The sequence below is a fragment of the Rhyacophila brunnea genome, unplaced genomic scaffold (genome assembly GCF_057557595.1).
Source record: "Rhyacophila brunnea isolate RB1 unplaced genomic scaffold, BYU_Rbru_1.0 scaffold_21, whole genome shotgun sequence".
Taxonomy (NCBI): Eukaryota; Metazoa; Arthropoda; class Insecta; order Trichoptera; family Rhyacophilidae; genus Rhyacophila; species Rhyacophila brunnea.
In genome coordinates, this window is record NW_028232871.1 from 6,592,420 (window position 1) to 6,736,598 (window position 144,179).

The following is a 144,179-nucleotide window of genomic DNA, read 5'->3' on the forward strand; positions in this document are numbered from 1 at the left end:
ATTCTATATTGTCTATTTGTGTATAAGCACACAAGTCAAAATATGTTGTTTGGAAAATGTTATATTACAAAAAAACCTAATGACATAAGTTACCTCTACACTAACTTTTGAAAATAAGGGTGAAAAATACACAATTCAGAAAAAAACACATAAATGTGATTATTTAAATTTTTTATTCTTATTTCGTATACTATAAAGGAATTTATGGAATAATCCAATGCTAGGAATTGAATTTTCTATTTTTTCATAAAAGTAGTTAGATGTTATGTTTGAATTATATTTCGCGAAGAATTATTAATATATCTGACAATTAATAATTATAATATAATAGCAACGGGTAGCAGACGTTTCAATTTCTACTGCAGCATGCCTATTTTTTACTATTGCCCTTATTTTGGGAATCACTGCTGACTAGTTGTGCACGATTCATAGTTTCATTTTGTCAAATCGGTAGAGTCAAGATGAAAAGATGCACTAACAACACTATTCAGTGACGTCCCGTGGGGGTAAACATGTCATGCGTTGCACAGGGGCGGAGAATGAAGGAACTGAACAAATATTATAACTGTTGAGAGCAGTAGCGGTTTTCCACGAAGTAAACAATGCTGTCACTTCAATATAAAGCAGTGACATCTTAGTTTAAAAATAGTCGGAGCATAAACAATTCTGAACTATTATCGTATTGTAAATACATATTATTGCAATGGCGGTCTATCGCACATGCAACATTTTCACAAGGGTGCCTCCAAACCTGTCGACGCTACCTGACCTAGCGTACCATAGACCACCACTGTTTGAGAGTAGGTTTTAAGGAATTGCTCTAATAGTGTACGTATGTAAAATTAAAGATTTTTGGTGTATTTGTCAATGTAAGATAAAATAACTAACCGTTTTGAGTAAAGTTAGGCTGAGGGAGTTGTTGGAGGAAGTCATGATCCACTCTGAGTTGTCATGTTCTTGTCGATAATTATGTGAAGTTTAAATTAACCAATACCTAGGTACCTATAAGTTGTCCGCTGAGTGAGGGCCCCACGTGCTAACATTTAACATGTTATTCAATACTTTTATAAAGTGAAGAGCTTAGTTCTAAATTCATACATTAGATTTATGATGGTATATTAGCTATAACTAACAATTTTCCAATTTAAAACTAAAAATGAATGCATTATAAGATTTATAAGACAGCTAATGGCGGCACTTTCCTTAGCTACCTCACTGATAGATATTATAATTTTCACTAGTGGATGGTTTTGAATAGTCTTATAGTTGCCACAGAAGACAAGTAGAGAAAAGAACACTGCAATGATGAAACCACGTTTATATAGATAGGAATTAGGAGCACATGTTCAAATTCAGGCCAACTTAAAATCAACGCCGAAATACAGCGAAAACTTGAAGACGCGTACGTCTTTAAATATTTTGGCAATTGTACAATATTAACCAAATTAAATATTCCCTCATTAGCGTTCCGGAAGCATTTTTTCCGAGAAAACAGCACTGAAAATAAGTAAAGATTATTAAGCATTTAGAACGAATGCGCCACTTTTGGATGAGTACGTTTGGTATGTAAATACCTATCGTCATGAAGAAAATCAATCATGTTGGTAAAAACTTGGCAAGCCATTGACTTGTGAAGTGAAAAGCTTCGCCAAAATACTGACTCAATAATGTAAGGGAAGAACATGCTTATTGTTAGTGACAACTTCGCGTACAGAAGGAAGCGAAGCGGTGAATGATAGCGACGCGATACGCATCGAGAGCGCGATAATTGTTAGAACTTTAGTATGAACAGATTAGTATGACGTTACTTACGAAAATTATTTGGAGGCTGGGTGAGGTCCATTTTGAAAAAAAATATCCGGTAATAGTGTCCCAGACGGCCGCATGACCTTTTTTAACTTTATTTTTAGACTAAATCCAATCTAAACTAATCTTAATGTGTGATAATGATGCATCGAAATGTACGAAAATATTAAACTTTAAATTAACAACTATCCATAACACTTTTATTTTTTTAAGGTGGCGTATTTAAGGGCCCACATGCCCAACGAAGGTCAAAATTTTATGATATTTTCAAAGCATTAGCCTGAACATTCCTTAAACTATATAGATAATCTATTTATATAATTTTTAGCTTTATTATCCTTTATAGTTATTTTAAACATTTGATGACTGCATAAAGTATTTTTATTACATAAAATAGTATTCTTTTAACCCTCTCGATCTAATGTTTTAGAATATAGTCATATTTCAGTATATCCATGTGCAGTGGTGTTAAGATTTTTTAGGTTTATTAATTTTTAAACGCATTTATAAAACCATTAAGGGTATACTTCAACTGGGGCACGGTCTAAGACGATCGTGACAACGCGACGCGAAGATTGTGCAAATGACGCGTGCAGAACAAAACTTAATTTGTCATAAAAATTCAACATGCGTCCATTTAATGTTGTGTTTTTTGTTCTATTACTAATAATAATAATATATTCGTTGACATGTTTTCTTTTTCAAGTAAATGGGTAACGTTTTTTAGTCATCTTTACACGATTTAAGAATTAATTCCCCCGTCGCCATCACAAAACAAATTGACGTGTTCACATCTCTACTTTCGCTCTCCGATTGCCAGCCAGTCCGAAATTTTGTCGCACCTATGGTTGAAAATTATTTGCCGTTTCACTGATGTATCGTTTTAATAAAATTTATGTTGACATTATTATAGTGAAATATTTACGATAAAAAAAATTATTTATAATCTCAGTGATCCTAAATTTGACAATAATTAGGCATTTTATTATTCAAAAAATGGACAAGATTACCACATTTGAATATAATTCTAAAGATACTGATTATAATCTATGTCATTGACTATTCAAATGTGATAAAACATCCTACGAATATAATAATTATTATTGACCTATGAATAAGGTAGTATTTTTTTTTAAATACGCCATTTCTATTGGCATTTCCCAGTGGTTAATCTACAACATACGGGTAAGATCATGTTAACGCGCGTGTTTGAACATGTACCTAACCGAAAAAAACGATTTTTCGTACATAATTGAAGAAACTTTGGCGAGTTGAGAAAAAAGTTTCTTGAAAGAGGTAAAAAAGCCATTGTCTTTAATTTAAAATGAAATTTCTTGAATCTACCTGAACTACTAGGAGTATACTATATACGTACATACATACTAAGTAGGTATCCGTGTATGTGAATCGGTAAATGTTGTTATGCATCATTAAATCATGTCTAAAAATGTTAAATGTTAAATCAAAACTTACCCCGTTTGTAGGTATTTGTTTAATACTTTGGACGCTGAAGGCGCACAAGCGCGTAATGAACAAGCGGCCGATCGATGTAATTAACGTGCATTTTAAAGGTGCTAATTAAAAATCATTATATAGTCAGCAGCAAATGAGTTAAAGTTGTGTTGACACAGTCCAAGTACGATCCAAGTTGACTTGGACCGAGCGCACTCGGATACCTACTCGGACGTAACTCGTAACGTGGCAACCGGTCATCCAAGCGCACTTGGATGACGGCGTAACTTGGACCGAGTCCTACTCATCCAAGCTAGTTTGGATATGAATAATTAGTATGAAGATGTCCTGTACGAGTGAGCCTGGATGGCACTCGGTCCAAGTGTACTTGGATCGTACTTGGACCGTGTCAACGCGGCTTAATAAAGTCTCGTGTGATTCAACAGACACACATATGTCGATATTCCGCAGGATGTCTTCCACCTCATCAAACGTCTTGTGTTCCAAAACTGAATTCGTAGAGTTGTTGTCATTGTTTGGTCCATGATAGTATAGTTAACACAACATGATCCTCAATCTTAGATCTTCACTGGAGGCTTTGAAGTTATGGTTCAGTAAACGATTTTATTCTGGTTATTCGGCTTTTTAGACTCCGTTCTTCCAAGTGTCCATAAATTTCGGTAAGCATCTTTTCTAGTGCTGATCTGATGTGTATTCGTTAGCAATTTTCTCAATATTAATTGTATTTCCATAATTTTTTTGCAGGAAATCCAATAAAACTAAATAACTAGTAGTGGTTAACAATTTTTTTGGGTTTTTGCCGAGGTCTACGCAATGATCTCTTCGTGTCCATGAGCGTAGATAATTTTTTTTCGTCTGACATACCTACTGCCTGATGGGTTTGTACTTTCCAGGATTCTTTTCAGAGCATTGGGTGGAGCCATTTTTACTGATTTCGATGTCCAATTTCTTTGTCAGATTGACTTCTTGCGGTATTTTTTCTTTGGTTAGGTTAGTTCGGGTACGGTGGCACTTGGATCTTGCTGACTAGGTGCAGACGCCTGAGGAAACAGTATGATTAGAATAAACTAACAATATGCTTTCTGGCATTTTAAGTGTATCACCTGGAGTTAAATATACTTGCCTCCGAAAACTGAGAGTATAAAAGCGTATCCTGGCTCATTGATTTCTGCCCTTATATGGGTGATTTGGGAGGTCGGCTTAATACCAAATTTATGTAGTTTACTTTTAATAACATGGTATGGGATTATTGTACACACGTTATATATTACTATACGTTTACATTTTGTGATTAATAAACGAATTTGAAGTGTATTTGTTCCGATATGAATTTTATTGTGAATTTTTTATATTTTAATTAGGTAATTGTGCCGCAGATGACGTCATTTATATAATATTTTTTACGACAACAGTTTATCCCATGTAGACAATTATAATAAATTCCTTTTTCTGTCGGCACATAGGCTTTTTAATCCAATAATTGTTAATTGAAAATTTGAAATTTTCATACATTTTGATGCATCATTATCACAAACTAAGATTATATTAGGTAATATTAGGTTGGGCTCGGTTAGGTTAGGTTTGGTTTGGTCTAAAAAAAGTTATAAAATCTCATGACGGCATCTGCGGCGCATTTACCAATGAACGAATTTGAAGTGTATTTTGTTCATATTTAAATTTTATTGCATACCTATTCGTCCGTGGGATAGGTAGTAGCATATCGAAACATTGTAAATATTGCTTGGTTCCGCTAGTTTGCCGACTGTTACGGTATATTCGAATACGTCTATAACTATCGCTGTTTTTTCTTTGGAAATTGAGTTTGTTCAACACTCGAAATGGAGAATTTTACGAACCGGAGCGCTCAGTAATTTTATGAAACTATTAACATAGTGATCTAATTTTATGTGTTTTGTAAAAAATATGTGTGTGATTTTTTGTTATATTATGGCCATTTTAGCTCAAATGGTAAAATTATTTTTTCCATGAGACAGAACGACAGTGATGCCGATTTTACGACCCCGAACGGCGCTCCGGTGCGTTCCAGTCCATTTCTAGCCCTGAGTTTGTTGTGCAACTAACACATTGTGAAGATTCTCGAGTGCGATATGTTACCTTTGTCGCATTCGTTTACCGCTCAGTTTCACTGTGAACGTACCTAATACCTACCGATATTTTTGTAGTAGATCGATAGTAGGTATTGATTTCGAATTCATTGATGAGATTTCAATGATTAGCGAAGCACTTTTACGTTGGTGTTTTAATTTGCTACATACTATCTATTGCTAGGTACGTCATATAAGTGGCAAAGGGTGGAGGTAGGTTGTTAAAATTCGATGTAAATAGTGCACATTAAACTTTATTATTTTTATTGAACTAAGACTTCAATTATTTACAGATGGTGTTGGTTAGTTTTTAAAAATCAATTAAACCCTGCCTAACCAAACTGTCATAGTTTTGGTACATTTTGGGAGATCCGACAAAATTGTGCATACTTTTTCATTCATACTTATATGTTTTCGTAGAATTAGAAACATATAATATTACATGTCATGGTGTTAGTTATTTTTTTTAATTCATTAAGCCCTGCCTAACCAAACTATAATAGATGAAAAATATTATTATATCTATAAAATATGCAAAATTATGAATGATTTAATGGCATTTATATATAACGGCTGTCTGTGTCCGGAAATTCGTACATATGCAGTTCGCCGTATCACACTTCACCGTGGAATGTTGTGTCGGAAATATAAATGGTCGTATATTAAAGACGGTCCGACCTCTTTGGGTCGTATAGTACTGAGATAGAATTCATATCTAAATAAAACACGGTTCTTGTCGGTTTACATGAAGCCAGCGGCAAACAAATTTAGAAAATAGCCGTTATACTGGATTATTTGTTAGATTAATATAAGTTAGTTAGGTTTTCATTCTTGAATTTTGCCAAAATCGGCTATGAAAATTGGCGCGGTTCCCGCCTGGCTTCCTGTAAACCGACTTGTACATAAAACACTTACAAAATATGTAATAAAAACTACCGAAATACAAGGGAAAGACAGTAATTAAATTAGAAATACAGAACACGTATTTTTTTATCTCAATGCTATAGAGATGACCGTATACTATACGATCATCTCTTTCCGATAAGAAAGCTCACGGCGAACTGTGCTACGGTGAAATGTTATACGTACAATTTACATTTGTAACCATTCCTTGCCTTTCATAATGTGGCTTAGGTATTAATAATAATTGTAGTTTTCTGGATATCATAATAGGTAGTAGGTAGGCAGAACTTCATAAATATTACATTTAAATGGGTGGTTTTTGGGGCTATCGGTACCTCAAGGCTTTCAGGACTGTGTGTAAATCAGAATATTAAAGTTTTTCAAATGTAGGTACCAGTGGCGTGCAATGACTTTGAGATCGGGCATATTGTTCATTATTACTGATTTTAGAGGGCATGTCATACTTTCAAAATGCAATTACTCCATGACATGATTTTGAGACTTAACAATCTTTGGCAGCAGCCCCACGATAAGCAAAATAAAATAGGACATAATCTGCTTTAGTGAGTTTTATATCATTACAGTTAGGTATTGTGTGATATTATAGATAGAATAATATTCACATAATAATATTATGATGCCTCAATTGTAAGATTATTTTTCAATTTGAATTATATTTTTTAGATACCTACATATTGATTAATTAAAACACGCTTAGAGTGATTTAATATTTTCAATTTATTTTCATTAGATGTCAATACATAATAATAATGCTTGAGACTTTCACGGTTGTTTGTTATTGTAGTAAATTTTTGAATCATCACCGCGTGTTCTTCCTTCTTCTTTCCTGACGTTTCGGTCAGGTTGTAGTGACCTTTCTGAAGAGGAAATGTATTAAAGTGTCGACTGTCAGATATATGAATGCGAACGCCGCTCTAAGTATATCAAAAAGTCATCTACTTAGCTCAAGAGCTAACACAAAAATTTATTGTCCCTATTTTGAAATTTTTACGTTGAAATTTCTATGTCAATTTTATAGTTAAAATCGGTCAATTCGAGCTTTGGCGTCACCCATAACTCCAGCCGATCTGGTCTACAATAAATGTTTACTATTCATATTGAGTGAGAATGCTTGTGTCTTGAATTCCTCGGAAGTTATTGCGCAAAGTGAATAAAAATAATTAATTCTGTTTGTACTTGTTTTGTAAAGTAAATGCTCATGATTCTCATTAAAATATTTATAAACATGTATCTATTAAATGTCAATTATAAATGCAGTTGTTTAATAATATTATTCTTCTTGACCATCACCCTCATGGCAAAGGAACATAATCACTCACTCTGGAATGGTGTACGATTTTGAAATCGGCTTTCTCCATGTTTTCGCATCCTGTGCAAGCCTTGTGGCGTATGCTATAGATTTTCCAGTGAATTCTTTCAACTTAGAGGTCATCCATAGACTAAAACTGTATGCGGTTTAGAACCGTGGAAGCCATACTAAACTTATGATTTCTGTTTATAAAAATGTATGTTCACCAAGTTTGTAAGTGTATGGTATAAACGAAAATGATCGGATGCTTATATTATATTTTGTGACAATATATTTCCATGAACAGAAATCATAAGTCTAATATGGCACACGGTTCAAAACCGCATGCGGTTTCGGTCTATGGATGACCTGTTTGTTAGTCACTCCAACTTATCAGCGTTCCTCCCTCTACTTCTACCTGGTAAACTGTTCAAGAGACTCATTAACCATTTGAGGATTTTTATTATGTATTCAAATTCCAATTTTATTTATTGATAAAAATCTATCATATCTATATTTTGTGAAATCATTGGTTAATAATTGTTAAGAATAAATTGGGTGGTGATTAAATTTAACAGGTTGTATGTTGTAAATAACTGTTATTTGACAGGTGATATGATTTATTACTTGTCGGAATGATACAAGTAAATTCTTGAAGTCCGTTTCTTTAATTTAAAAAAAATATATACATACTTACTCTCCAGCCTTTGATGACCTTTGTTTGTGTATTAGTGACTGTAGTGTATTAGTGATGGTAGGGGGACTGAGGCGGCGATGCCACATCGACGTGGCATTCATTAAGTGTGTGTGAAGCATTCGGCCAATCATGCGTATTACTGATTTCACCAACACCTAGACAAGGGGCATTAAAGACTAAAACAGGCCGTACCTGCAGAGTGCTGTTTAGGTTATCAGACAATAGAAAGATCATGAAACATTACAATACTTCTCTTGAGGGCATGGCCCCCACATCCTGAACCGGGCCCCCATGCTAGGATTTTTGGCGGGCCCACCTACCTATTTCTAATAAAGGCAGTGTGATGCTGTACAGTAGCGTTTTCCAAATGGTGTACGCAGTAAAATTAATGTGTATATTTAGTGTTTTTTGTTGTTTATTTTAATACATCCATTTGAATTAAGGAGTTGTCGAGTGTCGATACACAATTAAAATTTTAATTGTACTACCATATAATTTTATGTAATAAAATTATTGAAGGAAAATACCACCGCAGGCGACTTTTTTTACTATTGAAGCAAATTTGTGTTGTGTGTTTATCTCACTTATCTGGTCGACTGCCCTCGCCGGGCCCCTCCTGAGCTCGGGCCCCCAGGCTAGAGCCCTGACAGCCCCCCCTTGTGGGGGCCATGCTTGAGGGTATTAGAATGGGTTGTAAATCTATAAAGAATAGGATGAATAATAAATGAAATTCTTAATTGATAAATATTGTTTATGTATAACTTTATATTAAATATTCTCAGAAGAGATTCTTAGAAACAGTTGAATAAAAAATATTCATTTCGATATTAATAATTATTGTATCGAACATAATACAATATAATTTATAAGATATGGTTTGATAATACGTACAATATGTAGACATAATTACATAATATAATATTCGAGTAGGTACTTATAACGTCACTTATTTAGTATTTTTGGTGAATATTTTCAAATGTTTAATAGCATGTAGTTTTAGGAAATTATAACTTTCTGTTTATTATTTACAGTTCTGAAAATAATTTATAGAATATTACTGTTTTCCTAGTGAAAATACTTCGCAAACAAGAAGCCGTTATAAATGAATAATACAAAACACATTTTGTGACCATAAGTAATAACAATCTAATATTATGGATTTTTCATACAACACTGACATCTGTTGGACATTGTGATAATTATTATTAAAAAATCTAGTCACAGATGGTGTAGTAGATATTTTTATGGATCCATCTATTGGCATTTTAACGAAGTAAAATTATGCTATATTTGAAAATAAAATTTAATTCATGGATAGAACATAATGTATAATATAAATAGGAACTATATTGTCATGTTTACTATAATAGCGTCTGTACACGTGTGCATGGATTTACTGGCAGCAATATAGTATATTTTAAACTATTGTGACAATAACTGTTTACACGTAAAAGTGCTGACTGTCTCTCTAATCTCAATACTTCAAGAGTAAGCGAGACGCGATGTTCTCATTTTATGGTATTATTTACAGTTTGTAATTATTTACAGTTTATTTATAAACTATTTGACAGGTCGTAAAAATCGGTCAACCTCAAAATGAGTCTCTCTGCGCTGTAAAAAATCCCAACTGTCGCATGAAAATTCAGAAACTTCCGAACTTTTATGATTCATGCATGCAATCTTGCAACTTGCATGACAATACGTGTTAACACATGCATTTTCTTGTTATGGCCGCGATAATATGTACTGTCAGCAGTAAATCCATGCACGTGTAAACAAGGTATAATGCTTAAAATGAGAATATTATGAAAATTACATTGAGCAGTGCATTTATCGTAATACTAACACTGAGATATAGTTTATTAAAAATACATACATCATATTATGTGAAGAATTATTGTGTATTAATAAAAAATATATCAAATCATCAGAATTCTATGGAACATTTTTTAAGCTTAGTATAAATGATAAGCTTTTGTATATATTATGAAGTTCCATTCACCAAAAAATTAAATAATTTATTATGGAATTTTTGGAGAACAGTCTTATAATGACATTAAATTTTGATTCAAAAATAAATAAATAAAACCGTCTTTGTCCACCAAGCGAAATGATACATTATTAATGAAATGTGTCAAAATAAAAAAAAATACTTTTCAATAGTAAATTAATAATTCAGTTTCACTGAAATTTACTAGTTTAAGTATAATATTATTTTTTATGTATAATTTTGGATAATCTATTATAATTCCTATAACTTTGTTTTTGTGTATTCAATTGCTCTTTGGAAAAGTTTCATTTCGTGTTCCTTCAACTGCATCGCAAGATTTCTGAAAAATAAAATAAAAATAAATTACTTAGCGTCCAAAATTATTGTCTTATGGAATTTTCCAATGCGCTATTAATCATCTGACAATTCCATAATATGGGGCAGAGACATTATGAGTAGGGATTCGGGATCCCAAGCTATTTTCGATACCTATGAATCACGGGATTGATAAACATAATTGATTTTTTTATCAATTTTTATGGAAAATAAAATAAAGACGAAAATATAACAGAAAAAATACTTTTAATAACAAATAACTACATTAGAAATAAACTGAGTTTGAACGAAGTTTGATTTATACCCATATGTAAGTTGCTGATTCATTTTATTTTTTCACATAAATTAATAAAAATGAGAAAGATTGGAAAAAAACAATGCTTCACACTATTAATTCCACCACGATCTCATACGTTTTACGGCAGTTTCATATTTGGCTGACTAATTAGATTTATGAAGCGGAAAGGCCATAAGTACACCATGATTTGCTTTACTATTTTAAATCTCGCTAACGCATTCATTAAGTCTTTACTATCAGAAACAGCAATCTCATATTAAATTCACATTATTATTTATATTACAATATTATTTACTCCATTAAACTTATGTTTTTCCAAGATTGAACATATCGTCACTGTTCTGGCAGAAAACACTAATTCGAAAAAATGACATATTGAGTCAGTACCAAAATGTTCTTTATTTCAAACTTTACCGTCTGGAAACCTTCTTAATAAATAAACAGTCTTTATTTCAAAGTCATCCTTTTTACGAATACTTAATAAACTCACATGATAGACCATTATTTCAAACATTTTAACAACTTCAAAGTCAAATTACCCAAAACTAGTATTTTCCAGTTAGTGTGTTCTGCCAGAACAGAGATGATATCGTCACTGTTCAGGCAAAAGTCGCCAACCCTGAAAATGGCAGTTTTGAGTTGAGTATGTCACCCGAAGCGTAAAATTATACTCACAACAGTACATTAGTTAGTAAAATTTTGCTTAAATCCGAATTATTTGTTTTTCACTAAATGACTTTCGATAAAATCTTAACAAGCAAAAGTCATTATAGGTGAATAGACATTATTGACTATACAAAAAAAAATAATCCTTCGTTATAAATATACAAGCAAAAGTCACTATACTATGGATGGTGAGTTTTACTGATCCTTCTTTTGGCTAACATTGTTCAGATTATTAACAAGCAAAAGTCACCAAACCATAATTGAGCTACCTTGCCTCCTTCAAAACCTTCCAGATGTTTTAATTAGCATCAAAAAGTAAAATTACCTTAAAGAAATTATTAAGAAGACATGAGAAAATAATTCAATGTATATAAAACCTTAAAAACATTAAAATCTGATTTTTCCTGCATTTTCAAACTTTCGAATTGCGATATCTCAAAACTATGTGTTTAGGGTTGGTGACTTTTGCCTGAACGGTGACGATATACAGTATTAACAATAAATGTTTTAAATAGTATAAATTATACTAGATTTATTTTTGACCGATTTTATCAATGTTAATTGTAAATATAAAAATTATATATTAACAACGGAAAAAAATGCCAATCCCGGGATCCCGGGATTGTCAAATTGTAATCCTGAAATCCCGGGATCAGAATTTTGGATCGGGATTGGATTTGAGTGATAATGTTCATGAAGTGGATTATTTTTTTTTAACATATTTGTTTAAGTACTTTATGGTTGCTGTATTGTTATATATGTCATACATACTTGCATTTGCTAATCGTTTAATAACATATCTTTTATTTGGAGATACCTGGCTAGGTTAGGCTTTTAGGTGAAGCGTGCAGTTAATTATATTCCTCCATTTGTCTTTAATTTTCTTTATGGCCAGAAATAAATATTTTGTGTAGTGCTCTTTTGTTGTTTTATTGTTTAGTACTTACCTATTATTGTTACCATGATTCAAACCACAAAAGCCAATTGACTATATTAGCAAAACTTAGTTAATTTCATCCTAAGGTAAGGCGCAGGTGGCTAAATTGGTTAAGCACATTGGCCGGAATCCAATGGATGCAGATTCAAATCCAGTCCGGCGCCATATTTTATTCGTGATTTTTTATATATGTATATATATTATATATCTGTATGTTTCTGAGGCATTTCCAAATTATGTACCTATGTTCAATAAAGAATGTTACATTCTCAAATACTGTATTTCCTCGATTATAAGATGCATGTTTTTTTCCTATTTTGGTGTCTCTGAATTCAGGGTGCGTCTTATAATCAATGGCTTCTTACAATCGCTGTAAAATTTCACAGCTGTGATAAATCATCACTGATTACTAGTAGTGGGGGGGTCAGTTGGTCCAGTGCGGCGGAGCAGGTAATCGAGTTACACTAGCCACTGCCTTAAACACGTTTGAATTTGAATAAAAATTTTGTCCCTAATTACTCTTTAAAATGTCAGCAAGAAGACTACATTATGATGGAAAAGAGCACAGAAACAGAGCTGCAGGGCGTAAATTTGTCATAAGATTGTATTCCTATATTTTTCATTATTGGTATATTAGAATAACGATGCGTCTTATAATCGAGGAAATACGGTATGTTGTTAGATTTTGACAATATGAGTGTCTTATCGGTTATTGTTATTAGACACTTCAGGTTATAATGTTAGCAATTTGATAAAATACCTGTGACTTTCGTTTCGCTGAAGCCTGCTTTTCTCAGTCGTCTTTTCGGTAATGGCCAACTTTTCGATTAGTTGGGCGTCATCTAACCGCTTCTGAGCGCTCGCCAACAATCGGCACCGCATGTGAATAAAATTATAAGCTTTCTTGTCCAGTTCCTTTTTAATATATTCACAGTTTTCAACGTGAAGCATGTAATAATCATACTTTGTGGACAAATAGTAGTTCAGTTCATCTGAAAATATAATTTTTAACCATTTTAACAAAATAAATAAACAGCAACATCAACCTGGGATTGTTTCTGCGAAATAAGTTTTAACAAAAGAATCATATTTACAATTACATATATACAATTAAGCTGTTAGGTACTACAGACCTACAAACTTATCTGAAGAATGGGATGGGGGAGCCACTGTCGAAAACTACCCAATCAAGACTCGTAACTGGACAAAATCTGACACTCGAATGAAATTTTCAAAATGGCGTCCTATGGTAGTTCGTAGTTCCATTTTTGGCCATTCTACAGATAAGTTTGTAGGTCTGCACATATTATGAGGGCTCTAGAAATAAGAAAGCGCACACAGATTGCAAAAAATGCGATGACACGCCTTACCACTATATGGAAGGATCGGGGAATTTCGATTGCCACAAAAATGATGCTTGTGCAAACATTAGTGTTCTCGATATTTCTATACGGAGTCTGGTCTAGGACCCTGAAGGCAAGGGAACGGAAGGTAATTGATGCCTTTGAGATGTGGTGTTGGCGACGTATGCTTCACATTTCTTGGACGGAGCACAGGACGAACTAGTCAATCATCCAGAGACTGAAGATAAAGGAACGGCTCTCGACAATATGTCCGAGAAGAATTCTGCTGTTTTTTGGACATATTATCAGGCGCGGACTGGACAACCTGGAGAGACTGGTAGTTTTGGGTGGCCTCCAGGGATGGCGAAGCAGAGGAAGAGCGTCTGCGCGCTGGAGCGACCAAGTGAAAGAGCCGACTGGGGGCACCATCCATTCTGCCCTGAGAGAAGTGGAAGATCGAGAAGGATGGAAAGTCTTGGTCGCTCAAAGAATGGCGAAATTCAAATGTGGTCATGATCCTCAGCCATGAGTGCACGACCAAGAAAAAGAAGAGAAATAAAAACAAGAGTTTCCATTTTTGAAAAACATTGGTTGACATTAATTGAATTTAAAAAACTAACTAACATCATCTGTACATTGTAGTCTCAGTTCAATAAAAACAAATACGTATGACAAACAAAGTTTAATGTGCAATATTTATGGCGGATCTTAACAGCCTACCTCCACCCTTCGCTACTGGCAGTTAGTAATTGAAGTGAAACAATAACAAACACCCAGGTTTTGTGAAGATCACATAAATATACTGTGACCTCACTGGGCACTGAACCCGGAGCCCCCCGATAAATGGTCAACGCCTTACGCACTGTACTACGAGGGGGGAATGGGACAACTGGACTCCGTACAATTGGACGCCGCACTGTCGTATACACGTATACAGAACGTAGACGAGGTATTTTAATCAGTTTCTATCTACTACTTAGTAGTTTTAATTCATTTTACTCTAACATAATGTATTCTTTATTGTGGATTGAGAATTACCATACAAAGCCTAAGGCTTTATATAAAATAAAAAACTCTTTTTTCCTTGGAACTTAAACATATGCACGATTAAATCATTATTTACCTCTGCATATTTACATTCTCACCAACTATCAAATCATAATATAATAATATTAAATATTTTTTTTTAAAGTACCTATAAGTACCTAACGTCTATTTATTTTCGAATTCCGTGGCGTCCAGTTGTCCGGTGCCAAATCGTCCTAGACCCTACGAGGGCGTATAAGCACCAAAATTTTACATTGGAGTCCTATCTATATAATATTGTAATAAATTTATAATTATTGTCAAAACTCTTAAGTGGGAGAGAGAAGGAGACCTACGTATATAATGTGAGAAAGGGTAAGCTGATAAAATTTCCAAGATACAATAATTGAATAGAAGAAAATTTTTGATCATTCGGATAAAGTAGGTTAATAAAATATATAATTTATTAATTTTCCATTGTAATGTATACATATTTCTAATTTTATAGATATATGAAAAAAATAATGTGAGTACATGTACTTGAAAAATTTACTTATTCTATCAACGTATTTCTATATAATTTATTATCTACAGCACATAATGTTACCTTTGTCCATGACGAATACCCTCGCAAAAGCCATGAGTTCATGGCTGATCGGTTCTTTGACGTTTCCCAATGAAAATTCAGTGGCTCCATTGAGGGCTATTTTTCCTAATAATTCCTTCTTCAGAGATTGCAGCGGGTCATCGGGGCTGATTCCCAAGAGAATTTTGAGAGAGTCGTGCTGATTCTCTGGGTAGACAAAACTGAAACAATAAACACTAACATTAGAAAGAATAAAATCTAGGAAAACAATGAGTTAGTATTGATCGAACAAGAACTTCTTTTTTTGTCCACGTGTTAAAATTGTGGACTAACAATCTCCTCCAGTGCAGCTAATCGCACTTCCGTTTTAAAATGAAATAAAATTTATCATTTCATTTAACGCTCCCGTGGTGTACGGATCTATCAATTTACGCAAGCTTTTTATAATAAAAATATGTCTAAAACGATCAGTAGTGATGTTAGAATTATTGTTAGTAAACTTTTAGTTTATTGTGATGAAGAAAAAGAGTCACAGCTAAAAGGAGAGCTGATACATTATTTTAACACACCTCTAGCATGCGTTGCTGCCATGACAGGTACGTCACTGAGAAGTCTTCTATATGCGCTTATAGCGACTTCCTGTTATCGCCGTTATTACTTGTTGTTGGGCAGTACACCAGCGGATTAATGTAAAAGTATGAGCCTAGGAGGGTTTAAGGGTTTCCATGACCCTCAGAAAAATAAATGTTTCATCAAATATGTTTTTAACTTATTCTGCAACAATGCTACAACACCGATCTACCAACTGCAGAGTTGACATGTGGCGCTCGACTGACACAGTAATTCAATAAGAAAAATGACACCATATTATTACCCGTTGTACTGGAAGAAGAATGCATTTGTACGAATGCCATAAAATATAAACACTTGGTCGTCGACTTTGAAGTCCCGCAAGGCGAAACATTCGGCTTGGTCCATATTCGGGTTGAAGTCAGTTGTAATCTGTAAAATAAAATTTACAATATTAAGGTGATGTCTTTACTCAGCCTTTCTACCAGAGGCACCTAGCGGACATTTATGAAACTTGAATTTGAGACATTTTTTTGATAATTCACAATTTCAACTGTATTAATTAATAAATATGTCGGAAAACATTAAAAAGAATTTTTTTTAAGTCAAAGATAAACCTACAATTTAAAATTATAAAAGTTATTCAAAATTATATTTTTATAAAAATTGATGTTTTTTAAAATTATTATAAAAAATATTAAAACTATAAATTTGTCAAAAATCTCTTAGAGACGATGCTTAGAAAACTTAATAAACTAAATTTTAAAATAATTTAAATATGTAATAATAAGATGGGATCCTTTAACAAATTTACATTTTACAACATTTTTTTTTAATTGTAAGTTTATCTTCGTCTAAAATTATTAAATTATCAAAAAAAAAATTCAAATCGCAAGCTTTGTATTTTTCCGCTAGGTGCCTCTGGTAGGTAGAAGATTCGCCTTAAGTATTCTCATAATAGTACTAATCTAGTATGAAGATTTATTAACAATTTCTGCAAATATACCATTGACTGTTTATTAATAAACGAAAATGCTTACTTCACCACTGGTATGGTTGCACATGTCCCACAATGGAATTAGGGCAACTACATTTTCAGCTGGATTCGCCTCGGATGGGATATTGTTGAGGCGCGTTATCGCCGTGGAGACAGCCCAACTGTGAACAATGAGACAATAACAAATTTAATATATGTGGAGAACGGGTGGGTGCCGATTGAGTCAGTATCCAAAACATCGAATTTTACATTTATTTTAAATAGCTCGAGATTGATGAATTGAAGGTACCTTTCTACCTAGAAGATTTTTTTAATAGTACTACAATATTTTAAGGGTATGCTTAAATAATTTAAGTAATTGGTACGAGTGCAGCTCACCTGCAGAAGATAACCCTGATAGTAATCGATTTCCGATGTGGAATAGCAAAAATAGATTTCTTTCTATTACGTTGTAACCAATAGTAAATAAATATGCTAGTAGAATATGCCAAAGACATAATATTAAATAATATGCACCTTTAACGCAATGTTGGTAGAGTTAATTTTTCAACCAAACTCGCCTCTAGTCATATATTTACGAAACAATGATTTATATGAGCAGACCCAGATGTCTATGACCAGGGTGGTATACGTTGAAACTTTTTTTTGCAGATGTTGCGTTCGATAGTAATTCAATGATTGTAACAGTTAAATACAATATTATATTTTACATTTATTATATAGTGAGCCGAACGTATAATAAAAAAATGTTACTAAAATGGTTGTAAGGTTTACTATGTAGGAAGTTGTAGAGGTTTATAAGCGCGGCAATTTACGAGTACATATTGATTATTATTACACATTTATATCGACAGCTCAATATGCAAACCGGCTAACTCCATTTGGGCAAATTGTTCAGGAAAAAGAAAAAACATAATAATTTAACTATTGAGTGGAATTTAATAATTCCAAAGATTTTTTTGTTTACAAATAAGCTGCAATATGAATTAAAACACTATTTTAGCTTCCCTTTTATATTATAAAGAAAAAAATATATAAAGAGCGAAGTTGTTCCATTTACGATATTGAAAATTTGGCACCTGCAGTTGGGTGTTTTGCGTGAGCATAGAAAAATATTTTATAACAAAATGCCATCAAAATCTCATTATTGGTCAAAAGTGCAGTTGGCTGGTTTGCAGAATAAGCAGTCGATATGCAAATAAAAAAAAACCAGCTACTTACACTACTTTTATTTATTAAGTTGGGAGTCGGGACCAGAAATTTTGGTGCGCTGTTTATCTGACTTTCCACAGATATCAGTTAATTGTGTACAGTATAAGAATTTGAAAAATGCCGTGTCGATCACTAATAAGCTGATTCTTACATGTTGAATTGTAAACAAAAAACACTTGGAGCGATTCGATTTCTTGCGGAAAATTCCGCTAGGTGAAAATAAATAATATAATAATATGTCGTGATGAGGGTTTCCTCTCAACTTTCGCGATTATTCTAAAAAAAAGACCGGCAAAAATTTCCCTCTCGACAGGAAAACATATTTATTTGACGTCAGTATGTATATAATTGATGTAAATATGGGAGATAAAAATATTATCCTTTATAATATAATTTTACATAAGTATACCAAATTTTGAAGCCTGAAATGCGCGCGTTACTTTTGTCCAGTCCAATTTCAAAAAATATTATTTTGAAGTAAAATAATATCACGACAGATGAACGAAACAAATTAAAACAGCGCTGCTATTATTCACACTACGCACTGCAGAAAGAGTTATTAACATTTTTTTCCCAAAGGATGAAAAAGATTTAATGGACGGTCTTCGAAGACTTCTGGGTGTTTGGATGACAGTGGTAAAAATTGATGATGGGATTAGGTAAGTACCAGCTTTACAATATTTTCTGTTATTTACATGAGACATGTTCCGAAATTATAGATGCCAGGATAAAGTTCCTAATAATTAACAAGAGTAGATATATATATTTTTCGTATATCCTTGGAAGGATTTTTCACCTAGTTTAATATTATAAAACAATTAAAGGTAACATTTACATTCATTTACATACAGATTTACTGGCAACAATGGCGTGTAAATTGAACTATCGCAACAATAACTGTATACACACAAAACTGCCGACTGTCTCGCCAATCTCATTCTTCAAGTGTAAGCGAACGCGTTTTTTTATCGTTGTGTGGTGCTATTTGACAGGTTGTGAAAGTCGATAAACGTCAAAATGCCCTGCGCGGTGTAGTTCGTATTTTTTCCGGCAGGTTTGCCACTATCGTTCAACTGTGCATGCGCATTTATGTCGCGCAAGTTGTAGCTATCGCATGCAAATTAATACGTTTTTACGTTTGCATTGCATTGTTATTGTGACGAAAAAACGTACTGCCACCCCAGTAAATCCATGCACGTGTGAACGGGCTATAAGGTTGGGAGATTTTTTGATAAATTCGGAATATTATAAACATTAACAGTGATACGGCCAACAAACCAAATAATTATTTACCGTCACAATTGACAAAATTTAATTTTTACAATCTCCATTCGAATTACATGAATGTTTCAAAATGCCGGATATCTCGTTTCACTCGATGAAAGTTCGATTGAATTCACTGAATTATTATTTTATTAAAACTGTAATAAAATTTAATAAGTAGTGTTGGGCAATAATGTCATGTCCCAAATAGTGATGAGCACTCGGTTACTCAACATTAAATTTCGCAGGAAACCACGACTTAATTTAATGCTTGATTTACTACACTAATAATTAGATAAGCATATTATTATTATATTTTACGGCGATATTTCCAACTTTACCGTTAGTGTTACATCTATCATCGCATTTTACGCGTAAAGAAAATAATCGAAATGTTAAGAATCACATGAGGAAATACATCGAAGGAAATATGAACCTATGTTTAAAGATTTCCTAGATGTCAACCACTTGTAGCTGGAACCGGTGCAAGCTATAATGGTTTGTATGGGATGCTTGCACACGCTGCGTTCGCTACGTCAAACACGCGCTATTCGCAGCGGCAACTTACTCGTCGCTTGATGTGAGCACTGAATACTTAGGTCCAAGATGTGACCTATAGCAGCTAAGTGTGGGTACCTACACAATTGCCAATGATCGTGACTGCCGTAGATGTGGATGATGTGGAAGTCTCGACTTGACTGTAGTGCTATCAAAGAAGAAGTAGTTGTAATATTTCGTTACAATTGTGGGTAGGTACCAGTGGCGAAGAGTGCCTGTTAGAAGTAGGGAAACTATAGGAAACCGAAAAAGGGTGCTAGGACAGTCATACTTAATGGCGGACGTGCTCAGCGTGGGTCAAAATTGAGCTTTTTTCTATTTTCAAAGCATGATCCTGGACATACCTTAAACGTTGTAGATAATCTATTTATATAATTTTGAAGCCTTATTATCCTTTATATTTATTTTAAACATTTGATGACTGCATAAAGTATTTTTATTACATAAAATAGTATTCTTTTGAACCTCTCGCTCTAATGTTTTAGAATATAGTCATATTTTAGTACATAAATGTGCAGTGGTGTTAAGATTTTTTACATTTATTAATTTTTAAACGCATTTATAAAACCATCAGTATAATTTATATCGACATTATTATAGTGAAATATTTACGATAAAAAATTATATTGATAATCTCTGTGATCCCAAATTTGACAAGAATTAGCCATTTTATTATTCCAAAAATGGGCAAGATTAACACATTTGAAGATAATTCTAAAGATACTAATTATCAGCTATGTCTTTGACCAATCAAGTGTGATAAATATCCTATGAATAATGATTGCTTTATAATAATTATTGACCTAAGAATAAGGTAGTGTGCGGTGCTAACGGTAAAGCTCAATTTTGACCTACGCTGAGCATGTCCCCCCTTAAGGGATTTGAAATTGAATTTTGTTTCATGAGTATTTTAGTTACAATTATTTAGTGAACTAAATTTATTTATATTTTACAAATTCTTATCTATCGAGTCACAGAAAGCTTGCAAAATGAGTTATAAATAAATGATGTATATAAACGAAATCAAACTAGATAAAATCTTCTCTTTCGCCCAAACAATCCTTGTGAATAGTAATTTGTGACGTCATCGGCGTATTTAATTCAGATTTTGACTGCATGGGAAGACTGCGATAATCGATATTCCACTGCCTAATTTGATATTTTAGTATTAAGAAAATCTTACAGTTAAATGATTTCCTTACACATCAATGTTAACAAACATTCTAACATGCTAACCTTTTAATTACCACATTTATATAACACGTTAATTATATCTAATGGCCAACGACTCTAAACGGGCCAGTCGCGGTGTTAGTACTAAATGAGTTAAATAAGCGAATATGATAATAATTAAGATGTATTTTTATTAAGGTATTTATTGAGAAAGGCTCTACATTCTAGAATATATAATAAATAAATAAAATAAAAATAAAAAAGCCTTTTTATTTCTTACAGATAAAAAGTAAATGACTAATTTCATTGGTGTGAACAGAGTTAGTAGATTTTATCGAATTACTAGTATTTTCGTAATTTCAATTTTGCCGCCATAAGACTTGGTTAATTATATATTTACACTTTATTAGAAAATTAACACTCTTCATTCTACCGGAAGTTAAATGGAGAAATATAGAGCGGGCGTGGTTGGAAGTGTAACACAGATTTGAACGGAAAGTCATAGTATTATAAAATGATACCAATAGGCACCGGTGATAACTGGCACAAGAATTATTATCCGGTAGCGCTGGAGGTGAAGTATAAACTATGAAACGTTAGAAACTTGAATGGGTTTCCGATTGTCCAGTATTAAATAATTAAAATTGAATGAATAAGGTAATACGATTTTGAGACGATTCGAATTAGTATCACTATCCTATTCTGTGACCTAAGGATATTGTCTGTGGATAAAAATAATATACTTACATTATGCGCAGTCCACTGTCTAAAGATTCACACGATTTTTGTAGCTTTGGCTTGCGGTGACAAAGAATGACACGTAAAGCATTAAGAAAGTATTTTAGTAAGTATCTACCTATTTGATAGTTATCACATTTAGAGCTATGGCTGAATGGGAAAAGCATGGGAGAAAAAACAGCAGAGAAATAATTCCTATGCTAATATTTTAGTTGGCATTATGAAATGTGAGTTATTAACTTTGGGTAAAAATAGCCGGACAATGATAGTATAATAAAAATATTTTTGGGTGGATCAGTTTTTTACTGAAGGTCGTTGAAGTACTTAGAGGATTTGCAAGAGAGAATTACAGATGACTTATAATCTCAAGGATGACTGGTCAACAAGAACGGCCGACGGTATTAGACTATCAGAGATCATTGTTTTATAAAATCTTGTATATCATTCTTCTATAACACACTAGAGAGTTGTATCGCACCGCGTACAATATAAAAAAAGTTTCAATCAATAAATCGACAACAAAATAAAATGCACTATGTTGATACGGGCTGTCAAAACAGTGGCCGCCAGCAGTGTTGTCATGTTTACTGACATTTTACTAAATCTACTGAATGAAACATTTTCGCGGTTTTTTTATTTTAGAAAACACTCGTGAGATTGTAACAATAGTACGATTTGAGAGTTACTAATCTATTTTTCACCAAGAGAAATCATCGAATCTCTTGAATTTTGAAAATTTTATTTTGCAACACTACAAAACCCTCTTTACCATAGACCAGAAAGCGAAGTCCTAACCTATGAGGATGGCGTATCAACGAGGTTTTAACATTGTTTTACATAATACCTACATGATTCAACAAAACAAAATTTCTCTTTACCAATATTTAAGGAGTTTTCTTTTAAGTTTACTTGAAAACCTGTATCTGCTCTGCTATAAAAGAATAATAATTTATCGATTTACTCGTTTGGCCAGTTTCAAAGTTTCAAAGTGCTTATTCAGAATCTTAATCTGCAATATATTACACAATATACTATAGTTTCTGTTAGTAACTACATATATTGCCAGTAGGCTATTTGAAGGTATATATTAAATTTTAACCTAAGTAATCTTTGCTACACATAGCTCACATTTCATGAATACAGTTTTATAACAGAGTTTTATTAAAATTTATGGCGTTTTGTTGACTTGTCACGGAAAGTTGGAATATAGATAAAAATGTATTTATGTTCAGCTTACAGTTCATATTAACTATCTCAATTTATTATTCTTGCTATTTAAAATGCGATCAAACTATAAATAATAATATTTCTTCATCATCTCTCTTTTATGACGAACAGTGAAAGTTATAAGATAATACAATAATGAGACAGCAATAATTAAATACTATAAAATAATACAATAATGAGACAGCAATAATTAAATACTATAAAATGAATAAGTACAATATGATAACGGGCAAATCTCTAAGCGGATACTTAGGGCCGTTTCAGACGGGACACCGGTGTCGCGCTCGTGTATAATAATGAGGCCTTTGTATGCGAATAAAGGGGCCTTTGTATTATGTTTTTGAACGCCCCAGAGCTAATGAGTCAACGCGTGTCCGGTACACTTTTCCGTCAGCCGCTACATTCTCAAGCCGCCGATACACTTGTTTTTATTACCGCAGTCAGTTTTATATTGTAATTTATAACGCGAAATTATGCGTTGACTCATTAGCTCTGGGGCGTTCATTACCATAATACAAAGGCCCCTTTATTGGAATACAAAGGCATCCTATATTATATACGAGCGCGACACCGGTGTCCCATCTGAAACGGCTCTAACTTAGTACCTAGGTAGGTACCTACTTAACTAAGTACCAATTCCAAATTTTAAATATACCGATATATTAAACCTACAACTATGAGTACATATATTATGGTTTTCAATTTCCGTTTGGTCGGAAACTACTAGGCCAACAAGGGACTGAAACTTGCACAGCTAATAGGATACACTGTTGGTGGGAATTTGATAGTTTTATCTTTTCTGGTGCTCCAAACGTGATGTGTCCCCAATGCCCATACAACCTTCATCCACACTTTTTTGTTAACGCCCTGTCAATTTGAAACTTTCACCGATATATACCTCATACTGTGTCTATATATAAATGCCCAAAAATTTTTGGGCATTTATTTTTCGAGATAATTAACAATGACAAGTTTATTACACGATATCTCCAAAGAAACAAAATTAGTTTAAAAAATTAAATAATAAAAGGGCGCGCATATCATCAAAATTTGATTGTGTTTAGGAAAAAGGGCGTAACCCACACAGAACAAATTTTACAGGAGAGGCAAAAAACGTTTTTTGAATGATTTTGGTTCAATATTAATAAAAAAATAGTCACAGACATTGGGTGCATGATGATTGATTATTTAGTGTAATATCTTTTCGATCTACTAATAAGTAAAGAAGTTGTTACAGAAAAATCATTAAAATTGAGGGAAAATAGTTTTTTCCTTAAATTAAAACATAATTAAAACTCAATTAAAACCTGAATTTAGATAATAAATCGGCATTTGCGGCTTACTTCCTTTTTACAGGACGTGTATTTAGTTGTATACATTGTTAATATCTAATAAAAGCACTTTTCGAAAAATCGAGGGTTACGTCCTTTTCCCTAAACACAGTCGAAATATAAATTAGCATAAATCACACCCAGCATCCCGGGACGTTGGCTCGCTTTAAATACTAAACTCATACATTTTTGTGGTCCAATAACTGTAAGTTGTTGAAAATAGTTTGGGAGTAATTACACTAAGCAATGAAACACGTCACAAAAACATCCAGACTTGAGAACCTCACTAGGAATTTAACCCATAACCCTCCTGTATTGAGAAGCCAGCGGTTTGCGCATTGGACTACTAGAGCCGCTAAAACACTAAATGTCTTAGTTGTGTGCGTTCTTGATAAATTTAGTAGTTTATTAATACCATTTAAGTATGATTTTATTGAGGTAGTGTGGTTGCTTTTATAAACTTTGATGGCTCTAACAAAAGTCCTTAAAACATGTTTATTAATCATTACAAAGAAACACTTCAGATAGCGTAATTAGTAGTTTCGCCTTATACAATATTATATCATGGATTGATAACTTCATGTATAATGGCACGAATCTCACTCGATCCCGCTTTTTTCTAGGATTCTAATATGTAAGTATGTTTCTGAGGCTTTCAATAAAAAGAATCATATTCTAAAAATATTGTGTATGTTTAGTATTGAGTAAAAAAATACATTTATTAATATTAAAATTAATGGCCTATAGAAGATTTATAGTACTAATATGTATAAGATTGGAGAATTTCACTTAATATTCATCACTCGAGTCAAAATTTCTTTACATCGCTTTATTATGCATTTGGATCACTAAATTCACTTATGAGCCGTAGCTCCGGAAGTGATCGATGGAAATTTTTAATCGATAACAAAAGACCGGAGAAATTAGATAATTTATATTATTCTAAATAACTTTCACTGGTCAGTGATATACAATATACATAAACAATAATTAATAATAATTGATAACGCATTTTATTGATCCAGTAAATAATATAGATAGTAACGGCATTACGATTAATTTTAGAGCTGTGCCTTGATTGCAACATCTCTATATATATAAAAATCTCGTGTCACGATGTTTGTGGTCTAACTCCTCCGAAATGGCTCGACCGATTTTTATGAATTTTTTTATGTATATTTGTTAGGTATGAGAATAGGTCAACAAGTATATTTCATACCGCTAGATGATTAGGGTATCTCTATCCAGAAAAATTTTCTTTTATTTTTTTGACAATTTTTTTTTGTATTTTTTTTTATTATTTGGCATAAAAAATACCTATAATTCTAAATTTTCACCCTCCTATCCCCACCCACCCATTTTTTAATCGCGATTATATTATTTTTGTATGAACAAATTTAGCCGTCGTTCGTATTTCAAACAGAACGAAATTATTTATGTTGTTGAATGACAGATGGCGCTACGTCCGAGAAGAATTCAAGAGAAGCGTCGCGTCATTTTGACATTTCATTCGGCATGTCACAACGCAGTGCGTGCAAAAATTTGTACGATTTATTTTAATGTATCTATTTTTATGTGCGTGTATCAAAGTCACAATGCCAGCAAGACGCAAGGGGGGCCATTTGGGCCGTCGAACGAAAAAAGCAACAAACATGCAAAATAGTAGAGCAGAAAGAACAGACGAACAAATCCAACAAGATAACAAAAATGTGCGTGTAAGCATGTCGCAATTGCGTGCATCTCAATCACAAGAGGCACGAGCTGAACGAAATCAACAACGACAATTGGAACGGAGCCAAGCGCGCCGGTTCGTAGTTAACACACGCAGAGCAAATGACCGACAACGCCAACAAGTACAACAAACATTTATATCCTCTTCGTTCCTTCGTCTCGCATTCGAATACGAGCCAGATATTGAATATTCCGCTCATCCGAAAGTGCTGATTGGTGCTATGGATAAAGAATGTCCCCATTGTCATGCGCTCAAATTCAAACATGAGTCAGCCGGGATGTGTTGCGCATCAGGAAAAGTGCAACTACCAGAAATTGAGATACCACCAGAACCATTGAACGGCTTGCTCATCGGCACGGTTCCAGATTCAAACCTGTTCCTGAAGTCCATTCGGACATTCAATTCATGCTTCCAAATGACTTCGTTCGGAGCAACAGAAATAGTTCACAATACTGCGGCAAATGGTCAACAATTCCATTCTACGTTCAAAATCAAAGGCCAGGTATACCACAAAGTAGGCTCATTGCTGCCAATGCCAAACGAACCACATAATTTTTTACAAATCTATTTCATGGGCGGTGAGGACATCAATCATGTGGATGCACGTTGCGGCTACAATAGCCTCAATTCGCCTAATGCCAAGCACATCGTCGGCGAACTGGACGCCCTGTTAAATGAGCACAATGAATTATTGAAATTCTTCAAAGCACACATGCACGAATTGCAAAGTGACAATCATGCTATTGTCATCAATACTGATAAAACACCAGCTGGAGAGCACGTGCGTCGATTCAATATGCCTGTTGTTGACGACATTGCTGGAATCATGGTTGGCGACCGCACATCGACGCGAGAAATCGTGATTCGAAGAAGAAACAATAATCTGGAGTTCACCGCTGACACACACCGTTCATACGACGCTCTCTAATATCCGCTAATTTTCTGGAAGGGACAAGACGGATATTGCATAAACATTAAATAACGAGATCCTGTCACAGGTAATTCATTCATTATGAACATCATTACTCATTTTGAATTGAGAAAATGAATGTTGATGTTTTTTTGTTTTTATCGGCGGTCATCGTCTACAGCGCTCTATTCCTTTTTCTGTCATAGATCCCATCCCCACACACTTACGATACATTCGTTATTTTTTATTTAACAACCAAAATATTCACTAGAAATAATTTATATGGCAGAACAACGTTTGCCGGGTCAGCTAGTTATTTTATAATACTTTAAAATCAATACTGAATATTATACATATTTGGCGGTAGACGACTTGTGGAGGAGATAGAAGGTCGTAGATGCTTGGATGCTGTGAGGAGAGAGTTTATTGGTCGACACGAGAATACAATAAATACAAAAATAAAGATGTCAGCGTGAGATTATAATCACGGATACGGAGGTACTGGTGAGATCGATGTGATCAAGAGATTGATTATATTATTAATGAACTGAAAGACATGATTCGATTGGAACGTCGGTTGATTACGTCGATTGAAGGACTCGTGACGATAGTAGTGCGTCGCATGGCGGACTCGATGAGTGAGTGAGTTTCATGGATTGTCCTTCCAAAGTATACAAATGCAGTATATATATTATAAGATTTATATTGTCGCAATTAACAAATCATAACAGACTACTGATCGAATTATGATTGAGGAAATTATGACGATTATTATTGCTCTATTGTTTTGTTTTGACAACAAAACATACATATTAAAGTATGTCATTCATTTAATGCTGAGTGATAAGATTGCTACACATATTCTGAAGTACGAGGGTGTGTCAATAAGTCCTTAGAAAAGCCGACAGGTGGCGCGACTAGTACTGTAAGCGGTTTGTTTTCATGCAGCGGCACTACCGATTCAGTATGCTGCGAAGTTTCAATCAGATTGGTCGGGTTGTTGTTTTTTATTTTCGTACATTTAAAAAAAAAATTTGCTTGTTTACAAAAATGGAGAAAATTGAGTTTAGAGCTGTTATTAAACATTTTAATATAAAAGGGTTAACAGCAAAGGAAATAAAAAATGAGTTGGATTTAGTTCACGGCATATCTGCTCCTTCACTTGCAACTATTTATAACTGGTTAAATGAATTTAAACGTGGTCGTACATCAACAAAGGATGAACCACGCTCAGGACGTCCTGTAGAGGTGACTACACCAGAAATGATCAATAAAATCCACGATATGGTGTTAAGTGACCGAAGATTAAAGTTGAGTGAGATAATTGAAGTTACAGGGATCTCAAAAGGTAGCGTCATTTCTATTTTACATGACAAATTGGGCATGAAAAAAGTTTCTGCAAGATGGGTGCCGCGTTTGCTCACAGTCGACAATAAACGCAATAGGGTGGTGGCCTCTAAAGCCCTGTTGTCGCTCATGCAACGCAATCCGGATGAATTTTTTCGTCGCTTTGTGACTGTAGATGAAACATGGATACACCACTATACTCCCGAGACGAAAGAACAGTCAAAGCAGTGGATTGCGAAAGGCGAACGAAAGAAGGCAAAAACCGTAAAATCAGCTGGTAAGGTTATGGCTACTGTATTTTGGGATGCACGTGGAATTATTTTCGTTGACTATTTGGAAAAAGAAAAAACAATAACAGGGGATTATTATGCATTTTTATTGGACCAGCTAAAAAACGAAATTGAAGAAAAACGGCCTCATTTAAACAGGAAAAAAATCCTCTTTCATCAGGACAGCATCAGTGTTCACACATGTTTACGATCAATGGCTAAAATTGAAGAATTGAAGTTCGAATTGGTCGACCACCCACCGTATTCGCCAGATTTAGCCCCCCAGTGACTTTTTCCTTTTCCCAAACTTAAAAAAATGGCTAAGTGGACAACGTTTTTTTTCAAATGAAGAAGTCATCGATCGGACAAATGCTTATTTTGAGGACCTTCCGAAAACTTATTTTTCTGACGGTTTAAAAAAAATTGAGAAACGTCTAACCAAGTGTATTGAGCTCCAAGGAGATTATGTTGAGAAATAAAAAAAAAATACAAAAATAAAAACTGTTTTAATGCTTTTTTCTAAGGAATTATTGACCCACCCTCGTATTATGACTGCAGCATTTTTCATTGAAAATATACGGAAAAGCCTCCGAAACACAGATCATAGAAATATTCTTCAGAGAAATATATAACCACTAGAAAAAATCTTTTTGAAAAAAAATATTACACCCAGCAGGATCAGAACCTGTGCCTTGTAGGATTCGCGCCCATGTGCACTGACCACTATGCTATACGTGTCCTATCTAATTGCGACAAAGTTAACTAACGAATGGTTTTTATAATACTATCTGAAGCGCTTTCTAAATTCAGTTATTATGGCAAGTACGTTATAGATATTATTGTCATCAGTATCACAACCTCTAGGAATTATTTTATAATTTAAGGCTTATTTAGCTCATTTATGTACTTTCTTGTACTCATATAATATATCGTCACCTTACTATTAAGACCTCGTAAGTCCGAAATTATGAAAAAATTAAGTTTGTTCGACAAAATTTAAACAAAAAAACATTTTAAATCATAATATAAAAACTTCAGTTCTCTAGACTGGTATGCTGTCATCTATCGACAAATTTAAAAAAAATCGTAGGTCTCGTGGTTTCAAACATGGAATTAAAACCTCGTATTTCACAACCAGTGTTAGTAGATTCATCGATTAGAGAGGTGTTTAAAATATGGCTTTCATTACGTTTTTCCATCCCCTCAACATTCTTCTCAAACAGACTTAAGAGGTTTTAATAGTATGGTGACGATATATACATTTTATTTGACTTATTTTTCTTTATATTATGTTACACGACGTCATAATGTGAACAAAATGAATTGAATTGAAATCGTTATGACGGAAATACTTCCTTCCCATTAAGGTCCCCCCCTCTTTCCGAAGATGATTTGATATCACCATGGATATTAAATTTATACACTTGAGTAAGAATAACATGATAATTTGTACACGTAACATCGCAAAGCATCATTTCCCACGCGACATTTCAGGCGTGAGTTGGCAGTATTATTATTTTTCAGATGAAAAGCGTAAAATGAGAACGAGATGTGAGAACAAACAAAATTTTAACTAAAACAAAAGTATAATATACTTAACTAACTGAGCGGTTAGGAAGAAATTATTTCAGCTAAAACAAAGGTGCAGCAACAGCGAAGCAGTGATTATTTTTACATTCAGCTCATTAAACCTGCCTCGTTGGAAGGCTTTGTTGATAATTAACGAGGTCAGTAAACAAAATAAAAATGATCTAGGAAAATAGTAACTATGTAGTAACAACAACCTATACCTAGGACCATGGCCCCCACATGGGAGGAGGTTGACAGGGCTGTAGCCTGGCGCTTGGGCTCAAGGGGGCGGCATGGCGGGTCAACGAGATAAATGAGATAAACACTCATTACAAATTTGTTGTAATTGTAAATAAAGCTTTTTTACTTTAAGAATACGAAAATTTAAAAATATGTGATTATACGATGCAATTTTTCATTATTGTGTATCAATACTCAACAATTCCATAATTCGAGTGAATGTATTAAGAAATAAAAAAAAATCGTTAAGAAAACACTGAATACCCCTAAATGCCTTCAAACACCATTTTTAAAACGCTACTGTAGAACATCACACTGCTTTTAACCTTAGCGATAGGTAGAGTATATGCTTCATAACTTTGCACTCCAGCTCTAGGAAGAAAATGGTGTAATATATTTTAAAAATATATATTTTTTTACCACGTTTTTATTAGCTCGTCTTCTTGTTTGTCCAGTACAAATTTTTTCTTGTTTGTTCAATACAAATCTTGCAATCGATGGATTTTTAACTAACTTCCCGACTAGCTAGACATTTGAAACTTTTAGAATATATCAGAACACGATGACAATACATTCTTTTAATACTTTTAGCCATCTATAAGCAGAATTGAATTCATTTTCAGTTAATTCTGTTTTGTATGGAAAGTGATTTTGGAAAAAAAATCGTAAAAAGTAAAACACTATTATTGGTTGCTAAGGGGGTCCTAGCAACTAAATTATTAATATATACGTGCGTTACTATGGAAGTCATTATGAAATGTCAAAATGACATTTCAGTATTCTATATTTATTCAGTATTTCTATCAAGTACAAAAAAGTATTTATTAATACATAGAATTGTCAAGTTTATATGATTCAACAGAAAATTTAAAAACGTGGTAAGTATATAAAAAGTTATTTTTATCTTGTAATTATTTACATATTATTATCTATTCATTTGATCTAATTTTATGCGAAGTAATCAGGAAAAAAGAAGTATCAGTATAGTAAAAAGTGCAAAGTTATAAAACGTATACTCTACCGAAGGGGCCCCGGCAAAGATCCTGGCGTGTGGGCCCGCTTTAGAATGTGGGGGTCATTTCATATTTGGTAATTTCTACTATGTCAATAAATCAGTTCATTCTGAAACAACCCCCCATACTAAAAAGTACAAACAATCCACCTCTCTCTCATGTGATTCCTCCCCGTATTCGTACGGAGTCAAAGGGCGGTTTGTTAGGATATACGTCATTAATTATATAAAAGTGTATGTTGTAGATGCCGTTATTTCATAAATAATGAATATATTACGTTTATGATGTATGATTTATAAAAAAATAATGATAAGCTTGACCTACACTCATTTATGTTAATTTCCATATCTTTTCACTTTAAATAATCAAAATGCGCATCGCCATTAAGCATTAAAATATTGGATTTATACGATATAATATAGTGAAATAAATATAAATGAAAAAGTTTCCGCTTGGGTCGGCTAAATGAGCGAAATAAAATAATATATCATTATCACTATCGCTGTTTAGTTGGGTCAAAAGATTCCATACAATGGATGATGACGATGCAACAATGGTCTGAGCTGCAAACAATCAAAAGAAGAAGCAGAGCAATTAGAAAACTAATTTGAATTTGGTTGATATTATTAAAATATAATTTTTCTCCTGCCTCTGGCCAGAACGAGCAAAAAAACGAAAGTATACGGATAAAAGTAACATGGATTTATAAAACACAATACAATACAACACGACGTTAGTCGAAAAATTCGGTGCATTGTTGCAAACAAATTTTTCATATATACTTATCTATAATTAATATGCTATGAATAAAAATAGACTATTGTTTAGCTCGAACCAGTAACGTATAGTAAATTCATGAGAATACATAATTGTATAAATTCATTTATGTACTTTTAAAAAAAATGGACAAATAAATTCGAGTAAATGCGAAAATGAGAGAGATTTGATCAAATACTGATTTTATCGCTGCGGAAACGCCTTAGACGAAAAAATTGACTTAACGAAAAAATACGTCTCAGACTTAGCTCTGAAAGATACCCCAAATTCTTTATAATCGACTCTCATACTGAGTGTGGTACATTAACGTTCCTTTATGCGAAGAAGTTTTGATATTATCTTGGATATTTGTCACTTTATGTATTTATTTATTTAAAAAAAGACACATCGAGAACATAACAAATTATTAATTTAAGACGTTCACAACATGACACAAAATAAATACAAAAAAACAATAATTCAAGAAAAATACAAATGACTAGCTGCACAGCCCTATTGGTGCCTGGTGAACCTGACACGAGGAAACAGATAGGCTATACCCCAATACACTACATTTTGAAGCAGGGTTTTGAATGTGGAGTGTCCTATCAAAATGAAACGCACATGATAGACGTGCAGTAGTGTGTGTTGCAACCTTCGCGTCAGTGCATAAACCGAGAGCAGCTGTCAGAACGAACGACACGCTTGGAATGACGTATTTTTGACGCGTGTTTAAGTTTATCCCATATTCTTCCACACTCGAGATCGGTTGCCTGTTACACCACACCCGTTAGGTATTTCAGTTCCCATTAATTCTGTGTTACCTCGTCAAAACTATCGAACTGATGTCGTATGCTTATAGTTATATAACAGATGTGGCCAAATGAGGCTCTTCGTTGGGTTAAGTGCCGCTTCCAATATCTCTTGATAAAAATATAGGTATTTTCTTTCCGCATCATAATTGTATTTTCGCGAGTTTTCTTTTCTAAATGTTGTAAGCGACAATAGTATTTTCTTATATATGTATTTTTTATATTTTCTTATATAAGATTTGTGTAGAAATGTAATTAAATTTGAATTTGTGTATTTAATACTATATGAGAACACGTGACTATGATGTGGCTCTTTATATATGTATAAGAAAATCCAGAATGTGACCTCATGTATGCCCATCCCTGTCATAACATCGAAAAGTATATTTCTCACGCGACATTTCTTTTGGCGCAGTGGGCCATTCAGTTATATTAGGTGATTATGAGTTATTATTTTGATAGAAGGCAGTGTGTACATCTTTGTACCGTTATTTTGTATCTTAATAAAAAATCTAAACGCAGGGTTTTCGACCTTAGAAAGCGATAACACTATAATAACAATATTTTAATAAAATTCAACTTATTAAACAAAGTTACCCGCATTGTTGTTTTTTTTCGTACACGACATTGACCGAGTTGGTTTGTCCGTCTTAACCGAATAATTTATTATTATTCAAGTTGCATAATGGCAATTAAAACAAAATTGTGTCGTTTTATAATGAAATAATTATTACGCCATTGTTGTATTTTTTAAATGCACACAGTAGGAATAATTTATTATGTCCATCTAACTAAGTAAGGCCAACGTACGGAAGCTAATTTATTGTATGTATACATACTCATATGTTTTTATCTTATGCATAACGGAATTTATGCTATACCTAATTAAATTGTTGTTGAATATAATTATTAAAAAAGGAAATTATCGTAAGATAATTTTATGTTGCAAACATAGCCGCAGGGAGTGATGGGAAAACACAAATTCACGTACTTACATATTATAATATATTGTTGATTTTTCCATGTCTGGTTGGAACCAAAGTAAAAGCTCAGTAATATGGAAATTTAGGTTACATGTAAATTGTACGTATTACATTTCACCGTAGCACAGTAAGCTTTCTTATCGGAAAGAGATGAAAAAAATACGCGTTGTTCGTGGAGCATTGCAAAGAATAATGTTCCAATTTTATTAGATCCTAACCTAACCAACTTGACCTAACAAATAATCCAGTATATCGGTTATTTTCAAAATTTGTTTGCCGCTGGCTTCCTGTAAACCGAAAAGAACCGGGTTTTATTTAGACATGAATTTTATCTCAATAATATACGACCCAAAGAGGTTGGACGGTCTTCAATATACGACCATATATTTCCGATACAACATTTCACGGTGAAATGTGTTACGGCGAACTGCATACGTACAAATTCCCGGACACGGTAAATTTATACGTAACATACCCGTTAAGCCAATTTTAATAACTGTGCTTTTGAGCAAAAATGTTTGTCCACATTACCTACTCTATCTCTCAATTCCTGATGAGATAGAAAACTGAAATTCAGCATACCTACTAAAAATTGTTAAATACAAATATGTTGAAAACCTTAGTATGTAATAAATGTATGAAATTGAAGCAAATAAAGGACAATTATTGATTGAGTTACCTAAAAATAACTTCGCATAGCAGATTAATTTGCGGAGAATTTCACACTAATGTCAGTTCGCAATCCTTACTGATGCACTATATATTATTATGTTAGCCACATTTTGCGAGTGTGCAACATGCATACGTCAATGGGCGCCAAAAAGGTTTTTATTGAAAAAAGTGACAATTTATCGTAATTCACTTGGTCTATTGACGTGGTTGATAAGTTTCGAATGGAAGAGATCGACAGCTGTCGCTTGCATGTAAACTCATCAACATACATGCATATCTCTGAACTGCATGTATACGTAGGCATGATACAGGTATTGCTTTAAAGTTTTTCAAATGTGACGTGACGCAAGATGCAAGACTTGCCTGCATCTTGTTCCGCAACTCTCTCTTCTCTCCTCGTATCTCGAAAAGATAAGATTAACTTCTCTCTTGCTTATAATACGATTCTTTACCAAAGAGGATTGATCTCCTTTGAATACTGGAATTAGGATTATGATAATTTTAAAATGATTGTATCACTTTGCATTTGGTATATAATAATAAAGATTGTTTTATGACACACATGTAGCTCACACGGTGAGGTTTACCGAGTAGAGAATTTTACGTTTGAATTGATTTTGTTATAATTATTATTGTGAACTGAGTGAAAAGTCCATCCAAGGATGTAAAAAAAATAATTAAATCCTTGTTATTTATTACGAATGATGGTAACTATACAAAATTAGGAACGTCCCCCAATAACATTGGTTCCCTAATCCCATCATGGGAAGAAGCGATTCGCAGCTCTGCGATGAATGTGATGATTTAGAGGACATTTTACATATATAGCAGTGCAATGTAATAAATATGAACGACACATAGTAAAGCTGCGAATTGCGGATATCTTTGAGAATATCGACGAATTGAAAGGTGCCCTGGTAAGACGGAAGAGCTTGGCAAAACTGCAAAGTTCTTTAACAGAATTGGAGTGAGGACCTGAACGGCGGATCCTCTTCTAGATGAGAAGAAGCGATATGACAGCGAGTCGCCGTCAAAGCCTCGGTAAAATCATAAAAAAAATTAAAACCTTCCAATAAAACTTTTTTATGCCTTCCAAAATGGTCTCCATTATTTTCAGGAACCTGTACTATACTATGTAGAAACGTATAAATAATTTTTTTTTTTCATTCCGTAATGCGAATGTCGCAACGCCATTTTCTTTTGTTTTGTTCATCTAAAACTGACTTCAAAATATTATTTTTAAAATTATTTTATCATCGAACGGTTGGAATAAAATTATTAAACAATATTAATTTAATATTATAGTAACTGGTTAAGTAAGTACATCTTCTGGATGAATCGTTCTTTCGATATGGAAGAATAGTAAAAAAATATCAGATAAATAACGCAATCGTTCATCCCACCGCGGTTGAAGTAAAAACTGCATCTGGATATCGTGCAGGTATGGCGAAGAGCTTGCATGGCGAAGCGTCATTACCGATTTTATATCGACGCGTCACACCCTCTGCAATTCATAATTTTACTGACGAAAGTGCCGAGCGCCATTTTCCGTTTTGTTACTGTCACGAAAATAAATAAATAAATAAACACTTACGTGGAATCCGAGATAAAATGAAAACAGTAGAAAGTTTATTTTATAACCTTTTTAAACTGATACTTTGATAATATGTGAGTGGGGTTTTCCTTGATAAGACATAAAAAAACAATGTAATACATTTAATAATTATAAGGATACAAGTCGATCGTGTTTGGGGATAACCTGGTAACTACTTTTTTGTCATTTTTAGTTAAGAGTAAAAAATGGGCCACTGGTAATAACCCGTTATCTATATTTCATTTGAATGCTCTAAACGCTAATAATAGGATGATATGTGAACAAACACAGCGGTAAGTTTGGTCAAAACATGACCAAACACCTTATCATAGTTTGATCACTGATAAGTGAGATTATTTTTCTAATTTATAGAATAATTGACAATCTAATTATTATCATTTTATTATTCTTCAACTATTTATGTTAAAATGTTTTCTCAAAGTCAGATAAAAAAAATGAACCGAGATATATGTGGGCAATTCAAAGCTTTAAATTGCTTTCCAGCAAATTCAACATTTTGCAGTTAACAGGTTATGCCCAAACATACAAATCTTGTAAAATGTGTTAAGTATAGTCATAAAGTTCAAATTATCAATTTCATTAAAAGCGTCTACTCAAAGACTTTTAATAAATATTTGTGAAGAAATGGATACAGATCATTAATTATACAGAGCGAAATTTCTAATTATGATTATGTCGATGCTTGGGTGGCCTGGATGAGTTTTGGGTAGAGACAAGACGTGTGCCGTGTTAGAAAATAGGTTGAATAACACGGCACGTGCTTGCGAAAAGCTCGATTTAAGTCAGACAGGAACTCGGTGTTTTCTCGGTGGAAATTGACACAAAATGCCGATAATTTATTGAGAAATTTTCCGATATTACCAACCGGTTAATAAAATGATAATTTTTGCGATGTTAGGTAAATGATTACGTAACTCCTCTATGAGCTACCTCCAATACTAGGCGCAGTGCAAATTACATTATGGACGACCGATTTCTCGTTTTGTTTTAAACAGGTTAAAATGCAAGGCAAGTAGGAAGTGAAGCTTTGACAAATAATATGTAACAAGTATAGTAGTACTATCCAAAGTTTCATAACAACATGTAACTACAATTCAATAAAAAAGACATAGGTATCTGTACATTATGTAGTGAACGATAAAGTCTTCCATTAAGATTAATAATATCATTAACAGTTAACGACAGAACCTCGGCCATGTTATGAGAACTAAAGTACAGCTTTCGCGAACAATGTTTATTTATGTATTTATTTATTTAAAAAACAAAATATTATGGACATATCAAAACGAGACGTTCACAACATGAGATTTACATTATAACAAATATTACTCTCACAAGAGAGAAGAAAATAATATTTAATAGATAAGTACTTAATAAAAAAAACATAAACAATTTTTTACAATTAAATAAAGTTTCAAAGCCAAAATGCAAAGTAAGTACATCATTGAGAATGTATATGTCTTTAGGAGCGCATTTACTAGTCTTGCACTCATCGCTAATGGTGCTTGATAGGCTTGACTCGAAGAAACAGTTCTGACCCAGAATAAGGCATGACTGCGACCACGTAGGCAATTTTGTTATCCAAGGAAAGATCAACGGTAAACGTACCATATGATGACACCGCATTTCGTAGTTTAAAGAAAGATTGGTCCTCCGATCTCAACAAATTATAGAACAAAGGCCGTCTTAAGCCCGACGTCAGTTAGGGGATGGTACAATAACAAGAACAGCTAGCAGTCAACATATTATATAATAATATATATTTCTACGTAGATAGGTATCTATATTATAGACGTTTACAAAACTACTTAAATGATGTTGAACAATAAATTAAAGTCTCTGGAGAGTGCATTGATTAGTCTCGTACCCCTCGCTAATGGTGCCTGATGTTTTACGTCAAACATGCATTTTAAATTGAACCTATGATTTCATCCACACTTTAGAATACGCATATCGTCTTAAATATTTAAATAATTTAAAAGTCAATAAGGATTACCTGCTTAAAATATTATGGTGTCCATGTAACCCAAGAATAAAACAAAACATATAATACAATTTATTAAACCGTTCGAGGGTTAAGTAGGCATAAAGCCTCGGGAAAGTTGAATTCGTACTCTTCTTATGTCGCTACATAAATTAAAACACGCAAACAAAAAAAACAATCTTATTCAATCGTAAGATAATAAGTAGATTAAAAAAATGATACCCCTCAGTTTATACACAAATTTAATTAAATTTTTTAGACATATTTTTTATCTTTAAATTATCTACATAAATAGCCGGCCCAAATTACAGGTAGGTACTTTTGTCTGTAGCCACACGATACCGACAATACGTCACTGGGGATTAGGGTTGCCAACTTTTTTTATAGAAAATTCTTGAAATTTTTCCGAAGAACTTTTTTAAGCTGCCTATCCAAAAAAATCTTCGCCCATTGATTTTTCGAGAATCGGGAATTTAATTGAGAATCCATTGAAATTCCGGGATATGCTGCGTCTCGGGTAAGCTCAAATCGGGATCATGGACAATGATTTAATTACGGGACGAAACCGGGACATTTGGCAACCCTACTGGCGATACGATGAGTACGAAATCTCATTTATTTTTTACGGCGATGTGGCTCTACACGACTACACTAAATCCCGCGTACGAATTTAGAACAAAACGTTATGTCCTATCAGTCTTACCGGATAAAGATTTAAAAAAACAATCAATATTAGGTACATTGATTAAAGCATTTCAAACAAGTAAGTTACTTACGTTAAACGTTTTTATTTAAAAAAAAAATGTAAGTATAAAATAAATGTGAATTTTTTCCAATATATATATTTATAAGGTGAAAGAAAAAGAAACCTACATTTTTGAATTTTAGAATCATTGAATAAAAACAAATATTGATATTACGTGAACTTGTTCGATATTGACAAAAAAATTGTTGGCTATTTAAATTCATGACACAAGACTTGTCCCTATTCAATTTTCACATCCAGCGCATCTATTCTATACACAAGGCTGCTATCAGCGGCTATCGACGGTATTTTATAATATTTATCTGTTGAGGCGGTTAATTGTTACAATAAGTTAACCCCGTCTGTGGGTCTATTCTATACTTATTGAACACTAAATTAATAAATAGTATCAAACTTAGGGTAGGTTTGTATCAAAATATTAGCACTTATTGTAACAATTACACGAAGCTGGTTTTTATTGTTGCAATAAGTGCGATATTTTAACAGCACATATCTTGCTGCTGTTAAAATATCGCACTTATTGCAACAATAAAAACCAGCTTCGTGTAATTGTTACAATAAGTGCTAATATTTTGATACAAACCTACCCTAAGTTTGATAATATTTATCACTTTATCACTTTAGCGGTCGATAAGCATAGAATAGACCCACTGAACCGTCAAAAAGTGCCATGTTTTCACAGCACCATTCTTGGCTGTGTTAACAACTTTCAGAGCGATGAGTTTTGACTATTTAGAGATGGCTAAGTTATTGTAACAATAAAATTATAATACCTCAATACATGAATATGATAAACTACATAAGACGAATCTATGTTAGAATACAGTAATTTTGCAATAATTTTAATATAACAAAAAAATGAAAATTACTTTCAAGATATTGCAAATACTCACGGAAGTCATCTATTGATATTTTGCAACAAATCAGTCAGTGTAAATAATAGCTCTACATTTTTTATTATACAATAGCAATTCAAGTAAAAAAAAAAATCAAAATATTAGAAGAGATATGCACACCTTTTGTCACGTCTGATGGTTAGATACCAAGAATAAGCTATAGACCGTCACGGGATTGACCGGCGGACGTTGACTGATATAATTATTTTATATTACGTGCATCTGATGGCTGAATATAAACTATGGCTTTTTGATGGTACATGGAAAAGGCGGCATTGTTTTCTCGGATAAAATTATATTATCTGTTAAGATTCGACAAGACGTATCCCGCAAATCACGTGACAATTCAGTGGCGAATGGTGTAGGTAGGCTGTTAAGATCCGCCATAAATAGTGCACATTAAACTTTGCCAGTCATACGAATTTGTTTTCATTGAAATAAGACTGGAATTTTTTACAGATGGTGTTGGTTAGTTTTTAAAATTTAATTTAACCCTGCGAAAACGAAGCCAAATTAGATAATAGTCAACAAAATAATCGTCTATCTGTAAAATATCCAAAATTATACAATTAAATCATACATAACTTTGGATATTTTATAGATAGAATAATATTTTTTATTTAATGTAGCTTGGTTTAAGCAGGGCTTAGTGAATTTAAAAAAATATGACGTACATATTCTTAATCCAACGAAAACAAATAAGAATGAATGAAAAAGAGTACACAATTTTGTCGTATCGCTCAAATTATACCAAAACTATTATGGTTTGGTAAAGCAGGGTTTAATTGATTTTTTTTAAATTACCCAACACCGTCCGTAAAGTATAGTATTAGTTCAATAAAAACAAATACGTAGGACTAACAAAGTTTAATATGCACTGATTATGGCGGATCTTAATAGCCTACCTCCACCCTTCGTTACTGCGTGATATATCTATCTGAAGAACAACGCGCTAACATCTGCCCGAATTATCACGTTAATAAGATTTACTTTGAATCATAAATCTGCAACGTTTTGGAGATAAAGAATAGTTTAAGTTTAAATGATAGTGTCGAAATGGAAAGTTTTTACGATGTTATTTATTTAATTTTGATACCACACGTGGACACTTCTTAGTATCAATCTTCAGACGATCAATATGAGTGTCAATTGCTTCGAAAGTATAAATTTAATTTTATTTAGAAAATTAGTTAATATTATTATTATTTTTTTATAGACACACTTCCGTGCGTCAGTTCATCTCGGAGCATAAATAATTGGCAATACATACTAACGACCTACAACTGATAAAATCCACAATACTATTCGAAAGTTTAGCGAGAGGCTGCTAGTTAATATTTATTTACCCAGACGAAAGTTGCGATATCTCTTAGTCACAAATCTTTATATATTAATTAAACTTTAACGAAAATATATGACTATGCCAGTATATAATATGCGCGCAGTGTCAAATAAGAATATTATTATTAAATTTACCAATGACATTGAAAAAAAACATTGTAGGTACTACTACTATAGAGACAAAACCAAAGTATAAAAAAGCGAAGTTGAAAGATTGACAATTGCATTCACATTTGTATCAAAAATACGACAGTTTCACGCTGTGAAAAATATTTGCCAGGATTTAGTGTTAAAAGCTTAAAAAGTGTTTTTATTGTCTGTATGTGTCATTACTCATTAAATGTAATGAGTAATGACACATAAACTTAAACAGGAACTTATTGAAGTTCCTAGTTAAAATATTAAAGTGGAATTCAAAAAATCTTAAACAGATTGTCATATGTACCTACCTATTTATTATAACCATACTTCAATTCGCACAACGTTCATACAAACTTTTATTCAGAACTACGTCTTTTAAGGGGGGACATGCTCAGCGTAGGTCAAAATGAAGCTTTTGTTCTATTTTCAAAGCATGATCCTGGACATACCTTAAACGTTGTAGATAATCTATTTATATAATTATGGAGCCTTACTATCCTTTATATTTATTTTAAACATTTGATGACTGCATAAAGTATTTTTATTACATAAAATAGTATTCTTTTAAACCTCTCGCTCTAATGTTTTAGAATATAGTCATATTTCTACCTTATTCTTAGGTCAATAATTATTATAAAGCAATCAATATTCGTAGGATGTTTATCACACTTGAATCGTCAAAGACATGGCTTATAATGAGTATCTTTAGAATTATCTTCAAATGTGTTAATCTTGCCCATTTTTTGAATAATAAAATGCCTAATTCTTGTCAAATTTGGGATCACAGAGATTATCAATATAATTTTTTATCGTAAATATTTCACTATAATAATGTCGATATAAATAATTATACTGATGGTTTTATAAATGCGTTTAAAAATTAATAAATGTAAAAAATCTTAACAGGACTGCACATTTATGTACTGAAATATGACTATATTCTAAAACATTAGAGCGAGAGGTTTAAAAGAATACTATTTTATGTAATAAAAATACTTTATGCAGTCATCAAATGTTATAAAAATGTTACAAAATTATGTAAATAGATTATCTACAACGTTTAAGGTATGTCCAGGATCATAATTTGAAAATAGAAAAAAGCTCAATTTTGACCCACGCTGAGCACGTCCGCCCTTAAGGATTCGGTGGACCAATACGTAATTCGCTGTACATTTATCAGGAAGCTCCTATAGTAAATATTAAATATTACGTTAATATGGATAATAGTAATTTTATTTTACGTAAAACTTCAGTTAAAAATATAACTGAACCTATTACAAATAAATAACTTTGTTATAAGTTACTCTAATGAGATAAATCAACCGTAAAGTAAAGTACCTACGGTAAAACAAAAAAAAAGTGTGTATCAATAACTTGGTAGACAAAAGAGTCAGATTTCACCCAAAATAATATTACTATATTACAAAAAGTAATCGTTAGAAAACGAACCTACGGAGTGAGACGGTTTTTGGCAGTCTAAAAAAGTCAATCGGGCAATATTTTCGGGCGCTTTTATATTTTCATCTCAGGCAAATTAATAGATTATCCAGCCATCAGGCTTAGTTGGAAGATGAAGAATTTAAAGGAATTATTCCAGACGGCAGACATAGGTACCCGGATTTCGGAATTAGGTTTTATATGATATTTGATAAAGAAATAAGTACATGGTTTTTAGCAACTAAGCACGGAGATAGTTTATATAAATATATATTTAAATCTCATACAAATACCATTAATTTGATATTTTAATGGGACTGTGGAATCAGAAAAATACACATATTAAATATATAGAATGTCATATAATAAACGACATCATTGCCTAATCAAATAAATGCTACTATGCCAAATTGTTTAAGTACCTAGATTAAAGTATTTTTTGCTGACCAAATTTCACATTGTCATGTCTAATCCCGGGATTGAAAAAGTATTAATCCCATTAACATGTAAATTAAAATTCTGTCCGGTACTGGCAGTCCATGGCAGGTAGGTAGTTAAGGAAAAATATTTTGTGTCATTTATTCGACTATTAATAGTTTGCCTAATTGCCACGAACCTCCCTCAGAAAATTCTAAGATTATCAAGATGCACATTGGAGCGGAAATAGTGAAGTACCTATTCATGAATATTTCAGTAAGAAATCTAATTTTTATTTCACCGGAGGCATAGCAATCTAATAAAACAATATCACACGCAGGCTCCCGTGGTTTAAACACTTTCAACTCGAATATTGTTTTAAATATTTAATCTTAATCAAAAATTCAACTAGATTCTTTCGATCTGCCTGAGGCTCCATTTTTTTCTTCTTTATAATACAACAGGCCCAGAGGCTTAATGACAGTAATGAATTTAGTAATAGAAGTGAAACAATCACTGACACTAATATTTTGTGAAAATATATTGTGACTTCACCGGGATCGAGTCCAGAGGCCCCGGATTAAGGACCAGTGTCTTACACACTGCAGCACGAGACCCGCCGAAATAAACAGTACCATAAAAGATATCACCATGCTTAAAGACGCAAGATAGCTTAAAGAAAAAGGATGGTACTTTGAACGGCGTCCAATAATGCCTTGAAAATCTGTGGCGTGTAGGTATAGTATCTTATTTCAAAAATTGCCCTCCCGGTGGGGTCGCAGAAGTCATCGCAAGACAAATTGACAATAGGTAGTATTAACCAACCACATTGGGGCAGATTGTGTACACACTTAAAGTTTCTCTCTACACATGAAGTAATACCTACGTTAGATTCTAAAAATATATTCGTAACATTGTTACTTCGACTTAAAAGTGTTACTTAGAGCAGGGTTTCCCAAATTTTTCCTGCGATTTTGTATTATTTTGTAGGGTAGGTAAAAAAAATACATAATCAATGAATTTAGTAATGAGTAATTATTTTAAAAAACTCATAAAAATATATAGGAATGAAGTTCTTAATGACTTCGATGATTTTGGGTCATTGAACTGAAAACCTTCTTGATATCAGGCACAATATTAGAAAGTTGAATTCTTATATTTGGTGTGGCGTCGAGCCTGTTCCAGGACTTTGGCTCCGTGCAGCATAATAAGAAAATCCTGCTTTACATAAATATGTCGTAGTAAACGGAAATAAAACAATAATAGCTTGTTTTGACACACTGCTGTACTCTTGTGATAAATTCGCGGAAAATAGAGCATCTCGTAAGATCTCGAGCAAGTACTATTAGTATTTTAATGTTGGAGCTGAGTAAAGCAATTAAAAAATAATCTACTTACTCCAAATCCTTATTTCCATACCGGTTCTCCAAGTGTTATTCTCGACAGTAGACTACAGGAATTGACACCACGTCGAGATATCTATCACGCGCTCATAAAAATATGAAAGGCGCTCGATGATAAAACAAATCATGGAAAGCGCTTTTATTTTGCGGTGGTAAGTAAGCATTAGGAGTTTCTCCGATTTTATGCAAGAGCATGATTGCGGTATATTATTTATAATAAAATATATATTTATAATGCCCGTGTAATTTAATCCGGATTTATAATTCGATAACGATTATTACTTTTATATAACGTACACGGTTAGTGATTGTGTCCAATATGATTTATTATTCAATATGATAATAATTAGATTTTAATAATTATTTGTGCTTGAATGTATTTGGCTATAATATAACGTTGTAATGTTGAGAGATGTAATGTTATACCGCAAACGCATATTCATCATATAGTACTGAATAATCTAACCCTAACCCATGTAATATAGTATGTAACTGTCAACACATTGTAATATACTGTAGAAGTATACACATTTCTTGCATTAGCAGTGCATTCATTGTAAGAAAATATTAACCATTACATACACCAAGTTAATTAAAACATCAGTTGACAATTTTATTTATTATCGGACTTGAACCCCCCCGTCTACCATATTCCGGGTGATAAACTTTACCGATTAACCTACTCGCTCAAACACTATCCGTGCAGAATTTTTCTAGCAACGCAACTTCTGATTGTTTTTTTTTTTTTTTAATTAATTGATATTTGAATAATTGAAATACGTAAAATTTCATAAAATGAATACGTGAGAAACTAATTAAATCTTTAGATAGTATGAAAATATTGGTCTGTCATAGAAACTAACACTGGAATGTATATAAATAGGGTTCTACAAACATTTTTTGTATAAGTTAGAAAGGTTAGAATATCCTCTACAAAAAAAATATTTAAAACAAATTCCGTGTGTTCAGAAATTTTCGGTTTAAACCGAATATGCCGGGACAAATTGCAGTGTGATCGGTGTAGTTCCAATCAACTATAACGCATTGATTGCTATCTACGCCTTTATTGATGAAATAACAAACAACTTTATGAAAATGTTGGTATTGTTATTAGAGAGTATAATGTATTATAGATCCAAGACTAGTTTTGTACTGACGGACATTGTTAGCCACGTCCAATGGGCAATAGGCCACATACGCACGGTTTATGACTTCAGTAGTGGAGTAAAAAATTGTGTTTAAAAAAAAAACAAACAAAAAACTGCAAGAAATATTGGCTAATGATACAAATTTACATACATATAGGTACTATGTACTTACCTAACAAGGAACCGATTTTAAACAAATTACTTTAATAAGTATTTTCCACTATTCAAATTCATCGAATTATCAATCTGTAATTTGGTTCGTTTTCTCTTACATTCATTTCATGCAGACATAATAGATTCTGCTAAATACTTTCACTACACTCGCTAGACGCAAAGAAACACCTAATCACTTACGGCGATTGGTGTGTTTATATGAGACAAATTATCAAATAGGTACAGCACCTGTTAAATTATATACGTTTTTAAATGCTAGTCATTTGTATCATTGTATTGTTAACGGAAAAAAGATTAATTGTATCGTACTGCAGTGAAGACAGATGGAAAATGATTACGCTTATTAAGGCGTTTCCGTAACAGTCGCAATTGGACCGAATTGTGTAACAATAGATTAAGCGACAATTACAAGCCATGGAACACGTGGATTGTCTGTCACTTGCTACGTCGAAATGCAACATCGAAGACATAATATTATCAAAAGCCAATATCGTGGATGTTAGTGGGTTTAGGAATATTCCGACTGGACACCGATTACTGGACAACTGGAACTTCAGTGCAAGATTGGAATGTGAAAGCACGCCATTGATAAAAGTCTTTGCAACAACCTTAAAATTCGCTTTATTACAGGTAGAAACGTTATCGATTGTCTACTAGCTAGTTCGAAACTTAACATACTTAGCTAGATTGCTACACATAATTTTTCGCGTAATATTTGTTTTGCGGCACTTAAAAATGTATCTACGTCTTCCAGCGGTTCTGCCATCCAATTGCACAGAGACGAAAGAAGAGGAAGTATTCCTAGTAGCAATCAGCATTCATTACTTGAGGCTGTATGGACACTATGCGGGGATTTATTTTTTTCTACTTATGCGTGTTGTAATTAATGTCAAACATATATTTTTAATTGTTTTATTATTGAAATAATATATCGATATTACATCGAAAAGGTACTATAATATAAGCTAGTAAAATTGTAGCCAAGTACTTCAACCTAAAATGTATAGGTAGGTACTATGCGAATGAAGCACGTGCATTATTAAATATTTTGACATGGTGAATATCAATTAGTGATAATATATACATTTTATAATACGACTTAATCTTACATTAAAAGGAAAACCCCACATTACCTAAGCTGCTAAAAAAAATCCTGAAAATTATTAACGTAAATTATTAGTAAATAAAATTAAAAAAACATTATCCATCAATGGAATTAGAAAAAGCTTCCAAAGAAATATTTGCATGGTCGATAGCTTGTTAATTAGAGCCCTCGTCTTGCAAACGAAATTGACAACTCGGTCATTTTTTTCCCTTAATAGTCATTGATAAGTATATATTTTTTCCAAACTATGTACTTTTGTTGGTGAATTGTGTATTTTTTCATTCTTAATAGATTCTCAAATATATTAATATATTTTTTTGATATATTCTTTGCGGTTCGCAAGTACTAACTACAGTGTGACCCAAGAGCATCTGATGCCAACTATAAAGTAATTGGCGAATAACGCACATCATATTTGTGTATATAATAAAATGCTTGTATTATTATATTATTAAACTTTCACTTGTAAAACACTACACGGTGTCTAGTCACGGTGATCATTACTCTTGTACCGTGTCCACAGAATATTACACACTACTTGTTGATAGCAAAGCCACCTCATTGAAGGCTTTCTTATTAATGTTTTTTATTGAATCGAAAGTGATGTCCATAGTTGTTAATATAATAATAAATATGCGTAATGATGTACCCATCGATTCTTGCAAATATTATTGTATTTATGGTAACATAATTTAAGTTTCATTAATGTACCTACATATGTATTTTTTTATTAAACTCAATTATTGTTAGTATCTTACACCGTTAGTATCTTAGACCAACAGTACCTACTAATTGTGAGGAAAAATAGGTAATAGGTACACTTGTTAAATGTTCAGTTTTTCGTCTTAACCGTTCGTTTGATTCACTTTTCATATAACATTAGTAAAAAGTTCACTCGATATTATTTTAGAGGTGGATATATTTTTAAATGTAGGGTTCGAGGTACACTTGTTAAATGTTCAGTTTTTCATATTAAACGTTCGTTTGATTCACTTTTCATATAACATTAGTAAAAAGTTCACTTATTTTAGAGGTGGATCTATTTTTAAATGTAGGGTTCGAGTAGTAAGGTAAAAATAAACAGACGAAAACATTATAGGTACCTATTTGTGGACGTTATTTTTTAATTCAACGGTTTCTCATACACGTTTTTATTATAAATCAAAATAAAAAAAATGACTTGCAGTTGATTTAGGTCATACCTATTGCAAAGATGTCGACGTTATGTAAAGCTAACTAATTATGAACCCTATATAAGTTAACAGTTTAAATGTTTAATAAAACAATAAATAACATGGCAACGTTTCTTTTGGCGATTCTGCTATTACTTTTATGGTTATCCATAATTTCTAAAAATATTTTTTTAATCGACATACCATGATAAATTGAATGTTCATCGGTTTATTTTAATAAATGCATATAATATCGTGGATACAAGTGTCCCTGATTGCCCATTCTACTTGAATTATAAGGTTAATTGACGCATGCGTAAAAATTAAAACTAGTTACAATAGTGTGAATTATATAATTAGACACTTTTAATACCGCTAGTCTTTCGTGTTTGCGGAGATAATAAGTAAACAATATATTTTTTCTTCGTTGAACGTACAATACAATACTCATTCATTTGATACTGAATATTGGCTTTATAACCCATTTAATTAAATATGCATAGAACCATTAGTCATAACTCTTTAGTGGTGTATGTTTTAGCTTCGATGTTATATATTTATGACCAAATGTAAAGATGTCGACCTTAAGTTAGGCTTAACCAAAGCAATCAAATTAAAAAAAAAACATATCGCTCATTCTTGTCACTTCTAATACGTCACCGATTTAATGGTAGGTACGCTATAATGAAAAACGTTGCTAAGGCCTACTTAAGTATGACTATGCATTACGTCATAAGGCTCAGTAAAATACAGCTATGATCTTATTCAATGTTAATCAACGTAAAATCTGACATATTTATCGTATAATAATGCAGCAAATTGTAAATGGAGATAACACTGTTTTATACTGAAGTGTATAAAATAGTAAATCAAAACTTTCCCGAAAATACGACAGCGTGGATATTTCGTTTTATCTTTAAAGCGATGATAAGTAGCAATGTCTACGCAATCAATTATTGTTTCCCAACGCATCTTCCCGCTATGAGCGCGCGTTAATTTGAGAAGTATATCTTTAATAACACTATCATCATGAATCCGTCTAAATATTGTTTGCGAAGGATCCCGAGTAATGGCGGCGGGCCGCGGCCGGCCAACCGACAAGGCGAGATCGGGGCAGAGATTCGGCTTCCGAAACGTTTACGAAGATCGACTGGCCGATTGCAATTTTTATCAGGACTGAATCATTCGCCGGTCCTTCAGTTGGACGAGTGATCATAAGAACGAACTGAAGACCCCTAAATAGCCGTTCGTTGTTTTAGAACTAGACGCAATCTAGACGAGAAAATAATATTACATTAGATCGATGATTACTAACTGGGATTCCGCGAAATCTTGCGAGAAAAAGTTTAACTTTAAACCTTTTTGATAACAGTGTAAGTAAACAGATTGTTTATCGTAGATTATTCTTACAACCCTACAGTATTTTGAAATTTTATGTTACTTAAATAAATTACGCTGTAGTTATTATTGAATTAGGAAGACTTTTACTTGGAGGGAAATTTAATAAAGGAATAAAAAAACGAATAATCAGTTAACATTAATGAACGCCACCGCCATAGATGTATTGAATAAAAAGAAGGGCACAGTATCGGTTATCTCATAGAACTAAATGAAGCAGGACAACAATAGCCAACAACTTACGAGAAATAGCGACGCGATATAAAAAATGCAGGGCATCACTGAGCATTTACTTTGGTCATTATGTACCCATATAATATAATGTTAACGTGGAAATTTTGCCGCAAATTGATTACCAGCCTGCCTCACCATACTTTTTCACCATACTTGCCTGCTTTACCATACTTTCATATAACCTGCCGCCCTTAGGCCACCGCCTATTACGCACTGCTAATTTTGTTTATGTCAAAGTTTTGCATGTTAACGCAAAGCATTTATATGGTTATTGTTTTTTTTGTTAATGCCTAGGTACCATTAGTTTCGCACAATGTGTGTAAACATAACTCGTGTATCCGAAATATGAAATGAGTATTATTGTAATATATATAATATCAAAATTTATAGTTTCCAATCAGGTCATGTGTTAAAAAATGCGACCAATATAACTTTTTGGAGTAGATTACATGTTTGAGACATTTTTGTCGCATGTTGCGCTATAAACCAGTTAATTAATTATTTTACAATCGTATGTAGCATTTTGATTGAATTTTATAGTTTTCTTGATGGGCTAATTATGTACGGGGTTCCGTGAGATTTTACAAAATGCTTCACGGAGAGTTCAAAGTTTGGGAAGGTTACCTACATGTTTGTCTCTATCTATCCGTTCCACAAGGAGCATAAGAAATTATAAAGTAATCGCTTTTACTACTGCGCTAAGAAAATTTGAAGAACGTATGCATTTCACATGTGAAGATCACATTTTGTTTATCATTATATTATAATTCGCGGAAGCTTTCTGTATAGGTACCTACTATTACAGATTTAAATATATCCAAAAATATCGCGTTAAGTAGATATATAATTTTTCTATAAAATAAATCGTCATATTTTAAAAATATCATAAATCTATTCCAAGAAGTAGAGTGGTGAAGGGGTTTTGGTGGAAATACTACAAACTACTAATACTACTGTTACTATATCCAATATTAACTATAAAGGTTTTGGAACTGGTTGAATTTTGCATGGCGCGTCATCAAACGATTAAATTTCAGAAATGATTCCTGTTGTCCTTGATGGTTTCAATACGTAATTAAATATTTATTTCTTAGTCATTCATAGGCATAAAGTCCACTAAAGCAGGCTTACGGGGCGCTCGCGCATTTTCTATGTGAATCATCGAAAATACAACGTAATCAAATACGCCAGCGCACACTGGATTTGACGACGCACTGTGCCCGCCTGCCCCATGAGTCACCGTTTTTGGCTTCTCGGCGATACGAATTAACGAAAATACAACGCAGTCCATTCATTGAACACGGCAAGCAAAATCACGCTCCTCGAAGCGTCGTCGATAAGACGGGCGAGAAGCCATTATTTAAGAACAGTGAACTCTTTGTTCAATTATTGCGTGTCCGATAATAATTACAAGCCCCGAGAAATTTAATAATATTTTTATTGCTTTGTTATGAGAGACGCTGATAATAATAATTATTTTGTGCTCCTTGAGCCCCTTATTACATAGGTGAAGGGTAATGCGCGGGTGGGAGGGGGCCTACTCAGTAGTGAGCGCACCGAACGCTTTTTTGGTGGTCTTTATGCCATAAAGCCACTTTCAGAGATTAAATGAGAGAGAAAGGATAGGATACACAATTTATAAGAAAATAATATCTCTGATCTTGATTATTCGAGCTAATTGGATTTGTGCACAAAAAAAACTAACTAGACAAAAAACCTACCACAGACAATAACAAAAAGTTTACTTCTTCCGCTTTGATTGAAAAGTTAATAACCTTTTATTATTTTTGTGATTTACGGTAATTGATTTTTATTGAGTTTTGGACATGTTAAAAATGAAGGTAGAGGTTATTTATTACTGGAAAGCATTATATTTTATGAAGTAGTTTGGTAGTACCCTATTATGTCACGAGCTCTTCTCCTTGTTGACTTGTCATAGCAGATAATGCTCTTCGTCTGCTTTCGCAAAGGTTTAGGAATTGTAATGCTAATAAAACTCCACAAACTGAATTAAGGGCGCGAGGGATGTAATAGCGGGCAAATTAAATGCGAAAGGCGGGTTTTAATTCCAGAAACGACCGTGGTGACGTGGAAGACTTGATACAAAATTCGCACTGTAGGTATTCCATTCACCTATATGCTGTTAAGTGTCAATTCTTGGTGGAAAACTATTATATTAACCCACATATCAATCTATATCATGTATATTAGTTAAGTGTAGAGTCAAAGATAGACATATTTTCTTGGGATTGGATTTTATTAAATAACAATAAAGATTATTCAACCTCATATTACGACATTAATAGTGTTTAAAATTGGTAAAAAATATTTGCATTTAGGTACCTACTTATAAATCTTCTTTAGTCTAAATAATGGAAAAAAATGGAACATTGGTATAACTACGAGGGTGGGTCAATAAGTCCTTAGAAAAGCCGACAGGTGGCGCGAATTGTACTGTAAGCGGTTTGTTTTCATGAAGCGGCACTACCGATTCAGTATGCTGCGAAGTTTCAATCAGATCGGTCGGGTTGTTGTGTGTTTCTCGTACATTTAAAAAAAAAATTGCTTGTGGAAAATGGAAAAATAGAAAATGGAGAAAATTGAGTTTAGAGCTGTTATTAAACATTTTAATATAAAAGGGTTAACAGCAAAGGAAATAAAAAATGAGTTGGATTTAGTTCACGGCATATCTGCTCCTTCACTTGCAACTATTTATAACTGGTTAAATGAATTTAAACGTGGTCGTACATCAAAAAAGGATGAACCACGCTCAGGACGTCCTGTAGAGGTGACTACACCAGAAATGATCAATAAAATCCACGATATGGTGTTAACTGACCGAAGATTAAAGTTGAGTGAGATAATTGAAGTTACAGGGATCTCAAAAGGTAGCGTCATTTCTATTTTACATGACAAATTGGGCATGAAAAAAGTTTCTGCAAGATGGGTGCCGCGTTTGCTCACAGTCGACAATAAACGCAATGGTGGTGGCCTCTAAAGCCCTGTTGTCGCTCATGCAACGCAATCCGGATGAATTTTTTCGTCGCTTTGTGACTGTAGATGAAACATGGATACACCACTATACTCCCGAGACGAAAGAACAGTCAAAGCAGTGGATTGCGAAGGCAAACCATGTCCAAAGAAGGCGAAAACCGTAAAATCAGCTGGTAAGGTTATGGCTACTGTATTTTGGGATGCACGTGGAATTATTTTCGTTGACTATTTGGAAAAAGGAAAAACAATAACAGGGGATTATTATGCATCTTTATTGGACCAGCTAAAAAACGAAATTGAAGAAAAACGGCCTCATTTAAACAGGAAAAAAATCCTCTTTCATCAGGACAATGCCCGTGTTCACACATGTTTACGATCAATGGCTAAAATTGAAGAATTGAAGTTCGAATTGGTCGACCACCCACCGTATTCGCCAGATTTAGCCCCCAGTGACTTTTTCCTTTTCCCAAACTTAAAAAAATGGCTAAGTGGACAACGTTTTTTTTCAAATGAAGAAGTCATCGATCGGACAAATGCTTATTTTGAGGACCTTCCGAAAACTTATGTTTCTGACGGTTTAAAAAAAATTGAGAAACGTCTAACCAAGTGTATTGAGCTCCAAGGAGATTATGTTGAGAAATAAAAAAAAATACAAAAATAAAAAGTGTTTTAATGCTTTTTTCTAAGGAATTATTGACCCACCCTCGTATAACAAGAAAACTCAGAAATAGTGGGAACTGAAATACCTAATGGGTAAGGAGTAGCAGTCCGGGATAAACTTGAACACGTGTCAAGAATACGTCATACGTCGAATACTGGCAACTGTTCTCGGTTAATGCATTGACGCTCATTTAATATTGGTGTATTACACACACTATTGCACGTGCATAATACGTGTTTCATTTTCGTTGGACACTCACACATTAAAAAACATGCATCAAAATGTAGCGTATTGAATATAGCATATCGCAATTCTATTCGACAATATAAATCCTGGGATTACAAATTGCAATCTCTAACAGTAATATCAAAATTTCTAAAGCAATTTTTAAACGAACAAAATATTCTATAGCCATTTTTAAATGTAAATGCCATAACGCCAAATATTAATTATTTCTGACGCGGCTAGGATATCCTTAATTCTCATACAAAGAGTGTTGAATGAGCACCTCGTCGTATCTCTACTGGCTACTCATAGCCTTTTAGCTGCAGCAACTGACTAAGTACTCAGCTCCTGTACTGTTCGCTGCAGACATTTTCCTTGACACACTCTCCGTGCGTATTTTTTATTTACGATGAGAATAATATTAGGTAGGTAGACGTTATTAAAAAAAATATTGTTTTATTATGGGAGTTTTTTTAATATGAATCGAAATTTTGTTTTCATTTTTTTAATTGCCATGTGCGTTGAATACCCTTTGTTTTCATAAATGAATGATGTATGCTTTAAGATGAATTGTTTTAAATTATTAAAAAATAAATAAACCTAAAATGATTAAAAGTGATTTTCTTGCTTGCAACATTTTTTCAAAATTTGATTAAGTTAATTTAAAGTAATATTTCAAACGAGCATAAGAAAAACATCATAATATTTTGTTTTTATTAGTGGACAACCGCTGGACAAATACCGTCATAATTATAGTGGTAGGCAAGGGGCACTAAATGTCCACAGGCACGCCCTAAATCCCGCTCGATGGATGAATTCATAAAGTTCGGTGGATGTACATGGCAGCAAATAACTATAACTAAGAACCGAGAAGAGTGGAGGCAGCTAGGGCTGGCCTTTATCCAGCATAATAAATATAAATAAATTAAACTATGCGGCGACTTATAGACAAATTAAAAAACATTAAGATACATATTAAATGTAAAACAATGGTAAACAAATTAAGTATAAATACGCCATCGTCATAGATGAGAACTTTAACTTCAGGTCATTACACTAGAGTCGATTAAATTATGATATACAGTTATGGTATTTACACACAATTTTGAATTTATCAAAAGTTAAGAGGTTGTCACATATGTACAGAATTTCTGTTTGTCTGTGGGAATACGTTAAGTACACAAAAAATCGGCAGACAGTTTAAATATACATATTACAGGAAGATCAAGTTGGTAATAAAAACAACATGGTAATTGTCTTTACGCAGCCTACTTCCTTTAAACTTGATGCTGATGAGAAAGTGATTGCTTTAGTCAAATCGCTTCGGTTGTTGATATATTCCATCTACGTGAGGATGAGTATAGATGGGTGTTGTTTTATAAATTCTTTAAATTAGGTGTTGGTACCTAGCTCATTTGGTGTACTTCCATCAATCATTACTCTACTTTATAATTTTTGTATTTACATTTAACACCATTTTTTAATACTGCATATATTTCTTTGTTTTTTTAATACTTACTAGTTTAATACTATTTTTTGTTTTTAAATGTCATGTTGTGTACGTCTTAAATTTATAATTTGTAAAGTTCACTATTATGTATAATAAATAAATTTGAATTTTTATTCGAATTTAAAACAGCGACCCGGCACTTTTTTATTTAGCACTACACAACGGAATATAACTAGGAGCGAAATGATTGTTATTTTTGATAATGGAACTTGCAACGACTTCCAAATGACAGAATAATGCTAAACAAAACACACGAACGACACAGCAAAAACTTAACTTTCAAAATATCTAGCTGAATGAATTCAATTTCATAGAACAAAAATTAAAAAAAAAAAGAAACAGTCAATAGACAATAGTTTTCTTAATTGATTTGCCCAGAGGCTATGGCTATAGTCGTGATAAATTGATAATAGGCGAAGAAAAATATTGATTATTGAAAAAAAAAACCATAAAAAATATTGGCACGCGACAAACGAGAAATCATTGCAGAGGGAGAGTAGAGTGCATACCGATTCAGTTAAGGATTCCGTTCATTCAAGAATTCATCTAAAATATTACTTGATATAAAAATGATTTGTTATCCAATTAAATTATTAAACATTTTTTTGAATATTAAATTGTATCATAGTTGATGTTTACAGTTGTGTAATACTATTTTATTGCGTGTAATTAAGACGGTTTTTAATTGCTGGCGGGTGTCACTGCGCGAAACGGTGTGTGCGCTGAGAGAAAATTGACATGGTGGGAGTCGAACCGGGCGTCTTCTGTTTCGAGATCAAAACACGGGTTTGATAATTCACTATACAACACTTCGAGTCGCCTGGCCATCGAGCTGAGACGTTGTGCGCACATAACTATAATATAACAACTAAACACATAACTACCGAATAAATTAACATACAAATAAGTAACAGTAAAACACATAATATAAATTAATAAATTGAAGAAAAAATGTTGAACGACCCTTAAAATATTTTAAATAAATTAATATTAAATAAAGCAACCATAAGACAACATAATATTAAAAGGGTTGTAAAGCAAGGAAATTTAAAATTAAACCACATTTATGTTTCATCTTCTAAATATATTGATGTTGAAACAGGATCTTGTTAAAATAACGAGTGTATTAATATCAAATCTGCTGCCAAAAATAGAAGTTTTTAATTTTAATAAAAAAAGGAATATAAATATAGTGAAAAAATTTGTGTAAATTATACCTATACAAAAGAAAACGTAATTTGATTGCAGGCAATTAATAGTGTGTGTGGGAATGAATGCTACTTGCATCACGCAGTAAATAAAAAAAGGCGATTTCTTTTGCGAATGCAGCAGCAATAACGATTAATATTGCACATGCACCGGTCGATGCATTTTAGTGAAATTAAAAAAAACAATGTTTCTTTAATAGCGGCTCTCCATCAGATAATAATTTCGATCGGAAAGTAGTCAGTTGTAATTCGAGCGCGTAACTTTCGAGTTGATTTCATTTAGTTTAGAGGCAATCGATTGCGGTTGTCTGTAGTGCAGTTAATAATAATGTAAATGAAAAGACGCACAGATAGTGATCTACTTTGGAGATATATGATACTCGATATTATATTTAATTTGAATAGTAAACGATACATATAGAAAGTGATGCCAACTTGACAAAGAAATAAGACGATATATTATACTTCCATGAGAGTGTTCTAAATATTGAGTTATTATTATACCAGTGAAGTTTAATCGAGGGACATTGACAGTATATAAAATTTTGTTAGAGATTGTGAACATTAAGCATTGTTTTTGAGACAACAGAACTGATAATATACATTACTTAAAATACAGTGAAATAACCATCGAGTTCTCAAAATACGCGGATAAGGAAATCAACATTTGACAAGAAACAGTGTACCAATAACAACAAAGTACGTGATGTATTCACCATCAGTGTGAAACACCGAAGACATGGCTAGAAGGATAGGCTTATTCACGACCATGGCCCCCGTCATCAATGTCCTGGCAGCTCTGGTGGTCCTCGCGGACACCATTGAGGGACCAGGACGAGGAGGCGACCTGGCGCACCTCAGCGAGGATCTGACGGGAGGGGAGCGAAGCTTTGACCAGCAGGTAATAAGATTTATGTATATTTTTTTTTTACTATAGCTGTATTATGTGTTTAAGTGATGTGGTAAATGTTTGATGGAATTCAGAACATGAAGCATAGTCTCTCCACCTCAAATAGGATTATAGGAATGTCTAACAATTAGCTATCTTTCGAAAATTCCACTCGCAGTCATTGGCGAATAAATTACGCCATGACATAATTCAAGCTTTTCAATAGGTACTGTAACCCCAGGGTTAGGGGTTTCTCTAGAATGGACGACATAGAATCAAGCAAGGTTATATTGTGGACGTTTGGAGTATGCAAAAGGAAAAAAGAAGTTACCGCGCAGTCCCTGTATTTTTATTTATGCTCAACTTTCCCATTCTTATGGGAACATTACAAATATTTACGGATAGTTATAATCAAAGAAGCATTAGGAGTATTGCTAAATACATAACCTCCGGATATCAAAATGGCTTCAAATAATAATCTTCTTATGTCAGAATGGCGCGAAATTTGATATTGACAAAAAAATATATTCGGACACGTTGAGGTAAAATTATCATTCTTGGCCTAATAGAATCCCACAGATACTTATCTGATTCATCACAGGATGCTAATCATATCCTCTTATAAGGGAAGAGCCAATGAAGTCTGTCTAACATTCAGTTAGGCCATCCGGTTATTGCGACCTGGTTTGTACGAAGGGACAGTATATAGTAATTACTAAATTTGCGATGATATACGGCGAGGGATATTGTCCTTTTTAAATTATAGTCTCAACCGAAGTAGTAATATGATAAGTAAATCTAAGAGGGCTCGCACATCAGAACTCGCCGCATGCGTCTTACGACGAATTCGTCGATGTGACGTCATCGTAAACCAAGAAACAAACGTTATTAAATGGACCTTCGCACATTGGCCGTTGCAACTGCGACGCGAGACGATCCGCTGATGCAACATGTCGAATTTGTTACAGCCTGCATGTCGTATCTAAAAAAAGACGACTCCGCGCAAGCGCACAGCTGGCGGCCATCGGTCATTTCTGTCTTTGTCTCTGTCTACAATGTCATTGCTCGCTCACGCCGCCGCGTTTGACGTTTGTTCATACAATCAAAACAATAAAAATGGCAGACGAGAGACTTCTCTTTTTTCGTGTTTGACGTTTGCCGCTAGGCAGATATGCGAGGATGTACGATGCAACATTCGTCGAAAGTCTTAGAACTTTTGATTTATGGCCGTTAGGCACACAAGGCGAATTGTGATGTGCGAGCCGGCTGAGAGTTTTGCAAATTTTGTTATTATTACCACTTACCAGTAAAATAATACTTCATCAAGGCACTTCAGAAGTTTGTGTTTGGGGTAATTTGGCCAAAACAGTCCAGTTGATTTTTTAATTTAACATCGGACAAGCTAGGTTCGAAAAACAATCAACAGGATCCTTCCCAATCGTCTTGCGTGTCGTCTGAGTAGTTACCTGCCGGGACCTCTATTAGTTAGTCACCCGCTTATAATTGTGTCGCTACATTTCAAACCAATCAAAGTCCACCTTTAGGTATTTTTGACTGTTTTGTGAATTGCTGAAGAACTACTGCTTTCTAACATTTCTGCATTATCAAAATGTGGAATTTATTAATTTTAAATATTCTATGCTAGAAATAATATAAACTTTCACCCTTGTGACTGTGTATTTGAGAAAACAAAAAACTTTTCTCCTATTCATCTATTTTGGACTTAGCTGATTTTGAAATCTAGCTACACAATTTGCTTAAATTCTCTCGCCTGGGAGAGACAAACAATATTTTGTAATGTTACGCCAATTTTGTTATCTAGAGATTATAGACAAATTTTAATAACATGTCATCGAAACAAATGTTTAATATTAAAATACGAGGGTGGGTCAATAATTCCTTAGAAAAAAGCATTAAAACAGTTTTTATTTTTGTATTTTTTTTTTATTTCTCAACATAATCTCCTTGGAGCTCAATACACTTGGTTAGACGTTTTTCAATTTTTTTTTAACCGTCAGAAAAATAAGTTTTCGGAAGGTCCTCAAAATAAGCATTTGTCCGATCGATGACTTCTTCATTTTAAAAAAAACGTTGTCCACTTAGCCATTTTTTTAAGTTTGGGAAAAGGAAAAAGTCACTGGGGGGGCTAAATCTGGCGAATACGGTGGGTGGTCGACCAATTCGAACTTCAATTCTTCAATTTTAGCCATTGATCGTAAACATGTGTGAACACGGGCATTGTCCTGATGAAAGAGGATTTTTTTCCTGTTTAAATGAGGCCGTTTTTCTTCAATTTTGTTTTTTAGCTGGTCCAATAAAGATGCATAATAATCCCCTGTTATTTTTTTTCCTTTTTCCAAATAGTCAACGAAAATAATTTCACGTGCATCCCAAAATACAGTAGCCATAACCTTACCAGCTGATTTTACGGTTTTCGCCTTCTTTGGACATGGTTTGCCTTCGCAATCCACTGCTTTGACTGTTCTTTCGTCTCGGGAGTATAGTGGTGTATCCATGTTTCATCTACAGTCACAAAGCGACGAAAAAATTCATCCGGATTGCGTTGCATGAGCGACAACAGGGCTTTAGAGGCCACCACCCTATTGCGTTTATTGTCGACTGTGAGCAAACGCGGCACCCATCTTGCAGAAATATTTTTCATGCCCAATTTGTCATGTAAAATAGAAATGACGCTACCTTTTGAGATCCCTGTAACCTCAATTATCTCACTCAACTTTAATCTTCGGTCACTTAACACCATATCGTGGATTTTATTGATCATTTCTGGTGTAGTCACCTCTACAGGACGTCCTGAGCGTGGTTCATCCTTTGTTGATGTACGACCACGTTTAAATTCATTTAACCAGTTATAAATAGTTGCAAGTGAAGGAGCAGATATGCCGTGAACTAAATCCAACTCATTTTTTATTTCCTTTGCTGTTAACCCTTTTATATTAAAATGTTTAATAACAGCTCTAACCTCAATTTTCTCCATTTTCCATTTTTCCATTTTCCACAAGCAATTTTTTTTTTAAATGTACGAGAAACACACAACAACCCGACCAATCTGATTGAAACTTCGCAGCATACTGAATCGGTAGTGCCGCTGCATGAAAACAAACCGCTTACAGTACTAGTCGCGCCACCTGTCGGCTTTTCTAAGGACTTATTGACCCACCCTCGTACTATAGGTGTTTTGTAATAATATAGTATCCGATTTTTCTACGTTCATAAAAATGTTATGTCGAACAATCTATAGAGGGAAAGCGACAATTATATTCGTGTTTACGAAGTGACAAGCTATGTCGTGGGTACTATGGGGATGTAGAGGTTTTACCCAACTCTACAACTGTCACGTCATTGTCTATGCTCGTGTTTGGGGCATAGACAGCGGCGAAGCGGAAATAAGAAACTGACAGTTGTCCAGAGTACTCTAGAGACCTCGTTTCTGTGTAGAGGTTATAAGGACGCTCCAGTCCTTGGCTGAATTATCAAGTTAAAAGACCAAATAACATCATGTTATTTGTCGTGTAATTAGAAACAAGTTAATGTGCGCCATAATATTAACGATATAAAACACCAACTTGTGTATTATTCAACTCTGCCCGAACACATGTCAAACACGAGCAACCTTCAGATATCAAACGAACAACGGATGTAGTTGGAACAAAGAAAGTAACGACTACACCCTTATAGGGAGAATACCGTGAGTAAGTTTCAACTTTATAATCGTGGAAAATATATTTTGTATTCAGTAAGAAATATAAATGCTTGAAAACTACTGTGACCACGTGGAATCTTCCGTTTTTTTCATACAGTAAACTCCCACAATAAAATCTCAATTGATCCTCTGCCGTCAATAGAAAGGAACTCGAAGTCCTTAGGTTAAAATATTTACTAAGTATCAATGTATCAAAACCACTAAGTCTAAATATATCGATCATCATTAATTTATTCTCATCGCAATCGATTGCTATTGATGTCTATGTATGCTTTACGTGTTCGATTTCACCAGTCGATTTAATCTGTCAATAACAAATTTAACAGAGTGTTCTCTTGAAAACCACTAGAAATCTGCAACCGAACATCACGCAATGCTACGTCTATATAAGGACAAGTCCAGTAGATCGTGGTTTGCGAGCGCAGGTGGTTAAATTTTCACATAGGATTGACAATCCGAGAATTATTTCAACGAGAACGCTCAAAGTATGGGACGAGATTTGAGTTAAAATTCGTAAAGAAAATAATGAATGTTGAGATACAAAATCGATTAATAATTTGAGACAACGCAGGTATAGATAAGGCAGGCGTATCGCTAAACTCAGAGGGCAGTAAAGAAGTATCAATACTGAAATCCATTATCTGGATTAAAATCTCTGTAGCCACTAAATGATCTATAATACCCTGCTGTGCATCTATTCCATGCACAAGGCTGCTATCGGTGGATATCAAGGGTAGTTTATTATATTTATGTAGGTATTGAGGTATTAAAACCCAGAGGGCTTCTAAGGAGTATCAATACAGAAATCCATTATCTGGATTCAAATAGTCTCTTTGTAGCCACTAAATCATTTATATAGTACTCTGCTGCGCATCTTTTTTATACACAAGGCTGCTATCAGCGGTTATATATGGCAGTTTGTTATATGTATGTATTAAGGTATTATAATTGTTTCAAAAAGTTAGCCGTCTAAACTGTCAAAACTGTCTATATCGCTCTAAAAGTTAACAGAGCCAAGAGATATGCTGTTAAAACGTAGCACTTTTTGACAGTTCAGACGGTTAACTTATTGTAACAATTAACCTCCTCAATACAATAATATGATAAACTACCCTCGATAGCCGCAGATAGCAGCCTTGTGTACAGAACAGATGCGCTGATATAAATGCACAATTTTCGTCTACAGTTTCTTATCATTCTTTTCGTGTTAATACTAGTATTATTCAGGTGCTTTCTTTTTAGAGGGCAAGCATATTATAACATAACTCTTTAATTATATATCTACAATCAAACGAAAATGCAGGATGCAGTGTCACTGGGACATATGGAAAAACTCACGCGGAGAAATATTGGAATCGGTAAATAGGCTAGGGCGGCTAGGCAAATGTCAATAACCGAGGTGGCTGCGAATTAAACAGTATAAGTGACATATATTAAAAAAAAATGAGTTAAGAGCTATTTTAATATCATCATATATATACCTACCTATTTATCTGTGGCGAAATAAATAGTGCACACTGAACTTTGTCAGTCATACGATCAATTTTATTAAAAATAATAATACAATCGATTTCCACCATGAATTGAGACCATAATAATTACAAGATAAAAAGAATTTTATATATACCACGTTTTTAAATTTTCTGTTGAATCATATAAACTTGACAATTATATGTATTAAATTAAGTAATATCCTTTTTTTGTACTTGATAGAAATACTGAATAAATATAGAATACTGAAATGTCATTTTGACATTTCATATTGATTTCCATAGTAACGCACGTATATATTAATGATTTAGTTGCTAGGACCACCCCCTTAGCAACCAATAATAGTCTTTTACTTTTTACGGATTTTTCTGAAATAACTTTCCATAAAAAACAGAATTAACTGAAAATGAATTCAATTCTACTTAAAGATGGCTAAAAGTATTAAAAAATGAATTGTCGTCGTGTTCTGATATATTCTAAAAGTTTCAAATGTCTAGCTAGTCGGGAAGTTAGTTAAAAATCGATTGCAAGATTGTACCGGACAAAGAACCACCGGACAAATAAGAATACGAACTAAGAAAAATGTCGTAATACAACACTTTTGTTGGATAATATCTGCATTCGTCATCTGATTTCTGTTCATTCATATCACATGTAGCGGTGACAATGAAACCTAGATATGGGAGGTAAGTCCGATACAATTATTTATACTAAGTTAGTTAAAAATCTTCAATCATCCAATACAAATATTGGACAAAAAAGAAAACAATTGTACTGGACAAACAAGAATACGAGCTAATAAAAACGTGGAAAAATAAATTTTGACCGTCATACTTATCTGTTTTCAATGAACTGAAACACATATTACAGATGGTGTTGGTTAGTTATTTTAAATTCATTAAGGCCCTGTCATAATCATAAAAAACATACCTTATAACAAAATGCCATCAAAATCTCATTTTTTCACATACGTGCAGTTAGCTGGTTTGTAGATTAAGCAGTCGCATGGGAAAAGTATAAAGAAAGATAGGCAGATTTTATAGAATCACTAAGAATGGATATTTTACACAACACACGTTAGCTAGAGTCGTTGAAGTGTAGAGTTTGAAACCATTATTAATATATATATTCTTTGATAGCATATAATATATATACATATCTACGACTACGATTGTGATCAACTTTGAGAAGCGCATGCGATCGATCTTGGAATAATTCGATCAGCGGGTCAGTGTGCCGGAGCGGCTGGTTTCCCTGACAGGTTGAGTACCGCCGCCCTTCCAGCGAAGATAAAAATAAATAAAAACTTGTCCATCTAATGAGGATTCCGTTTCTAGTGTGAAAAGAAATAAACATCGGCTGATTGAAGCGTGTGAAACAGCTACAAATTAGTATGGAACAATGCGTTACATGGATAAATAAATTGCAATTTAATTTGAGTGAATTAATTAATCAACACACTGCACTGAGATTTATAGTCAGATAGACATAAGTTTGTAAAACCTAACAAAAAATTTGGACTGAATGCGATTCGAACTCACATTTTAACTGTACCAATGAGTGACCTTATTCTGGCCATTGGACCCGTTTTTTCCTGTCTTCTCGGAATCGCGGAAATGATAAGCATGTTTAAAACGAATTGATACACAATAAACTCTTTATTTATTTAAAATCTAATAAATAGTATTCAACTAAAACGTTCTGTCATTAAAATTTTTCGAATCGCTTTACTTTTTAAAATAAATGACAAATAGTAAGTCCTGTTTTCGAAATTGGTCAAAACGACTGTCACGCCACAATGAATGTTGAACTTAATAATAGTTTTGCAGGTATATATTGTATGAGAGAAATGGGTAAAACAATACATTTCATTGATTAACCCACGTACTTTTTTTAATTTCAGAAAAATAAAGATTTTAAAGCCATTTTAGTTTGAGTATACATCAGCCAATTTTGAATGATTTTTTCTCACAAAATAATATATACTGCACAATAAAAATATTTTTTTATTATAATATAACATTTCCGTAATACTATAAATAATAATTTATAATAAAAAAATAAATAAAACCCCATAAATTCGGTACAATTAGTGACGCTATATTACCAAAACACGTCGTACATTTTCATGTATTTATCCTGTTTTCAGACAATTTAGAAATATAATTATTTTGCGAAATTAACAAAAAGAGACTATTTGATCGATTAATCCATACAGTTTTTCTAATTTCTTATTTCTAACGTTAGTACATGGTTAGTACGATCTGGAATTTCAACGGGTAAGGACGTCTTTTTTTCCCCAAAATTTAGTCCGAAGCAATATTATTTGACTCATGGAAAAATGACCTCTACTCTCTTTGCAGTAACAATCAAATTGGCAAGTCGCAATTATTTGTATCGTTCTATTCCGAACACAGGACGCATGCCAGGTGCTATAGTTTGTGTTGACTAAAATATCAAACATCATATAGTACCACTGAATGTCAAACTGAAAAAAATGTAGTTTTAAATATATTTATTATATTATTTATTATCTTGTAATTGAAATGGTTGCAGCATGTGAGATATTGTAAGATAATTGAATCTAACAACCACGATGGCTACAAGGAAGTACTGAAGGTATTCGTTCGGTGACCCATTTATAAAAAAAAAATATTTTGGTCTTGAGCAGTTTAGATAAAATATAGGTGGACTTTAATTGTTTTGATAAATATGTACCTACTTGGTTAGGCTTTAAGCGATTTGAAAAACTTTGCATGTACTTAATACAGTTTTTATGTACCTGGGTGGCCATGTTTTGTTATTTTCAAAGGGACGTACGTATCCAGGAGTATGTTTACTGGCATTATCAAAATGCGTTTTCCGCTGTATCCGCTTTAACCGAACAGTACCGAAAATTTAAAGTAAAATACGTTTTCGAATGCTGTCATCGTAATGGCCACTGAAACATGTGTCACAATTTTATTAATCGTTAAAATAATAATAAAAAAAGTCTTTTGGGGCACAAAATCACGTATATGTTTTATGATATATGTATTTTTCAGATGGTTTGTGGTAAAATCTTTTTTTTCATACTGCCACAATTCAACTATTCATAATTAATTGTTTGTTAAATTTTTCATAGTGATCTTTGACTTAATAGGTAGGTGATAAAGTTTTTACCTTACTTTATTGTATTAATTTATTGTTAAGTGAGAATTAGCTGCTTTCGTTGTCAGTGTGTATTTGATGAGTGCGCATAGTGCCTGACGATGTCGAAAGGCGAAACCAGGATCGCATAAAACGACTCAAATGAAATAGTACAAAACTTAAATCCATTAGAATTTAATATATTTAATGCCGAGTTGAATTGAATGGAATCACCTTAGGCATTTATTAGTAATTATTTAACACAAGTAAAAAATATAATGAGGTAAGAACCTAGTTCATTGAATAATAAAAACAATATTACTCTTTACATCACAACTGACAAGATTTATATGAATTGTATATCGCCTGAACTCGTTGATCCTAGACTAACACGGTTGATGGATATAAGAAACCCTCAATATAATAATTATATTAGATGCTATCAATAGAGAAGAAAAAAAATTTAAAAAATAATAATTTATAATAGTTATTCTAATACATTACATACCGTTAAGCCTGTACACTAATTAAAGAACCAATTATTAATTTTCTATACACTAATGTTCCGAAATCCTCCGCGGCGACCAAAACGTACTGCCGTCAAATACACGTTATTATAATAATGGTTTCTTAAATCTTGATTGTTGCGTACTAAATTTAAAAAAAATTGTGCCTCGACAAATATTCATTGAATTGCTTTCTTTTATGAGTCATGTTTTTATAATTCAATAAAAACGCAATAATAACAGACATCTTTTCTGCCATCTTGTGAATGTTTTAAACTTATAATTTGTAATGTTAGCTCATGAAAAAATGAATAACTTTTGTATTCATACACACCGATATATATAAATAATATACCAATTTGAAACACCTCAGAAACATACATAAGTATTAGATTTTTTTTTTGAAAAATATTTGGACTGAATTTGAACCTACAATATGATAGGTTCAAGAAAAGGTGTCACTTCACAAATTCAGCATATCAATAATATGAGGTTTTTATTTGGAGGTCTACTATTTTTATTATTATAATTTATTCTACCTACCACAAAAATGTTTATAAAATATGTTAGAAAAAAAAATATTATTAATTCAACACTTTTAAAACCTCTGATTTCGTATCTACCCCCGGAGACGCCGAGCGAAGCGATTTTTGTTTTTTTACTTTGATATGCGCTGAAGCTTATGGCTAATTGTTGAGGCGCTTACGTCAAATTTGATTCTTACAAATGAACCCATAGGCCTTAAATGAATCGTGCGAAGGGTAGCCAGATTTTGTTACTCAATCGAATCGAATCGAAGATATTAGGTACGAGGGTGGGTCAATAATTCCTTAGAAAAAAGCATTAAAACAGTTTTTATTTTTGTATTTTTTTTTTATTTCTCAACATAATCTCCTTGGAGCTCAATACACTTGGTTAGACGTTTCTCAATTTTTTTTAAACCGTCAGAAAAATAAGTTTTCGGAAGGTCCTCAGAATAAGCATTTGTCCGATCGATGACTTCTTCATTTGAAAAAAAACTTTGTCCACTTAGCCATTTTTTTAAGTTTGGGAAAAGGAAAAAGTCACTGGGGGCTAAATCTGGCGAATACGGTGGGTGGTCGACCAATTCGAACTTCAATTCTTCAATTTTAGCCATTGATCGTAAACATGTGTGAACACGGGCATTGTCCTGATGAAAGAGGATTTTTTTCCTGTTTAAATGAGGCCGTTTTTCTTCAATTTCGTTTTTTAGCTGGTCCAATAAAGATGCATAATAATCCCCTGTTATTGTTTTTCCTTTTTCCAAATAGTCAACGAAAATAATTCCACGTGCATCCCAAAATACAGTAGCCATAACCTTACCAGCTGATTTTACGGTTTTCGCCTTCTTTGGACATGGTTCGCCTTTCGCAATCCACTGCTTTGACTGTTCTTTCGTCTCGGGAGTATAGTGGTGTATCCATGTGTCATCTACAGTCACAAAGCGACGAAAAAATTCATCCGGATTGCGTTGCATGAGCGACAACAGGGCTTTAGAGGCCACCACCCTATTGCGTTTATTGTCGACTGTGAGCAAACGCGGCACCCATCTTGCAGAAACTTTTTTCATGCCCAATTTGTCATGTAAAATAGAAATGACGCTACCTTTTGAGATCCCTGTAACCTCAATTATCTCACTCGACTTTAATCTTCGGTCACTTAACACCATATCGTGGATTTTATTGATCATTTCTGGTGTAGTCACCTCTACAGGACGTCCTGAGCGTGGTTCATCCTTTGTTGATGTACGACCACGTTTAAATTCATTTAACCAGTTATAAATAGTTGCAAGTGAAGGAGCAGATATGCCGTGAACTAAATCCAACTCATTTTTTATTTCCTTTGCTGTTAACCCTTTTATATTAAAATGTTTAATAACAGCTCTAAACTCAATTTTCTCCATTTTTGTAAACAAGCAATTTTTTTTTTAAATGTACGAAAATAAAAAACAACAACCCGACCAATCTGATTGAAACTTCGCGGCATACTGAATCGGTAGTGCCGCTGCATGAAAACAAACCGCTTACAGTACTAGTCGCGCCACCTGTCGGCTTTTCTAAGGACTTATTGACCCACCCTCGTACTATCATGATTACAGGTATCATGAGGAATTAACCAAATGTATTATAGACTATTAAAAAATTAAAATTATTGTTAATTAATAGGAACTTTACGCTGGAATTTATAATTCTGTGGTTCCAGGGTAAAAGCTCTTAAGTCGCATTTTTACGAAATTAAGTTTTAAATGTCAATGTGTGTAAAGAACTAAATGTAAAGAAACCTAAACTAAATGTAAAGAACTAAGAAAAAAATGTGAAGAAAGTGCTCTTTTTTGTGTATCCATTTTGTCACATGTAAGCAAAATAAATAGATATTTTAATTTTTAGAAATAGCATTATTGATAAAATCATTTTTAACTCTAAGTAAAATTATACATTATAAAACACAATATCAAAAACTAAATTGTACATAAATAACGTAAAAGAAATAAAAACAGATACACCAATTAACTTTTGAGCAAGAGTATTTCTCAGCTGCAACCAAACTGACTTAAGCACTTTTAAGAAATTAGTGTCTCAGGTTAAATACCAGAAAACGATTGCCTAAAGTTGGCATATAGTTGATGTCTAATCCATTTTTTTATCGCTGTCAAGGAAAATGTCTTTAAGTATTATTTCCCGAATTAATCGATAACGAAGTCATCCAAATGGTGACAAAAGCGTCTTCTAAAGTCGTGTAAATCATCAAATTCATCCTTTGCAAATTGTTCCCAATTTCTCAAAGAAACCTTCGCCATGCACGTATAAATTAATTAACGCATACTTTTTCGTGTAATGCGGATGACAGCGACGTTATTTTAACTTGTTTTTTTTTTCACCAGTCGTCGACTTCAAAATAATGTTTTTAAAATTGGCATTTTTGCTCATTTCAGACTTATGTTTGAAAATGTTAAATTATGGTTATAAAATATGTCTTTGTAGTAGTGTATCGCGATCCCAACTGATAGTAAAGTTATACTATATATTTATATTATTTGAGGAATATAAATATATATATAAATTAGGCATTGATTATTGATCAGATATGGCTATTTTGTGATCAGTAAGTGGCACAGCGCTTCGGCATAATGTATATTACACATGCTAGTTTATTGCTTTAAGATTGCTAAGTAACTATCTAAGATTGATATATGATTTACAACTAATAAAGCACAGTGCGTTAAAATAATGTGACCTATTAGTCTCACTAATAACACGGTTCAACAGGTTGTTACCCTAAATCACCTGCAATAAAATATAATTAATAATACACTTCAAATATTCAAATAACCGATTTGTAATTTCTTACAACATAATTAACATCCATTTCTAATACGTAAATACATAGTATTTACGTTCATAAAAAAAATAATGATTGCCAAGATTTACTATTTAATATTATACCAAGCGAGTGCGTATTACTAAGTCGGCTCTAGACGGAAACTGTCTTTAAAAATTGGGGTGACGAGCATTAGCTAAAGAAATAGACAACCGTAATCGGCTTATAGTCAGATGCATGGAATGTCAAAAATCGCTAATAGCTATTTATCGGTTATTGAAGCAATTGACAGGCTGCCAAGCTCTCTGAGATTGTATCTACTTGTCACCCGACCAACATGTCCATGTGGCGGAGAATTATAGGATGCTAATCACATCCTCTGGGAATGTCCCAGAATGTGTTCCTAGAGGGAAAGTCGGTCCAATCACCCATTGGGCACATCGGGTCGTCAGACACAGTCGACACAAAGGTCAATTATTTTCATGCATTTAAAAAAATTGCGGTGTCATACTGCGGGCGTCTCTTCACATAATTCTGTTTGTCCGTATTGGTTTAGTTTTGTTTTTTATTTTACAACGTTTTTATTAGATCGTATTCTTATTTGTCCGGTGGTTGTTTGTCCGGTAAAAATCTTGCAATCGATTTTTAACTAACTTCCAGACTATTCTTCTAGACATTTGAAACTTTTAGAATATATCAGAACACGATGCCAATGCATTTTTTAAATACTTTTAGCCATTTTGAAGTAGAATTAAATTCATTTTCAGTTAATTCGTTTTTTTATGAAAAGTTATTTCGGAAGAAATCCGTAATCCAATCCACTATTATTGGTTGCTAGGGTCCTAACAACTAAATTATTAACATATACGTGCGTTACTATGGAAATCAATGAGTGTCAAAATGACATTTTAGTATTATTTCTATCAAATACAATTTTTTTTGATCGTTTAAGCTAGTCAAGTCAAGTTTATATGATTCAACAGAAAATTTAAAAACGTTGTATGTAAAAAGTTCTTTTTATCTTGTAATTATTATTATTAAGAATTAAATTCCTTTTAATTTTTGTCAGTTCTCCGTGCCTTTTGTATTAAAGTCAACTCAGTAAACTCAGTCAAAGCTGACTCGGGTATCTGCTCGTGAGACATTACCAGGCAAAAACAACTGCTGATGCCACACATTCAAACGTAGGGCATCGTGATATGCTCGATTAAGACCGAGTGTGGTGCGGGGCGGGTTGGTTTGGTGGTCCATGTTTGTGTTGTTGAAGCAGTTATTCAAGACGAGTATTCACGCAAAAAACAACCAAAAAGCTTTTACCATTTGAAATATTTATAATATTGATTAAAATATCCAAATACGATAGTACCTACCTATGGCAGAAAATATGACGTAGTTAGAGCGAAGCCGAGCGAGCGAAAACGATGGAATAGGTTTCATGTAAGAGCAGTCAGAAATAATAACGGTAACAATAATAATTATAATATTCTTGCGCAGTAGAAGAAATTGCAATCTGCGCAATTTAAATGTTAAGTTATTCCACTATATCAGTAATAATTAATCATATAGCACCAACAACGAAATATATTAGTAACGTCTGTACGATAACTTGAAAAATCTGACATTTTGTCATTTTAAAGAGCATAAAAAAAAAATCGGTTAGGTACATGTTCAAACACGCACGTTAACATCATTTTACTCCCTACTTTAATTATAGTTTGTCAATTTATGGCTACGGCCGTATGTTGTAACTTAACTATTGGGGAATGACAAAAGAAATGGCGTATTTCAAAAAAACACTACCTTATTCTTAGGTCAATAATTATTACAAAGCAATCATTATTCGTAGGATGTTTATCACACTTGAATAGTCAAATACATAGCTTATAATTAGTATCTTTAGAATTATCTTCAAATCTGTTAATCTTGCCCATTTTTTGAATAATAAAATGCCCAATTCTTGTCAAATTTGAGATCACAGAGATTATCAATATAATTTTTTATCGTAAATATTTCACTATAATAATGTCATCATAAATTATACTGATGGTTTTATAAAGGCGTTCAAAAATTAATAAATGTAAAAAATCTTAACTCCACTGCACATTTATGTACTGAAATATGACTATATTCTAAAACATTAGAGCGAGAGGTTTAAAAGAATACTATTTTATGTAATAAAAATACTGTATGCAGTCATCAAATGTTTAACATAAATATAAAGGATAATAAGGCTTCAAAATTATATAAATAGATTATCTACAACGTTTAAGGAATGTCCAGGATCATGCGTTAAAAATAGAAAAAAAGCTCCATTTTGACCCACGCTGAGTACGTCCGCCCTTAACGAGAAATTAAATAAATAGTTATGAATGTCGTTTATTTATGTCAGACAAAAGGCAACTACATATATTCAGTATCGATTCAATTCGTAAACACGAAAGACTAACAGTATTAAAGGCGTTTTATATTTATCATTTATATTAAATTTATATAGAATAGGTACTGATTTTATTGCTATGTTAAAACAGATTGACTGCTGACTAGATAATTACTTTTTAATTACCACATTTAAATAGCATGCTAATTATATCGAATGGCCACCTAATCCTTAATAATACCTTATAATACTTGTCTTACTTAGTATAGATACCGTATCTGCAATGCGTTATTGAATATAAAGCAAGAATTAGTTATTTAAAGTAATATACAAAAAAATACTTCATCATTAGGTACATATTCAATTTTAATAATATGCCGTTCTATAACAATGTCAAATCGACGTAATTTCGATTTAACGTAACCTGTCGTTCTATACATCTAGGGCTAAATTTATTATGATCAATGCAAATACGCAAAAACAGAATTAATATTTAAAAAAAAAATACCGTTATTATCGTACTGGATCAGGTAATAATAAATTACTTACGCCAAAATGACCTTAATTTATTAAAACGTATTAAATAATACGTTTATTAATATATAACTCATGTTAAATGCAGACATTATTCGAATTCAGAAAAATCAACATAAAAGTCTTCATTTAGAACAGGGGAGGGCAAACTGCGGCCCGCCGGGTATTTTTTTGCGGCCCGCCATCATTAATTGTACTTTTGATTACGAATAACTTTTTTTATAATTTTATAAAAAATATTGATAATAGATTAAAATTTGAAGAATTTGTTGTTTCGTAAATGTATTATCTCAGTACGTCTTCCTTGCGTCTCGTCTCACACTATGTAACCACTATTTTCTACGTTGAACATCGATTTCAATAGATATTGATAGTGTACCGACAGAGCTACAGCTTGAGATTATTGATCTGTAGTGTGACACTGATTTAAGAGAATTGCATCGTCGTGAAGAAATCTCCAAATTTTACAATGCCTTTAATTCAGACAAATTCGACCAACTTAAAGATTATACAAGAAAAATGTTCGTTATTTTTGGATTAATCTATATATGTGAACAAACATTTTCGATCATGAACCTCAATAAAAATTCTTTACGATCAAAATATCTCCGATGCCCATTTACATGCAGTTTTGAGAATATCAACTACAAAATTAACACCTGAATTTAAAAAAATGTTCAAAAATGTACAACAGTTTCATTCTTCTTAATTTTTTTGTAATGTTTATTTTTCGTGATAATAAATAGTGTATATCTAAAAATGGTATTTTACTTGCGGCCCGCCGCTCATTTTGAATTCTTGAATTTGGCCCTCCATCCAAAAAGTTTGCCCACCCCTGATTTAGAATCTAATCCATCACAGGGCCGGATGCAGGATATTCCGATAAGGAAAAAAAACAAATTTTAACTTAGTAATAAAATATTTAAATTGAATTTTTACCGAAAAGATTCGAATCTAACAGCACACTGCCGTTGAACGGGCTATTAACTGAATAATTAGATACGAATATTGTAGTTAATTAAAAAACGGCTTATTATCTATACAAAGAGGGCATTGCGTAATATAATGTGTATGTATTTTGAGTTGCGTTATGTAGGAATTCTTACCTGATTGTAACTAAACAGATATTTAGCACAGAATAATTATTTTGATATGCAATAATTGATTTCAGTTTTCATTGAAGCGTAAAAAAATCTGTTTTTTAATGAAGGTACGATGGAAACATTATTGGTTATTTGCCTTTCTCTACCTACTTCGTGTTTACACATTGCGGTGAGGTATTTTTTTTTTAATGAATACATCGAAAATAAGTGGTTAGCAGAGCATTTGGATTTTCAGATTCATATGTAGCAAGTATCACACTCTGTGCCCTAAAATTTATTCGCCAGTGCTGCAAACCTTTTACATAGTGTTAGGTTAACTTAAATTAGATAAACAATTACAAAAAAGATGATATTGATTTGTCGTAAAGCATACCTAATGCAAACCTACATACATTTACCGGCAAATAAATAAATAACGTACAAAAAAATGTATAAAACGGTTGACAAACATTGCCATAATAATAATATGTAATATGTTTTTATACAAATGCACCTTTTTTAAATTTCGCGGAGGATGAAAAATACTATATTATACAAATGGATTGGCAAGCAAGCGTGGACATGTTGACGTAATAATCTGCCTGCAAACAAATAAACAATGTTTTTTTTCAACTTTTTCATAGGAAGTAGCGACGCGCGATATTGTGAAGTAAGTCTTTAAATTAAGACGCATATTTTTTACGATGTGAACTGTCCAAACTACTTATAATATGTGTATAGCAATTTTTGCAGGTATGTACCTACGTGATTTCAGTATCAAATAAATGTTAATGCACGTACTTTTATGTAGGTGCAAAAGTTTACAAAAAAAATATAATTTGCTATGTTATTAAACACAAACACAATTAAACTAATGTAAATTTAAAGAAGCTTCAATACAAGGTCTGAACAAAAATTATGCATAAGTGCGAGTGAGAAAGTATTCGGCACCCTTATAATCTCTGCGTCACGAGTAAGATAAAAGGTATACAGATGTGTGAGATGATTTGATATGGTTTCGCCGCCAAATCTTAGTTTGTTGCTTAACTAAGCGTCAATAACCTGCGAGCGCGTGTTGCTAAAATTGCTATTTTTTGTGTTAAACATAAAGTCAGTGGTAAATATTTTTAGTTAATTAAGTAGAAAATATGGTTCTGTGTGTTTTATTAAAATGTGGTAGGCATACTGATAAGCAAGAAGATGGTATTACGTTTCATAGGTAAGTTGATACATGTTCGCGATAATTTATTTGTATTTTATTATATATTTTAATATCAGTGACCTAGTGTTTCTTTAAAATAACTTAAATTATGGATATCTTTACCTAATGGTTGCATTTTGACCGCTTAAAAATACTATATAACGTAAAAAAATAGAAATTAATATTTTAATCCTGAGCGTCTAGTGCGAGCGCTTTGGGCGAGCACTAGCGAAATGGTCAATGGTCTCAAACATTTCTATACGAATGTGTTCGCTCGCCCACACGGCACGCAGCATCATTTAGCAATGCATTGGGTGGCGTCTAGATGTATCTATAGTCTAAGCTTCAATACGTCTGTCTGTCTATCACTCTACTCTACCATTCAAAACAATTGTATTCATAAACAATAATGGTAATAGTGAAATCATACATCAACATTAAGAATAAATACTTTAGCAAATTTAGCTTTCCCGAAATTGGAAAACTCCGATGCGGCAGTAAATAATATTGCCATAAAATAAATTAACAATAAATAAATAAATTCGGGCACGTATGGGCGCGCGTTCACGCATGCGAGCGAAAGAGAGACGCGATCGCCGAATCCACTTTCGGTCACTTTCTCCGTTCGGAAATTTCCAAGTTCACAATATCAATACTCTTCAATTGTAAACATTGACCTTCATTTTGCACCTATACGAATTTTTATTTTTTAATGACGGCTGTCATATTTTATCAAGAGAAAGATTTGCAGCATAGTCAGTAGTCAATAAGAGTGAGTTATTGACACTCTCAAGCTTCTATAAAATTGTGAGAAATTGTAGCTCTACTCCGGTAACGTGAGAGATATTGTAATGATTCATTGTATTAATAATGATTGTATCTTTGTATTAACAAGCAATTTCATATCGCCAAACAATGAAACGAAAAACCAACTCATTTATTTTGCATATATTTAAGTATTTAACTATTCTGAAACTAAAGTACTTATTTCTCTTATATTTATTTATTCTCTTATCTTATATGTTTCTCGTATCAGACTATAACTGAGTTCGCATGGTTTTTGACATTTCGTAAGGCAATCGGAGCCAATGAGGTGTCAGCACATTAATTGGAGCGCTCTGCAGCAAATGAAATTTTACATCCATCGGTAAGCTAAAGGTAAATCAATACAATGATTGTGCCCAATAATGTCTCGATCGGCAAAGGAAAAAAAACCTCATTGACATTTCTCACAGAACATATTAATACAATAAAAATATGAAAGCCAGTCGCTATGTACCAAGGCTTTGAAGTCATACACGGTTTATTACTTTATTATACAACGCAAGAAACACAAAGAGCGCCGAATGTCCTCAAATATTACCAATATTGACGTTATATTACGTGACAAATTTTAATGTACTTATGTATATTTTGATACAAACGTAACTAATAAAAAATATAGGTATATTCTTCGTGTGTTTAAGTTTATTCTATATTTTTCAACACCTAGGAATTGAATTTTGTGTCAGTCTCACCCAGAATAATTATATTTCCCATTATTTTTATGTTCCTTATATTTATAAGTATATATTTTGATGTAACTTCAATAACTATAACAACACGAGAAGATAAACCAATTTATTGGGGTTTGATTTATATGTTTGATGACTATTTAACATACTTACTGTGTATTACCGTTCTACAAAGTTGACATATTAGCAAGTTGACCTAGCGCTTAGAGACTAAATATATGTAACATGTGTTATATACCAAGAGATGTTAACGTTTATTGCAATTAGGGAATCCAATCCCGAGCCAAAATTCTGATCCCGGGATTTCGGGATTACAATTTGACAATCCCGGGATTGGCATTTTTTCCATTGTTGATATAAAATTTTTATATTTACAAATAACATTGATAAAATCGGTCAAAAATAAATCTAGTATAATTTATACTATTTAAGAAATTTATTGTTAATATTGTATACGTTCAATCTTGGAAATACATAAGTTTAATGGAGTAAATAATATTGTAATATAAATAATAATGTGAATTTAATATGAGATTGCTGTTTCTGATAGTAAAGACTTAATGAATGTGTTAGCGAGATTTAAAATAGTAAAACAAATCATGGTGTACTTATGGCCTTTCCGCTTCATAAATCTAATTAGTCAGCCAAATATGAAACTGCCGTAAAACGTATGAGATCATGGTGGAATTACTTTGTTAATAGTGCGAAGCATTGTTTTTTTCCAATCTCTCTCATTTTTATTAATTTATGTGAAAAAATAAAATGAATCGGCAACTTACACATGGGTATAAATCAAACTTCATTCAAACTCAGTTTATTTCTAATGTAGTTATTTGTTATTAAAAGTATTTTTTTCTGTTATATTTTCGTTTTTATTTTATTTTCCATAAAAAATGATAAAAAAAATCAATCCCGGGATTCATAGGTATCGAAAATAGCTCGGGATCCCGGGATTGGAATTCCTAGTTGCAATGGTGTGACTATTATGGGAAATATTCATATTTTTTAAAGATATGTGTCTGAAAAGTTAAGAGCACACCGGTTAGTGAATATTCTCACATCTAATACAGAGTAAATGAAGGGTGTATTTTTTATCTATATTCTTCATTTATGTGTTTGTTTGACGGTTTTAATACAATTTGAGAAGTCTTGAAATATAAACCATAACATAATATGCATATGGGACGATTATTTAAAAAAAAATGTTAATAACTAAAAAACAAAACGTCTACATTATATTTACACTTCCACACAATAATATGTAATGGTCAGCTGTAACATCCAAGACCCGCCAAAAGCATACGAAAAAAATGACTTGCAAAAACCGATTAATTAACATGATACATATAAATCTCGGTATGTGTAATTATAAATTGTAAAAATTATAAAAGTATACATTGGGATTATTTAAAAATACAAGATGGTAAAAAAATAACTATTTACGATTGAAACATTGAATTGTAGAAACATTGAGTTATATTAATCCGTCACTCATCTGTCATTTTTTAATTCATAATCGGGAGAGTAAACATGTGAAAGTAGTAAGCGAAAAAACCACTTCTAAATAATTAATAATCGACAAAGCATTTACTTTATAATGAAGATCCATTGTTTGGCTAAGTAATAGCTTGAGACATAGTGATTACCCAGAAAAAATCGAGTAAGCACTTAATTTGACAGCTGTGATCTAGTACATACCATTATTATAGGCCACTTATAATGTGAACTTCTGGCATTTTTTTGTGTACCTACATTTATCGGGTCTATGCTGATTTGACAATGTTTTCTTTTTATACATTCTGGTACGGGTAGCAGAGGCGAAGAGTGGAGAAAGGCTGTTAAGATCCGACATAAGTAGTGCACACTAAACTTTGTCAGTCATACGAATTTGATTTCATTGAACTAATTTTGAAATTCAATTAAACCCTGCGCAATCCACGCCATAATAGATAATTGTCAAAAAAAAATTAATCAATTAAAAAATATTTTAAATTATGCCATTAAATCATAATAATATATAATTTTAGATATTTAATTTATAGATAATCAACACCATCTCTAATATTATGTATTGTTAATTCAATGAGAAAAATATGACTGAAAAACTGTGTACTATTTTTGTCGGATCGCCCAAAACATACATAAACTATTACGGTTAGGTTAGGTTAGGTTTGGTTAGGTAGGGTTTAATGTTTTTAAAAAAACTAACCAACACCATCTAAAATTAGTACCTATTCTTAGTTTAATAAAAACAAATAAGTATGACTGACACAGTTTAGTGTTCACTATTTATGTCGGATCATAATAACCCACCCCACCCTTCACTACTGACGGGTGGGTACTATAATACATAGCTTTTTAACCGGTGGTCCACAAAGATTTTTGGGTGGGCCGCAAAAATTTTCTGCAGTTCAAAAATAGTAACCTAAAAACCCAACATTTGAAGAGGGGTTGTATTATATTTCGACAATTCTTTCAAAAATAGTGTAAATATAAATATTTATTCTTTTATTCAATGTTGATGGTCCGCAAAACATTTGTTGATTTTTTTATGGTCCGCGAATGTAAAAAGGTTAAGAAACATTGATCTAGTACATATCATTATTATATACCACTTATAATGTAAATTAATGGCATTTTGCTGAGTACCTACATTATTTATCGGGTCTATGCTGATTTGGCAATATTTTCATTTTATACATTAGTACGGGTAGCAGTGGCGAAGGGTGGATATAGGCTGTCATAAATAGTGCATGCTAAACTTTTTCTTGATGAAATACTTTTGAAATTCAAATAAACCCTGCGTAAACCACGTTATAATATATAATAGTCAAAATATATTAGTCTATCTATAAAATATCTAAAATTATGCCATTAAATCATGTATAATTTTAGATAATTTATAGACAATCAACACCATATGTAATAAATAATATGTAAGTATTCTTAATTCAAAAATAAGTATGACTGAAAAAGTGTTTTAGTCGGATCGTCCAAAATACACCTAAACTATTATGGTTTGATTTAGGCAGGGTTTAATTGATATTTATAAACTAACCAACACCATCTGCAATTTCGAGTGCTTAAAGTCAGACAACGTTATCTACAAAAAAGTGTTTTTTTTTTTTTTTGAGATAACGTTATTTTACATTTTCGGCTACATGATAGTCAAACAACGTTATGTCAATCTTTTCTAATTTCTTATTAAATCGTCAGTAAAGTTTAACGCTAATTACATAAGTTACCCTTGTTTTCATATTTTTTTAAAACTATCCCTATAAATTTTAACATCATCATAAGCAAGATAAATGTACAATACACAATAAATTATAAAATATTAACATTAGGTTTAAAATAAACATTCCCCTTGTTAAGTTACAAGAATCTAAAATAACGATTTTTGGCTCTCCTGTAAAGTTGCACTTTTGTAGATAGTGTTGTTTGACACCAAGTCCTCGATTTGTATTCTTAGTTCAATTAACAAATAAGTATGACTGACAAAGTTAAGTGTGCACTATGTATGTCAGACCTACCTCCACACTTCACTACTGACGGGTATGTTGGCTACTTGGCGTTTCAAGTCGAAATGGATGTATATTTATTCAATCATTTCATTCATATTAGCGGACAATTTCGTGGCGCAGGCTTGATGAATCCATCTGGGTGACTGTCATCTTCGCTCCGCTAAAGATTATTGAAATGCGCGAACAATAAACATACCTACATACTAATATAAATAATACACGTACGTAATGACTAAAAACAATAAGTAGCCGACACATATATACATAGTAGATACCTATATGACTATAATAATCTACATATAATTTTCCCAGTTTTCATTCTTTCGAAAATTAATACGAAAAATACATGACAAAAGCGTGTCTAAACGCCATTATTAATGGAATTCATGATTTTTTATAACACTAATTTATAGCGGCTGTACACATAATATAATATTTTTTTATAGCAACTTCTCGTTTCTCTATGTTCCTTTCGCTCCAGTATTCACGCGATTCGAATTCAAATCGAGTTATTCAATTATTTTGAATTCCATTCAAATTTCAAAACAATAGCATCACTAATGATTCCATACGTTCTATGAATTCAAATTGATTCGATCGAGCGGTAATAATATTATAATTGCCGCCAAAAAATCCCGTTCCGGTTTAGAGATTGGCGCACTAAGCGATCGACTGCGTTTGTTATTGCAAGATTAAGATTAAACCATAGAGAACGAAAGTGACCTTGTTAGGGTTACTCGGTCATATTTTTTGTTTATGTTTTAGGCGTAACTGAGAATTATTATTATATGGCTAATGAATGTGTATCGGGTTCTTGCTTTTCAATCAATTTTAGAACAGATGTGGGTATATTTGAAAATCATTTTTTTCTTATTTTCTGTAGGTAATTATAATATTATTAATAAGCTATTAGAATAAATAGACAGCGATATGCGTTCATATAATATTATCAAACCACGCATGTGTCAAATTTATACGAAAATGTACTTTGAAATTTTGTATTAGTAAGCAGTCGCGTTGGATAATATTATATTTGCCATAGTTGGCAGCACTGATTTTTTTTTTGTAAATAAACTGATGTTACTTACTGACATATTACAAATTTACTTTAATTAAATTTCACTTTAATAAGTATACATGAATTTTTTTATCAAAATAAGGTCCCTTCGTATGCTTGAAACACCAATCGGAACCCATTTCATTTTCCCACATCATTAGCCTTAGTAATTTTTTTAACTTCACTTTAATAATATGTAAAACTCAATTTGCACAAAAGAAAGTTTGTCTTTAATATTTAGTTTAAATGCTTAATTGAAACTACATGTAAAATGTAAGTGATGACTTACATGATTTAATTATAGTATTACTTTACTTCCCATAACAGACTATAGGGATGACAAATTTCTTCAAGTAGGCCGCGCAGTTATTTAACTTGCTCAAGCTAATAAGCAAAAGTTCAGTCAATATAAATCTAGGATGTCACGAATTATACGTAATTGAAATATAAACAAACACAAACGACAGAAACCCGAAATCAACAATATTGAAAAAACAAAATAAATAGGCATACGCGCCCACCTATTATGGCACGTGAGCGCAGGCACACTTTATTTGTGTCTCTAGTGACGGTATCGCAGTATATTATTAGTATTTCCGCAAACTATTATCAATTCGTTTGCAATTTGCTTCTAAGCAAATATTGTGGAAACAAAGCACTCGGCACATATTGGTTTTTATATATTTTAAACGCATGAATTACGACTGAAATATTATGTACTCCATAGATTACATCGAAGTATTTATAGATTACTAAAACTAATACTATACACATCATATTTATAGATGTGGTATGAAAAATCAAATTGAGTGATTATATACACATAGGTACTACTAAATTAGGCAATCGAATCCAAGAATGATCCCAAGAATCGATAATTTTGAACACATTGTACTACTGACTATTTTCATTTTTCCAAAGGGGACAAACCGTCCTGCGACCGTGCTGATGGCATGGTAAAAATTATCGGTCTTATTTTTATTGAAGAACTCTGAACAATTTTTGGTTTGTTTTTATTATTTTTTCCCCTCGATAAAAAACTTTACCACTAATATTTGCTGGCAACATCGATATTATAATATATCTTTGTGACCCATAGAACCTAGATTAATTGTCAGAATGCGTTCCGCATATTATGTATACGAAAAGTCTATGGGAGCCTGGACTATAGCTGCCATCTTTCGGCATTGTCAAGCCTATCAAAATTAATGTTACAATAATTATTATTAATTGGTACACAAATTGCTCAGTTTTATCTCACCCGAATGAAAACATCGCTTAACGCATAACATTCGTGCATTCAACGCTAGAGCCACGAAGTCGTGTCGATTTTAAGAAGAAATAAATGAGTTTTTACTTATGTAATTGCGTTCGAGCACTTCGGGCATTGTTTTAATATCTAAGATACGGTTTTAAACGTTTTTCGTAATGGCGGATATTCGATAAAAATGCACGCAGCGTAACAAACGGCTCGCAGACAATAAATTCGCGCAATACTTCAACACAATAGAGTTTTTTTTCTTATTTTCACATGGAAAAATCTCGCTTCATAACATTACCTATTTTCATATTTCGTGCTTCAATAACTAGGAAGAGAAAATGTTACAAAACAAACGTAATATAAATTATAATTTCAGCATTTAGGATAATTTTGTTAAATTATTAGTACCTACCGACATATTATTTCTGTTAGAGATTTAAATATTGGTATATTAATCGTGACATACCTAATTGGTAGATATCTAAGTATTTAATTTAATAAAAATATAAAAAATTAGGACCTAAAAAAGGTCATGGTCCCCATAAGGGGGGGGGGGGGCTAACAGGGCTCTAGCCTAGGGGCCCGGGCTCAGGAGGGGTGCGTCGACCAGATAAGTGAGATAAACACACATCATAAATTTACTTTAATAGTAAAAAAATTCTATTTTCTTCAATTATTAAAGCTATTATTAAGATATTTTCCTTCAACAATATTATTATCTACTTTAAATTATGTGGTTTTAGGATACTATTTTAAATTGTGTATAATACTCGACATCTCCATAATTCAAATGGATATATTAAAATATACAATAAAACATTAAATATGCCAACACATTAATTTTACCGCTACAGCATTTGGAAAACGCTACTGTACTTAGCGATAGGTAGGAGGGCCCGCCAAAGATCCTAGCCTGGGGGCCCGCTTCAAGATGTGGGGCCCATGATGTAGGTATCTATGCGACACGATATTTTTTCATATTCGTTTTAGGGTTGCCAACCGTACCGGAAAAAAATTCTGACCCGGATCCCGGCGAACCTCAACCGGGCGCACAAAGTCCCAAAATTTTAAAGTCTACCTAGCCAATTTTTTTAACGTTTGAGATTTAACAACAGTAAATATACTTCTAGCCGACAACATGAGAAAAATCATAGTATGAAAAAAATATTAGTTACACCACGAAATTTAAATTTTAAAAATAAAAAAATATGATAGTTTTTATTTTGGCTGGAAAAAAAACAGAAACACACGAATCCTTCTTATTTTACAATTGTCCTTGAATTGTTTCAGAAAAGGACGGAAACCCTACTTCGTTTACATCATAAAATAATTATGCATTCTTCTTTCTTAGATACTTACATTTTTTGTTTTACTAGCGTAGCTATTTTTCTGAGATCCATTTTCATTGCCGATTATTTATATATAATAACATTACGTGTTTTATAATAGTATTGCAATTATAATAAATAGGCAAGTACGTGAGTGTTTAATTAAACTATTAACTTTGATTTAACACTAAAAATTAAGAGTAAAATTAATAACGTGTTCATGTTTTAGAGGTACAAGAGAACAGTCGAAGTGTGGCGTTTTTTTAATGCAATGACATGAAGTCACCGCCATCTTTAGATTAATAAAGCCTGAGCATAACTTTTTGCACGAGCAACGAGTGGTCCACTGCCATACTATTTATTGATAACGTAGGTACTTGCAAGCAGAGTTTGGTATTCTATAATGACTGAAGAGTATAAATAAGTTATTAGTTATTGTCGTTTAGAATCGACTTTCACATTGATAAACGTCCTACTGTATTATATTATGATATTATTATACACATAAGAAGTTTACTTACTTTGATCGTCACTTCCAATTATTAATAACACATAACCACTAAATCAGATGAACTCCAAGGTCTCCAAGATACGTTAAAATAATCTGAAAGAAATCTGAAATTAAGAATACTCTGACAAGTGAACACAACAGACGTGTCAGTATGAGCACTCTATAGACAATGCCAGGCAATGACAGGTCATCCATAGACAGCGGGAGGGGTGAAAAGTAGGACCAGTCGTGTAATGACTCTAATGTATCGGCTTCCTTCTTCAGTGGGCAATGAATTAAGTACAATTTGAAAGATGGACGCCTTATATCAATCAGTCACTAAAACATTTTTTCATTGCTAATTAAAAAAAAAACTAATTTATTGATTATTTAAGATCAATTCACGTTAAAAATATATTGTAGGGAATACCATACAGTACGCACAGACGTATTTAGACATTAGGAACAATACATTACAACGCCTATAATACTTGCGTATAAGTGCCCCTCTGTAGTCTATAGGTCAGATATTAAACAAAATCACCGGCATCCTCTTTTTAATCCGGTGTTGCAATCCCTAAATAAAAACAACAGGCAGCTGCATGAATTTAAAATAAATCGATTTTTAAGCAATGCAGGAAATGGTTGTTAAAAGCACATTTTCAATTTGAATAAACGTTTAAAATCTTTTATTGTTTCCACTTTATTATCAATGAAATGATTTTAATAACAATTCAGCGCGTTTACGCAATAAATAGCGTTAAGAAATGTTGCATTACAAATATTATCTAATATATTTAATTACATTATACCAGTTCGAGAAATAAACTATTTAATAGCCTATGTACATAATAATAGCCCGCTAGTTCTTCTCGATTATTTTTTTAGTATACATAATTAAAATTTGATTTAAATAACATTGCTTTTATTATCAACAATAAAGCAGTGTTTTACAAACTTGCCATAGCCGCGATCTATTTCACTATTAGTTAGTTAGCGGACCGGTATTTTTCGGGATTGACCATTTCTGATTATTTCTCGAGAATTCTCCATCACAACCGCTATGTGCGTGTGTCGTTTTTCGGAAATACTTACACACCTACCCAAAACAATCGATTAATTATTCCAACAATTAATAATTTACACATTCAATCAGCAAGAAATAACAATATATCGGTGCCTACCCACCGAATGAGAAACGCTGCAATAAGGCACAATATAATGATTCTGTAATATACGTATTATTTTTTTACAGAAAAATCTTAGGTACCCCAATGCAGACAGTAAAATACCCGAATGTAGACAGGGCTTAATTATGTTGTAGAACTCAAATAAACATTAAAAATTACGATAGAGTAAAGGAGAATAAACAAAGACGTTTTCATAAACTTGTGAGAAAAAATATCTGTTTATAATATATGACATAGTGCAAGGAAAATGGCTGTAAAAGACGCAGCACTGTCGTCAATCTTTGTTTAATCGATGTTTTAAATCTTGAATGAATTTCAATATGTATAAAAAATATATTATTATGCTACACTTACGTGAAGTGAGCAATTTATAAATTATTAAGTCAATATCATTGCCATGAACCGGTCAACGGATGACAGATAGGTATCAACTCGTAGAATGCGAGAAAATCTTACTGGTTTCCCGGCCGACGATCTCAGCTTTCGCGACGTAAACCGGTCCTCAACATGCTCACAATGTGGGCGAATCATGTCACACGTCGGTGCGTAAACTTTCATCAAGGTGATAAATACTTAATAATATCTTATGTTATCCCCAGGGAACTCATAAATAATGGGAAGTGAAATACCTAACGGGTGTGGAGAAACAGGCAGCCGATCTCGAGTGTGGAAGAATATGTGATAAGCTTAAACATGTGTCAAGAATATGTATTCCCTCATAAGTACCAATATATAACTATTATTTTAGAAAAATAAATATTGAGCTGTGAGAAGTCAATAAATATTTATTCGATATCTAGGTAAGTATATCGGGAATGGGATAATTGGGCGCCAGGACAATTGGCCGCCGCACTGTCGAATGAAATAAATAGACGTTTTTTACAGAAAGTAGACGAGGAATTTTATAGTTTCTATTTACTACTTAGTAGTTTTAACGATTTTGCTCTCAACATAATGTTTTTTTATTGCGCATTGAGAATTATCACGCCTGAGGCTTTATTATATACATAGTTACAAGATAAAAAGAACTTTTTATATACAACGTTTTTAAATTTTCTGTTGAATTATCATCTCAAACTTGTACTTGATATGAAGTAAATAAACAACAAACAAATATAGAATACTGAAATGTCATTTTGATTTCCATAGTAACGCACGTATATATTAATAATATAGTTGCTAGGACCACCTCCTTAGCAACCAATAATAGTCTTTTACTTTTTACGGATTTTTCTGAAATAACTTTCCATACAAAACAGAATTAACTGAAAATGAATTCAATTCTGTTTAAAGATGGCTAAAAGTATTTTTCAAATGTCCTAGCTAGTCGTAAAGTTAGTTAAAAATCGATTGCAAGATTTGTACTGGATAAACAACCACCGGACAAACAAGAATACGAGCTAATAAAAACGTGGTAAAATAAAAGAACTCTCTTCTCGTTGGAACTTAAACATATGCACAATTAAATCATTATTTACGTCACATATTTAAATAATTAAGTAGATATATAATTTAAATATAAACAATAATATTAAATATATATTTTAAAAGTACCTATAATTTTACGAACGCCTATTATTTTCGAATATCATTTGATTGCGTGGCGCCCAGTTGTCTCGGCGCCGAATCGTCCTAGACCCAGTATATCCAATGCCTAGATACTGAACGATAATATTTTTTCAGTAACTACACAATCATTTTAAATGGTAATGTTGAAATACACAAAAAACAGTTATAGGTTAATTACTGCGGTAACGGCACAGGTGAAATGATTGCCCGACCATTATTGAGAGCCACTGGTATAATAATATAACTGACCGATTTCTGCTAGTGACTGATTATCATCGAAGAACAAGGAGAAATCTTTCTTTTCGCCGTGTATGGATATTGATGTTTGTATGGTTTTATTACGAGACTGGCATCTAGTTCGACTGCTTATCGTCGATAGTCGAGAAGTTATATCAATTTTAAAAACAGCTTTGATACATTTTTTAGAGGTAGGTAGGTACTAATACCGAATCTATCCTATCCTATTATTAATGCCTAAATTCCCCATCAAAAACCTAAACTTCATAATAACCAAAGTCAGTACCGGATAGATAATAATTATAATACAAAATCGAAATATATTCTGACTCCTCGCAAGAGTGTAGGTGCAAAGTAACCCGGTTTTTTTTTAAATAATCAACAATACTATCAAATAAATAATTAACGTGTAAGCCCGAAAACTGAATGCCTTCTTAACAACACCTTATGCATAAAGTCTACTAAAGCGGGCTTGCGGGGCGCTCGCGCATATTCTATGTGAATCATCGAAAATACAACGTAATCAAATACGCCAGCGCGCACTGGATTTGACGACGCATTGTGCCCGCCCGCCCCGTGAGTCATCGTTGTGTGGCTTCTCAGCGGCACGAATTAACGAAAATACAACGTAGTCCATTCATTGAACACGGCAAACAAAATCACGCTCCTGGAAGCGTCGTCGATAGACGGGCGAGAAGGCATTATTTAATAACAGTGAACTCTTTGTTTAGTTATTGCGTGTCCGATATTTCGCTTGTAGAATGATGTCATCGTGAATATTAATTACAAGCCCTGAGAAATTTAATAATATTTTTATTGCTTTGTTATGAGAGACGCTGATAATAATAATTATTTTGTGCTCCTTGAGCCCCTTATTACATAGGTGTAGGGTAATGCGCGGGTGGGAGGGGGCCTACTTCGTATAGAGCGCACCGAGCGCCGCTTTGGTGGGCTTTATGCCTTACGATGCATACCACGTGTATAGTATAATTAATTGTCCGATCTTTATAAAATGTACTACACCTTATGTTATTGTGTTAATTATAAATTAATAGATATAACTGTGCAGCGGTATCAAATTTCAATTCCCGTGTTTACTTCACATTTACTGCTAAACAACCATGTGATTCAAGCCCATACGAAAGCCCCTCTACTCTACTCATAACAATCAAGGACTCCCTGAGCATACTCACACATGATCCAGCAAGGAGGAGGTGTGGATAGTGCAGGTCATTAAACAAGTTGTCAATAAAATCAATTGTTAATTTCCTATTGAAACAAAACTACGAGGAAATCAATTTAGTTGTGTCTCCCAAAATACTAAAAATGCCAAAACCCCGAAAGTAGAAGTCTCGAAAAATAAAATTGTACATACCTATTCCCTAAAAATAGGTAAAAGACATTCAATTACAATGTCAAATCATCATTGTTATTATCAATTATATCTACTAGAAAAATGTTTCTAATATTTTACATCCTACTTTATTTTCAGGCATGGCGAGCGGTGGGAGCGTCCGACACTGCTGATACTAAAACTCCTGATCTCTCCGATTCATGGAAACCAGAAGAGTCACAACCTGATCCTCCAAGAAGAAGAAGACCTGGACGAAAACGGAAACGACGACCACACTTACCGCCTCCGAGTGCCGTCGACGGAGGAATCGCCCCATCAGAGCCAAGTGGACCAGCTCAAGACGGAGTAAGATTCAGCATGGAAGGAGGAATCCAGGTTGCTTACGATGGCCCAGAAAACGAAAGACCGCGCCAAAGAAAACCACAAAAGACGGCAGAAAGCGACGACCATCACTGGAGAGGAGAAGCAATAAACGACAATGAACGACCACACAGAAGAAGAGGTCATAAGAGAAGACAGAGGCCTTATATGCCAGATTTGGGTGTTGAACCGTCTGCTAATGGAGATCAGGCATTCAAAGTAAACAGTAATTTACAGGTGGACACAAAAACTGGAGCAAAAATAACAGTAACGTCTAATGACGAGTATAAGGTGGCTCCGTTTATTGAGGAGATTAATCACGGTCTAGGAAATAGACAGCCTAGTGGAGGAGATAAAGAAAACTCGCGACAGAGGGGATCGAATCGAGGTACAGAAGTGTCAGGACCTGCGGAGGAGTCACCGAGTGGCAGCGGTGGTCAGTTTACCAGTCCCGGTGAAGAGAAGCCGGAGTCAAATGATGCAGACAAAGAGAGTGCGACTGTTAAAAGTGACAAGTCCTACAGGAAACCGTATTCTCAAGCCAAAAAACAGGTTTATTTACATAAATTTTAATTTATATTTAATAATAATTATTTAATGATATAGGTACTGAATGTAATTGATGGATTTCAATTGTGAAAAATTCCATTCTAGCATAGTTCTAGTAAAAGTCTAGTATAGGGTTTCCCAAACTATTTCTGTGATTGAACACTTCGCAAATCGTGGAATTTTAACGGAATGTGGGGTAGGTAGATAATACTGTGTCCGGAAACTTGTACGTATGTAGTTCGCCGTATCACACTTCACCATGAAATGTTGTATCAGAAATATATGGCCGTATATTAAAGACCATCCAACCTATTTGGGTCGTATAGTACTGACATAAAATTCATGTCTAAATAAAACATGGTTCTTGTCGGTTTACACTTTACAGGAAGCCAGCCACAAACTAATTTTGAAAATAGCCGATATACTGGATTATTTGTTTGGTTAGGTTTTCATTCTTGAATTCATGAATTTTGCCAAAATCAGCTATGAAAATTGAATTAATTTTCATATTGAATCTAATAAAATTGAAGACAGACCGTATAGTACACGGTCATCTCTTTCCGATGATAAGAAAGCTCATAGCAAACTGTGCCACGTGAAATATTTTACGTACAATTTACATGCAACCAGATAATACATAATCAATATAATTGAAAAAAACAATAATTATTTATTTAGTAATTATTTTTAAAACATGATACATAAAAATATATCGAAGTGAATGACTTCAATGATTTTGAGTTCTCGAATTGCAAATCTTATTGATATCACGCACAATATTAAAAATTTAAGTTCTTATATCTGATGTAGCGTCGAGCCCGTTCCTGGAATTTGACTTTGTTGCAACATAATAAGAAAATCCTACTTCACCTGTCAATATGAAGTCAAACATGTTTGAATTTGTTGCAGCCGTTGTAGCCTATAAAAACATTCCAGCTTTGAGAGAAAACCTATTCACATTCCGCGAAATATGGTTTGCGACTCTAGTATAGCACATGATTCAAAGCAGAGTTCAACTTTACAGATATGCGTTGGCATATACTTGATAATTTGTATAAAAGCCAAATAATCGTTATAAATCAATATATAGAAGGTAGAAAATTCCTATAATTATTTTATTATTTATTATTTTTTTTTATTTCAGGAAACTGAGGAACAAGTTATGATGGGGGGATCATCTGATTTAAAAGCTTTATTGAAACAATCTGGTGGTCTTAGTTTAAGTGAAGTGTTACAGCAGAGAAATCTCTCTTTGGCAGATCTGCTGACTGGAAAGCAGTACGCATTGTCGGCCCTGACGACGACCACACCAGCTTATGATAGCGGAGATTTTATTCCTTTATCTAAAAATGCGCAGCAAGAAAATGACTCTGAAGATGACTTTGATGATGATAAAATACGAATAGGAGAAAATGTTAATACTTATAAGCCTGCTGATGAAGAAATTAATGAAGAAAAACCAAAACGAATACTCCCTCCAACGAGTAAACAAATTACGAAAACAGAAAGAACTGGGATGGAGAAGTTTAAAATTGAGAGAGAAGAAGTACCCAGAAGACGGCTACCCGTATCTAGTATAAGAAGACAAAAGCCGCAAAGCACAAGAAAAGATTTAGAACAGATAGCCAAGGAGACGACAACGGAAAAGAATGCTTTTGTGCCAATGAATCCTCGAAAGTCACAAAGTGAAATTTTAATCAAAAGAAGAATTGAAGAAGATACGATTGGAGAAACCACAGAAATACCGTCAGATGAAAAGAATCTGATTGACACAGCTGAGACGATCCAATCGACAACCACAGAAACACCTCAAACGACTACAATTAAAACTGAGAAAAATACGGCAGAGACTAGGAATCGACTATCTTTAAAACCAAGGCTACGTATGCCGTCAGTCAAAGCTATACCAAAAAGAATGTTAAATCCTGAATTAAGACAAAGAGTCGAAAAGCCAAATAGATCAAGACTTAACGCCACTGAAAATAGACTATCGAAACAAAATGACAGATCGAAAAAGCCAGCAATACCGAGTCAGGCTTTCCCGATCAGTATAAAAGATCTGTTTGGTATATCGGACATGGTGTCGGCTGCAAAGATGATCACAAAGGCTAAAGCAGAAGTAGAAACCACCGAAAGAATTCCTACAACTAAGGAAACAGTTTCATCTACCACTTATAGAATGGTGGCCAGATCTACTAGTACAACGACAAGCACTACTACAAGTAGGCCGACCATCAAGCCAATGACAGGAATCAGTGCTAAAGAAGAAATTTTGGAAGTTCTTACGGATGGAAAGGGTAAATATCTTCGCATTCAATTTTTTTTATCAGATCCACGGATCATAATAGACCACACAATGTTAAGGTATCGTACTCAAAAGGCTGTCTAGGGAGAGTTTTTTTTGTCCGAGGAGACATTCACTATTCATTGAGTTCTTATTTGAATTGAAAAGAATCCTTAATAATTATTGGATATTAAATAATAGTTGGAACTAGGAACTTAACTGTAGTTTATACATATTTGGGAGAGTAATTAATTATGAATAATAAACTTATATTTCACATTTTCATGTTGGCAATTTTACCTCATAAGGCAGAAATTTTAAAATTTTAATTATTGGACCATATAATTTTATAATTGACTTTTGAATAATTAACACATGGCAATAATATGTACATAATAATCATGTACAAAACATGCTTGAAAATTTAATGTGCTGCCACACATGAATGATTGTACAAAATAAAAAACAGATAAAATTCTTCACATCATCAGGGATAAAAAACAAGATAACTAAATATTTATCACATTAACTTGAGTACATGTTTCAATACTAATTTATTTCTTTTAAGATTATGTCTTTAGATATATCCAATTCTGGCGGCAGAGTTTAAATCACATAACTTGTTCATTTGATAATGGTATTAGTGTGACTATCCAACACTTATTGGGCTCGCACATCTAAACTCGTGACGCGTTAAGATGTGCGAGCCGGCATAATAAGCGTATCTGTATAAGGTCACTCACACAGTTACACCGGGACAAGTTGTATGATTTCATATCTATATATTTTATAGTAGTATTTTAATTATGAGTTTTGAATCTTGTTTGTTCGAAACGGCTGCCTGTGTAATGTTGCGTAAATTAACATCAATTATGATTGAATACATTAATTGTATAGTAAAAGTAGGTATGGCAATAAAGATATGCATGACTTATCACAGGTCTGTATGAAAATCGTACAACGTTATTTATAGATGTGTTCACTCACACAGTGAACACGAGAGAGCATACCGACTTAAACATTACACGATGTCGGCAATTGCCGAGCACTCGATGGATACAGGGCACAAATTTGACTTTGAGACCAAGATATTGGGTCGGAATAAAGGATATTTCGCACGATTGGTAAAGGAGGCCATTGAAATCCACAGAAACCCTGAAAATATCAATGGGGATAATGGATTACGGTTAAAAACGTCATGGCTTCTGGCACTATCAGCAAAATCTAATATTCGAGCCAGTATCCCCGGTCGCAATGATTGACAGATTACTCTGAGCAACGTTTGCTCTTAGATAATCGGATTCATTTTGACATTCTTAGAGCAACGTTTACATTCACATACATACACTACATTTCATCATAAAACATATCTCTTGATAATGGCCTCTGCAACTAGCCCGAAACGTCGAGTAAAGAAGGAAGAAGGAGACACGGTGAAAACCCAAGAATATACTACGATACAAAACAACCCTGAAAGCCTCAAACATTAATGCAATGTGATTAAATTTCAGGAGGCGAAAAATTAACAAAAATATTAGCAGACCGCAATATGACGCTGAAGGAGCTCGTGGACCACCGAGAACGAGGTTCCAGCCAGGTTCACTTGGCCGACATATTCCACAACACGTCACGAGAACCGAATCCGGCTGAACCATTTTTAGCGAAGTCCCTCATCGAACCGATATCGCGGGAGATATACCCTTTGAATGCATTGATCGAAGGCAATACTCGAGAGACACCGACGGGTAAAAGCGTCGATGGAAAGTCAGGTTCTGCCAATCCCCCGCCGATGTTTGTCGACTTGTCGAAAACCGGCGAAGATAACCTCGGAATCGTGACTTTATTTGATAAGTTCTCCGATTTTGTCGGGCATCCTAAAGTCTTCGATCCGAAAGACGTGAAGAAGGATTCAGACGGATCGAGTTATTTCACGTCCGTGATCAACGTCAAGCCGACAGATGAAGTGTATCGGGAGTCAAGGAGTGATCTAGGATTTCAGAACAGCCACAAGCAGATGTCACAGATTTTTTCGAGTCTGCCGACGTATATTAAAACGGAGGAAGTAGTCAATGCAAAGGTTGTGCAGGACTGGAACACGCAGCGTCATGAGCATAGTATTTATCATCCCCAGGAACCATACGCTGGTAAATCTATTAATTCTATTATATTAAAATAAAATAATCACTCTAAATTACAGTATTTTCAGTCTTAAGAAACCGGAGAAGTTGAATAAAACTATTTTTCGAATTACTGAATCATATAAATGTGAAATATTAACGAAAAATTCCTCTTATTTTTATTTTGGGCAGAAAAGCACTTTCGTAATGGGTACAATATTTTTTTTGGCAAGAACATATAAAAAGCTGTCGACTTTGGTTTTGAAGAAAAATTGGCAAGTGATAAAAGAAAGCTTTCTCAAGACTTCAGTTTTGGACAGAGTTTTCTTTCATTTAGTGTGGAAAAATTGAAAGCACTGTTGGCTTTAATAGTTTTATGTTGTATTATCTTATGATTAGCCAAACACTGTGAGTTCAATCGTATTTCTGAAACAACATGTCAAAGTTATTCTCAAATTATCATTAAAACAACATACCGTATTGTTCCAATTACAACGCAATGTTGTTTAGCTAAAACTTCTTTGACAGATTCACCATAACGAATATTAATATATTTACAGGATCCATTGAAATCACACCGGACAAGCAGCAGCCTCCGATCCGAATAGACCAAGACATGGACGGAGACGGTCTCATAGTCCTCGATGACATTCAGCGAGTGGAACAAATCGACAATCACATCCCGCAGGCGAGTAACCAAAAATTTGACGACATCATCGAAGAGAACGACAATTACGAAGACGAAGACGCTGAACCGGGTTTCTACAGCAAACTACCCGTCGGAGTGAGGTCTGCGATAATCGTCAGCTCGGCGATCGTCGGCTCATCCATGATTGTATTCCTGGCGATATTCGTCACGTGTAAGATACGTCAACGAAGACGAAATCTATTGAGATACGATGACAGTTTTAATAGTGGAAGGGTGAGGTCACCCATTCTGGATGGAAGCAGGAAGAGTAACAAGCATAATAGCAGTTCGAGAAGTATAAGCCCCATTCTGCTGAGCACAGAAACAATTTATAAGAATCGGAAACTAAGTACCATCGATTCGCAGTCACAGAGGGATAGTCACGATTATATGTGGGATTCTATGAGAAAGCCATTCCAATAGTCCGCACTGTCAAGAAAATATATTAACGTGAGGTTTTTGTCACCCTATTTAATAATCCTTGTAAATTATTCTCAATGTGACAAGTTTTACTTCAGACTAAATACCAAATCATACGATATATATGTGACAGCAAAAACAGTTTAATTTACGTGAAGTGATATGTAATTATTAATTGTGGACATCTGTTTTACTTCTTATAACAATAGGGTGACATCAGACTTGCGTTTTTGATAAGCAAAATGATGACATGTAGGAGTTCGTAACCAAGGAGATAAACTATAGGTCAGATGCACAGATGTTGCAGTTAAATCGACCTAACTAACATAAGTGGCAGATTCTAGCACCTGTTAACACGGTCAAGCATATCGCACACAGAATTCAAGCAAATGCATGTCATTCGTATGGAAACAAAACTTGACTGGTTTTCAACGAAATATAACACTAACAATACATACTTGCCCAAATTTTGTGCACAACACATCTGATTCGTTTGACAGTTGTAGTAAATAGCCAATTTCAGCCGCCTTATATTAAACGGCAGTTAAATTTGACAAAGCATCTGTCCCTAACTAGTTAATACTATCCTTAAATTTTAGGAAACATCAAAAATTAAGTGTGTTATGGAAAACCCATTTATTCTGATGGTAATAAATTGATTTTCAACAATACATTTACGAAGTTTGACAATAAAAATAAAATATTATAAAGAATTTCCTTAAGGCAGTGATCTACAAAGTAGGATACGCGAGTGAATCCGTGGGGTATGCCAAAAATCAAGTTTTAAAATTAAATAATCATTAATACTTGAAGAATTAATACATTTTAATTAAACACTGTGCATTCTAATAAAAAGAGAGATTATATTAGTCAGGTATTGAAACTACCTGATTGAAATAAATTAAACTTGAAACCATACCTTCGAAGTGCAGTATTAGAGAACATCAAACAAGAATTTTTATATTATTTTATTACAAAAACGCAGTCCCATTGTTTATATGAAATTGCAGTAAGAAAAATAAAGACATATATATGTAAGCTGTTTTTATGACATTAACGGTTACATGTAAATTAAACGTAAAACATTTCACTATAGCACAGTTCGCCGTGGGCTTTTTATCGGAAAGAGATGACTATATACTATATGGTCTCCAATTTTATTAGATTTAATATGAACGTTTATTCAATTTTCATAGCCGATTTTAGCAAAATTCATGAATTCAAGAATGAAAACCTAACCTAACCTAACAAATAATCCAGTATATCGGCTATTTTAAAAATTTGTTTGCCGCTGGCTTTCTGTAAACCAACAAGAACCGTGTTTTATGTAGATATATATGACCCAAAGAGGTTGGACGGTCTTTAATATACGACTATATATTTCCGATATAACATTTCACAGTGAAGTGCGAACTGCATACGTACAAATTTCCGGACACGGACATTAACCCGCATTTCCTTTTTATAATACTTTCCTCTGTAGATTCCCGCTCAATTAAATCACACATATACCACTATCTATTTTTATATGTATGTTTTATATAGGGGTATGTCTAATTTCTGTTTTCAACCTTACGGGTACGCGATCAAAAAAGTTAAGAGATCACTGTGTTATCTTAAGGTATTAGAAACATCCGATATCTATGTATTATTGTGATTTTATTTACTGACGATAATTGACTGTTTAATTTTGACTTTTAATCAAATAAAACTCTTAAAGAATGTATTTACTTTCAAGCAAATTGTAATTAATTTATCTCATGTCTAGTTAATATTCCATCATTACATGACGTCACTTTGTACTATGTCTTAATTAAAAATTAGTGTCAACATAAAAGGAGATTTAGCCATGAATGCCATACTAAACTTATGATTTTTGTTCATGAAAATATATTTTCACTAAATTTGTGTAAGTGTATGGTATAAACAGATACGATCAGATGCTTATAATATACTTTGTGAAAATATATTTCCATGAACAGAAAAGATAAGCTTAGTATGGCACACGGTTCTAAACCGCATACGGTTTCAGTCCATGGATGGCCTATTAATGACCACCACGGTGAATTGACGCAAGTTTGTGAGATGGGTGATTGTACGTAATAATTTAGGTTAGACTGCATACTAGCATAGGTTAAATATATATTAACACGTGCCCTCTATCGTTAAATGTTGAAATGAATGAATACGTTGATGGAATGAATGATTGTACTTACTATTGGATGAGTAAAATAAAGAATTGTAATAAATATTATTATTGTATAATTTGTAGGTCGGTATTTATTGAAATATTGATGAGTTTTCGACTGCGGCAAAATGTGATTTCCTTTTCATACGTGCAATATTTTCAAACAAAGAATAAAAAAAATATTTTAGTAAAAATTAGTAAGTATTTAAAATTTAAAAACAATAAATGTACTTAATTATTAACGATGACAATGTATATTATATTATACTTATTTTTATAAGACACTGTCAGTCCCTAAATTATATTTATTTTAATTATTAATAAATCAAACTATTATAAATTATGTTTTAATTACTTCGATACAACATTACTCTGAGGTGTACTGACAGAGGGGCACAATCATTATTAGTCCTGCACTTTCTGCACCCGAAAAGAAATATCATCTGCGTATATTTATGGTTAAATGGCTCCACTATAAGATGTTTTGCTGCTATTTGTAGAAGACGGCGCCTACATATACGGGAGTGAAGTTGATGAAGAGATTACCAAGGCTAATAATTGAAAAATTTAAGATTTTGAAGAATCTAAAGATTGTAGCAAATATCACACTATTATCGCTGCATGCAGTGCGTTTTCTCGATCTATGAGGATGTGATCGACAGACCACACATACAAATTTCACGAGTTATCTTGTCCGACTTTAAACTCAAATTACTAGCCACTGTCGATTGATTTGCAATTCTGTATTCTAAAAAATTAACCACAGTGACATCTGTTTGAATAATTATGAAATACTAAGCCACAAATTATCAGTATTACAGCGATTGTAGTAAGAACTTCGCTCTATATTCAACGTGTCGTTAAAAATCCGCAGCCTGTCAGATACTGCCATAGTAATATCGTGAGGTATAGAAAAGGTCAATTTCGGTCTATCGCCAAGATAAACCCAGAAATTTGAATATGTTATAAATAAATTGTATTGTTTTATTGATCACACCATACATTAACCATTAAAGTATGAAACATGTTTGATTTGTACTGAAAGCAAAACATTTACAATATAATGCGCCCATGACGAGACAATCCCATGTCAATTATTGTACATGGATATAATATAGTCAGATACGTTGAATCACTATTATATAGGATATTTGGTTGAAAAATTATATATCACATGTACAAAATACTTAAATGACAACACAGTTGCCAGCCACAGTATAGGATATTAATTTTTATATGGTTACTAATTTATTCAATCGTACCAAAAACTTTTTAGAATCACCACAAATATTGTAATACAAGATCATAAAGTTTTCTTTAGCTATACTCAAACTCTTCAATATTGCCCATTATTTATGTAACAAAAAAACACTCACCAATATTCCTTATATGTGAAGAAATTCTTCATGGCGTTGGAGACATCATCATCAGATTTTTGGAGCAATTTGTAAAAGTATGCATACTGCCTGGCAATATTCACGCAGAACTTAAGTGAGGATTTAAAGCTTGGTGAACCCTGTAAAATTAAATCAATGTGTTTACGAAACCATAAGATGGATGCTTCGAAATGGTTTGTCTTCGGTTCAAAATTATGTGACTTCTAGTACCTACTTACCTATAACAAATATTTATTCAATGAATAATTCACAAGTAGGGATTCCAATCCTGGGATCCCGAATCCCGGGATCCCGAGCTATTTTCAATATCTGTGAATCCCGGGATTGATAAACATAATCCCGGGATTTCGGGATTGATTTTTTTATCAATTTTTATGAAAAATAAAATAAAAACGAAAATATAATAGAAAAAATACTTTTAATAAAAAATAGCTACATTAGAAATAAACTGAGTTCGAATGAAGTTTGATTTGTACCCATGTGTAGGTTGCCACATAAATTATTAAAAATTAAAAAGATTGGAAAAAAAAAATGCTTCCCACTTTTAACAAAGTAATTCCACCATGATATCATACGTTTTACCGCAGTTTCATATTTGGCTGACCAATTAGATAGATTTATGAAGCGAAAAGGCCATAAGTACACCATGATTACTTGCTTTAGTATTTTAAATCTCGCTAATCCATTCATTATGTATTTACTATCAGAAACAGCAATCTCCTATTTAATTCACATTATTATTTTTATTACAATATTATTTACTCCATTAAACTTGTGTATTTCCAAGATTGAACGTATACAATATTAACAATAAATGTCCTAAATAGTATAAATTATATTAGATTTATTTTTGACCGATTTTATCAATGTTATTTGTAAATGTAAAATTTTTATATTAACAATGGAAAAAATGCCAATCCCGGGACCAGTCCCGGGATCCCGGGATTGTCAAATTGTAATCCCGAAATCCCGGGATCAGAATTTTGGCTCGGGATTGGATTCCCTATTCACAAGATATGAGAATATTCCATTCTTTATTGAATGTAGACAATTTGGAATTACTTATCTATAATTTATTAAATTATTAGCAAGTGCAAGTACTACCTATGTTAAGACTAAAATCCTGATGCTGGCTACTAATCAAGGTAAGTACCCATTATTGGTACTTTATTTCAAAACCACAAAAGCCAGTCACCAAATATTAGTTAATTTCATTGTAATTAGGTAGGGGGCAGGTGGCTAAATTGGTAAAATGCATTGGCCAGATTCCGATGGATGCAGGTTGAAGTCCTTCCACCACTATAATTTTTTCAAGACTTTTTCTGAGGTATTTCCAAATTATGTATCTTACCTATATTTATATAGTAGTGTCAAAATTTCAGAATATACTATATATCAAATATGATTATAAGATTATAGAAATGGAATATTTCTTATTCCTCCAAAGTGCTGCACTAAATAAACATATTCATATATATATTAGTTATGGTACAAACTAAAAAATTACATATAAATGCGTCACACTACCGTGAGGTTTGATAGTTTTGGCAGGAAACAAGATATAGTGGGAGAAGCGCCAAGCAAGATAAAGAGATGAAATAGGCGAGATGTAAGAGCAGTTCTTCATGGCCGCCTGACATCACATGACGGAATTATGTCAAACAGCACTCCCACACGCATCCCGATACCACGTCTTTCAAGTTCTTTACGGTCAGTTTCCAGAAAGATAATATGCAAAAAAGCATAACATCGTAAAATGTCCCTACTTTTAGAGGTAATTGACTTTGAACACTTCACATTATATTATTATGGTCCTGCTCAAAAATAATCATGTGTAAGATTAACAAATAGTGTAATAGGTACCATTCACCTAAAAAATATATAAAACATAAATTATGTAATACAATTACCTCCAATGTCTTCATATCTTCTGGAGAAAAATAAAGAACTGTGGTATACGAAGTAGGTAGAACATCGATGTACGGCTTCCAAAATGTATCTAAAAATCAAAAGAAGAAAATGAGTGAGATAAACTCAAACATACAATATTTATTATTCTGGATTTTAGCGGAACATAGCAATATTTCAAAAATCACAGGGAGACTACAAGAAATAAGATTGTTATAGTAATATGTAAATACTTTTTTTAACTATGACTTGTTACTATCATTTTTTATTGCTATGATTATAAAAAAAATTATACTTTATCATGAAAACATCACACACATTGTGTAGAATACATCTTTAGTAACACGTCATAATAAAATAGGTAAGTACATAAGTCTTGAAAGAAATATTTTAGTTTGTATCCTGGCATATTAGCATTAATCGAGAGGCGAATATTCAAATTCAGGGTGAAAATTGTGCTTTCTATGTTACGATTTTACAGGGTACATAGGTCCTGATAATAATCGTATTCTACATAATATGAGCCTTCGATAGTCAGAAAACTTTTCTATTACATGATACAAGAAATGAAAATATAATTAATATTAAATTCTACAGGTTTTTAAAAGGTTTTCTTGATAGCTATTTCGGTTGTAATACCATTATCAAGACTATTCAGATAGGCCGTTTGCCTTTGCTTAAATACTACATGTATAGATAGAGACAGAATACATTTTCTTATTTGTTCCAACAATATTATGACTTTGTATACTTATTATTAATTGTAATATTATTCGTTTTCAAAGTATTAATAATATTACAATTTATAATAAGTATACAAAGTCATAATACTGTTGGAACAAATAAGAAAATGTATTCTGTCTCTATCTATATGTATAGTATTTAAGCAAAGGCAAACGGCCTATCTGAATAGTCTTGATAATGGTGTTACAACCGAAATAGCTATCGACAATCCTTTTAAAAACCTGTAGAATTTAATATTAATTATATTTTCATTTCTTGTAAAATGGAATTCTACCAAGTAAATGCTAACTCAATTAATCTATTACATGATGCTCTGAACGTATTCAAAGCCGGGCTTATCTGTTTGCTCCATTCTCATAAATTTTACTTTCGACTCTAAATGCTCATGTGTATTAAATTTGTAAAGTGATATAAATAAATGCAATTAGTGGTGCAAAAATTTCAATTATGGGGATATACTTATAAATATAAATCACAAAAATTGTACTGATGGTTTTGATATGAAGGGTCCACTGTAAGACCGTTGAATGTCACAAAATATTTTTTTTTGAGTTATGTATGCATTCGATAGCCTAGTTCGAGTGACCTGCAGTTCCTGAAGAAATTTTGCCGGCCTGAAACATAGCAATATCATGATAATCTTCCTCATGCTGGAAATTTAAGAGACGCATGCATGCATAAAAAAAAAAAAAAAAAAAAAAAAAAAAAAAAAAAAAAAAAAAAAAAAAAAAAAAAAAAAAAAACAGGATAAGCAAGAGTTAAAATGGACAATCATCATTTTTACAGTAGTAATGGAATGACAATTTTTGTTTTATTATTTTTTTTTCTGATCACAAGAATGTCAACTACTATTGACAAAAATATTTATTTAGAAAAAGAGTATTACGGCATTACAGCGATTGGCCAATGCGCCAAAATACATAATAAATACAAATATATAAAAATATCTTAATTACAAATAACAATTAATATAACAAGAAAGTAGAAAAGACAGCATGTGTATATGTAAATATTAAAGAAACATGATAATATATACAATTATAAATTTAACCTATTTAACACGTCCAAAAACATTTTATAGTTAATAAAAAATAAATCAACCTTTATGGTGCCATCAAATAAGTTAATTGCATGATACACAGCAACATGAAACATAACATCTGTCCTGCGACGAGGTATCTTGAAGACCGTAGAGATATTCTTGTAGCTGCAGAATAATAAGCGATCAAATATCTATTATATCAAATTACTCTGCAGTAATATATTCCCAGCGAATCCATTTCCAGTAAACAACTTAGCTAGACCAGTAAGTCGATTGGCGAAATTAGAGACGGTATATTATTACATCATATCACAGCACATTATACCATTATGGTGTATTAGCCAAATAATCAGTTTTCATAGTATTATATTTTCTTACGACTGTAATAACAAATAATATTTCATTTCGCTACTCAATTTAAAACGCTGATTCTATATTAGTCTAATATGATTATGTACCAGAATTTTATGTTGATGTGTTACTTTTCATTGTATAAATAACGAAGAATAATTTATCTAGATGTCACTCGAATCCAAGTACTAAGCTCGTAACTATCATTGTATAATATACTATTGTACCGATACGCTGCTAATAAATCTCACCCTGCTACATCGTAGACTTCATTATCATCGTCCTCAACCTACACATCGAACACCACACTAGTGACCCAACATTTTTATATGTGTACTTCAAAATTAAAAATACATTCATTTATTTCTCGACACCTGTATTTTTTGCAAACGTTTTAAACCTTTAAATGCAGATATCTCAAAATCACTTTACTTGGACATTCATCGGTCTTACAGTGGACCCTTCATATTATATTAAAACCTTGTAGAATAGGAGAAAAAGTAGAAAATAATATCACTGTACCTAGCATGAGGCATCAAACCATGCGTGTTAAAGAATAATACAGTGAAACCCCAATTTTATCGGCCTGGAATTGATGTTTTCCCGCTATTTATTTGCGTGTCAATTCTAAATTCCTGTTTCTTCATTTTAATACGTTTAACACCCGGTTAAGACAAAATTTTTCACATAAGAGGGCTCGCACATCAGAACTCACCGCATGTGTCTTACGACGAATTCGTCGATATGACGTCATCGTAAACCAAGAAACAAACATTATCAAATGGAGCTTCGCAGATTGGCCGATGCAACTGCGACGCTGCGGGGCTCCTGCATGCGACGAATTGCGTTTGCTAAAGCCTGCATGTCGACTCCGCGCATGCGCACAGCCGCACAATCGGCCATTTCTGTCTCTGTCTCTGTCTACACTGTCATTGCTCGCTCATCGCTGGCACCGCGTTTGACGTTTGTTCATACAATCAACACAATAAAAATGGCAGACGAGAGACTTCTCCTTAAATGTCTCCGGTACCAATACATAATAATCGCTGTTTCCGCGTCTGATGACATATTTGCGCAATGGCGTCGTCTAGCTAGAGTATATTTTGACATTTCGGGAGATTACGCGTGAATGTCGATGTCGCTAGGCAGATGAGCGAGGTTGTAACATGCAACATTCGCCGGCGGTCTCGGAAGTTTTGATTTATGGCCGTCAGGCACACAAGGCGAGTTGTGATGTGCGAGCCGGCTAAGAGGTTTTAACAGCTTATCGACATTACACTGCGCTTATATCATGTGATTTTGCAAGACATTCTTGAATATTGCACAATGAAATGAATACTGGAATTAAGGATTCCGGTGATCAAACCTGACTTCTTGCTAAGGACAACATACTTGCGGTAAACTTCTGCAAAAGCAGATACATAGCCAGAATGACATTTGGCATGCATTGTAGTAATCGGTCCTTATTGACCAAATCTCCTAGCACTGATTTCTTGGCAGATTCTTCCGTCAGCATCAGTTTTCTCGGCACATTAAGGATTGGTTCACCCTGCGCAAACTCCTTTGTCGCCTTCAATCCCAAGTCATAACCGGGAAAATCGGCAATCTCAATTCCTGCAAAGAAAACATAAATTAAAGATAATCAAAAAAAAAATTTGACTATGTCCGATCGTAAGAATATCATATAGGCCTCCACAGAGATGTAAGTCACTTGCTCAACCTATCATGTCCATATTCTGACTCCAAACACACATTGAAAAACAATATGCGTATTTACCAGACCCAGGATTCGAACCTGGGAATCACACTATAAGCCGACGAGTAAGTCGCTCGTAAGATCGCCATCGTGGATATACTGAATGACCAGTCCTGAGTAATTTTTTCAATAAGCATTGATTCTTAATAACTTATATCTTAGCGGAACTGTCTGGGACTTAACTGTTTAATTGCTATATGACCATAACTATATAAAATTTACTTATTTAATTTAATTAATTTATTTTACTAGTCGAGACCAAGTGTTTGCAATAATCAATAATATTGAACACGCAGAGACATCTTTCGGAAAGACGATGAAATTCTAAGTCATGGCAGATTACCAAAATTATCGACATGATGGAGATTTAAATCACTTTGTTTCACATCCGTTTTATTAGCCAAAGATCGAGTGTTTTCGATCATTTAAAATATTGAATATACACAGATATCTTTAGGAATGAAAATGAAATATTATGAGATTCGAGCAGGGAAAAATTAGTAATACTTGTGGTATAGAAAAGGTTCAATCAAAATGCACTACATAATGAGCAAATGAAGAGTTAAGGGGTCCGGACCAGAACCTTCCTGCCTCCTTGTGTGCACACCTGTTACAATACATACCTAGTAATTATTATGTTAATGTTTTACAAACAGTAAGTAAGTAGATGTGTCAAATAGTTAAGTAAGTATGTGGGATCACACCATGACCAACTATGACACTGCTGTGCATTGTTTTAAAAACTTCAAAAGTTGTGATTTTGAAATAAGAATAGTATTCAAATTAAATAAACAGGTGCCAACATAATGAAGCCAAATAAATGACAAGATGGCATTCATAATGCACAATCCATACATTATCTAATTATAAAATTACAGCCAATAGTTACACTTTTGTTTTATTTAAATATACCATGTAAGGGGATCATAAATTCGTAAAATTACACGTATAGTTTAGAAATAAATATAATATGTAAGTATGTACGTATTATGAATTGTTTCTGTGTGCGACACCTACAATAATAAATTTTGACGGTACTCGATGAGCATGACGGTATTTTAAATAATTTACATGTAATCTAGAATTGGGCGTTGATTTACCTTCAAATTTAGCGCCATTAGACTTCATCCAAGCAACAAAGTCATCGATGGCAGCGTGCCGATCTTTCGGGGTGACAGTCGGGATTTGAAATTGAATTGTGTTGATCCCATCTAATAATTTGCAAATCGATAAATAGTACTCCCATTGTTTATCGATCTTTGAAAACGGAACGAAAGCTGCTGCCCACAAGTCGTCAACTAAGCGATCCAATTGTCTTTTCTTTTTGGCAGAAAGTAAAGGCCGGGTTTCGACATCGTTGGGTGCACTTTTGCTGGCGGGGTGTTTAGCGTGACCCTTTTTACCCATTTTTTTTATTTATGATAAAAGACTAACAAGATTCTTGTAGAATGGTGTATTCAAAAAGAAACGTGACACCGTTCTAAAATTATATATTTACATTAAAAATAGAAACACATTTTTCGTATTTATAAAACTATCTTGCGTCAGATTACCAAGTTGGTAATACTGTTCATTTTATGCTGGTGTTGCATGAATAACAATGCGTTTCGTTTCATTGCTACTTTAAAAAAATCAATCCCTTATTAATAATTATCCTAAAACGGTACGAGATTAAACCAACCAGACGAAAATAAAGTGATAAGAAAATAAAGTGTACAAAAGCGATTGGACTCAGCGATATCTTTGCAGTTTTGCCGTCATAAAAAAATAACTATCTAAAACAGCATAAACTAGACAGTATTAAAATATTTATTTTTCATAGATACTTAAAGAATTACATAATATTGGTTATTTATGAATTTCAGTGCCACCTTTTGAAACAAAGAGATCGATGAGAGGGTCCAATCTTTTTGTTTTGAAACATCTTTTTCATTCAATTTACAGGCATTGTTTAGAAAAATATAATATTATTTTGAACACTACTTAATAGAATAAACAAGTCAATAACAAAATTTAATAAATTTTATGGCCCACTATTTTAATGATTTCACATTGATTTGCATTTATTTTATTTTGTGTATATTTAGATACCTACCTACTTAACATAATACGAAACCTAGGATCTGATCGGTTCAGGAAGTTAAAATAAATTGTTATCCAGGTTTACCTACATAGCTTAATTATTTTACTGGAGTGCATTGCAAAATACGTTAATTTATTCTTGCTTTATAAAAATAATTACCAATAATTACTTAATGCTAGGTAAGTATAGCTTATTTTTATTATAAATTAAAATAATAATAAATTGGTTACAGGTAGGTATTAGGATACATTGTTGATAATAGTTAATAACATCGTATAATTATATCCTACATACAACAATGTTGAAGAAAGCCTTCTTCTACAAAGACGGAGTAAATAATTAAGATGAACGTAAACCTGAATAATGATTAAATTATATTATGCAAGAAATATTGCATCAAATTTCGGTGCTCTGAGATTTATTTTCTTGGGTGCACTGATATAAAAACGCTTTATGCCAGCTTATTCTTTATTTTATTTATAAACAAACATTAGGTTTATAAAATAATTACAAGTTAAATAGAACTTTTTATAATATAATATACTTACCACGTTTTTAATTTTTCTGTTGAATCATATAAACTTGACAATTTTATGTATTAATAATTTATGACAAATAAGGCAATTTATTGTCAACAAATCATTTTTTTGCTATTTTGCAACAAACAAAAAAATATAGAATACTGAAATGTCATTTTGATTTCCATAGTAACGCACGTATATATTAATAATACCACCCCCTAAGCAATCAATAGTAGTGGTTTGGATTACGGATTTCTTCCGAAATAACTTTTCATACAAAACAGAATTAACTGAAAATGAATTCAATTCTACTTAAAGATGGCTAAAAGTATAAAAGAATGCATTGGCATCGTACTCTGATATATTCTAAAAGTTTCAAATGTCTAGCTAGTTGGAAAGTTAGTTAAAATTCGATTGCAAGATTTGTACTGGATAAACAACCACCGGACAAACAAGAATTCGAGCTAAAAAAACGTGGTAAAATAGGCGATTATTTAGAAATAAAAATGGGAGATACAGCAGGGCTCGAAATGGACCGGAGCGCACCGGAGCGCCGTTCCGGTTCGAGAATTTTGTAAAACTATCGCTCCGTCTCGTGAACAAAATATTTTGACCGCCTAAGGTTGATAGGCCGTATAATTTAAATTCTAACACAGATTAATTAACAATTATAAAATACAGATAAAATTTTATATTACTATATAAACATCCACAAAAAATTGTCGACCGCTCCGGTTCGTAAACTTTCCCATTTCGAGCGCTGAGATACAATAGATCATGCGAGAAGTGCAACAAAATGTGAAAACAGGCCGTCAGCTTAATGCTGCCAAGCCATATATTATTAATAATGGTTATTTATCAATACAACCAACCAGCAAAAAAAACTTCTTGAGATGGCCAACACAATAATATGTTATAATACAAAATATGTATACCTAATACTTAATCCTGCTACAGCTATAATCCAAACTAGTTAATATTATTTATTATTATTATCTATTGTTGTAAAAGTTTGAGTTTTGAGAATGACTGTCTAGCTGGGTAGGTAAGTAGGTCATGGCCCCACATCCTGAAGCCGGCCCCCAGGCTTGGATCTTTGGCGGGCTTCCCTACCTATCGCTAAATATAAATGGTGTACTTACGCGATAAAATTAATGTGTATATTGAGTGTGTTGTTGAATATTTTAATACATTCATTTGAATTGTTGAGTATCGATACACAATTAAAAAATAAATCGTACAACCACTCTTTTTTAAATAACAACAATATTGAACTTGACTTGAATTGACTTTCTTTTACTATTAGGGAGGATTTGTGATGTGTGTTTATATCACTTATCTAGTCAACTCACCCCGCCGGGCCCTTCCTGAGCCCGGCCCTCAGACTAGAGCCCTGCCAGCCTCCCCTTTGTGGGGGCCATGAAGTAGGTAACTATATACTTACATTTGCACAACTAATACATATTATAAAACAATAATGTAGGACGTAGGTAGTCCACGCCATCCAAATAGAATTACAAACTATATTGTAAACGAAAATTCAACGAAAGACAATATTGCCCGATGAGATGTACCCAATCAATATTGTGTACCATTGAAATTACCAGATTTACCACTTAGCGTTCGTGGGAAAAGCGAACATCTGATGTCTCACTCAGTCATTCCCAATCTCTCAGTTCGCGAATTTTCCAAAAGACTAAGAATTGATATCCAATTTATTAGTAATATTTCTTTAACCTACAAAATAATCTATTTTATGCATTTAGTCTTTATCACTGATTTATACCAGTGACGAATACGCATGACGTGACAAGCGATTATTGATTAGCTCTTACGTATTTCTACATTCTTTGGTAAATTAATATAGAAAAGATAATAATTAAATAATTACAGGATAAAAAGAACTTTTTATATAAAACGTTTTTCAATTTTCTGTTGAATTATTATGCTCAATATGCTCAAACTTGAGATGAAAATGTCATTTTGATTTCCATAGTAACGCACGTATATATTAATAATTTAGTTGCTGGGACCACCCATTTAACAACCAATAATAGTCTTTTACTTTTTACGGTTTTTTCTGAAATAACTTTTCATACAAAATAGAATTTACTGAAAATGAATTCAATTCTGCTTAAAGATGGCTAAACGTATTAAAAGTTTGCATTGGCATCGTGTTCTGATATATTCTAAAGGTTTCAAATAATATCTAGCTAGTCGGAAAGTTAGTTAAAAATCGATTGCAAGATTTGTACTTGACAAATAACCACCGGACAAATAAGTATACGAGCTAATAAAAACGTTGTAAAAATGAAGACAATCACACAATTACAATATTATTATGGTCACTTAGGTGAATGGGAGAAAGTCTCCTACGTGTTTTATGACTTGTATTCACTATTTGTTAAGGTGGCTACACACGTATAATGCATGATCAATATTTTTGTACAAGTTTAGTATGCAGTTGATAGTACAGACCTACAATCTTATCTGAAGAATGGATGGGGGAGCCACCGTCGAAAACAACCCTATCAAGACTCCCAACTAGACAGAAGCTGACATTCGAATGACGTTTTCAAAATGGCGGCCATATGGTAGTTTTTGACCGTTCTTTGGATAAGTTTGTAGGACTACCTTCAAGTATGCTTGAACAACGCCAGTTTGTGCTTGTACTATGCTGACACTATATCGAGCCTGGACAATGACGATGTGCTCGCTTTGATTGTTTATGTCATGATTTTCAAAAGAAAACCACGAAAGAAAAAACGTGGCATATATTGTAAAGACTGGTTAAACTTTTTCTCACACTAAGTTAGTTAGTAACTTTTTTTTTTTTTTATAGAATTATTAATAACCATGTCCTTGCTTTTTCGTACAAGGTGGTTGTTAGTAATTTTGAACAATCACAAACACCCAGGCTTTGAGAAAAACACATAAATGTTTTTGTCATGACCGGGAATCGAACCCAGGAACTCTCGGGTGGAAGGCGAGCGCCTTACCCACTGCACCACGAGAGCCGCCTAGTTAGTAACTTATAATTGAAGGCGTCCCCCGAAAAAGGGTCTATATAATACATCATGTTAAAAAGTTATTGACTAAAACGGGTCCTATATAGCATGGCTCCGCAACCGGTGTGCCGCGACGCATTGTATCAAAAATAGAGAAGATGGTTAAAAAAAAAGTCGCCTGCGGCGTTCTATTACTACGCTGATACTAATATTTTTAAATATCCGATTGGGGAGTGTTTGTATTAATAAATACAAAAAAAGCTAAACATACAATGAATACCATTAATTTTACCTCGAACACCATTTGAAAAACACTACCTACTTTACATTATCACACTGCCTTTAACCTTAGCGATAGGTAGGGGGCTCGCTTCAGCATGCGGGGTCCATATTTTGATGTATAAATTGTTTTACCTGTGGTGTGCCGCGGAATTCTGGGAATACCTTTGGTGTGCCATGGGTGAGAAAAGGTTGCGGAGCACTGCTATATAGTATTGTTCACGTTATTGGAAAGTTTTATTATTTTATCTGCCACAGTTTTTGAGATATTAGCAATACTAAAATGCTTACCGTAGAAGAGGGGTCTACATAATTCTTTAATTTTATTATAAAAAAAAAAATGTCAATGATAAAGAGTGCTTTCATGTACATAATTATAATCACAGATATACTCCAAAAGTCCACATGATCGAATAAATCGTTTTTTTCCTCCCATCCTTCAATTACTATATCATCGAAAATAATATAGCCAATGATGTTTGTTCGCTAGCACAACCTTGCATATGTTACGCCGAATGTGCGAAATTGACTATTACATGAAATGGGCAAAATTTTGGCTAATTCATGTAATAGTCAAGCCCGTTGCTTTATTTATGAGTTAGGTAAATTATCTGCCGAGTACGTGAATTCGCCAGGGTGTGGAATTCTTGAACTGTCAACATGACAGTAGAAAAAGTAAATTTAACACGGATGGTTTTATTAGTTATAATTGGACATCATATAATATTATTATTATTAGGTTAGGTTGGGTTAGGTTAGGTCAGGTTAGGCTAGGTTTGAAACTGAATGTCCATTTTGAGGTTAGCTAACAAGTATCAACAAACTATCACAAACATACAATCGACCATTGCACGATTGATACCCAAGCACGAATCAAATCGCGAAAATACCTTTTAATAAAATTCTTCTGTTATCATATTATAGTTCTAGATTTTTTTTGGGCATAGTAAATGGATATGAACGTCATTGTAGTTATTGATTGGTATATTTTTATATTATAATCAATGACGTTTGACCAAAGAGATAAGACTGTCGTTTGACACATTTGGTTAGTTTGATTAGTTGCAAAAAACACCACCGGAGCGCGACTATCTATTTTGACCATAGATAATATACGTAAATTTTAACCAGTGCATGAGCATTTGACACATTTAGTTTAGTTGCAAAAAACACCACCGTAGCGCTACTATCTAATTTGTCCAATGCATGAACGAAGCAGAAAAATTACTGCCGAATTCACGCACTCGACAGATATTCTGCCCATTTCATGTAATAGTCAATTTCGCATATTCGGCGTATCACATACATATCTTCTGTTATCGAATCAATCATGCAGATGAAAAATTAATCAATCTTAAAGCCGATTCTACAATCAAAACGCTTGCGCAAAATAAAAATAATAATAAATGGTAAAGACGCTCAAGCATATTAAATTTGTACAAAAATAATGATCATGAATGTTTGTCAAGCATGTAGTTACTTGTGTAGCTACCTTTCGATCCGCGAACCAACTTTCTGGAGACGCTGATCTAAGGGTTGGAGGCGTAGAATTTGCTTTAATCGCCAGCCCCGTCCCCTGCCACATCAAAGTTGAAAGCTGATATTTTAACGCCTTACCGAGGTACGCACTAACTGTGAATTCGTCGAACAGTCAAATCAGGAGTGAGGAGTAATCGGAGAGCTCCCTATAATCGTTTGTATTTGACAGGCGAGCCTTTAACTTTACTGTCAAAATATCGAGTGGATTTGACGAGACTAATAATAGTAATAAAACAGAAATACTAAACGAGTTTCAGTTATTTTTGTAATGCGATTTTGACTGTGAATAGTGTAATGTATGGCTTTCATTCGAAAATTAAAATATTATCGTATATACCGGGTGCTGGGCTAAATCCGTATAGGTGTGTGCATACTATTATCAGATACGTCCCTAGACAAAATGCCGCCACAATATCTAAGAAATGTGTTGTAACATTATTAGTATTATTACTAACAAAATATATAGATACCACTAAAACATACAAAATTAAATTTAGATGTAAAAAGCGAATAATTAATATAATATCAGTAAAGCGTCAATTACATTGAGCTACTTTACGAGCTGTTTGTTGGCGAATTTAAAAGCGGGCGATTCAGCTACTGCGATTGTGATGATGACACACAAAACTTTCCATTCGCTGAGAAGCCACAAGCCAGCGACTATTTTGACAGAACGTAGTTCGTTATTTACCGGGAGGTTGCTACTACGCTCTACTGCGCAGACGCAGTAGGTCCACACGCCGGTGTGTAGCGTGTAAAGTTGACCGGCTTTCAACTTGTAAATTCGCCAACAAACAGCTCGTAAAGTAGCTCAATGTAATTGACGCATAATTAAGTTAGACTATCAAATCACCAGAGTCTGAGGTCTTATTTGGTTGATATATCTGACACATTTGGTTTATACCATTTATCAATACACAGAGTTATTATTTTCACACCATTTTTACTATGCTATTATTTTACAACGTAAACAAAATAATTTTTGCTATTTCTATATAAGTATCTATCATATTTCTATATATTCTAAATGATTCTCCTCCATTTGCCGCCCTTAGGGTAACTGCCGCCCCCAAGCGACGCTCAATCTGCCTACCCCCACGGGACGTCACTGACTATTATGTAAGACGCAGGATCTACAAAGACCCCCTTTTTATTCAAACGCTGTGTTCATTAGCGTCTCCGGAAACTTGTACGTATGCAGTTCACCGCATCACACTCCACCGTGAAATATTGTATCGGAAATATATGACCGTATATTAAAGACCGTCCAATATCTTTGGATCGTATAATACTGACATAAAATTCATGTCTAAATAAAACACGGTTATTGTCGGTTTACACTTTACAGAAAGTCAGCAGCAAACAAACTTTGAAAATAGCCGATATACTGGATTATTTGTTAGGTTAGGTTTTCATTCTTGAATTATTGAATTTTGCCAAAATCAGCTATGAAAATTGAATTAATGTTCATATTGAATCTAATAAAATCTGAGACCGTATAGTATACGGTCATCTATTTCCGATAAGAAAGCTTACGGCGAACTGTGCCACGGTGAAATAATATTTTACGTACAATTGACATGTAACCATTCACTTATAACTTAATGGAATGATATTGTGTTTATAGTATCTGAATCAGTAACATCCCTAGACAAAATGCCGCCCCTGGGCAGTTCCATTATGCCGCCCCATGTTTTCTATAATATTTTCTATCATCCGTGCTCGTGTTGTTTCTGGTCACCAAGAACGTCGAAGAGTAACGGGTGTAAACTAGACATCGCGAAACCGACAAAAAAATACAGCCATGTTAAACCTTTTATGTTAATTAATACATTTTGTTTCCAACCAGAGAGCTGATTTTTTTAAAAGAAAGATATTTTCGTTATTAAGTAGGTACTCAGTTTGGGTAGCTATTTCTACAATATATACTAAATAATTCTCCTCGATTTGCCGCCCTTCGAGTAACTGCCGCCCCCAAGCGACGTTCAATTTGCCTACACCCACGATAGGTTACTGATCTAAATAATATATAGGTATATAATATCTGTATCACATTTTCTGTTAACAAAGGCTTGGTTCAATGATCATTTATTTTCATTTCAACGATTTCGTAATATACACATAAAATCAGAAGTCACATCATCATCGCAATAGTAAAAAGCCACGAAAGAAAATAATAATTACACTGCCACAGAAGCCTGCCGAAGGCTTTGCTGCAAAAAGGGGAGACGAAGCATGGCCAAGACAACCTCAATTAGTCTGCAATCTGCATAGAGTGCCTATTACTGAGTACCGGAGTCGTGTGTCTAATGATGCCCGAAAATATGCCTGATTCTGTGCATGGCGTTAGTTGAGGGTACTTTAATATTTGCTTTAAAATACTGCATACAGCGTTGCAGTGGCAATGTTTTGCAACTACCAGAAACCTAAGTATAATAATAGCTTTATAATAATGTGTTATGTATATTTTTCAACTACTCGACTACTAATTGTTACTAATTAATTGTTAAACATTGTTTCTAAAATATAGTGAGTAGGTTTAAAACATATTATACGATAAGTGCTTTTATCTTTTTTCAAACGCAAACTTTTCATAATATTACGTTTGACATAAAAGATATGTGGACGTTTACTATTTATAGATAAACCATATTACAGTGGCTCCATGGATACAGCAAAAGCGATTCGAAACTGCACAGGGAAACATGGATTGTAGTAAATGATATCTATACATCTGCGAATCGCCAACAGTGACACTGTAAAATAATTTACATAATATAATCTGAAAAAAAAAAAAAATCTTCATGGAAATAATATATTATGTCTTTAAAAAAATATATGTGTTTTGTTATATTATTCATTAGACGTATTGGTATTTTTGCGTTTCATATAATGGTTAATGAAAGAAGAAAAACGAGGGATGAAAACCTTCGTAGACGTGTGTCGTTCTTTAACCATATTATAGTCTTCAGGAAGTCACAAGAACAATATTTCATGATGACTACTTGGACATGTTGGCAGAATATTATTGTCAAAGACATGAACAATAATTCGCAATACGCACCCTCGTAGTCCAAAGGATACGGCACTAGATTCTTAGACCGGGAATTCCGGGTTCGATTTACAGTGAGGTCTCAATATTGAATATACCTACTTTCATACTACTACTAACTATACTATTGTCGTTGGGTCTGATGGCATTTATTCAGTGGCGTCAAGGGAATCCAATCCCGAGCCAAAATTCTGATGCCGGGATTTCGGGATTTCAATTTGACAATCCCGGGATCCCGGGACTGGTCCCGGGATTTGCTTTTTTTTCCTTTGTTAATATACAAATTTTATATTTATGTGAAAAAATAAAATGAATCGGCAACCTACACATGGGTATAAATCAAATTTCATTCAAACTCAGTTTATTTCTAATGTAGTTATTTTTTATTAAAAGTATTTTTTCTGTTATATTTTCGCTTTTATTTTATTTTCCATAAAAATGGATAAAAAAAATCAATCCCGAAATCCCGGGAATATGTTTATCACTCCGGGATTCATAGGTATCGAAAATAGCTCGGGATCCCGGGATTGAAATCCCTAGTGACGTCCCTAGGTAAAATGCCGCCCCTAGGCAGCGCCAGAATGCCGCCTCATTTTTATACAGTATTTTTTAACATCCTTACATGATTCCAATATCTTATAAAAGTGTTGTATGGATACATTACTAACAAAATATCAGACTTATTATTCGAAAATCTTCACGTGTCGTATCTGGTCACCAAGAACGTCGAAAGGCAACGGAAGTAACTTAGATATCGCGAACTCGACAAAACCAGTGAGCTGAATTTTTGATGGAAAGATATTTTCGTTATTACTAAGTTTAGGTAGCTATACATTCCAAATGATTCTCCTCGATTTGCCGCCCTTCGAGTAACTGCCGCCCCTAAGCGACGCTCAATCTGCCTACTCCCACGAGACGTCACTGCATTTATTAACTAGAATCATTTTTTATTTAGTTCACCGTGCTCCTCTCTTCCGTGTGAAATGTTATTAGAAAGTCATTGTAAAATCGGTCAAAGCACACTTGAGTGTGTGGCGATCTCAGTGACGTGGGTATCTACTCCTGGGACATTCCCTGGCGTAAAAAAATGCTGATAGTTTACTTTGCACCAAACGTAGGACCTTGTGATACGCTTGATTAAGACCGAGTATGGTGCTGGGCGGTTTGGTTTGGAGGAGTCTATATTTGTGTTGGTATAATAAACAATACTTGTGAGCCACAGAAACGTAATATTTTAAATATGACGGCTATAATCTTTTGTTTATTTTAGTAGGCTTTTCTCAACTTAACTTTTACATACAAATGCCTACTTAAAATACCTCAGGTACCTACTAGAATTTGATACACATTTCATGTAAGAACTACTAGCTTAAATCGTCGTAATTAAGTAGGATGCCCGTTAATTGGAAAGGCACACTGGCGCGAATCCAGCGGTTTTCTAAAAAAGTTTTTTTCTGGTGTGTATATGCATAGTTTTCAAATTATGTATGTTTAACTTTTATATAATATTATTCACGTTCTGTCTTTTTAAAAGTTTTTTATCGACATGTATGCCTGACCTGCATCACTCGGGTATCGCGCCCGCCGCGCATAGACCACTAAGCTAAAGCTGTCATACTAATTACGACAAGTTTTAACTATTGGCTTTATAATACTCTCTGAAGCGCTTCTCAAATTGAGTATGTTCAATACTTAGAATATAACATTCTTAAATCTTGTGAATTATTCGTTGAATAAAAAAAAATAGTATATTTTCTTTTTAAATTTAAATGTCTCAAAGACAAAAGTGATGAGAAACTGTTTTTCGGACCCAGCCCAGGCAAGTCAGCAGCTACGTCTATCTCGGACAGCAGGTGCCCATAGACGGAAGCATGCACGATGAAATTGCTCAAAGAACAAAGCTAGGATGGAGTGCATTCGGACGTCTGAATAGTATCTTCTAGAGTGACCTACCATTATGTCTTAAGCGTAGGGTATTCAACCAATGTGTGCTACCCGTACTCACGTATGACGGCGAGACGTGGACCCTCAACACGAGAGATGTCCGAAGGCTAAGAGTCGCACAGCGAGGCATGGAGAGGTGTATGTTGGGCATCATCAAAGGACCGTAAGAGAAACGAATGGGTTAGGAAGCAGACAGGAGTACGCGATGTAATAGACGTTGCCAAACAGCTGAAATGGAGATGGGTGGAGCACATTGCTCGCTGAAAAGACGGCCGCTCATCCAGTGATACCCAAGGGGTACGAAACGGCCACAGGGTCGCCCTAGAAGCCGCTGGATTAACGAACTGGTAAAGTTCGGCGGAAATACGTGGCAGCGAAAGACACATGACCGAGAGAGTTGGAAGAATCTTGGAGAGGCCTTCATCCAGCAGTGGATTACCCCGGCTGATGATGATATTTTATTTAGTTCGTAGGAGAACGTCACAAACGGGTGATGGATTCATTAATAGTATTTAAAATTAAATTTTGTAGTTAACAAAGGGTAATCAACTGTAGTTGAGCGCACAAAAACTATTAATTGAAAAAGCATAACTACGTTAATTATTATTTCGCACCTGGGAGTAATTAACAATCGATCACGCCCGAAAGAACACGGTTTTAATTCAATTAGATGATTTGTCAAAAATACGAAACACCGCCGAAAATTAGCGCGGGAGAGCAAAGCGCGGCCATTTTCGCATTTTCCGAGCGAACAAGGAAGCCTCTTTGAATTTGCATTTTAGGATAATTAAAAAGTTTCCCCTTGTGTGAAAAATATGAAGTTGCAGACACCTCGCGGTGGAATAATGCTAATAAGAGATCTCCACGCAGAGGATTTCGGAATAAATTATAATATTTTGCAATATTTATGCATTGGACGTTATTTACTAGCCGCGAAAATGTTTAAAAATAAACACGGAAATGCCGGCGAGACGGCGATCGCATCGTATAATTTTTAAATCAATTTTAGAAATTTTAGATTTTTTTTTTAGAAATTTTAGAAGGTTTTATTAATAAGTAGGTACTTACCCCTGCAGTGAAATCGTCCACATCTTCTCCAAAATGGACTCTTAATACGTACATTATTAAGCAACAATTATAATAATAAATAATTACAAGATAATTTTTTTTTTGTATATATAACGTTTTTAAATTTTCTGTTGAATTATTATGCTCAATATGCTCTAACTTGTACTTGATATGAAGTAAATTAAAAACAAACAAACAAACAAATATAGAATACTGAAATGTCTTATTGATTTCCATAGTAACGCACGTATATATTAATAATTTAGTTGCTAGGACCACCCCCTTAGCAACCAATAATAGTCTTTTACTTTTTATGGATTTTTCTGAAATAACTTTCCATACAAAACAGAGTTAACTGAAAATGAATTCAATTCTGCTTAAAGATAGCTAAAGTATTAAAAGAATGCATTGGCATCGTGTTCTGATATATTCTAAAAGTTTCAAATGTTTAGTTAGTCGGAAAGTAAGTTAAAAATCGATTGCAAGATTTGTACTGGATAAACAACCACTGGACAAACAAGAATACGACCTAATAAAAACGTTGTAATAAACAAGGAAATGCCGGCGAGACAGCGATCGCATCGTATAATTTTTAAATCAATTTTAGAAAGAGGTTTCATTAATACGAATGTTCTTACCCCTGCAATGAAATCGTCCACATCTCCTCCAAAATGGACTCTTATATTATACATACATTATTAAGCAACAATTATGATAATATGAATGAAATAAATTTAAGGTTAAATTGTCATCTCTATATGGAGTTTTTTCGAACCTTTTTTATAGCAAATAATAGATGACGATTACCTATCTATGGTCGAATAAAATTAGTTATGTTGGATGTTGGTAGCATTGAATTATTTCTTAATAACGATAGTTGCGGAGTGTTTTGACATTTTGCTTTATTGTTTACTTATCATTATTAATTAACGCATTAACATTCGTAATAGATTATCTTGTGGGTCACAAATTAGCTTTGTCAATATAATATCGACTATACTCTTATCAAAGGGGGGCACAATACAATATTATATTTAATGAAATAAACCTACTTAACTCTTAATAATTTTTTTTCAGCTAACTAGTCTAGATAAAGAGTAAAACGTTATATTGTGATAATTAATGTAACTGATCATTTTCGCTCTTAGAAGCATTTGAACTTCCACATTATATATAGAGGTTTCTAACTTACTGTACTATCTTAGCATCCGAGTGCAAAGTCAAGCCTCGCGCCATGTCTCACTCTACCTGTAGTGCGTAGATCGCTTTTGTAACATCGCTACAGGGAAAGAGAGAGTCGGTCACATGTCCAAGCCTCGTGAAGCATCCCTTGTGATTAGGTACGAGGGTGGGTCAATAAGTCCTTAGAAAAGCCGACAAGTGGCGCGACTAGTACTGTAAGCGGTTTGTTTTCATGCAGCGGCACTACCGATTCAGTATGCTGCGAAGTTTCAATCAGATTGGTCGGGTTGTTGTGTGTTTTTCGTACATTTAAAAATGGAAAATGGAGAAAATTGAGTTTAGAGCAGTTATTAAACATTTTAATATAAAAGGGTTAACAGCAAAGGAAATAAAAAATGAGTTGGATTTAGTTCACGGCATATCTGCTCCTTCACTTACAACTATTTATAACTGGTTAAATGAATTTAAACGTGGTCGTACATCAACAAAGGATGAACCACGCTCAGGACGTCCTGTAGAGGTGACTACACCAGAAATGATCAATAAAATCCACGATATGGTGTTAAGTGACCGAAGATTAAAGTTGAGTGAGATAATTGAGGTTACAGGGATCTCAAAAGGTAGCGTCATTTCTATTTTACATGACAAATTGGGCATGAAAAATATTTCTGCAAGATGGGTGCCGCGTTTGCTCACAGTCGACAATAAACGCAATAGGGTGGTGGCCTCTAAAGCCCTGTTGTCGCTCATGCAACGCAATCCGGATGAATTTTTTCGTCGCTTTGTGACTGTAGATGAAACATGGATACACCACTATACTCCCGAGACGAAAGAACAGTCAAAGCAGTGGATTGCGAAGACAAACCATGTCCAAAGAAGGCGAAAACCGTAAAATCAGCTGGTAAGGTTATGGCTACTGTATTTTGGGATGCACGTGAAATTATTTTCGTTGACTATTTGGAAAAAGGAAAAACAATAACAGGGGATTATTATGCATCTTTATTGGACCAGCTAAAAAACGAAATTGAAGAAAAATGGCCTCATTTAAACAGGAAAAAAATCCTCTTTCATCAGGACAATGCCCGTGTTCACACATGTTTACGATCAATGGCTAAAATTGAAGAATTGAAGTTCGAATTGGTCGACCACCCACCGTATTCGCCAGATTTAGCCCCCAGTGACTTTTTCCTTTTCCCAAACTTAAAAAAATGGCTAAGTGGACAACGTTTTTTTTCAAATGAAGAAGTCATCGATCGGACAAATGCTTATTTTGAGGACCTTCCGAAAACTTATTTTTCTGACGGTTTAAAAAAAATTGAGAAACGTCTAACCAAGTGTATTGAGCTCCAAGGAGATTATGTTGAGAAATAAAAAAAGATACAAAAATAAAAACTGTTTTAATGCTTTTTTCTAATGAATTATTGACCCACCCTCGTATATCCCTCGTCGAGGAATGCAATGTTAGCTAATGAACTTGAGTGTTTGTAAGATGGTCGTACTAGTGTATCTCTAAGATTCTGCGGAGACGTTCATTCTTTAAGTTCAAACGTTTAGAGTTTAGACCTTTAAGTCCCGGTAATATGGCACGCATCGTAGCTATACATGTGGAGATTCTTGGATCAGATTCAAACAACCATTGGATCCGTACTCTGTATATATATAAATAATTATAAATTCGGGATTCGAACCTGCTACTCATGAGATTAGAGATAGGTTTTTATTCATTCGCGTGATGAGATTAGCAAAGTTGAACATAATATGTTATCGTGCTTGACTTTTTAATAAAATTTTAGGTTAACCGTTTAATTTTAACAAACGATACACAATTTATTTAAAATCCAAATAATATCTTAACATTTCAGTAAATTGCAATAAAAAAAACTGTAGTGCGCCACTGGATCGACAGAAGCACATGACACCCTGCATATCATGAATCTTCCACTTCAAGGTTTCCTCAGAAACATATCGTTACTAATTTCGAGTGTAGAGCCAGTGGCGGTACTACAGAAATTTATGCATTTTGTGTTTATCGTAGTATCTCAGCAGAAGTTTGACATAGAGAATTAAGTAACTATATCGTGGATAGTATGGGTTTGAATTTTGGTGTGTGATATATTATTTTATTTTAATGTTGGAATACTAACGCATCTACATAGTATGTATGTATGTAAATTACTGCGCCTTGTAGGTAACCACCGTTAGTTATACTCGCAGGCCAAGTGTTTATCGATAGACTGAACGTGCGGAGTGTCTGGGTATGTGGAATGTATCTGAACATAGTCCGCGGTTAAAGCGAGGAGAAGCTATCACATCGTATTTGTGGCGGCTAGATGGTATGCATTTACTGAGTGTGGGTCACTCGTAATTGTTTTATGATATATATACATAAAATATAGCCTCAAATCTTGCTACACAATCTTTAAAATGAAAAATAAATATACACTCCAATAAAAATAAAGTTTTACGAATATAAATTAACAGTGTAGTATGTTAGTCTCCAGAAATTTGTTTATAAAAATATATATTTATTATGACACAATGTTGGTTATGTTTACAACACGTGCTTTTTACTTGGTTGTATTGAACGACTAACTAAATGACACTACGCGGACCGAAATGAATATAATCATAATAACAAATTGTGTTACATCGGCGCGCGCAACTTTGTCACACGCCAAAAATATACTCTGATCTGTTTTCCCAAACGCGCCAAAAGAAGTATAACTTCAAAAATAGTTTGTTAAAAATAAACCAACTCGTTTAATCCTCAGCATCTAAATTATGATTTATGTGTAAGGGAAAAATATTATATAATATACCTGAACGCGAATCCTTTTCCTTGGATAGTATATGCACTCCTCTGAATAGATTAATTATCGCCTCGTCGTGGGGGAAATTATTCCCTAGGGTTGATAGTGAAAAGTGGCTGTCTAGAAAATGTGTCGGTATCAAAAGCGTATTAACTAGTTAATTATGATTCCCGTTGGATGTTATTAAATGCCAGGTGAAAACTCAGAGTGGGTACTTAGTGACTGGGCTAAAACACAACCGGTGGAAGGTGTTAATTAAATATTTTAACTGAGGGGGTGCAAAATAGGCAATTTGTTAACCATACTGCATGATGACTATAAATTAAAGAACTCGCAATAATACTATAGAATATGGTAATACAAAAGCGAGTTGGGAACGGTATACATCAAAATAATATACATCTTAAATTTTTGGATGAGATCTTGAATATTATAATAATTATTATGTACCTATCGTTAATATTAAAAAAATAATACTATCGACCGAGGACGGTACTTGATAAAATTTTAATTTAAATTCTAATATTTAATTAACCATTTTTTTTATTCAACGAATAATTCACAAGATTTAACAATGTAACGTTCTAATTATTGAACATACATAATTTTGAAAACACTTCTGAGAAAATATAATATTATAACCAATAGAAAAAATCGGTACTGTTCGGTTATCAGGAATACAGCGGAAAACACATTTTGAAAATAGCCGTTAAACTGGATTATTTGTTAGGTTAACCTAACCTAACCTAACCTAACCCAACCTAACCTAACCTAAACTAACCCAAACTAACAAATAATCCAGTATATCGGGAATTTTCAAAATGTGTTTTCCGCTGTATTCCTGATAACCGAACAGTACCAAAAAATCTTTTTTTGAAAAAAAACGACCAGCAGGAATCGAAACTGCATCTCTCGGGTTTCGCGCCCAAGCACATAGATCACTATCCCATAGGTATCATACTTAATTGCGACAAATTTTAACTAAAATGGCTCTTAATACTCTCTGAAGCGCTTTCCAAATTGAGTTAATATTGGCGATCGGCTTTCAAAATTATGTATGTTCAATAAATTCTAATTGATTTGAGTTTTGTACTATTCCATTTGAGTAATTTTTTTGCGAACCGAGTTTCGCCTTTCGGTATCTTCAGGATACGTAATAACCAATGGCAAATACACACTGACAACGAATACGATCATTTTAATCTTCAGATCCTCGGATTCGGTTAACGTTGACTCATACTTAAAAAAAAGTATGGTGTATTATAAATGTAGAGTAAGGAACTAAACCGGAACCAAACCACGGAACTATACGAACTTCTTAAGGAAATGGAACCATCATTTAAGAATTTTATTTATTAGGATTCGACGGTTCTAAATTTTCTCCGCCAGTCTATCATATAAAGTTGTTCTAGACTTCCATTTATTTTTCTTCTTTTCTGGAGTTACAGCCCGGGACTGTCTTATTACTTCATTCTTCTTATTTAGTCGATTATTTATTCAATAGGCCATCAATCCACTGAAGGTGCAGTTTTATTGCACTCCGTATTCATGCTGATCTGCTACGCGCGAGGGGGAATGGGACAACTGGACGCCAGGATAATTGGGCGCCGCACTGTCGTCGACACATATAAATACAGAACGTAGACGAGGCGTTTTAATCAGTTTCTTTCTACTACTTACTAGTTTTAATTGATTTTACTCTTCACATAATGTTTTTTTATTATTGCGGATTAGGAATTACCATGCCTAAGGCTTTATATATAATAACAAACTCTTTTTTCGTTTGAACTTAAACATGTGCACGATTTAATCATTATTTACGTATGCATATTTAAATTCTCACCAACTATTAAATCACATTATAATAATTTAAATATAAATAATTATATTAATTAATTTTTTTAAAGTACCTATAAGTATCTAACGTTTATTTAATTTCGAATTGCGTGGCGTCCAGTTGTCCAGGCGCCAAATCGTCCTAGACCCGCGCGAGGTGTGTTGTCGGTGTTTGATCATCTATCTATACGTTTCACATGGCCAGTCCATCGCTAGTGTCGGGCTTTAATAAAAATATATTAGGCTTATCATAGTATTTATAAAGCTCACGTTGAGCTATTTTACAAGCTGCTTGTTGGCGAATTTAAAAGCGGGTGAGTCAGCTAGTGCGATTGTGATGATGGCACACACAACTTTCCACTCGCTCAGAAGCTAACAAGCTAGCGAGTTGCAAACTGTCATTTTTGGTACTATTTTGACAGGACGTTTTGAGTAGTCCGTTTTTTTACCGGGAAGTCGCCACTATTGCTCTACTGCGCAGACGCAGTTCGGCCCACACGCCAGCGTGTAGCGTGTAAAGTAGCCCGGCTTTCAACTTTTCTTGGTAGATTGTTTACAATCTGCTTGTTAGCTAGTTCGATGATGACACTTGGCGAGCTTACAAGCAGATCGTAAATTTGCTGGCTTGTAGCTTGTAGAGTAGCTCAATGTCATCAAGCCATTAGCGATGTCACGAGATATCTTCATGCAGATAGGATCAAGAAAGAAAGATTTCAATACGTAGGAAACTGTGTTATTAGTCTGTAATCTAAAGGTGCCTAAACTTATATATAGTAATATTTGGTAGGAAATGGTGGACTGCTTTGAGAGAAAGATCCTGAGGTGGATATACGGACCCATGAATGATGGTGGGGAGTGGAGAATTAGGTAAAACACGGAACTATACCGCTTATACCAAGATTCAAAACTCTCCACCTTCATAAAACTCCAGTGGCTAAACTGGGCAGGCCATGTCCAGCCTGAGTCACGTATACCGAAGAAGATCCTCGAAGGAAATCCAGGGGGGAAAAAGCCAGTGGGAAAGCAATGCACACGATGGGGTGACAACATTTCAAAAGATGCCAACCAGCTGCCAACAATCATGAACTAGAAAAGACGTGCGGAGGACCGTTCCGGCTGGAGGACGGCAGTGGAGGAGGCCAGGGCTCAACTTGAGCTGAAGCGCCATCAAAGAAGAAGAAGAATATTTGGTAGGTAATTACTTATTTTTAACTGAAACAGGATATTTTGCAAGATTTGATGAAAGCGAAATTGGTTTTGAGGGTTGTGTGGTTGAGAGATTTGATTGCATTAAAGATAAACAACGGTAATTTCATTACGCGAAGTACGAATAAAACCTGTCAAAAGCAAGACAGAATGTCGCCAACCTTTTAAAAATTAAATTCGAGATTATCAAATTAAAATTTGCGGCCGCCTGTCACTTCAAATTACTATTTTATCCGTTGGATTAAAAAGCTCAAATTTTACGTTATGATTTTCAAAGAAATTTAACTGTTTAGACTTTTTGTTTTTTCTACGAAAATAATACTCAATACATTTAAAAAAAAGTACAACACACAGAATTATATTTGCACCTTGTGTGTGCATTAACCAATAATTAAATCTTTATAATAATTTAGACATTATTACTATACATAATATTATATAATTTAATGGTAGGATAAGATTGTTTATTTTAAAATAGAAACCTCTGGTTTTATATGTATTCAGACTTCACAGAGATTGATCAACAACAAAAGAAATTACTTCAAACGGTACATGGAAATAAATCAACAAGATAAGATGACTCGCTCGACCCAACGAGCAGATGAACTTGCCAAAGAATTAGTTCAATTCAGGTCTGTAACGCATTTGAAAACTAGATACCACAATCACTAGAAACGAATCTCGATAAGGTAAGGTGTTTAATTTCAAAACAGAGGACCTGTGTGATGATCGAAAGGGCTAACGAAGGGATAACTAATCAAACTAAATTGACCTGCGAGAGATATGCGAGATATATGTGAGCTATAGGCGATATATATGCGAAATATATGCGAGATATTTGCTAGATATATGCGAGATATATGCGAGATATATGCGATATGTATGCGAGAGATATCAATTACGGAATCAACATAGAGTTCAATCCTAATTCGTCTACATAGTGCTTGCGACGTACAGTCAATGGGCAGCGCCATCTGTGGATCTCTTTTAGAAGTCACACCGCTATAAATAGAGATAAATCGTAATCTGTCTACATAGCGCTTAGAACTAATACTTTGGCAAGTTCGTCTGGTTGTTTGGTAGAGCGAGTGATCTTATCTTGTTAATCTGTTTCCGTGTACCGCTAGAAGTATTTTCTGTTATTGTTGATTAATCTCAGTGAACTCTGAATAGATACTAAAACCGGAAGTATTTCTATTTTATAACTAAAACATACTATAACTAACTGGCGCCCAACGTGGGTCCAAAGTGTTTTTAAGTTATAAATAATTACAAGATAAAAAGAACTTTTTATATACAACGTTTTTAAAATTACTGTTGAATTATTATGCTCAATATGCTCAAACTTGTACTTGATATGAAGTAAATAAAAAACAAACAAATATAGAATACTGAAATGCCATTTTGACATTTCATTTTGATTTCCATAGTAACGCACGTATATATTAATGATTTAGTTGCTAGGACCACCTCCTTAGCAACCAATAATAGTCTTTTACTTTTTACGGATTTTTCTGAAATAACTTTCCATATAGAACAGAATTAACTGAAAATTTAATTAAGAGAAAGATGGCTAAAAGTGTTAAAAGAATGCATTGGCATCGTGTTCTGATATATTCTAAAAGTTTTAAATGTCTAGCTAGTCTGGAAGTTAGTTTAGAATCGATTGCAAGATTTGGTATGGACAAACAACCACCGAACAAACAAGAATACGAGCTAATAAAAACGTTGTAATAAATAAAAAGCATCTTATAGTACCTATATAATTATTCAAAAGAAAAATATTAAAATCTTAAATAAAATAAATAATAATATCCAAAATTTAAATATTGTAAGAAATTCTAATGATCCAAAACCAGTTTAATATCAATAGCAAATACATTCTCAGTTATACGCTTGGTTAAGAATATATAACTGTATAATTCCATGATCGATAAGATATCAAACGCTAATCCTAGGATTTCAACAAGGCTTCAACGGTGCCAATCTTCAGTAGTTGCGTAAGTATAGGCAGGAGGCAGCTCCATCTAGCGGCTCGGTCTCTAATTAATATCGTCTGAAATGGAGTGGCCATAATTCCCGCCGCTAACTAAGTGCCCCTCTGCTCCTATAACGGCCTGCTAATGATTTATGGCGCCAAATTTATACGGAGAGCGGGAAACGGTTGTTCGTTTTTTGAAAATCCTTTTCCCGTTTCAAACACGAACAATGTACATTTGGTTGTTTTTATTGTTCTATTTTATTATGCTGTCTTAGTGCAGTGTTATTCAAACTTTTATATTATTGCTAAATTAGAGGAAACAATTCGCTTCTTCAATATAAAAGATGTGTATACTTATATTATTATTATCCATATAAAAAAACAATTATAATTTTATAACAACGAAAATAGGCAAACAATTGGAGGATTGGTAATACCGGAATTTCGCTTAATTTATTGATTCTAAAATCACGGTTTTGAAAATATTTTTGTCCCGGGATTTTATAATTAATATTGAAATCGAAAAAATATTACCCACTCTCCTAACATTTACGGAATAACCGGAAAATGGGGCACAATTATTTATTTAGAAAACAAAACATTCTGGACATACATCTAAATTCAAGACGTTCACAATATGAGATTTATATTATAACAAATATGATCACCCTCACAAGAAGAAGGAAGATAAAATATATATTATAAAAAACCGTCAGTACAATTTTATACAAAAAATTTAATCTTGAAAAAAAAAAATATGTAAACAATTTTATTATATTTAAAAAATCGAAAACAAAATACATAGGACGTCACTGAAATGTCTATTTCTTTGGGGAGCGCATTGACTAGTCTTGCATCCCTTGCTAATGGTGCCTGATAGGCTTGACACGAGGAAACGGTTCCGACCCAGAATAGATCATGGCTGCAACCACGTAGGTAATTGATACGTAAATTCAAATTCTTTAGGACACCAGGATTAGAATTATAAAACTTTGTAATAATAAAATATCATCCATTAAGTATAATATAAACATTTTTTTTCATTGCGCACTTAGATTACATATGATTGAATAAACACAGTTTTAATCATAGGTCCTCCCTCCAGCTTGTGATTACTAAATAAATCACATTGTTTGTCCAACTAATGTAATATTATAGTTATAATTAGGCAAAGGTATATAATTGTTGTAGGACTAGGAAGGAATATATTCTTTCAGATAGTGATAAATAATTAAGAATTAATATTTATATTACGAAATGGAAAGCGTTTAATAAAAATATCTCACTAAAACTAACTGTATAGACAGACGTCTTTCTAAAAATCAGACCTGAGATATCACGTTTTTGTTTGAGGCCTATATACTAGAATAATCACGGTATTATATTTTCAAATGTAGTTAACGATTAATTTTGTTTGTAGGCAAATTACATTAATAATATTAAATTAAAGATTATAAAATGTTATTAGAAATACTGCACTGATATTTATGTTTAATATCCTTTGTTTAGTTTCAATATTAGAGTTTTTTAGCTTCTTAAAAGATATTACCTCTCAAGATTTCAAAATTAAAATCAAACAATACATATTAAATTAAACGGAATGTCCCCTCCCGAAACACTAAAATTACAAATGGGGGCCATGGGAATAATTAAGAGGATCAAAGATATGACAAGAAAAATGTATAACTGTAAATAAAAGAAACTTTTGAAATCTTTCCTGCAGATCTAGTGGATATTTAACCCGAGGGTTAGAGGGAGGGACGAGTCTCCCGCTAGTAAATTTTAATTAAACAAATAAGATGTAGGTATACTAATTAAATGTACATATTATATACAATCTTTTTGATGGTTATATGGAACATGTGGCCATGTATGAATATTAAAAACTATTATTATATTAGTATAAATAATGTAAATTGAAATACATACCTAAAGGTAGGTATATAACAAGTTTTTGGATAAGACGAGACATTAATTGGCGAATGATTCAGGTTCATAACGTCATTAAAAAGAGGGTAGGTTTTGCTGAATCAGCACACTATGTAAATTCACCACACCCTCCCCAATCTCACGCCTCCTTATCTATTTAGACGTGTAAAATTAAACACTAATGCAATGTTTACATTCTCTTATCTCGAAAAGTAGATCGACGATACCCAGATTTTTCAAATTTCTATTTGGAAACTGTCTATGAGGAATCTATTGAAGGTGAAGGTTTTAGATATATAATTAGGTTACGTGTAACATTTCACCGTAGCATAGTTCGCCGTTAGCTTTCTTATCGGAAAGAGATGACCGTATACTATACGATGATCTCTATAATAACACCGAGATGAAAAAAATACGCGTTGTTCGTGGAGCATTGCAGACAATAATGTTCCTTCAAGAATGAAAACCTAACCTAACCTAACAAATAATCCAGCATATCGGCTATTTTCAAAATTTATTTGCCGCTGGCTTCCTGTAAACCGACAAGAACCGTGTTTTATTTAAACAAGAATTTTATCTCAGTAATATACGACCCAAAGAGGTTGGACGGTCTTTAATATACGACCATATATATACATCCTATACGAAATTTCAGGGTGAAGTGTGATACGGCAAACTGCATACTTACAAATTTCCGGACACAATATAATTACCTAACATAAAAGACAGTTTTTAAATAACATTATCTAAAGTACTGGACTACCCCCCAATACCTGTGTAACTTATATAAAACCCAACAAAACAAAAATCTTCGCAGAATTTATTTTATCTTTTTATAATTTTATAGAGTGGATAAAAACGTATGTATTTTTAGAGCCCAAGTGAAATTAATAAGGTTATAATATATATAGTAATGTCGGTGGTAAATACAATAAGTATATGAAAAATAATATACATACACAGAAAATAAACTAATACTTATAGCACTTCAGTACAAACACTTATTTATGGGTGGGGTGGAAAGCGATGTGTAGTCAACTGGGAATTCCCGTCAAACCGAAGGTGAATTCTAGAATGCTATGTGGAAAGTTTTATTGGCTACCGGATATATCGAACATTCAACGAATAATGTAACATCCCCTGTTGAAGTTTGCGATGTGAAATGGCATTTATATATTTTGTGTTTTTGTATATCACCAAAAGACGCCATATTTTACTATTTGTTAAAGCATCTCGTAAAACTTGTTTACCTCACCGCTTAGACATGTTTCTGTACTTGTTATATATTATAATCTTTTTATGGTACTGTTCGGTTATCAGGAATATAGCGGAAAACACATTTTGAAAATACCCGATATACTGGATTGTTTGTTAGTTTGGGTAAGTTTAGGTTAGGTTAGGTTAGGTTTGGTTAGGTTAACCTAACAAATAATCCAGTTTATCCTTTTGGTACTGTTCGGTTATCAGGAATACAGCGGAAAACACATTTTGAAAATACCCGATAAACTGGATTATTTGTTAGGTTAACCTAACCAAACCTAACCTAACCTAACCCAACCTAACCTAACCTAAACTTACCCAAACTAACAAACAATCCAGTATATCGGCTATTTTCAAAATGTGTTTTCCGCTGTATTCTTGATAACCGAACAGTACCCTTTTTATTACCAAAAATTTAACATGCCATGACTAGTTATTTTTAATAAAATATTTATTTTATTCAACGAATAAGACACAAGTTTTCAGAATATAACATTCCATATATACTGAATATACATAATTTGAAAACATCTCATGCATATATACACTAGAAAATACTATTCTGTAGAAAAAAATATGGCACCCGACGGAACTTGAACCTGTATCTGCTGTATTGCTGTACTGCCAGTATGCTTTTCCAATTAAGCTACGGGAATCTTATTGAATCACGACAATTTTAATTAGTACTTGTTACATGAAATGCTTATCGAATTGCGTTATAATGTTGGCTATCGGTTTTAATTTTAGTATATTAAAGTAAGGTTATTCTATAAAATGATTGAGTATATGCATGGGATTTTTTCAAATTATGTATACTTATTCATTTTTTTTATATAAATTTAAATTTCGCGCCGTTTTCACCACCACAGTGAACAATATACGATGACGTAAGCATTTGCCCTTGGTCCCTTAGCTAACTTCCTGGGATTAGTTGGCTAACGACCGCCACGAAACAGAGTACACATATTAGCTAAATGCAAAGATTTTAAAACTATTTTTGTAAAAATATACCCACACTCATTTCGGTGCGCCGGATCCGATAAAAATCAGTTTCGTAGTGTAAACGCACGATTACTGCGATATCAAAATTTTATAGCCCGAGTTCGAATCGCGGTAGTTGGACACTACCTCTCTTTAATATATATTTTAGTGCCTGTTGTTTTTTTTTATCTACTTAAAACCTATTTATTATAAAAAGGTAAAATATAAGATTTTTGTAAAGATGAATATACTGAAGACGAAAAAAATTCAAAGGTACTGTAAATATGACTATACTAAAACTTTTTTCAGTTATCTACCACTGCCTACCAGTGGCGAGGGATGGAGGTAGGCTGTTAGGATTTGATATAATTAGGGCATACTAAACTTTGTTAGACATACGCAGGGGCGGCTCTACCTTAAGGGTTCGTAGGGACCATCCCCACATCATTATGTCAAAAATAAAAGTTTGATATTTTTATCACTGTCACAATAAACCATACATATTTACATGATTAAATTCAATATTTAATTTATTTTATCATACTGGGGAGCGAATCAAATGACCCTATGGTGAGTGAAAATGCTCGCTGTACGTTGATGTTTAAAACTGATAATGGTAAGTCTATAATAATTATTAATAGGTAGATATTAATTAAGTTAATATTTGTAAGAACGCTTTTTAGATGTGATTAAGACGTGACGACTCAGATAATCATATTATTTATTCTGAAAAATTACTCATTTCCCCATTAATAACATCATATTATTATTATAAGTATCATTTGTATAATATGAGAAAGTAGGTAGGTATGTATGTATATTTAATAATTAATGGCTAAGCCCCACACCTAAGAAGTCTTCGAGCCGCCACTGGTCATACGTATTTTTGTTTTCGTTGAACTAAGCATACAATTTGTAGGTGGTGCTGGTTAGTTTTTAAAATTCTATTAAACTCTGCCTAAACCTTGCGCTAATTGCTTGCGATCCAACAAAAATAGTGCACACATTATCGGTCATACTTATTTACTTTCGTTGAATTAAAAATTAAGAAACATTAATACACGTGGTGTTTGTTAGTTTTTTTTAATTCCTTAAGACCTGCCTAAAGCCAAACCATAATCGATAAATAATATTATTCGTTTATCTATAAAATATTAAAAATAATGTAGGTATGGTTTAATGGCATAATTTTTAATATTTTATAGATAAACGAATATTTTTTTACTATTTTCAACTAGGCTTGTATTAGGCAGGTCTTAATTGAATTTAAAATCTACACATTATAGTCTAAGTACAATGAAAACAAATACGTTTAACAGACAAAGTTTAGTGTGCACTATTTATATCGGATCTTGACAGCCTATCTCCACCCTTCACCACTGCAGCCTACCTACCTTCAACATGCACCATTCGCCATTGCAGCATACTATTAATACTGCACAAATTTTATACACTATTGATCCATCAAACCATTTATGGTAATATCCTAATGAAATAGAGTATTTTAAAATAGAGGTGTCATGTTATAAACAACTAGGTACTAAGTATGTTTATATATCGTTAGAATTCATGAAATCAAAGCACAAAATAATTATCCTGGAATATTGCAAACAATGCCTTTATCACTGAGTTTTCGAAGCGCATCCAATTATTTCATCGCCGTATATTAATTATTCGACCATTTGACTTTTTTCGCGCACTTTTTTTTCCCGCGCTTCCGGTCGCGCGCGCAAATTTCCGAACCGCTCAAAAGCGCACCCGACGCTTTGACGGTCGCGTCCTGCCGATTGTGCGCCTCGACGCCGGGGACGCCAATTTTCGCGCCGTTCCGAGGCGCGTCGTTAAAAACGAGTTCGCGCTCAGAAACAAAAGGTGATCATTTCTGTCGGCGTATTTAAAAAGGCGTTGTTCAAATATGTCGCCGGTTCTCTGACGAATACTCGTAGATTTTATTGATTTAAAAAAAATCATATCCTCGGGGTGGAGACTATGTTAACATAAGTTTTATTAACAAATAATGGTTGTTAACCATTCTTTATTAATAACCCTTGCTCTAAGAATTATTTCTTTCCCCTAGTGTCTGCTAAGCTTTTAAATTAGCGGCACACTGAGGAAGAATTTTTTTTGTAGCACACCACATAAAATAGGTATACTTAAATTAGTATATTATGAATAAAAAAATCAGTGTGTGCTTATGTACGCGCGTTAGAAATTATACTTCTTTGGCATAACAAAACAAAAACAAAACTTGTGATAACCTAGATTCTTAAACTAGCTCTTAATTATCTTGTTAAATTACACACTCAAGATTTTTAGAGCTTATTGAAGCGCTGTTGGTTTATTTCTATACACTTTATATTACTAAATTATAAAATTATTCCTCGTTGTTTTTTTTTAAGTAACAATTGTCACTCTGACGTTTAATCGTTTGTTTACGTAAGTAATTGCAAATGGCCGAGAATAATAAATTCGTTGCATAGGCAACGGAATAATTCTACTATCAAACTTGCGTTTGTATACATCTGATTGATTCGCAGCTAGCTTCATACAGTCGCGCACTTTCGTAACGGTGTTCGCACGCAGCTCTTAATTTCACTCTCTACCAAACGCCCCACAAGAAGTATAACTTAAAAAAAGATTGTAGTACAAAAATGAAATAATATTGTTTTATCAATACAATTATTAATCTTATATAATATACAGTAATTTTATCAGTAAGAATTACAGGCTAATTTTAGAAAAGAGATTCAAGTCCCGTCGGGCATCGTATTTATTTCAAAAAAGATTTTTTTAGTAGTTATATATCTGAGGTATTTTCAAATTATGTGTATACAGTATATTATGAATTGTTACATTCTATAATCTTGTGAATTATTCGTTGAATAAAAGAAATTGTGAGGAGTTGACTATATTTGTTTTCATATTAGTCGCTATAAACTAACTAACACTGACTGTAAATCATATTCCGCATTTTCATACCTTACATTAAGCAATTATGACTCTTCCTCGCACTGCTGTGGTGCTACAACAGGTCTTGCATGTAAGGTGGATCAAAGAAAGTGGCACGATTTTGTGGCTGTTCAATGCTCCGATGCTTGAGCGAAACAAAATATAACGGTAGTAATAACCAATATAATGGTCCACAATGAGAATCGAACCCGGAGCTCTCTAAAAGAATGCCAGCCGCTTACGTATTGCAGCACGAGAGCCGCCGAAAATGAGATATTAGCACCACCGTTATCACTATCACATAAAATCTACTATTTGCGGGTAAAAGTTCTTATGTCATTAGAGAAATGATCAAACTAAGAGAAAGCAAGAGTATTTTCAGAAGTTTTGTGTACAAAAATGATGAAATGAACTGTTTTCAGAAGGATTTTCAATAAATCGTATGTAAATAATCGTCGTAAATATTTGATTTGAAATACGGAATAATGTTATGAGAAAGTTATCAAAACACATTTCGAATCGACATTGCGAAAGTCAAACTGCGTGCAAAAACTGAAATGAGCTTGCGTTTCCTCTCCTACCTCTCATGAATATTAATTAATATAATACATCGGTAGTTTATGAACACGTATGAAGTTTATGAACATTCATAAGTAGAGCTTATGGACACGCTCATATGCACTGTCGTAGTTAAATGTATATAGAAAATAAAAGATTTTCATTTAAATACTTAAATTGAAGTCATACTGTTAACAGCTTTGGATTTTACACTGAAAACTAACTAGTAACACAGATAGTAATTGTCGTGTCCGGAAATTTGTACGTATGCAGTTAGCCGTATGACACTTCACCGTGAACTGTTGTATCTGAAATATATGATCGTATATCAAAGACCGTTCAACCTCTTTGGGTCGTAAAGTACTGAGATAAAATTAATGTATAAATAAAACACGGTTCTTTCTTGTCGGTTTACAGGAAGCCTGCGACAAACAAAATTTGAAAATAACCGATATACTGGATTATTATTTGTAAGGTTAGGTTGGGTTTTATTCTTAAATACATGAATTTTGCCAAAATTGGCTATGAAAATTGAATTAATGTTCATATTGAATCTAATAAAATTTGAATATTATTGTCTCCAATGCTCAACGGACGAGTTCATCTCGGTGCTATAGAAATAGACGACCGTACCGGACAATATACGGTCATGTCTTTCCGATAAGAAAGCTCACGGTAAACTGTGCTACGGTAAAAGGTAATATGTACAACTAACATGTACCCAGTAATAATAAATTGTATGTATGCTAGAGTACTACAAGACATCCATAGGTTTCTAAATTCGTGGGCTAATAAATTACTTACCATGAATCCCATATCTACAAAAAAATCACGTGACATAATAAAGATATATAGATAGATAGAAATATATAGAGAGATAGAATTGGCTTGGTAAAATTTGTCGCTATTAGTACGTCGCCTCGTAGCATAGAGGGTAATGCGCGGACGGGGCGTAAACCCAGGAGATGCAGGGTTCGATCCCTGCTGGGGTGGCTTACTTTTATCAAAAAAGATTTTTTCTATTGGTTATAATATACCTTCTCAGAAGTGTTTTTCAAAATTATGTATGTTCAATAATTAATTAGAATGAGACATTCTTAATAAAAAAAATAGTTAATTATAGATCTAGACGTTTGAGCATTCATAATTTATTTTTTTATCAAATTTTTACATTTTCTTCCTTGTCTGTTTGTATGTAGGTATATTTATTCAGTATATTATTATCCCTAACACTACTGTATTTATAAATCATCATACAAATCAGCACGCGTGGCCTTAAGCTTTTTTAAAGCCTACTGACAAAAGTAAAAATCGCCATGAACGTAACACTTACGTTATTTTCATATATGTAGTGACATGGTAAATTTTTATATTTACACAAAGCATTTTTACATATAGAAAACGTTGTGTTTCCTTTGTGGACTTCTGCAAATACCCAAGTAACATGTGTTTTGTAGATGTTATTTATATACTTGGATAAAATTTACGAGTTAAGGCTGTGTTTAGTTGCATACACTATGTGCTTGTTTGTCTGCAAGCTCGTTTTACTTCCGAAAAACGGTTGTAACAATTTAAGTAAATCTAAAAAGTCGTACAGTGTCTGGAGCTTACCATTACAAATGCGCATCTATTACTTTGAAACTATTCGCTAAAAGTACTGCTAGGAAATTCTAATATGCACATCGATCCAACGCATGCCTTGAGGCAAAATATAAAAGTCGATTTTGGTGGTCAGTCACCGTGTTCAGAAAATGCACATATTATTATTATTTCCACCGGAAACAGTTTTATAACAGACAAACCTTTTATCAATATTCAAAAGTCTACATGTTTGGAGTAGACAGATTAATATAATATAATAGTAGGTATTTATTAAATGTTGATAATTTAGTTTAAGAATGACATTTTATTAATAGGTAAAACAAAATATGATTATTTCGATAAATATTATATTTCTGTGAATATTGAGTAAATACCTATTTGTTTATGTATCTTGTTTTCAGATGTGTTCAGATGACAAACGTCAAAATGTCACATCGAAATATCGAAGAAACAAAAGCGAGAATCGATGTAATTTATAAGTGTTCTCATATATGAAGTTTCCTAAAATAAACAGAATTCCTATCATTGTTTTGTATTATGGAAACACTGCGGCGTGTTGCATTCTATTGATAGATTGTGACAATAACAATATTATTATTACATATATTATGCAGTTAGTAAGCACCTCAGCTGATGATAGAGAAGTGACGCTGGAAAATATTTATGCATGAAATTACTATGAGGCAGTAATGATATTCCTGGGGTAGTTTCTCGACTACGGAAAGGCCGGTATCTGCGCCTGACAGCCTTCAGACGAGAAATGCACTATAGGCAGGGGTTGTTTTCACCCCGATTTATGAGAAAGTTTAAAAGATAGTTTAAAATTATCAGAAACTTAAAAATAACCATTTTGTCTGTGAGAGAGCCGTACCGGGATTTCAAATAAAAAATAAACGTCAAATGCATTATAATCGTAATAATTGGGTACCTAATGTTTTATTTAATCATAATCTGTGGTAAAAATTGGAAGGAAAAAACACAGTTTGTATTTTATATAATTCTATTCGAAGTACCCGGCTTGACACGGAGTTGCTTCGTTGATCTAATATACATTGATCTCACTTAAAAATTAAATATTATATGTTTTGAAAAATAAGCATTCTTTAATTTTCTAATCTTCTTCTTATTGTGCCATCCCCTAGCGGAGGTCGGCCACCATCAAGGCGATCTTATCTCTGTCGTCTGCTACCCGGAACAGTTCGATGGAGCTGCACTCGTACCAATCACGGAGGTTCTTAAGCCACGAAATGCGGCGCCGTCTTCTGCTACGCTTCCCATTGATCTTTCCTTGAATGACATGTTGGGGAATGCTGTATTTTTGTCCTATAATTCAGTATTAATAAACTATTTTTTTTATTCTTGAATTATACGCAATATTTGAGAATGCATCATTCTATATATTGAATATAAAAATCATTTTGTAGAAAAAACTCAATTCAGTAATTAATTGGAAATATTATTTAATTGTAAATAAAATCAATAAAATCCGATTTGAAATATTGATAATCACTGCTAGGGAACCGAATCATCCATACCCAAGCGTCTCATTAACATCACAATGAATATTAGATATTCAATAATGGCGGCTGTGGCCCGTCGGGAGATGAATAAACAGGTCCCTGCGGAGGGTACCGGACTCGAATCCGATTGGGGCTGTTTGCAGACATGATGCGGTGTCAATGAACGGACTGACCGCACTCCGATAATTTGAATAATTTTGACACCCAATAGTTTTGACATTGTGGTGCAGTGCATTGAATGTGACTCAAATGCATCTGTTATTTTAAACAAATTAGAAGGTTCTTTTGCTAAGGACATGCCATAAAAAATCATCTCTCGCGCCAAGCTAAAAATATTTGGATATTTGAGAATACCTTTAATAAGTTGTTGCAATACAGCGAAAAAGGCGTCTAAATGATTTCCAAAATAAATTAACTTAGTACGTAAGTAATAATCTTTCGGAAAATACTTACGGTCATTGTGCAATATTTGTAGGCACTGATAAGTAAATAATAACATATAGTATAACCTACATAGTATTTTTTGTCTATGGTTTATTTCTTAATTTTTTTGGTGCCTAATGATTTTTTATTTTATTTATACTTTTTGGTGTAAGAGCGAAATGCAGAAACATTTGTCAAAACTAAAATTTCCTTAGCGGAAAACACTATGCAGAAACATTGTCCTTAGTTAAGATCATTTCTATTGAAAATAATACCGTATTTAAAAATTCTCTTTCCTATAGTTTAGGTAAATTATTTTATAATTGTTAAACGATGACAAAAATATGACAACTGCACTTTATAAATGCAATAACTATAAATAATACATATTAATATTTAATTATAATACTCTTATGTTTCCATTATCAGTCATTATACGTGATTCCACAGGCACCGCAAAATATTTTTTTAACATGGTAACACTAGCATCAAGTGTCATTCTATCATCTGGCATCTTGTATTTATGCGGGCTGGCGTATAAAAGTAAAATAATATTCTGAAAGTACATGCCAAACGAATTAACACTATCAATATCCATATTGAGATACATTGTCAAATGAATTTGAGTGTATGGACTGTTTTATACACATGCGAATTTATTTTGACAGCAGCTGTCAGTGGTAAATGGTAATACAGAAGGGGGCGTGTTCATAACAAAATTAGTATATGGTTAAGGATTCCTTAACTCTATACTCAGGATTGTCTATAGTTAAGTCATGCTTTTCGGCGACTTATCCTTAGGATCGAAATCTTAGATTGTGCATGCCACTCTAAATATGCATTATAATACTGTGATAATTATTGTAATATTTTTAATAATAATATTTACCCAAAAAATACTATTATTATTATTAATATTATTGAATTTTGGCTTTAGGTATTTTATTGATATTTTTAAACATAGCACCATCTATAAATAGTATTTGACTGATAAACTGTGTTTATGGAAAAACTGAGACCTATACTGTGATAGTTAGAGCATGAATAAAGATATTGCATATAAGTATACCTACCAGGCAGTGGATAGAGCTTACGATAGACACAATGTAAAGCAGACTTAGGATTTGGCAACACCATCTGGACGACTGCGATTGTGGCGTCGATAAAAACAAACGAAATCCGTGCAGAAATACACGTATATTACCATTTGACACAGCAAGTTACTAATATAAGTGTAATTTATACACAACACTGGCGAGTGGTGTTTATCGTAGATATGGTGTTGAAAAAAATAAACATATACCTACATAGTTATGAACTTACGGGTTTTTACCTAGGCGGGTAACTTATTATGTGTGGTATTATGCAATGATGGTTCTGTAATATTATTCTATTGCATATTTACATATTACTTATTATATAGAACACGAATAAACACAAACAATCGTGAAAGTCTATAGCAATATATAATATACTTACTGGCTGCGCTTTTCAGTAGACTGTAATTGTCGGAATGATTCGAAGATGCTGGGAGGGGGGGGGGGGTTATATCAAGGATGCCAGGCCTGACTTTTCATGCTGTTGAGACCGGCTCCGTGGTCTGGTTGCCACTCCTAATCGCACTACTACTCCCGCGAGTTACTGTTTATTGAGTCATTCAGTGCGCGGCACTTGACGGTAAAAAATATTCTAGGTTGTAGGTTGTCGACCTGCGCATCTCTTCTACACACAATACTGCTTTCGGCCGCTACCGCAGCTATCTAAGGTAGGTTTTTGTCGAAGTTTAAGCACTTATTGTAACAATTATAGTAAGTTAATTGTAATTGTTACAATAAGTGATAAATGTTTTAACAGCACCTCTCTTGGCTATGCTAAACTTTAGAGCGAGATAGATAGTTTTGACTGTTTAGAAGGTTAACTTATTGTAATTGTTATAATAAGTGCTAATACTTCGATACAAACCTACCCTAGATAGCTGCCGCAGTGGCCGAAAGCAGTATTGTGTATATAATAGATGCGCTGGAAAGGATAATGATGTCAGCTGGGCAGGACTTTAATATTGTATTAGGACCGCCCTAATTGGCTCAACCACCTACAATTTTTAGATGATGTAGGGTACCTAACTAAAACTTACTATAAAATTGAGAAATAAATACATAATTTATTAAGGAATAATAAAATTAATCATATTTTTATATAGTAATGCTCAGCATCTTCAGGATCTGTAGACTGTACACCACTGATGTATGAACAGGAAATATCTTCGAGTTGTCATAGCGATTTATGTATCGAATAGTATATTATTGTATATTAGGTTGAACAATTATTATTTTGATGATATATAACACATGAAGTACTTCCCTTATTGGAATGCGCGATTGAATCCATATTAACAAAGTAAATGACTTACTTTCCGGGAGGAGACCATGACTAGGGATTCCAATCCAGGGATCCCTAGCTTTTTTTGATACATATGAATCCCGGGATTGATAAACATAATCCCGAAACTTTTGAGATTAATTTTTTAATCAATTTTTATGGAAAATAAAATAACGAAAATATAACAGAAAAATACTTTTAATAACAAGTAACTACATTAGAAATAAACTGAGTTTGAATGAAGTTTGATTTATACCCATGTGTAAATTGCCGATTCATTTTATTTTTTCACATAAATTAATGAAAATGAGAAATATTGGAAAAAACAATGCTTTGCACCATTAACAAAGTAATTCCACCATGATCTCATACGTTTTACGGCAGTTTCATATTTGGCTGACTAATTAGATTTATGAAGCGGAAAGGCCAAAAGTACACCATGATTTGTTTTACTATTTTAAATCTCGCTAACCCATTCATTAAGTCTTCACTATAAGAAACAGCAATCTCATATTAAATTCACATTATTATTTATATTAAAATATTAAAGATTGAACGTATACAATATTAACAATAAATGTCTTAAATAGTATAAATTATACCAGATTTATTTTTGACCGATTTTATCAATGTTATTTGTAAATATAAAATTTTTATATTAACAATGGAAAAAATTCCAATTCCGGGATCGTCAAACTGTAATCCCGAAATCCCGGTATCAGAATTTTAGCTCGGGATTGGATTCCCTAACCATGACACACATTAGGTTGTTATACCAATGATTATGGTTTTGGTCATTAATTATTATAATCATTAAATTATATATCTTATTAGCAAATTATCAAATTATTGGCAATACGTAATTCTATTTAGTTTTATCATACTATACAATCTATAAACTTAAACAGTCAACAATGTATGTAGTCATATAGACAGATTATTAAAAATGAAACAATTAGAAATTCAAACAAAAGAGTTTTTCACACCTCCATTTTGTCAGAGTCGAAATGCAATGCCAGTTCATTAATTTTTTTTTTAATTACATGTGTGTCTTTTGTCATGTTGTGAGGGGGTAGGTGTGAAATGAGCCCTCAGCCCATGGCTAGGTTAATGCAAGCTACATTTTTTGTTGTCGCTTAAGGGGATGTGTTCCTACATATTTTTTAATACTTTTTTTTTTTTTAAATACTACTAAATTTGCTGGAGAAGGTGTATACTATAGGCGATATTGATTGTTGAGGCATGACGGGGTTAACAACAAAGCAGTGTTTTTTTTTTTTTAAATATATACCTAAGGTGACCAAACTTTTGACGGTTACATGTAAATCGTACGTTAAACATTTCACTGTGGCACAGTTCACCGTGTCCTTTCTTATTGGAAAGAAATTACCTTATACTACACGGTCTTTAGTTTTATTAGATTAAATATGAACATTAATTCAATTTTCATAGCTGATTTTGGCAAAAGTCATGAATTCAAGGATGATAACCTAACCTAACCTAACAAATAATTCAGTACATAGGCTATTTAAAAAAATGGTTTGCTGCTGGCTTCCTGTAAAGTATAAACAGACAAAAACCGTGTTTTATTTAGATATGAATTTTTTGTTAGTACTATACGAACCAAAGAGGTTGGACGGTCTTTAATATACGGTCATATATTTCTGATATCACATTTCACGTTGAAGAAGTTTCCGGACACGACTTTTGACAGGATAAAGTGTAAAAAGTTTGTCATGCTGGACGCTTGGATAGTGATCTGAAGAAACTTATTAAATGCTAATTTTATACTGTTTACCTTCCTTATCCCATACCCTATGCAAAAATTTCTTATTAAACGGAACGGCATTAACGCAGTGAAGTTAAAATCAGTTTCAGGCAAAACGTTAAAGTAACATCGAATTAATATATGCTGAATCCGTTATTCAAATGCAGATTATACCGAAGAAATTTATACCATTGCTGAGTGAGATAACAATGATTTAAATTGACTGGGTGCACAGAATTTTATTATAACATCGAGGTCAGTGATTCCAAACCGTTAATTTATACTTAATCGCACCCCACTCCCACGTGGTTGCAGTTAACCACCCCACCGATTCAATCCACTTGAACATACATACATTTGTGACTATTACACACAACTACTTACAGTTAAGTAAGTTCTGATTATTTCTGAATACACAAAACTATAGCAATACATAAATTCATTCAAATATACATCTTTTTACTTATACACATTACCTTAACGCTAGTCTCATATTTTCCCTTCCCTTAATTCAGGGGCTGGTGTGAAACTCGTCATTGAAGTGGTTTGTGATATCAACCCCCTCTAAACTTTCAAAGAAGCTATTGTCTCAAAATAGGGGTGGAACGAGACATTAAGTTCTGCGTACACTTAAAAATTGACGGATTGAATGATTTTCAAATATGAATGCTCAATGTAGTGTTATGAATTTGAATCGATTTCCAATTCCATTGTCCTTATTATAATATGAACCTGTAAGTTTCAGAATATACCATTATTATTTTATGGTATGGCTATAGTACCCATTATCAGTCGAAAATAATCAAGATTTCAAATTTTGAATGACAAATAAATATTTAAGAGAGAAATAAAATTATGACGTACGCTAGGAGTGTTTCCTAAACTTTTTCGCGACATGGTACACTATACCAGTTATAAAATTTTATGGTACATCGAAGAAAATTTATCAACTAATTACTAATTGTATTCAACATAATAAACATACCTTGATTATTAAATAATATTTATCCTGAAAAAATACTAGTTTAAAGAACAATTTCTTCTTATGAAGATTTTTGTTAATCTATATAATGTTTAATAAATGCAATCAACAGGTGCGTTACATAACAATAATTAATAGTGTTATAGACGATATTACTACTTATTAACATTTGATTTTAGATGCCGTAAAAAACAATAATTAAAATTTTGCCAATTTTTTTATTAAATTGCCATTAAAAATAATTGTACTGTAAATAATATCTAATAATTAATTCATTCAATGGGGACCTTATACTCATTATAAAAACAAACCATTTTAATGTTTGAGTCGATACTTCAAAGAAATTCTTCGTGGTTAAGAAAACTAATCGTGAACTAATTGACTAATTTGATTATAAAATTATTTATAAAATTTTGTATAAGTAGTAATATTGTAATTTTAATGATGATCAGTTATATTTTCAAATAATATGTTTTTATGAAAGAAAATTCTAGATAATACGAGTTCATAAAACATTTTTGATCATCCTGGTATTTATATGAAATCCTTGATTGTATAGTGCTGTACACCAAAACTTGTATTTTTCTGTGATTCTAATAATCTCTATATGTGTCGCTAGATTTCAAAATCAGCCAAGTCCATAATAGATGAATAGGAGAAAAACACCTTTTTGTTTTCTCAAATACACAGTCACAAGGCTGAAAGTTTATATTATTTCGAGTATAGAATATTTAAAATTAATAAATTCCACATTTTGATATGGCAGAAATGTTAGAAAGCAGTAGTTCTTCAGCAATTCACAAAAAAGTCAAAAATACCTAAAGGTGGACTTGGCTGATTTTGAAATGTAGCGACACATATATATAAAAATCTCGTGTCACGATGTTTGTGGTCGAACTCCTCCGAAATGGCTCGACCAAGTTTTATGATTTTTTTATGTATATTTGTTAGGTATGAGAATAGGTCAACAAGTATATTTCATACCGCTAGGTGATTAGGGTATCTCTATCCAGAAAAATTTTCTTTTATTTTTTTGTCAATTTTTT

At 33.2% G+C, this 144,179-nt stretch overlaps 1 protein-coding gene across 1 annotated transcript; it reads right to left on the reverse strand.

Moving 5' to 3' along the window:
* Positions 1-9,032: 9,032 nt before the first annotated feature.
* On the reverse strand, positions 9,033-105,841 carry Setd3 (SET domain containing 3). Its single transcript, XM_085948775.1, has 9 exons — positions 105,374-105,841; positions 103,910-104,131; positions 100,383-100,471; positions 98,452-98,591; positions 17,086-17,203; positions 16,350-16,477; positions 15,497-15,696; positions 13,281-13,512; positions 9,033-10,623 (listed from the first exon to the last, which is right to left on the reverse strand). Exons 1-9 carry the CDS (start codon positions 105,678-105,680, stop codon positions 10,545-10,547), a joined length of 1,515 nt encoding a protein of 504 aa, XP_085804901.1. The 5' UTR covers positions 105,681-105,841; the 3' UTR covers positions 9,033-10,544.
* Between the last annotated feature and the right edge of the window lie 38,338 nt (positions 105,842-144,179).

What these genes read in the sequence shown, in the direction of transcription:
- Setd3 (XM_085948775.1), bottom strand. Translation starts at nt 105,680, where the DNA reads ATGGGTAAAAAGGGTCACGCTAAACACCCCGCCAGCAAAAGTGCACCC. An exon ending in GGTATTCGTCATGGACAAAG is followed by an intron (nt 13,513 to 15,496) that starts GTAACATTATGT and finishes TTATATTTTCAG; the next exon opens with ATGAACTGAACTACTATTTG. An exon ending in CAGCGAAACGAAAGTCACAG is followed by an intron (nt 10,624 to 13,280) that starts GTATTTTATCAA and finishes TTTATTTTTCAG; the next exon opens with AAATCTTGCGATGCAGTTGA.